Below are 144179 nucleotides of genomic sequence, written 5' to 3' on the forward strand. Positions count from 1 at the left end.
CAAACTCATCTATATATGAAGGATACATAGTTGGGTATTTTAAGGCAAGAAGAAAATTATGAAAGTCCTTGACCTTTCTATTTCCAAAAGCATAAGACGACATACTAATTTTCTGAAAAGTACTGAAATGCCATTTCTAAGTGATTAGTTCATAGAATGCTGAACAATAACCATTGACTTATCTGTGCATCCCAACTGAAAATAAACGTAAAGTCGTAGAATTTTATGGGTCAAGGATACGAAGCAAGGTTCTCTGTGTCTGGCTCCTATAATGAAAAATGCAAGTGAACTAGTCCCTAATATTCTGTTATGTAGCTCAAGAAGACATACTGAATAGTTCTGAATATGGAGGCAATTTTTTTTTATTTTTTAAAAATTCAATATTATTCTTAGAACATCGAGTTGAAATGACCTGTGCTATTGATGATCTCTCAATGTTGCTGGCCTATTAGCTGAAGCCCATGTCTTACCCAGAATCGACTTCCCTCCTGAAAGCTATGTCCTCTGTCATATGGCTAGTGTCTCCTTTCCTCTTTACCTTCTAGAGCTTGCTATCTTGTTCAAGCCAAATAATGACTGCAAGACAACTCCAAATGCTTCTGAATTGACAACTTTATCCAAGTTACTAAGACCCTTCTGATCTACTAAAAGATTTTGTTCCTATATTGGCAGCTGCTTTCAGGTTGTGAGTTTCATGAGGGACACTGAATGGTACATTTGCACCACCAGCATTCAGGACAGTGCAGGATACATGGTTGACAGTGACATCAAAATTCAAAGCATGGAAAGTAGCTACTCTGGGGCTGCAGAGACGGCTTAGCTGGTTAAGCGCTGGCCTGTGAAGCCTAAGGACCACGGTTCGAGGCTCTATTCCCAAGGACCCATGTTAGCCAGATGCACAAGCTGGCGCATGCATCTGGAGTTCGTTTGCAGTGGCTGGAGGCCCTGGCGCACCCATTCTCTCTCTATCTGTCTGCCTCTCTCTCTCTCTCTCTGTCTGTTGCTCTGAAATAAATAAATAAAAACAAACAAACAAACCAAAAAAAAAAACTAAAAAAGAAAGTAGCTACTCTCATTTCTACAAATAAATGCAAGTATTCTGGAGGTTTCAAACGACTATGTTTTTTCCCTCCCTCCTTCCCTCTATGATTCCTTCTCTCCCTCCTTCCCTCCTTCCCTTCCTTCCTTCCTCCCCTACTTTCTTTTGCAATGACAGTCCCAACAATGTCTGTGGAGCCCTGAGAGCTAGCTAACATAATTGGCTGAATGTTTTCCTACTGGCATTCCAAAACCAATGGAAACCACACAATGCACTTGAATAAGTGTATATATCAATTCTACATGGAAAATTTGGTCATGATTTGTACATTAAAAAGTAGCATAGATGAGAGAAGAAGTTTGCATAGTCTTATGAGCATTTCTAACTTTGTCCATAGCAAAGTAAAGAAGTATGTCTATTTTCTGAGGGGAAACAGCATGGTGCTGATTAATACAATATACTCAATAATGAAATGTTTATCATTGTTTTCTCAATACAAAATGATCTATTGTCCATTGTTACATTTTTTGCTGGAATTTATATTTTGCTTATGTGGCAGAGTATATTATTAAAAAAATAAACTAAAGGGAGACTGGAATTCAATGTCCAATGTACAGGCACCAATTGTTAAAGAGAGGGAATCAGCTCTATTTGTAGTTTATCAAAAGGCATTGTATATCTTGTTTTAGCTATATTAAGTGTAAGAAAATTGCCTCAAGAAGGTCCCATCAAAAAAGAACTCATGCAAAATCCTAACATGTGACAGAGGAAGACTTTCATTGAAATAAAAATTATTTCATGTAACAAACTACAGGTGAGGTTGAAGAAAACTGTACTTTTCTTTTAGTGCGCCTCTTTTTAAACAGTAAACATTTGGAATAAGTAGTTCTCTGTGTGTGTGTCTGAACTGTCTTCATTCTGTAATAAGTTCTTGACATAACTTTTCTGTTCCTCTGAGTTCTTGTTTAAAAATGTATTGTATTTATTTATTTGCAAGGAAAGAGAGAGATAGCGAATGGGCATGTCAGGACCTCCAGCTACTGCAAACATACTTCAGACATATGCACCACCTTGTACATCTGGCTTATGTGGGTACTGGGGAATTCAACCTAGGTCCTTAGGCTTCACAGGCAAGTGCCTTACCTGCTAAGCCATCTCTCCAGCCCTTTCTGAGTTTTTTTTTTTTTAATTTAATTTATTTATTTGACAGAGAAAGAGGCAGAGAGAGAGAGAGAGAGTGAGAGAATGAGAAATGAGTGTTCCAGGACCTCTTGCCACTGCCAACAAACTCCAGACATATCGTCACTTTGTGCATCTGACTTTATGTGGGTACTGGGGAATCAAACCTGGGCCATCGGGCTTTGCAAGCAAGTGTCTATAAATGCAGAGCCATCTTTCCAGCCATCCTCTGAGTTTTTGACCATAACTGACAGAGCAGCATAATGAAGAAACAGCTATCTTCTATGAACATTGACCTGACTATGAGGTGATGTGAGTACAGATGCCAGCAAAGGAGCCAACTGTGGTGTGGATAAGTGCTCTGGAACCCCAACAAGTCAACAGTTGGGGTGTTAGAGCCAGTTGGAAGAGGCTTTTAGGGTGGGAACTTTGATGACAGCTCATCACTAGGAGGAAATTGAGCCGGTTGTGGCTCCATGGAGATTGGGATGGAGCCGAAGGCAGCAGCCGAAGTGTTCATAGCTGTGTATTCCTGTACTTCCATGGACTCGAATTAAAGAGTTGAAAACATGGCTCAGACCCTGCCTAGGTATCTAAAAGCCCAGGGAAGGTGGACTCAAGTTGAGTAAGTACCTTTGGAAGCATCCAATTCCAGTGACTGTGGTGAGTTTAAATGCCTTCCGTGGACTTTTAGGTACATTTGGAAGCAGGAAGAAAGCCAAGGCTGCAGGCATCAGTGTCATGGAAGAGTAAAATGAAAATAACCTTGATTAAGTGACCTTCACTATGACCTTCTGTGTCGGTGACATACATTGACTCCTTGATGTAGACATGTCAATTATTCATTTCCAAAATAAGTTGCTGGTTTCTCTTTATTTTAAAATATTTTATTTATTTTATCGAGAAAGAGGACGAAGTAGAAAGACAGAAAGAGTGAGCAAATGTACCAGGGCCTCTAGCCATTGCAAATAAATGCCAGATGCACATGCCCCCTTGTGCAGCTGGCTTATCTGGGTCCTTAGGATTCACAGGCAAACGCCTTAACTGCTAAGCCATTTCCCAAGCCCCAGGTTGTTAGTTTCTTCTTGGTCTGGGAGACCTTGAATCTGCAAAAGATCACGTCATAGCCTCAAGGTCACATGGCAGGGTGGGGTGACACCACAGTCTCTTCCTTTGGAACAGAAAAGGAATCACCATGAAAGCTTGGCTTGTGGAAAGGGTGGACGGTTTTAGCAAATGGAAATAGGCTTCCCAGTCATTTTACAATTCTTCATAGAGCTGGGCCTGGTGGTGCATGCTTTTTAATCCCAGCACTTAGGAGGTAGAGATTCAGAGGATCACTGTGAGTTTGAGGCCAACCTTGAGACTACAGAGCGAGATCCAGGTCAGCCTAAGTTAGAGTGAGACCCTACCTCATAAAAAAATAATAAAAAAGAATTACAAATAAATAGACTTTTTAATGTAAATATGTATTAAGCATCATATAAAACATATTTAAAAATATTGTTTTATGTAATCTGAAATTTCAACTTACTTGGGAGTCCTGTATTTTTGTGGCAGAACTCTTCATGGGTAACGGGGAAGTTCGCTGCTTTAACCAAGAGACTATTTTGGTATTTTCATATCAAATTCACAGTTTTATTTTCTCACTTTCATGATTGCTTTTTATTGTTATTGTTACTTTTAGGGCAGGGTCTTGCTGTATTAACCAGTCTGGCTTCAAATTCACATTTTCATTGCTTCAGACTTTTGACTATTGGGATGAAAGGTGTGTACCACCATGTCCAGCCTTTCATAAGCTTTGCCAGTGTTAATTTGTGTATGCATACCAACGGTCTTGTACTAATTTACAGAGAGCTATGAAACCTATCTTCTCAACTGAGAAGAAAGGCTTATTTGAAATCGTTCAAATAATACTGAACATTTTTCTCAGCCCAGAGAAACACATCTAGATTATTCAGATACCTGGTGAATCTCTCCACGTCCATGAAGTCTTGCGGGAGAGTGACAGTGGAGTAAACCCCCAGTTTGGAGCCAGCCCAGAGTCGGCTTCAGAAGACTAGAGGTGGTTGGAGCTCCGCTCGCTTCCTCCCCTTAAAGAACATCACCCACGCAGCTCTGAGGACAGACCCGCATTCATAATTTTCTTCCTGAAGTTTTCAATTGCCTCATGTTTCACTAAGCCGACTTTGTAGATGACATAATTAAGTAGTTAATAATGGCTAAGTGACTTGCGGGAAATAGACGTTGAGTCATGGACTATGCAAGCCCTCTGAGCTTTGAGTTTTCAATTCCAGCCTAGACGACAGAGCCCTGTGTTAGGTTTCATCCCAGCTTTGAGATGTGCATTTCTGACTCTAGCAGAGGACACTCATCCATGATTGAAGAGAAAAAAAAAAACCTTAGGCCCCAAATACTCGGTGAAGCATGGAAATCAACCAGAATCTAAACATAATACCACGCTGGTGTCGGGAATATACCCCAGGAGCCCTCTTCAGCTCATAGTTGTAAGAAAGATACAAATTCACCTTTTCTTTTCTTTTCTTTTCTTTTCTGTTTCCTTTCCTTTCCTTTCCTTTCCTTTCCTTTCCTTTCCTTTCCTTTCCTTTCCTTTCCTTTCCTTTCCTTTCCTTTCCTTTCCTTTCCTTTCCTTTCCTTTCCTTTCCTTTCCTTTCCTTTCCTTTCCTTTCCTTTCTCCTCCTTTCCCCTCCTCTCCCTTCCCTCTCTTCCCTTCCCTTTTCTTTTCTATTTTTTTGAGGTAAGTTTTCACTTTAGCCCAAGTTGACTTGGAATTCCCTATGTAGTCTCAGGTGGTCTCGAACTCACAGTGATATCCTAACTCTGCCCTCAAGTGCTGCTATTAAAGGCGTGTGCCACCCACAAATTCATCTTTCTATAAATCATATGCAGATATGTGTCATCAAGATTTTTGAAAAAGTGATCTGGTGTTTATGTTTCTGTGATGAAAGATGAATGCTTCCTTGGAAAAATCCTTTTTCAATAAGATTTGTATATGAACACCATCTGAAAAGGGAACTCCAAGCTGGATAAAGCAATAAGAATGTGGTATCTCTTTTGCAGTACTGAGAATTGAACCCAAGGCCACACGCATGCTTAGCAAATGGTTTATTACTGAGCTATACCCAGCCCTAGATTAGATTTTAAAGTAGTAAACACGTATTTTCTTTCTGTTTTTTTTTTTTTTTTTCAAGGTATGATCTCACTCCGTCTAGCTGTAGCTGACCTGGAATTCACTGTGCAGTCTCAGAGTGGCCTCGTACTCATGGTGACCCCCCGGCCTCTGTCTTCCGAGTGCTGGGATATCACAGGCAGGCTCCACCATGCCTGGCAGAGTGCACACATGGTCTTATGAAGTTCTCAGCCTCTTTCTATGCTCATTTCTCTGACTAAGCCAATTCATCTTCCTTACTTAAGAGCTTTGTGAGAGAAATGGCTGTGGAAGTATTAAGAAAGTACAAATCCTACAGGTCTAAAACATTTGTATTCCCCCACTAGAAAATGAATTGTATATCAATAATTACTTTTCAATAATTTAGTAAAGAATTTTTGTCATTTTACTTTATAAGTTCAATATATAATTTGCTAGAGTTTTTGTTGTTGTTGTTCATACTTCCAAAATGACCTCTTCTTAGGCTCTCGAGATCCCATTTTCCCCTGCTCTCAGAAGGGTCACTAATATTGGTGGGAAAGGCCATTTCAAAGTGTATCCTCTGGCTTTGTGTCCTGAAATTACTCACAGTCACTTTACAACCAGTCTACCAGCCTTTGGTACTGCAGCCTTTCAAGCGGCACTTATGGGCTAATGTAATTAAAAGGAGAAAAAGTAAATAAACACCTTGCCCAAATGTGTAGCATGGATTTTTTTTTTCTTTGCATTTAATGCCTTTTCAAACACATTGAGCTCCATGTATACAATGCTGACCAATAGAAAAGGAACACTGATAAGATTACTGCCATAGCTTGGGAGGCTGAGGTACATTGAGATGCCAATGGTTTAGATGGGGCTGCAGCAAGTTAGTTCAGGAGGCAAGTACTTACGACGGCTGCCTATGACAAGAGGGAGCCACGCGCCTGGCCACAGAGGCAACTTTTAACTAGCTGGCAATCTTCTTTCATTAATGGAATTTTCTAGGTTAAGATGGCAGGACCTTGTAGTTCTTGTGCCCCCCTCACCTCCTTATGACTGGCGAGTATAAAAGCAGAGCCATTAGCCAGCATGGAATGTACCCCTGTGGATGTGAGGGTTTCCGTATCCTCTGTCGCCAGAAAGGAGGAAGCAGAAACTTAGTGAGGAAACGTCTCCTGTCTGACCCGTGTGCAACAGGGGTAAATCAGCCTTGGGAACTATGACTGACAAGACACAGGCTCTGATATTGCTGGTGAGCCCATCTCATGCCCATCTTCATCACGTGCCATTGTTTTTCTTCCAGACCCTTAGAAAAACAGGACCGAGTGACATGCTGTACTTGATTGGGAGGCCAGGGCTAGAAAGGTGTATGAGTCCCGCTTGGTATTTCCTGGCTGTAGAGTGTAGATTTGTGCTTCTAGGATCCGAGGCGATGGATCCCAAGCTGTCATTTGGCTGCAGGCTTGGCAAAGCCCAAGCTGCCTTCTTTTCTTCTTAGGTTTGCATGGACTTCATGCTTGGGGGGGCTCAGCACCTTGGTACCAAGACAGAGGTTAATCCAGCCCCTCACACTTGCATGGTCGATGGTGTCCGCTGCCCCTCAGCCTGCAGCAACCCATGTGTGGTACACATCCCTGACTAGTTGTGTAGGCAGCAATCTTTTTAAGAAATAATTTCACCTGGCATGGTGGCACACATCTTTAATCCCAGCACTCGGGAGGCAGAGGTAGAGGATCACCAAGAGTTTGAAGCCACCCTGGGACTACATAGTGAATTCCAGGTCAGCCTGAGCTAGAGTGAGACCCTACCTCGAACCTCCCCCCCCCAAAAAAATCATTTTTATTTATTAGAGAGAGAGAGAGAGAGAGAGAGAGAGAATGAGCACTCAAGGCCTCTATCCTCTGCAAATGATTTCCAGACACATGCGCCTCCTTGTGCATCTGGCTCACATGGGTCCTGTTATACTGATGGATTGGGGCACTTTATACCATATATATATTTCTCTGTCTGGCTTCAGCGTGGTTACATGTATTTATCCTCTCATCAGCAGTATTTGATAACGCAAATTGGCAATCTCTCTCTTTATGGAAGTATTTTGACTGAATTCCAAGGGCTAGGGTCACCAAACTACCTATGTGATTAATGTCCCATTGGATAAATACCATCTGAATAGTGTTATGCATAGGGAAAAGAATCTCAAGGTCATTTATTGGCAGGATTCATGCATAACTTTATTAGCGTACAAGAGTTCTCCCATGGAAGGAAGTAGCAGTCTTATTTGGTGTCTTTTCTATTATCTATTAACATGAACATTGTTGGAGATGACTGATTAATATCCTCTTACTCCTCCTTCCTAAGAGCCGACTAAGTGATATAACAAAAAGACTTTAATATATGTGCTAGTATTTCATTTTCTCAGTTGTTTCTTAGTTGTTTTATTTATTTTTATGAAGTCACAGAGAAATGTGTCCTACAATGAATATCACCCATTCACTCACAATGAAAACTAAAAGCTATGCTGGGATAATAGAGTATCAGGACACATCACCTTCCAACAAGATGACATGTTTCAGTCGCCTTTTCCTCATAACAAAAAAAAGTTGATAGATATTAATATTTCCCAGTTTTTACTTGAATTACAAGTACTAGTGGAAAGGGTATATTTATCTTCTTTGATTCAATGAGCGAAAGAGCTTACTTTTCTCTATAACACCTCTAATTAAATAACATTAGTAGAAACTTGGTAAGATATTTTTCTTTTTCTTTCTTTTTTTAAAATTTTTATTTATTTATTTATTTATTTGAGAGCAACAGACACAGAGAGAAAGACAGATAGGGGGAGAGAGAGGGAATGGGCACGCCAGGGCTTCCAGCCTCTGCAAACGAACTCCAGATGCATGCGCCCCCTTGTGCATCTGGCTAACATGGGACCTGGGGAACCAAGCCTCGAACCAGAGTCCTTAGGCTTCACAGTCAAGCGCTTAACTGCTAAGCCATCTCTCCAGCCCTTCTTTTTCTTTTTAAGAAAACTAGCTCATGAGCTGTGTTGGATGGCTCAGAGCTGTAATACTAACACTTGCTGGGTCAGGGTGGATACCGGGAGTCTGGGGCCAGCCTGAGCTACTTAGAGAGTTCCAGAGCTGCTTGAACTGCAGAGTGAAGTCTGTCACAACATAAAATCAAAGCAACAGCAACAAATGCTTCCTCTTAGATTATATAACCAAGTGAAATATGACACAGAATTCTTGTTTCATGTATTTTAAATTATTTAAGGCCCAGCAAAACTGGAACAACCAATAGAATCTCTATGTTGTGGAAACATTTGCTAGGAATTTGTGTTGAACTCTACATTAATATTTAGAAATGTATTTAAAGCTCCTCTCTATTACACTGATTCTTTAAATGGATCAATGGTTTCTGGTTCTTTCATTATTCACACACTATCTTTTTGACTGATGGACTCTGCCAAATGATTCTCCATCATGCTTAAAGAACCAATTCACACATTACATCTGTATTCAAAGGTCTGCGTTTATATGAAGGACTTCAGATCAATTTAATCCAAAGTGTTGTGTCAAAGGTCCACTCTTTTATGAGTCTTGTGTGAACAAGGGTGATAATTATAATGTGTTTATAGTTGATTGATGTGCAACTTCCTTATTTTCTAATAGATGTAATATCTCTTGGATGGTGTGAAGTCTTATGTATTGTATGTCCCAAGTGAAAGAGGAGTCAGGGGAAGGGTAATGGAGAAGGTCATGTCCTTTCTGGACTGAATTTGTACATAATATCATCTTAGAAAACAGTTCTGGTCCTCTACAGTAAAAAGTAATGTAAATGTAAAACTCCTTTCTTCACTTAGCCAAAGGTCTACACAATGCCATGTAGTAAAGTCCAGTTCAATTGCTTGAGTAAAAGGTCAGATCGAATTCAAATATGTTAAAATTAATATACATAAATAATAGAATTAAAATATCTTTAATAAACCAATTGCTTTTCCTGACTTGTATTACATGAAATATGACAGAGTTCAACAATAGCAAGAAAAGGAATGAATTGATAACAAAATCTTAACCTTTGTAAACCTGCCATGATTAACTTACAGCTTCCCTCAGAGCTTCCTAGCAGCCAAGGTGATACAGAATACGTAGGTTCTGTGCCTGACTTTCTCTAACACAAAAAGCCAGCTAAGCTAAAGTAGTAGCATATTGCCTATTTGAAGAATTTTCACGTGCCTTTTATGAAGAATATTGCATTACATGATAAAGGCTGACCTCAGAAGCAGTAATTTTTTTAAATAGTGTGTTACTCCGTGGCTATGATTTAAATCCATCTTAACAGCTGATACCTTGGCAGCAGACCCTGCTTTGGCATGAAGGCATGAGGTCTGTGATCTCCCCATACTGTCATCCATCTCTAAGGAATGATCGCCACCCATCAGTGCCTAGACAGATAGCTTCTTCAGTTCTAGAGCAGTCCGCAAGCTCGCAGACGAGACCCTAGCAAAACCCAACATCTCCGCACAGGTAGCTGTGTGGCCCAGAACAAGGCTCAAGCATCTTCAGACTATAGGGATTTGCCTAGGACATGTCTGATTCACTGAGGGCAAGGTGCTCAATAAAATGTGCTTTTATGAGTTTCATTGCCACTGAGCCTTTTCAAGCCATGGGCAGTCCACTGGTACGGACATCTCACAGTGAGAACCAATGTGAGAGGTAGAGGCCCGTTGATTACTTCTGTTTCCTTCCCACACCTGACAATTGCCAGATGGTTTCTCCTTTGCTTCAAAGTCATTATGACAAAAAGTTTAAGCAGGAAAGAGACTTTGTCTTTGACACTCTCTGTTTTTGTCACACTTGTGGGACTCCTGTAAAGCATATTAAAAAAAAAATCAATACATGGCAAATAAACTGTGTTAAAATATATCATTGTGTCCTTTTTTTCAGTGCGAAAGTAGAATATTTATAGTCCTGGGCAGTGATAGGGAATAAAGACTTCTTTATAGAATGGGTCATGTGACCCCCTCAGGGGACATATGGCAGCCATAACAAAGTCTTGCAATATAATGTGTCATGTCTTTCATTCTTATTTGCTTACATGTCTATGCTGGGGGAAGAGTCATCTCTTAAGTGGTAGGATTTCTGTGATGAGACAAAATTCTTTCTTCCTTTGCTCACCCCCATCATATCTGATTAATGCGAATTTCCCTAAGGTATGGGTCATGATCCCAGGCAAAACGCACCATCTCTGTAGACATTAGCTACGTCATACACATTAGGTTTGAAGACTCATTCCCTCTGACAGGTGTGCTGTGCTGACCAATGAATGAGATGAGTGACAGTGAGGTGCATCTTGGGAAGGAGCAGCAGCGTTCTCGCAGGAAAGCCGCTCTCGCCCCTGGGCACAGTTTTCAGCTGAAAGGGAGATTCATCTATGACACCTTCAATGTCCTGACTGAGTTGTTTTGCTCACTGTTTCATTCAATGCAAGTCCTACTATGCTCCAGACACTCCTGAATCTATTTAATAACATAACATATTAGACATTAAAATGAGTGAAGACCAGATGCCATTCTGGTAGTCATATTTGTCATGCCAACAACTAAACTTTTTGCTGTAACTTCTATTTTTAGTTTTTCTTCTACTCTCACAGAAATGGCCTTCTTTTATCTTACAACACTTAGTTGCTGGCACCAAGTGACATAGAGAATTCAAGGTGTGAAGAGCTTGAGTAACTCCCATATGGAGCCAGGTTGGGCTGATTATTGTTAAACTATTATTACTATTGAAATTGTTTGGGGGCTAGAGAGATAGCTTAGCAGTTACGATGGTTGCCCACAAAGCCTAAGGGCCCATGTTCAACTCTACAGATCCCATGTTAGCCAGATGCACAAAGGTGAGGTAAGCTTAAAGTCACACATGACAATGAGGTGGTGCAAGCCTCTGGAGTCCAATTTCAGTGGCTGAGGCCCTGGTGCACCAACTCTCTCTATCTCTCTAAAATAAATACATAAATAAATAATAAAAATTAAAAAAAAAATAAAAAACTTGTGTGGATGCTCCTGGAGCTAGTGACTGTTAACAGAAATATACCCAAGTTTGAGAGTTAGACCCATTTCTGTCCTGTGAAATTATGTGGGCAGGTGGGAGATGGTAATTCCTTGTCATCACATTTGCTTTCAGCAAGGTTAGACTGCATTCCATCCTTCAGTTAGTGTGTGTTGCCACAAGTCTCCAGTGAAGCGTGTGGGCTATGTGTGTGCTTGTGGGTCTACATGGCCTATTCGTGCCTGGTTTTCTCAAAGATGTCACCACTTACCAGAGCCAAATCCCACAGCAGTGAGGTTTTCTCTGCAAAGAGCCCTGAGAGCACTGCAGCCCGAGCACCAGCTTCATGGCTGGTTCGGGGTCTGTTGCTTATGAAGTGTTGATGGACCACCTGGGCCTTTCAGAGTTTCGCATGACATTTCCCCCAACTCACCTTGGAATCTTAGATTTTAGTGAGATCTATGCACAAACCATTATATAATGGTGAGGAAAAAACGGCCACATTGGATTAATTTTGGTTGGGAGTCAAGAAAGCTAAAGTTGTTGAGGTAGGCAGCGTAACTTGGAATCAATCTGTTCACCATACAAGCATTCTACAAAGATTTTGCAGCACAAAGATGCATTTAGTTTTCCCCTGACATATATATTCCTTTGTGCTTCAGCCTTTCTTCTTTCTTTCTGCTTTATTTCAAGTCCTGGAAATTGAATAAAATAAGGTATGAGGATACATTCCAAATATGTTAACTACATTTGAAATTATATATATATATATATATATATATATATATGAAACTTGTTTATGAAAAACATATTGTTTCATACATAGTTTCTTAAATTTGGTTAAGTGATATATTCCATGTTGAGTTCTTTGTAATGTAAGTGACATCTAAAGTCAGCCTGCTCTTGCCATCACCATGTGGAGGATATACGTAATGTATTTGCTTTTGAGTAACCCTTCAGACTGTTAACACAGTGAGCCAGTCACTGAGAACAAGCTGTCTCAAGCAGGCACACTTAGACGTATCAAAAGCAAATCCCCGTATATGTAATAAATCTCAAAAAATTTTACATAAGGAACAATATAGATATGTTTCCTAAGCAAATTTTATCAGATGAACTAGTACATGAGGAATTTATTTATTAATTTTAGGGGATTAATAGGTTTAGGGAGGTCTTTCTAACAAAAACAGACCATGACTTTTTCTGTTCTCTTTGGAGAAAGAACATATAAATGTAATTTGTAAAACACAAATAGCTTAATTTGGAATGACTTACACATATTTGAAGTTGTTGAAAGATTTTTTTAGAGATGGGATCGTAACAAGAAAATGGTCATAAATATGTATAAATTAACGTGGAAAGTTCTGTATCAGTTTTATAATTTTCATTCAAATAACAATATACCTTTATTCTCATGCTATATAACTCTGAAAATCATTGAGAACATATGTCCTGATTTTGCAACAACTCAAATCTAAAGTGTCTGGTTTTAACCAAATGTATCACTCTAAATCAGGTCCAAGGCAGTGAAAATAAGAGCGCAATTGAAAGATGTGGTCAGGATGGCAAAGATGATAATCAAACAGAGATGTTAGTAAAAACATCAACCCTGGTTAATTATTAGCCAGAAAGGAACAAGAGTCTCAGGACTCTAAGGAAAGCTCCTACTCTCCAAAATGTTGTGGTTTAAATGGCAACCCCTTCCCTTCTCTAAGTACTTTAACAGACAGTACTTCTAGGTGCATCTCGGCTCTGAGCAGCTGTTGCTACCTGCACAAGGCCTGTGGAATAGTGAGCGTCTCAACATATTAAAAAATAAAGGTTTGAGCTTGGCCTCAAACTCATAGCAAATAACCTTTTGAGTTTTAGAATTACAGGTGTGGACCACCATGCTTGACCTGAAGAAATATGTTACAAGTCAAATGGATCAAACCACAACTGAAACTGAAGGATGAAGTGACATGCAAAACAATGATGGTCATTCAGCAGGCAACTTACTCTGGGGGTGCTTCCTAACGTTTTTGTGATTCTTTGTGTACATTTTAAGAGAGTGTTCAGTGTTGTGCAGAATTTCCTCCTAGATCCATTGGGTTAGGGAATAAGTTGTTTAATTTTCAAGTGTTGGTTTACTTTTAATTTTTTTTTATTGATTTCTAGTTCTTACTGTGGCTGGAAAAGATGCTTACTGAGACAGTAGGTTTTTAGAGTTTGTTGAGGCTTATTTTGGGGTCTGTCACACATATGATCATTAGGGAAATAAGAATAATTCACAAAAAATTAAAAATAACAAAAATATGTGCATCCGAGCCTGGCGTGGTAGTGCACGCCTTTAATCCCAGCACTCGGGAGGCAGAGGTAGGAGGATTGCCATGAGTTCAAGACCACCCTGAGATGACAGAGTTAATTCCAGGTCAGCCTGGACCAGAGTGAGACCCTACCTCGAAAAACCAAAAAAAAAAAAAAAAAAAAAAAAAAAAGTGCATTCTTCAGCTGGTGGATGGAACATTGGGTATGTGTATCAGCCCAATGGCTCCAGGGTGTAGGATAAACTCACTGTTGTTTCATTGATTTTCTATAGATTTCACTGTTCAGCTTGCTTCTTCTTTGGAAGTTTATATGCACGTGTAAGCCAAAAGGACATGGGTCTCTTCCCCTGAATTGTTGACTCTTACCATTTTCCCCATTTTCTATGATAATTGTCACTGAGAGACATGGTGACAGAGGTGAGGTTTAGTGATAGGTCTCTGTATTACATTCCTCTTACTTGAGTAGAGTTTTAAACCCCACTTCATGAGCGTTAGGAAAGTGCTCTGTCACACTCCAATCCGTTTGCTCTTCCCATGCTATAGAGATGATTCACAGGGAGCTGGCATTGTTAAGAAGATAGGCTGGGTGTCTGCAAGGCCGCATGATAGGCACTGTGAACTTTCACTGATGAACAAAATAGTTCCTACAAAACATTTATCAACAGGTTTGGGCAGAATATTTAACACCTGCATAAAGTGTCCAGATAACTAGACTTTAAGAAAGTTGTCTGTGTTCATTTTAATGTAATCATGACTTGATTCTGAATGAGTTTCAGGGACAGCAATGGTGCAGATGAGAGACAAGGTCAAAGTTTGTGGCCCCATCATACAGGGCGTATTGGTTTAGAATATACTCTTTAATCTCTCTATTGGGAACTGGAGTTATGGTCATTACCAAAACAAACAAACAAACAAAAATAAATATATGCTTATTCTGGCCACAACTGTGACTGAAGTATTATGAAAATAGTCATACTTCAAGAGACATCCAGCAAAGTGCAAGCAGAAGACTTCTGGATGACCTCATATGACATTTAGTTAAAAGTCTAAAATGTGTTTTGGACCCATTGAGTTTATTTTATGTCACTGTTATTACTCACAAGATATGTTGTGTGGGTGCATGATGTGCTGGTACCGTTCTCCCTCGTCCCTAGCCCCATTCTGCTGGAGACCCTACTCAGTGGGCTTACAGGGTCAGAGTTGTGATTTATGCATTGTGGGAGCAGCAGTCAGTTATTTTTGTGGGGAGGCAATGCCTCTGGGCATGATGTCTCAACTTGTGGCTCTTAAAATCTTTCTGCCCTCTCGTCCACAAAATTCCTGAGTTGTTGTGGGTGAGTTTTAAGTCTACTTCAGTGATGAGCTCTTAGGAACCTCTTAATCTTTGCTCTGGTAGGTGTTGAGTATCCTCAGGGTCTGTCTCCTTCACCCTGGAACTGATTATCAGGTTCAGCAAGGAAGCAACACTCTTGCTCGTCTCCCCAATTCCTCAGCTGTGGCTTGGCTGAAGTGTGAGGGGTGGTTTCTCTCCTCCAGTCTCATTACCTTTGCATGTCCACTGCATGCACCCTTGAATCCACTTATTTTTATCAGAGAAAGTATCATTCAGTCAAATGTTTCCTTAACAGATAACCTGAAGATGCATATGATACTTGTGAGCTATTGTGCATTTTGGTGAAAAAGAGCCTTTTCCTGACAAATAATTTCTTTGTCTTTTTAGCTGATTATGAAAATGAGTTATGGTCCAATAATTATCTTTTCATAGTAAATAAATACCAGGGTTTCTACATCTCTAACAATTTGCAGTTTGCATGGTAGAAATAAAATTGTAGATATTTCTGGAAAAACTTTTATGAAACTTTTGGAAATGAAAAATTAGGGAAATATCATTTCACAAATAGATAGTCACAGGTAGAAATGCAACCTCTAATCTTACAGTTTAAAAATAATTCCTTCGATGTTTACACATGCCAAAGGTACAGGAAATTCTTGGAAGGTTAAGAATTTGTTTAGGCTGGTCTAATTGGTTTATTGGCTTAGCTACAAGAGCTTTAGAAAAATCCATGTGGGACATCTTAGTGATAACTACTTTAATTTTTTAGTTTCTTAAGGGAAATAGGCAGTCATGAATGAATGTGACTGGTGCCTCTTTAAGCTAAGCAGTGTTCGTCTTTGAGGAGAAGCAGAGGTACATGCTTTGTGGATACACTGAGGGACACATGAGTTGTGACAAGGTATTTCCCTAGAGGCTCTTCTGGCATCTTTTATCACATTAATTACCCACTAAATCCCTCCTTCCTCAATCTCTTTTGTTATTCTACCTTTCCTGACTAGACAAATATTTTATAAAGCACCATCCTCATCCTGTCATGCCTAGTCCTGGCATTTCATGACCACACAACTCAATCTTCATTTTCACATGTAAAGTGCTTGTTGTCATTATGTATTTATTTCTTAAGTTTGTTGTTACTTAGAGCTCTGGTTTAGGACAATGAGTTAGTTTTCTTTTGCTTCAGCTTAGACTCTGTTCCTCACTTGATTCTCATGAATTCTATGAATGCATGTACTTTTCACAGTCATGGGTTACTTGAAAGAGACAAACCAATGAACTGAGAGCTTGAAAGAACCCAGAGATTATGGTTGGTTATTCTGCAGACATGGGTTGGAGCTTCAAGCAGACTTGCCTGTAGTGTCTGCCTGATGGAAGGCAGGCCTTTAAATTCCTAAGCCCCTATCCCATTGATTTACTCTATCGCTATATAGACGGCCACCTTCAGGACACTGGCTACAATGCTTGGCTCTTTTAGATGGCTCATGGCATTTTTCCCATTATTAGCGTTTGCACTAAATAGTAGAGAATCATAAAAGTAAAGTGGAAATGCTCTTAGCTTTTAAAAAAATCAAACATTTTTGTATGTTGTTTTTGTAGTACTTATACTGTTTTACTTGTTATTTTATTGAAGTATAAATGGAGTAAACATGAGGGACTTATTGAGATCAAAAGAACTATTAGCTTAAACTCCATTTATTTTTTATCCACACAAAATCGTAGCTTAGCATGCATATACTCTAGATAATCTTAAAGCAAGTAAATACTTTAAAATCAGGGATATATCTTCATAGCTTATGTTGTTTGAGAACAAGCATATTGAAGTTGGAAAAAAATATTCTGTTGAATAAAAAGATTACAACCACTATAAGGGAAGGCCTGCTTTCAGTCATATGCAACTGTAAGATGAAATTCTCTACAGGAGCCTTACAAAGACCCATCATTGACTCGCCTTGCTTCTGCAGGGTGCATTTTGTCCAGGTATGCAGTGAACCATGCAGTGCTAGGCATGCTTCAAAGCTGAGTCTTCATGCTCAACTGTAGCTCCACTGACATTTTCTGTGTATCTGACTAACACACATCATCTTCATGGCTCTTACAAGGAACAAAAACTTGCCAACACAAGTATATTTTCTTTTCATTTGTAGATTACATAGTTCTCCAAATATGTTCACCAAAGAATATACAATTGGGTATACAGCATTTGTCAATATTTGAAATGTATGTTTGCAGAGGTGGAAGAATAGCTTAGAAAATGGTATACTGTCTCACTGCCCTAGAAATTCAGTGAGAGTGAGAACTCTTCATATTTGTTTATAGCTGCCTCCCAGTAACCGTCAGAGAGCCTGAGACATAGTATTAAAAGGTAATTGTTAAGGAGAAAAAGGAAACAAGGCTTGATATCCTACTCTCTGTGACATAAGGGGGACCTAGATGGCTCGCTCTTTTTCATGTCCCCAGGTGATTCCTTTCCCAGGGACCCGATGAAGCTGAGCAAGAGAGAGATCTGGAGGTTCAGTGTACCCCAATTGTATGCGGGCCAGTGTTTGTGCTCACTCTGTCACCGTAAGTCGTAAACTTCAAAATCTGTTTTAAAAGCTGCAGTTTTCTTTTATAGAACCAAGATAATGCACTTAACCTCTCAGGATGTTGGAGGTCTTTACCAAGTAATATATACAAATGTCATAGAATTTGAGCTTAAAATGGGCCATCAGTAAAGCTTGTTATTCTTTTACTTGAAAAAGTGCTATGGGTAGGTCACTATCATATACTGCTAGTTAGGTCTACTGTTCATGTTCCCATCTGGCTATCTCCAAACCAGAATTCTTTGCTTTGATCTGCTCTTTGACAGCCCGAAAGCGAACAGCCACACTGACCTCCAAGTCCTAATAACAGACGATGGATTAGAGCACCAAGGGCAGCTAGATAGTTTTGAATGGAGTCCTTGAAAGTCTTGCCTTAGTATAATAGAGATGTGCTGATAAACTTTCAGATATAGTTTCAGGGCCATAAGCAAGAGAATTTTAACTAGCAGTTATGACCTTTCCAAACAACAGTCATTTTTAATATGGTTGCCTGGACTCAGTGTTGACCTGATGATTGCAGTGAATCATCTCAAAATGTCTGTGTGGATCAACCCATGTGGCAATAAACCCAAGCCATAGAAACAGCTGAGTATATATGAAGGTGTGCTCATAGGGTAGTCTCTGCAGGTCACTTTCTCATCTCTGTACATCACAGAGAAAAGAAAAGCCAGAAGCCAGAGCTGGTCATGGTACCTACTCTGGAGTCATGTAGCTATGGTTTTGAGGTTCCTGGTGGATCAGAGGTCCAAGGTGGGGCCTGGGTTATAGCAGAAGGTGACTTTCCCCTTGATTTGTATACTTGTCATTAAGTAGAAGATGATCCACAGAATTGGTCAAGTATTTCTAAGAGACCCTAGAAAGATATGTCAGGATTCCATTGGGAGATTAAAAATTAACCATTCATAGAGAGTATCTACATCAATTTACGGATTGTCTTAATGTAGGTTGTATATCTTAGCTAATAATGACCATTGGCTACATGAAATATATTTCAATAATGATAAGATTAGAATAATAAGATCATCTACTTTGCCGAGTCATTCTGAACATCAATTAAGCTAATTAAATCAAATAACATGAACCAGAGAGTCTCCACCCCAGCCTGCCTCAATTTTAAAAGCATCATCTGACTCAATTCCAAGTTCTGTTACAGGAGGGGATGTATGCCAATGGTCTCAACATGCTACAGACAGTCAGAGAGGATTACTGCCAGTCATGACACCAACCTTGGCTCCCCTGTTCCTGGAGAATGTCGTATCTCTGGAGGTAAGAGAAAAAGAAGCTAAGTTTGTGGTGTGAAAACAATCTGTAGCTCACAAAAGTCACCAGCTCCCAGTAACCAGGCAGTAATCAAATGTGTATTGACAACAGGTATTGTTAGAGCTTACGCAGAGGGCTCCCAGGACAGAAACATGAACAAGGGAAAATAGCTCTTTCCTCTAGAAGGACTCTTAGAGATTTGGGAAATAATCAGCCAGCCATGAAACAATGATAGGGTACCCACAAATGGGAAGGAATAGAACACTGGCAGCAAAGAGGAGGAGACTGGATGCTGCCCAGGAAGGACAGGGCTAGGAGAAGCTTTGGAGATTCATTTTTAAATTCATTTATTTATTTATTTCAGGAAGCAAGTGAGCAAGCTAGAGAGAAAGAGAGAATGGGTGTGCCAGGGCCTCCAGCAAATGCAAACAAAGTCCAGGCACCATGCGCCACCTTGTGGATCTGGCTTGTGTGGGTACTAGAGAATCCAACCTGGGTCCTCAGGCTTCACAGGCAAGTGCCTTAATGCTAAGGCTTCTCTCCAGCAAAAGAAAGTATTTTGAAAGGTGCAAAGAAGCAAAGAATTTACCAGGGTTGTATGTAGGCTATGGCCACACTGAAGGCCTTCCTTCGCCAAGATTTGCGAGGGCGTCCAACGTTCTACAAACCCCATGTTTCACCAAATCCCTGCATGCACTCAGAAGAGGCTTCTTCTGGGACTTTCTCAGGAAGAGAATCTCTGTGGGGACAGGAAAGCAGCACAGGTCTTCTATGTGGGCCACAGAGTTATAATACACAACATTTTTATTGCATACATAATACTATGAGACAGCGATCAAGTGAGAGGGCTGGAGAGAAATCCAGGACTCAGGCATGGGTGGGTCTCATGCACTAAGCAAAGGAGCTTACCCTTCTCGTTCTCCATCTCACAGTGCACTTACAGAATTTTGAATGGGTAAAGAGAAAGACCGGTTGTTTATTTTCCAAGGAAGCACCTCAGTGATGTAAAAAATGATCTCTAGGTGAGCAGGGCAGGAGGAAGACTGCATCCAGAAGTGGTGAGGTTAGGACAGAAGCCTTGGTAGATCACATAGACCAGGGTGACTGAGAAACCCGGCCCTGGACTGGAAAACAATGGATGCAGCTAAAGCAGGGTGTTGTGAAAGGAGGAGGGCGGGGAGAAGGGACATTTGGGCCAGCCATTGTCAACAACGTGTTGTCAGTGACACCAACCATTTTCCATTAGCTCCTCGGGCAGGTCTGGCCTCTGCACTCTGCTCACAGTCGGGCCTGAAGGGACAACGTTTACACTGGATTGCCACATGATGGTAATTCCAGTGTTTTTAGACTTTGAGTTTGAAGTTTGTGTTGGCAGTTTTCCCTCATTTTGGGTTTGGTTTGTTTGGCTAGAAAGTGGCATATTCGGACAGGCTTACATACCAGTGCAAGCAAATACAATGCTGGGCTTTTCACTTTCTGAAGCTCAACACACCAGAGATCTTAGGTAGACAGCCCAGGATTACACACGTGACGAGCTGGCAGGTGGTGGAAGTGCTTGGGTGACTGTGCTCCCTCTGGCTGGTTCACTGGCAGAGGGCTGCTGGAGCAACCACATCTGCTGTCTGGAAACGTGGTTTAGGCCTGACTCTGCCACGGGTGTGTTTTATCCCCTTGGGAAACGTATGTCAAATTAAGTTTTTGAATCTACTGAAAATAGTTCAATTTTAGACTATAAACCACCTCTACTCCATCCTCACCTTATTTCTATTTCATTAGGTAGAAAACTTTCACAAGAAAGACATATTTCTGTCTTCTGTCCATATCTGCTTATCCTCGTGTCTTGACTGAAACAGCCTTGTTGAAAAATTAAAATATCCTTCGTGATATTTATAAGTATATGTCATCATTGGCTCAAAACAAAGTATCCCTGGCATTAGATAATTTAATGAATCTATTTTTCTTCCTGGAACCAAGCATATAGATGTTGTAAAGGAAATGATTACAAATGTTTCATTAAAAGAAAATCTGGTAATCAAATGTAATCTAGAGACAGAGAGATGCATGCAGCTGGGTGGACTGGAGGTACATAATGTCTTTCTGCAAAAAGCCATCTGTCATGAAGGAAATAGCCGGCAGTTATCACCGTGACAACTCTGGCCCAGGCGTGTCTTCTTCTAATATATGGACTCTATCAGCTTGCATCACTCTTCCTTAAGACAGGACAGAGGTTGTTCCCTTCTTCCCAGCTCAGTGTAGAGCAAATCAGGGAGTGCCCCTTGGGGGACGCTGGGTGCCTAATACAAAAGCAAATGCACACCACGATTTTCATAGGAGGGGGAGCTTTTCTATCCAGGCATGGGACTCAGAACCTTGATCAGGTGACTGTTTTACACACACACACACACACACACACACACACACACACACACACACAGTGGAATTTTGACTTTCAGATGATACAAATGGCTCCCGTAGCTTTTGTTGCCTGAAGAAAGACATCTGTCTCACTAGAGGACCTGGATAATGACACAATAAAACATAGTTGCAGACGGGTCGAGTGAGAAATATTAAGCTTAAAATGGACATGGAAAATTACTTGTAGAGGCATAAGATAGTTGCTTTGAAAATGGGCAAGGAGAATATTGGGCCAACCAGGAATGGTAAGAAAAATACACAAAAGATGCATGCATATGGAAATGTAATAATATACATATATAGATAATGTAATATGCATACACTTATCCACCATAAAAACTGCATGTATGATATATATGTATATGTATACATATATACACACATATATACTCCATTACATATGTTTATAAGTATGTATTAGAGAAAAATGATTGACCATTATAATAGAAAATGACTGTGGCTTACCAATGTAATCTTGCTAGCAAAATAATAATGAAGTTAGGATGATCTTTCAAAATTTTCTTTCTTAAAATATTTGATATTATGTATTTATTAAAAAGAAAGTTAGAAAGAGGCAGATAGAGAGAGAGAAAGAGAAAATGGGTGTGCCAGGGCCTCTAGCCACTGCACACAAATCCCAGACGCATACACCACCTTGTGCATCTTGCTTATGTGGATACTGGGGAATTGAACCTGGATCCTTAGGCTTGATAGGGATATGCCTTAACCACTAAGCAATCTCTCCAGTCCTAAATGCATTTTTTATTTCTCTGCATGTGTATGTGTACTTGATGTGTGTGTGCTATGTATGTGCGTGTATATGTGTTTGTGTGTGGAGTGTATGGCATGTGTGTGTTGTGTGTGCGATATGTGGAGGGTGTGTCTATGGAGGCACACAAGTCCCGGCTCTCTTGTGAAGGTCAGAGCGGTTGTCTGTGCTGCACCTTCTTTGAGACAGGGTCTCTTGTCCCTGCAAATGAATCTAGTTTTGTAGCTCTAGGATCTCTATGTTCTTGCCTCCCTCTACCATAGGCATCCTGGGACCACAAATCCGTGTGCTGCTTTGCTCCTGGCTTTAAGTGAGCTCTGGAGAATGGAACCCATCCTGGTAGGATTTGCAACTTAACTTTTCCCCTCAATTTTTTTTTTATTTTTTTATTTATCTGACAGTGACAGACACAGAGAGAAAGACAGGTAGAGGGAGAGAGAGAGAATGGGCGCGCCAGGGCTTCCAGCCACTGCAAACGAACTCCAGACGCGTGCGCCCCCTTGTGCATCTGGCTAACGTGGGACCTGGGGAACCGAGCCTCGAACCGGGGTCCTTAGGCTTCACAGGCAAGCGCTTAACCGCTAAGTCATCTCTCCAGACCTCCCCTCAATTTTTATTAACATCTTCCATGATTATAAAAAGCATCCCATGATAATACCCTCCCTCCCTGCAACTCAACATTTACCCACGGAGTCATCTCTCCAGCCCACTATAGGATGATTTATTTATGTGAATAGTACTCAAAGCTATGCTATCCAGTTGGTAGGCAATCTGATACTCATGTTCAAACTGAGACTGTTAAATCATTACACCCAATATGTAGAAGAGACACAAGACTTATTTTCCCCCAACGTTCTTCACTGGTTTGGTAGAGCAATTCATTTTTGAATGTTAGATTTTTCTCTAGCAACATCTGCTTTTATTTTCCAAAAAAAGCAACAAAATAAAAGGTATAGCAACATCTAAACTGATTCATTTACCAACAACTCATTTCATTTCTCCAAAGGAATGCTTGAGATTTGGGCTGTTTTACTTTCTGTTACAAAAGTCGACTGAGGCCCAAGAAGTTCAAGAGGTTTCGTTGGATCACCCAGTCAGTGTATGGACAAGTGACAAAACACTGTGAAAGAGTTTGATGATATATTTTGAGGAATTTTGATCTATATTCATTACAGATACTTCTCTGGGTTTGTAAATTGAGTTTGGATGTATTCCATTTTCTCCAACTGTTGGAAGAACTGGAAAGCATGGTGTTAGTCCTTATAAACATTGTTTCATAGAATTCAGCAGTAAGCTCTGGTGGTAGACTTTGATTTCTGGTTCCATGTATGTACTAGTCAGTGAGCTACTGAGCTATGTATACAAATTCAGTTGTGGTAGGTGCATAATTTACAAGTAGGATTTACCACGTCCTTTTAGGTTACCCAATGGGTTCCCTTGTAAAAGTTTTCATAGCAGTGTCTTAAAATTCAGTGCGATTTTCAAGGTGTAATTTCTGTACTTCACTTTTAATTTTATTTGTGTTTTCCATACTTTTTTATTGTAACTGAAACATTCACACATTTTGGTATTTTTTAAAGAACCATCTTTCTTTTCGTTATCTCTTCTGCTACTGCTCTAGCCTCTGTTTCATTTATCTCCACTCTAATCTTTGCCACATACTTCTTTTAGCTTCGTGCTTCTATCTTCCTCGTCTAGATTTTGGAACACAAAAGTTATTTAAAGATTTTTGTCTTTTTTCTTTATGTAGTAGTTTTATTATCATTTGGACACTGAGGCAAAACTCCTGAGGTGATTACTATACGGTGATTACAATATAAGGAGGAAAGGTTTGTTAAACTCACAACTTCGGAGGTTTACTTCCTGAAATTATGGCTCCATTGCTTATGATACTGGCAAGGCAGATCCTGATGGCAAAGAGGTGGACCCAGGCCAGCAAAGCTGACCTGGCCATCTCGCTAGGAATTAAGGAGGAAGACATTTAGTGACCCAATATCCAGTTCATGTGTACATACCTAATGACTCAATCCCTTCCACTGGGTTCCACCTGCCTAATGTTTTACCATTCCTAATTGTGCTATTAGCTAATTGCCAAGCTTTCAACACATGGGGCTTTGGAACATATTCAGGACACAAACTTTAATGCAGGTTTAATCTTAACCCTAAACACACCCTAACTCTAACACTAACTCTAAACCTACCCTAAGTCTACTTCTACTCTATTACTAACCCTGACCTTAACCCTAATGCTACCCTGATTCTAACCATGCATTAACCTTACCCTACCTACACTACCCTACCCTAACCCTACCTTAACCTTACCCTAACTGTGACCCTAACTCTATCCTTACACTAACCCTGCCCTTTCCTAATTCTAACCCTCCCCTCCCCTTACCTTATCTCAAGCCCTAACCATAGCTCTAAGCCCAACCCCAAACTCAAACTCAGATACCCTAAGCACAAGTGAAAATGTAGCCCAAGCTGTGAACCTTCCTCAACCATAACTAAGCCTCCCCTCCTGTACCCCAAAGCTTACTTCCCTCTTAGGACTGTGTGGTACCTCTTGTGAGTTGATCTTTACCATCAAGATGGCTTGCATTTCATTTTGATTTCTCATTTGCCTACTGATTACTCAAGAACAGCTTTTTTCTGAATATTTGTTACTGATTTCAAATGCCATTCCATGTGGTTGAAAACAATGCTGGTTATAGCTTTAATTTCCTTAAGTTTGTCAAGACTTATGTTGTGCACTAATGCCTGGCGTGCCCATGAGACGCTTGGGTGTTGTGCAGCTGCAGGATGGATGGAAAGTTTCATGTAGATCCTCTGGGTCTACATTATATATGTAAAGAGATCCCACTTTGGGTAAGTGACTGTTCTGCTTTTATGGCAATGATTGATCATTGCTAAAAATGTTACCTTACTCATATTAAAAAAAGAAAAAGCTAATCTCTACCCTTCTAGAACTAATCTTCTAATTGTAAGCAATTAATTTCTGAGGACTGGTTTACTTAGACAAGGTATAATTTCAGCATTTTGGATGTTACATTTAGAAATGCATGCACTTAACCTATCTGAGATTGCCTGGATTACCTAAGAAAGAAATAATAAGTACAGAGCATCTAAAATAAATAGGCAACAGGACTCTACCAACCATGTATTGAAAACAATCCATCCTCTCTTCCTCCAACAATTTTCTCTTGCTGAAGTACTGATTTCCTGTCCTGGGATGTGGACATATTGCAATGGATTCTAACATTTAATGAACCTTCATTCCAGATGTAGCTTTAGTCACAGAAGCCTTATGGAGATTGAATTTAGAACAAATTTTCAAGTTAATATAATCTTGAGAGCATAACTGTTGGTTAAAAACAATGTGATTCTAAGTGCAGTGATGAATTATGAACTAATGATTTCAAGATTATTTGCCAGGGCACTTCAAGTTCAAAGTCTGAAAAGCAACAAAAAATGTTTACCATGCTGCCATCTCAGAAGCAATAGAAATGAAAGCCAAAGAAAATGCTTTAGCCACCTTCATTAAGAAGTTTATTGAGCTGCACATTTCAACAGCAGGATAAAAACAGAGCAAACAGTCCTTGAAAATAAATATTAAAAGCTCATCTCCATAGACCTCATAGGAGAGAACAGAGCTAACGGCTTTGATATGGCTGGGAAGACTCAATTGGAAGTGCAACAAAGAAAAATCTTCCCAAGAAAGAAATCTTTTTTTTTTTTTTTTTTCTGAGAAAGAAATGGAAAGTTTCTCAAAACCTATTAAATGACCCAGTGTGAAATAATAAAAAAAAATTTAAAGGATGCATCATAAAATAATAGAGTCTAAGAAATCAGCAGGTTGTAACAACAATGGAAAAAATACTACCTCAGTTATGTTAATAAAGTGAGATGTGAAATTAAACACTATAAATAAGATTCCCTACAGTCTTTAAGAAGAAAATAGTTCTGGAGGGATGGTCTTCTGAGGCTTAATGATTTCAGACAATTCCTCTGGAAGTGGTGTCATTCTGCATCTCATCACATTTTGGGGTCTTGACATCTGGGTCCTGCGCTGTGTGTCATGGGAGAATGACAACACTTTGCAAGAAAACAGGTGCCTCTTCGTGCGACGGGTCCTTTGACTGGTCCTCACCTAGCCTTCATCGTGTTGGACTCCTTAACTGTTGGGTTGGCCATTGGCTAGTGGCCTAATTATATGAGCTTGGAATTAAGCAGGCCTGGATTGGAATCTGCCACTTAGCTATAGGCAAGCTACTGACCCTCAAGAGATGCATTTGATCCCTCATCCAGCAGAAGAATATTGATAATCACCCCTCATAATTGTCTGGGTTGAGCTGGGAAACCCTGGTCTGAGCACAGAGTGCATAGTCAAGAGCCAACCTGTCAGGGTAAGGGTGATGGGAAGGTACTTGATAATGGCCAACCTTATCCAAAGTACTTGCCCTGAAGTGGATCTGAGGCAGGGTAAGTAGGAATTTACTTCTCACATTATTTTCTGGCAAAATACAGTGTTTAATGCCAAAGACCCACTGTAACTAGAGTGCATATCACATACAGCTACTTTTATATTGGCTAAAATTCTGACTGATTAAGCATATACACTTTTCTTCTTGTAACGGCATAGTCTTGGTATGTAAAAACTCTTCTTGTGTCTGGCACCTCATGGGAAAAGCATAGCAACCCTATGAAGTAAACAGGCATAGTCCAGCCATCCTTATTATTCACCAGAGTTTAGGTTGGCCTGGAGAGAAGTCTGAGCAGTTAAGGCACTTGCCTGCAAAACCTAGGGACCAATGTTCAACTTTCCAGGTAACCCAAACATATAAGGTAACACAAGCAGGCAAGGTTGCACATGTGCACAAGGTGGCTCAGGCACTTGGAGTTCTGTTGCAGTGGCTGGAAGCCCTGGTGTGCCAATGCTTTCTCTCTCTGCCTCTTTCTATCTCTCATGTGTGCTCTCTCACATAAATAAAAAAGCCAATCTGTTGGGCTTGCCTAAGAAATGTGTTAGGTTAAAAAATTATCTACATGAGTCCCATGGCTGAGCATTCACTGCATTAACTTACTTTGATGTCTTTCCAGCATCTCCTGTTATCTATGGTACAGTCTAGAATTTTGTACAACTATTTTCATACCTGCATGTACAAAGTAGGCTTCTAATTAGGAATACCAAGCCTCCCTTAGGAAGATACCCCTGGGATGTTCCCAGCATCAGAATGCTGTGTTCCTTTTTGGAGGTCTTAGTTGCCCAAGTCAACTCTCAAGGTTTGTATTCTTCAACAATCAGACAAAACTGTCATTCTGCCCTAAACTTCTACAACAAACAAGTCCAGTAATCTAGCATATTTATTTCTTTATAGATTTATCACATTTATACTGTATCTCATAAATAAGAACAATTATCACGTGATGATTCAAAGAAAATAACATAAAGCAACAATGCTGTAGACCCCCAAAATAAATATCAAAGAAAAAAAATAGTCTCAAAATATAGCTGCCTTGAATGCTCCTTTAACCAAGTCTGTGCAAAGTTTTAGATCTAAAGTTTCTAAACTCATTGAACTGTTTAGGGCTGAAAATGTCTTGGCAAAGAATGGGAACAAGATTAAAAATGCTTTTACTTACCGAGAAAGTATAACAGAAACTGAGCCAAAAAGAGTGGAGCGTTGTAGGCTTGGGACGCTTCCCCTTGTTCCCCCCTTTTCCTGTCTTTCCTACTAACCTTCATTTCGTGTTAAGTCAATTTGCAAAACTCCTGTCTCTGATGATTCCCTTCCCTTCCTGTCTTAAACTCTGTGGATTAATGCAGCCAGCGGTCAGATGTGGGCCACCAGCAACCACGGATGGTGCTTGCTTGTAAACACAAAGCTAAGGTGGTTTTATTGTTTATGTGGAAAGTCAGTGAGCAGCAGAGCAGACAGATTAACAGGAAACCTCTTCTTCCTGGGAAAGGTTGGACCCATTCAAGCAGGAAGAGCCCCTTGTAGACGCTTTCCCACTGCCGGAGAAGGAGCACTCATGCCTGCCCTCACCTGCTCTAGCAGACAGGCCTTCAGTCTGTTTTATTAAAGGTAATTAATAATCATTTTATGGTGATTGCCACTCTGATGTTTTTAAACTGGAAGCAATCAAGGAGAGACACAATGGAGCAAAAAGATCACTGGTTTATATACGAGTGTGAGAGGTCGCTTTAACTTAGAAAGGGGCAATTGTGGCCCTAGATCCGTAGTGCAATGTAAGGGCCTGGAGGTTTGCAGTTTTCTGAGTCCCATTCCTTCAGCAAGAGTACAATGGTCCTGAGAGCTGAGGCAACAGGAATGTGATAAAATAAGTAGGAAACGGGGATGGTTCCGGTGCATTTGAGTAGTCTGCAGTTTGGTGGTGGGGGGGGGATGAATGAGGGTGTCATTGGGACACAAGCCTTGGTGAAAGGTCTTGCAGCTGAAGATCTGAGCTGTGGTTTGGGGTAGCACCCTCTGGTTGGACTTCTCTTGTCCAGTAATGCTTTTGCTGTTATGTGTGCTCAGTGCTCTATAAATGGAAGTGCTCCTCTTGTTTTCTCATCTTAAAACTTATTTGTATTTATTTATTTGAGAGAGGGAGAGAGAGAGAGAATGAAAATGGGTGCATCTGGCCCTCCAGCCACTGGAAACGAACTGCAGATGCCTGAGCTGTCTTGTGCATCTGACCTACATGGGTCCTGGAGAATCAAACCTGGGGCCTTTCCCTTTTCAGGAAAGTACTTTAACTGCTAAGCCATCTTCCAAGCTCTTATTTTATCATCTTACTTGCATAGATTACTAAATATTTTTAATTTTTTATTTAATTTTGAGACATGGTCTCCTTTAGCCCAGGTTGGCCTTAAACTTAACTGCAGAGTCAACGGTGACCTTGAACTTCTGAAACTGACTCCAGCTCCCAGTGCTGGGGTGACAGATGTGTGGCACAGGCAGCTCCTCTGATGGAGACACACCCCTCTTTCCTTAGACACTCTGGTAATGGCATCATATTTTTCTCCTGCAGAATAAGATGTATCCAACTATTTATCTCATATGATTTTCCATGTCCTGGTATATTTCTGGCTGTGTGATCAGCAAGGACACGCAAACACTAGAACCTTCTGCTTCTTTCAAGCAATCATCGTTACGATGCTCAGTTCTGTTCCCTTCCCCACATAGGACAGACGGTCAGCACTGACTTCCTCCTCTGTGTGCCCCGATGTGAGGGACTTGAGAGTTGCCACTTACAAACATGAGGTGCTGTGCACATATTGCTGACAGCTACACCCTGAGGATCCAGGGATTGAATTTATACTGGCCTTGGTAGGGATGATTAGAGCAAACACTCAAGCCTTTGTGAAGACTGGGTAGCATCATGCATATCAGAATACTAATGAAATTGACATATTTTGTGTTGATAGGTCAAGAAGTTAAAGGAAAGTACATTTATAAATGAAAGAATGGTGCATAAGAAAGAAGGGAGCCACCAGGTCTCAGACTTGACCCTGAAACTTGGCAGAAGGAATGATCTGCAAGGAGTGTGCGCAAAGCTGCCCCAGACTGCAGACTGCATGCCTAAGGATGGCAAGACACAGGCAACTACCCTGCTGAGATCAAAGGATGCCCAGGGATGCTCTGAGGAGGCCCTTTGTCAAGGTCTGGCTTCCAGCGGACGGGGAGTGTAAACACAGATGGGTGTCCTCACAAAAGCCACAGTGTCCAACTCTGGACCCTGGGCACGCAGTCCTCAGGAACTGAGATGTCTCAGGGGCATTGCATCCAAACACTGCACTGACATCCCTCCTCACTTCCTCTTCTGTCATGGCCCAGGGCTCTGATATGCAAACTATATTTTTGTGGGGGAAACAAGTCATGTGAGGGAGAATGTGAAAGAAAGTCAAAATCAGCTTCTGTGAAGAACGTACCTGACAGCCTTCCTCTTGAATCGGACGCCAGCATGCCAATGTCCTCAGGGTCTCAGTTTGCAAAATTCAAAATTTAAACAGGATGTAGCCACAGGCAAGGTCAGGCTTGTCCCTAAGTCTCTGTTCATTTCAGGTAGCAAGTGCCTAATTGTTTAATCCACACCTAGATGCTCTGACCTTTCACTTCTGCTCACAAGGAGCCATCACAGGGTAGACCTTATACCACATTACCCCCAGGCTTGACCTATTCCCCCGAGTTCTGAAGAGGACCTCTCTTCATCCATAAATCAGTACACCGTTAGAACTGTGATGACTGATTGATTCGAATTCCCAGATTTTCTGAAATTAAAAAAAAAAAAAAATAAAGTACTCGGGGCCTTCTCATTTCTACAGCAATAGTTCCCAAAAGTACTCGGGGCCTTCTCATTTCTACAGCGATAGTTCCCAACATTTGAAATGTGATTGAAAAAGCAATTCCCTAATGTAGCATTTCAGGAAGGAAGGATGATTGAACGGGTCTGGATGTGGCTTGAGAACCTGCATTGAATATTGAGGTTTCAAAGGGGAGGGTCCTCTGCAGACCACGCAAAGAGAAACAAACTGGGCTTTGAAGCAGGTTGCAACTCACTTTCATGGCTTCGAGTCCGTGTCCCTCTGCAGCCAATGCCTGACTTCAGAGCCTGTAACCCCAAGAACCCCTGATGTACCCTGTGACCGACTCTGCTCCAGCTGTGTCCCACGCTGCTGCACCTTCGGGTCAGTCTGCGCTGCTGGAGGATCAAAACTGTCTGAGGCCTCGGACAGAACAACCAACCTGGGTATCACAAGATGCGGGAGGGGTGGGAAGGAAAAGTGGGGAGAGCACGGGGTTTTCCTACCCTCCATCTCAATTAATCGAACCAGTGGTATTTGAGGATGTGTTCCAAAATGCTGAGAGGAAGCCTGGGAAGTTGGGGAGGGCCGAGGTGAAGGGAGAAGTTATATGCATTTGAAAGTAGTGGGAGAATAGTAATTTTCCTGAATTGATTTTTTCATAAATTCACAAATAAATCAATAAGCTAGGTTTTGAACTTTTCCCTTTGGCATCTGAGTGTGCTTGGATATTTCTGCCACATCCTCGGTGGTCTCCTGTTCGACTTTGCCTCTCTCCTCCTCTCTGCGGTGGGAGGCAGGTGGTTTTTCCTGCAATGCCTACAAACCAAGCTAGGGCTCGGCTCAGTGTATTCCAGAAGACGAAGTCAATTTCAATATTAACTCCTGCTCATTTGATTTATTCAGCCAAAGTCTTTATGTTTCATATTGATTGTGCATACCAATACATAATTCTGAGTCATAATTTTGTCACAAAGATCAGATATATACTTTTTTGATTTAGTAGCTAAAATAATGATCGTTATTGAACATTTAATTAGTGTAAGATAATTTAGTACACTGACTAATTTAAAGTTCCATTCAGCAATTGATTGATCTAAACTAGAATATATTTAGGCTACAAAGCACTTTTGAGAAATTGTTGATTTGTTCAAGTTTGTACAACCCCAGGGATTTTCCTAATCACTTCATGCTACCTTCTTCTATATCAAGAAATGACTGGCATTTTCTTAGTGCTAGTCTATGCCATTCCCAAGACTTTGCCCAGCACCTAGTGAACATGTCACAATTATGGATGCTGCCTCTTCACACTGTTAAAGTAGGGTCTCTGACGTCGCTGCCACATGAGTTGTCATTTAGGAGAGAATATAACGTCACGAATGTTTAATGTTTAATGGTGTAGGTGATATGACAGCAGAGGTATGCATAGTAGAACACGGGGAACCGGTAACCACACCGCAGCCACTCACGTGTCGTCCTCTCAACGTCAGTGTGGACACAGCCATCTCTACACAGCTACATGACACGTCAAAAAGAATATTTTATTTTCTTATTGTAGATTATCTTTGTTATCAATGAAGCAGCGTAGACTTATCTGTGGTTATAAATTAGAAATGAAGTCCAGAGTATGAACTCATATTTACTTTAATATAGATTCACTTTACTATATATAACCATGTGTAAACACACACACACACACACACACACACACACACACACACACTCATTCTTTCTGCTGAAAGAGACTAGAAGAAGTGATACTCAGGAACAATGAGCAAGCTTTGTGTCCTGATCTTTTCCACTTTTCTTTTTCACTGCTTTTCTTTTTACTTTCCTTCTTTTTTTCTTTCTTTTTTTTTTTTTTGTTTTGTTTTTTGTTTTGTTTTTCAAGGTAAGGTCCCACTCTAACTCAGGCTGACCTGCTTTTCTAAGCCCTTTTGGAGCAAAAGTTGACTCTAGGACTTAGGCAGGAAAGTAAAAATAAATAAATAAAATAAAAGGGAAGAAAATGATCTTTGCATCTTGAAATTTCAAAGGGTAAGAAAGTACTCAAAAAGAGAAAAAATAAAATAAAAGGCACCCATGTTGGAATATCAAAAGGCCATGAGGTAGAAAAATCAGAGATAGCAAAGAACTGAATCGATTGTAGGTTACACACCAATATATCAATGCAAGATTGAAAAAGTTGTAAGTGGGGAGAGGATACAAGTCACCCAAGGGAAATTTAATCTGGTTTATTTGCATTCATATTCTACCTCCAGAAAGTACAGCAAGGTTCCCCACTGTAGGACTGGGCTGAACAAAAAGCAAATTTTCAGCCAAAAAGCCTGAACAACACTGTCACAGATGAGCCATCAAGGTCAGCATTAGAACTTACATCATGTGGGTATTATGTGCCCTTGGCATGATGTAATAATCCTAGAAAGACATAACCTCAGTCTAATTATGAAAATGAACATGACAAATCCTAATTAAATGACCTTATATCAAGTATCACTACGGAGTGAAATTTAGGGGGAATTGTCTCATTCATGATGAGGGCAGAGAGGGGAACTGTGACGATCCGATGGACTCTCAGGACACTGGGCATGCAAATATCATTTGGAGTCCTGGGTGTGATTCCAGAGCAAACCTGGGACATTGAGTGAAAACTTAAGAAGTCTGCTCAAAATATAGACTTGAGTGAGAAAGGAATACTTGTCACAAATAAGCCATTATAAAAGTCACATTGCTAATAGGAAAATTAGACCTGGGTAAATGGCAGCTCCATAGCTTGTCTGTCCAGATTCTTTGCAAAGTTCAAGTTGTCTTGGAAAAATATACTTACAAGGTGACAGGAATATTTTCAAAGCCTTTTGTAATACCAATATAAGTTTAGCCTATTTTGTCTAAACTATTAGTAGTAATCTTGGTAAGCTCACATTTCCCCAAATTTTAACTTTAAAGGTTGGAGGAAAATTTAAATGTCATATATTCCATCTTAGCTTCTTTAAAATGGAGGTAGGAATAGATCCCAACTACATCCGACAATCTGCTTCCACATCTTATTTCTTCAGCATACATACATTTTTGAATCAGATATATATATTTTTTCTATTTGACATTTGCTTTTATTTTTGCTTCTTTAATTCTTTGTTTATAAACTCTTAAAGATTAAATTTTAAACTTTTGGCCTGCGTGCTTGGACCAGAAGGCAGCAAGAACTAAGAACAACCAAAACTTATCAATAAGACAAAAAAAGATAGCTGAGGGCTAGAGAAATGGCTTACTGGTTAGGCGCTTGCCTATGAAGCCTAAGAACCCCGGTTCAAGGCTCAATTCCCCAGGACCCACGTTAGCCAGTTGCACAAGGGGGCGCACGCGTCTGGAGTTCCTTTGCGGTGCCTGGAGGCTGTGGCACACCCATTCTCTCTCTCTCTCTCTTTGCCTCTTTCTCTCTCTTTGTTAGTTGCTCTCAAATGAATGAATGAATGAATGAATGAATGAATGAATGAATGAATGAATAAATAAATAAATAAGATAGGTGACTCCCTGGCACCCCTCATATCCGCTAGGGCCCAGGTGAAACCACAGAGGAGCTGATGAGATGAGGAAGAGCGCTGCTTTTACGGCGAGCCTGAGGACTATGCCAGGGTGATGGAGGCAGACACTAAGGACACTCAAAATGAACCAAAGTAAAAATCCAGAAGCTGCTGAGAGCTCAGCACTGAAGTAGATTTAAAACACACCAACCATGGTTCAGGGACTTTTGCAGAAGAAGGGGAATAAAGATATTAACAGCCACAGGGTGGGTAGGACTATCTAGAGGCATTACCGCCCCCTCCCCCGACACACGCTCAATAACTCTCTGCTGCTCTCTCAACTCAGACCCACAACCCTGGGGCGCACACCAGCAATCCCGCTGAGGAGGGCCCTCAGTGGAGTGGGGGCGGGGAGGAGGGGAAAGATGGTACCAATATATCACGTGTCCATAGAAAGTTTCTACCTTTGGGCTGGAAAAGATGGCTTAGGGGTTAAGGCATTTACCTGCAAAGCCAAAGGACTTTGGTTCAATTCCCCAGGACCCGCATAAGCCAGATGCACAAGGTGGCACATGCATCCGGAGTTTATTTGCAGAGGCTGGAGGCCCTGGCATGCCCATTCTGTCTCTATCTCTCTCATAAATAAATAAATAAAATATATTTAAAAAATGAAAGTTTTTACCTAATAAAAAATTAAAACTGTCAATAGTGCACAAAATAATTTAAGTTTTACCAATTAAATGTGGATTAAAATTTTATCTCCTATTTACACAGAAATAATTTAGGGATGCAAATAACTTTTAGCTCATTTGCCTGGTTGGGCATGGTCCTGTCTACTGTACACACTTCGAGATATGACAGAGTGATGTAAAATTTCTTCCACGCAGATCACACTCATTTCCTGAACCTCACTGTGTGTCAATAGAAGAAATGTTCCTTTTCAGAGAGACACATAAAAATGTCTTTAATAAGGCAAATTTTATTATGCATGCATTTCATTATTCTACTCTCCTGTGTATATTTTAATATTATAAATGCTTTTCTATTAAAAAGTACAAACATGCTTGAATTATTTTTAATGTTGAATTTAGATAGCATGTTAGAACTTAGTTTTAGAAAACAAAACGTGTTCGTGTTACTCATACCAACCTAGAGCATTTTGTTTGCTTTCTTCTCTCTCTGTCTGTCTACCTGTCTCTCTGTCTGTCTCTTCATATGTTACATTAGAGCTGAAAAGAATATGACTACTTGTTGATTACCCTCAGGTCTCAATGGCTATTGGCACATTCTGATTCATTTGTCCACAGACACTTTTTTTTTTTTCCCTTGTTCAAGTTTGTGCCAAACCAACATGGCTTTACCTTCCTTATTAAGAGCATCCTCTGTTCATATCCTTATTCCTCATCCCTATCTCTCATTGTGAACATGAGATATTTATGGCTCATGGGGTGACATCATATTTTGCATGCAATTTTTTTTTTTTTTGCAGTTGCCTCTCTTTCTTGATCTGTGTTACTTCATAGTTTGGGGTGATCTGGAAGCCTACCTACTAGTGTACAGAGGGTGATGTGAGGCTTTTGCGGTGTTTGGGCCTAGATAACTAATGCACTATGTGCCAAATCCTCGTTCGCGCAACACTCTTCTGCCGATTTCTGAAGTGTAGAGCGTGAGCCAGCTAGTTAAGTACAATGCTGTAATCTATGAACAAAATTTTGGATTTAAAACACTTTCATCATTTGAGGACCAGACATAAAACTGAATGTGACAGTGGGGAATGTAACAAAGTAGGTAAACCAGTGAGGTGTGGGAAGAACTTTTGAAGCTAGGTAGGTTGCAGCTCATCTTTCAGGGTCTTGTACTGACCCTTTGGAGCTTCTGGGCCATGGCCGAACTGACTACAGTGAGGAGGGCGGTTATGGGAGCGACTGCATCTTGCCCTACGTGCAAAAATGATAACCAGTGTCTCAAGTAAGCAGGGTCTGTTGGAGGAGATAAGTACAGATATTAAAAGAAAGAAAGGGAAAGGAGAAGAAAAGGAGGAAGTAAAATGAGAGACAATGAGGAAAGACAAACAGTAAGTAAGATGGGAACCTCCCGCATGCTGAAAGAAAGAGAAGTTGGCATCTGTTCAAGCTGGTTGTTTGAACCTGACCCCAAGTAGTGGAGCTTTTGCAAAGGTTGTGTGTGTGACCTGTCAGACTTTGGCCCCACTAGCAGGAGCAGGATGTCAGTCCTAAAGGTCATACATGCTCGTGGTTCTGGATTGAGCTCTCTGTCTTCTGACCCACTATGATGTGAGCAAGCTGTGCCTCAAGTTCCTGGGACACCGGCAGACGTCCCGCTCATGCCTTTCCCTGATGTTATTGCGCTGATATCCCCTGACTCCATGTGCCAAGGTCAGCCTTCCCTCCCTTCATTATATTCTGTCAAGTCCTTGGGTAGAACAAGGAGAAAAACAGCACAGACAGTATGCGCATTGAGAGCGCCCACAAAACTCACTGAGAGTCACCTGCAACAGGAACTCGGTTTTCAACAGTGCCTGGCCTGAGTAGCTTCAGACCCAGGAAGAGGGCTCTGCTCTCTGCCAGCTCTGAAGACGCAGGGTGTCAGGGGATCATTTACCTTTAACTTCCAGCATGCCAGAGAAGATTCCATCCAAGCGGCTGAAGAGGAACGACTGTGGACAGTCGTGACTGCAAGATGTTTATTGTTAATGGAGTAGGGATTGGCAATGTCACACATATCACTTCAGTTCTCAATGCTGTGATTATAACTCTGCTGGTCACTTGTCACTGCAAGGGAGTCTTAGTCAGATAGCCTGCCCTTGGGTTCTGTAGCCAACGAAAGGCCGCCCATGAAGGGCAGAGGGCAGCCTTGGTCACAGTGTACCTTTATCCTCCCAATACACTGTAGGACAAAAATCAATTGGGTTTTAATATTTTAAATATTATATATACATATAATTGAAATATTTTAATATTTTAAAACACATGGATGATCTTCATTAATATGCTGATGCCTCAAGATTTTCTCTTCTTACTAACATGGTGATGCTCTTTCAGTATGCCTCTGCTATTTTCTCCCTGTGGAAACTTGATGCTCAACTCCATTTGCCCAAAATAGCTTCCTATAAAGAGATGGAGTAAATCCCACAAGTATAGCTCAGTCAGAACCTTTATTTAGACTCTCTGAAATGCTAAATCATTTGGAAATTGAAACTTTTAGGATGGAACACTACGGATCAAACTTGTAAGTAAAACAAACAAATGACAAGAAAACAAAACAAACAAAAGCCCGGGCTTCACGGGACGCGCGGGGTGAACGTGGGAGCGGTCTGCGCTCGCTGGAAAGACTCGGCGAGCTCTGGCCTCAGTGCTGCAGGTCGGAGCCGGGTCGGTGGGGAAGCGACCTGACGGCTGCTCACCCCCGCTCTGCCGTCTCTGCTACATTTGCTCTCTCTTTGATCCCTACACGTTTCAGCTTTCTCCCCACCCTTGTGAAGGTCAACCAGCCTCTTTCCTTCACCTCTGATCTCTCAGAACGTCCCCCTGTTTTTGACTTTTTTTTCTTAGCTGCCATCACAGATGTCCTGCCACCACCTAAAAGTAAAAAAAAAAAGAATGTTCAGCATGATGTCACTTACCTGCCAACACCTACTTTTTTTTTTTTTTTTTTTTTTTTTTAATCAATGGCATTATTTTGTGAATTTCTTCCAAGAACACGTTTAGACTCCTACCTTCTGAACACTGAGCTGGATTGATGGCTTCGTTTTCCTAAAATGTGTCACCAGGCAAGCCTAGGTATTGTTAATTGCATCCTTGTCACATTTCCAACATTTCACTTTTTTGATCTCATTATGTGCATTATCCTTTGCTGATAACTGATATAACCCCTTTGACTAAAATTTTCCAGTTAACTAAAATATCTCAACCTCATTCATGTTCATAGCTTACAGTTTTGAACAATTACCCTAAATCATAGATACAAGGATGTCACCCAACATTCAAAAACCCACAATTACTTACATTATTTTGGTAATTTAAAAATGAAATTATTTTACCATAGCAGGGAGATACTATTAAAATTTTATCCCAAATCTTATTCTACAGGGTAATTTACCTATCCCTGGGTCTTTATGTTGTGTCTTATTCTGAAACTATTGTTGAATTTTGTCATTCATAATTAAAGAATTTTATAACACAACCATATTGCTATTTAGAGTATATATCTCTAGGTCAAATGTAATATTTATAGGACAAAAACTTGGATATGTAACTTCATACATAAAGTTCAAATATATTTTCACTCTCTTGCTTTCCTCATGGAATAATTTTATGCAGTACTTTATGCACTGTAGTCAAGTGCATCTTTGTTCCTCAGGCTTGACCCACAGCCTTGGAGATGTTAGTCTCCAAGGAGGTGAAGTTCTGGTTCTGATTATCTGGCCTACAATGTCATCCTTGAGAGAAACCATTGTTCTTTCAGTCCTTGTGGAAATCCATTCAAATCCTTGATCCGGTTTGAGATCTTGCAATTGTCCACGCTATCATTTGATGGTGTTCCTCATTCTAACGCTGAGGCTTTCCCGTGCCATCTTTTACCAGTCAACATCTCGTCTTTCTTGAGGACACTGGGGCCATGGGCTGCTTTGCAGGCATTCCCGAGGGCACCACTGAAGTGGCAGGGTTAGCTCAGCTTGCTGTGCCCTCTCACCCCAACAGCATGCTTGGCACCGTGCCATGGTTTTCAGAGAGCTCTGCAAGGGTGTATTTCTCTTCTTCCGTTTTCTAACTACAAATAGGACACAACTGGATTCTACTTTCTCACTCTTCATCTCATTTTGTCTTTGACACGTTTTACCTTGACACAATTTTCTAGAACATGAGGAGCAAGAAGACAAGCAGACTCAATACTAACTCTTGGCCTAGCTTCTGCCCTGGTTTCTCTCTCACCTGTACTGTCTCTTTTCCTACCATGATAGAGAAGTGATGTTGACTCATTTCACTTAGTCAGTTTGGGATGTCACAAGAACATCATCTCATTGGGTGGCTTAAACAACAGAAGTCCACTGTTCACAGTTCAGGAGGCTGGGAAGTTCAAGACCAAGGTATTGACGTGGTCAAGTTATGATGAAGACTCATCAGACTTGCACTGATCCGTTTTCTTGCTGTGTCCGGGGGGAGCAGGGGAGAGAACAGATTTATGCTGTCTCTTAAAGGACCACTAATACTATCATGGCGGTCACTACTTCAAGCCCTCCTATAAACCTCAGGAATTTGGGAGGGCACAAACGTTCAGCCTACAGCATGCTTTCTTCTAAACCTGAAGCCGGGAACCCTCACAGAACTCCAGCAAGCCATGCCTTTAAAATTTTACTTTAAATCAGGCCTGAAATACTATTTTCACTATTATCACTCAGTTTCTGGACTATTATTAGGTTTGAGAGGCATAAGGCATTTGTTAAAATAGGGTGAGGGATCCTGAGTGACAAAATATTGTATATGAAAGCATAAAGGTTGACATTATTAATAACCTTAAAAGGAGGGTCTGTATCCTCATAGGCCTTGCCTTAAAGATTTAGAGATTTGAGAATGCTAGTGTATTAATGGAAAATCTGTCTATCATCTATCTATCATATATCATCTATCTATCTATCTATCTATCTATCTATCTATCTATCTATATATATGTCAGTCCATAATCTACCTATTGTTTATCATCCATGTAATCTCTCTCTTTCTACTCTTTTTCTGTGTATGTGTATCTCAGTATTTCTAACTGAATTGGTTATTATAATATAAGCTAAGCTAATTGAGTAGTTGTTTGATATTCTATTTTTATTTGATTAAACACTCACTAAAATATTGTGTTTCCCACATGGGTAGGAGTGTGTCATGTAACTTGTTTCTTTCACTAGTAATTAGTCACAACCTATCAATAGCTGCTGAAATTTCTATAGCTTAGGCACAAAATGAAAGCTCTCAAAGTACTATTTTTCACAGTACCAGATATTAAAGTCTTAAATGGCCAATTCTAAAAATACTTGAACATTGCTTACTGTTTTACCAATACTTTATATAGCATGTAAAATGACATTTATTAGCTCTCTGGTTATTTTTCTTTATGATTGTGAACAATACAGTTCAGGAAGGGAAGAAAGGAACCACATTTGAAATCTGAAAAAGGCTACAAATAATTAACTGACAAAATACAACCAATAGGAAGGAGAATAAGAGAATTAAAAGAATGAAATTAAAACTGTGGTATGGTGAGATGACCAGAATGCATTCAGGAAATAAAGGATTTATATTTCTGCTTTTATTGGTCATTTTATCTTTGTAGTCTAAAAGTACTATTTTAAAAATAATTATGAAAAGTAAAGAAGATTTGCAATCATAGAGGAGATGGAAATTTTTGGTAAGGATATTGGTATTTGTCATGGAGAAAAGGGGTTTGAAATTAAAGTTTTTGTAAAAATAAATGATAGAAGTTGGTTTTTTATAATTGTATCATTCTCATTTAGGGGTGACATAAGCATGGGACGCTCAGTTATAAGCACTGCACTGATTTAAAATTGCCTGCTTGGACAAGTGTAACATGAAGAATGAGAAGGCGTAACTGGGGTTTGGAAGATGGCTCATCAGATAAGGTGCTTTCTCTGCAAGCCTCTGACCCAAGTCCAGTCGTGAGGACCCATGTGCCAGATCCAGACACAATGTGACTCAAGTGTCTGTAATCCCAGTGGCATGGAGGTAAAGCCAGAAGAATCTAGAAACTTATGGGCTAGAATAGCCTTCTCAGTGGCAGACAGTGGAGAGAGAGTGAGAAAAAGAAAGAGAGAGAGAGAGAGAGAGACAAAGTTAAAGGCTACCACTAACACACAGATATTGTCCTCTGTCCAACATGGACATCATGATGTATACACACAAACACATTAAAAAAGTAGCCATGCATAAAAGTCAAATTTCTATTTGTTGCTAGCAGTATGAACCTGGTTTATTTAATAAATCCTACAAAGCTTCCGTTATATTATTTGCAAAAGGGAATGTTGATAAGAAGTCTCACTGACCCCATGAATATGCGACATACCGGGGGTGCTAATGTAAACCCCGTCTTTCAGAAGTTGCTGGTTGTGCTCTGATGCCGCTCACATTTTCATCTAAGGTACTTTCTTTTCTTCTCAAAAGAATGTGTAACCCTTTACTGAGAACACTTAGCTCGAGAGGCAGCTCTGCAGCCTATGTTAATGCGAATTATCATTTGACTCAGGTTTCACCGTTCCACCCACCGGGCTCATTGAAGCCATTTTCCTCCCCTCCATCTCCAAAGTCTCTGACGCCCTGTGATTGCTATCACCATCAAGATGAACTCCACTTAGAAAATTATTTCTCAGCAGATCTCAAAGGCAGCCTGAGAGCACGTGAGTAAGGTATTACTGTAAGGCTTTGTGACTCAAAAGAGTAGAAAGCTGATCATTATGTCAATTACATTTATGGGAAGCAAGGGAACCTAGTTTCCCATCCCTCTTGTGAATCCTTTCAGTGAATTAAATTATGAGCATGCAGACTTGTTTAATTAATGGAGTGCATTGCTACCTGGAACTATATCCTCTGCCCAAAGAAACCATCATGTCACGGCTTCAGAAATGTTTTCACTTGGCCTTTGTTACAGATGACTGAACATGGCTGTCCCTTTCAAGAAGAAACTCTACCTGTCATTGTGCTCCTGCAAGGCATCCATAATTTCTGAGTCTACCATCGTGGTCTGTGTTCTGAAGCTCAATAAATACTTTCAATTTAAAGAAAATAGTCTATAAAATTATAGTGCATGCTGAGAGTACAAATTATTTTCCCAGTGATTTGACCAACAAATAGCTAGCATGAATTTGAAATAATGTCAGACATGAGCCCAGCTTGTGTCTTCTGGGCAAGGATACATTGTATGATTGAGGCTGATGGTACCAACAAGAGTAATCTGAACCACTCTGAAATGTTTGTGTTGCTAAGTGTCCAAAAATTCAATTTAGCAAATGTTTGTTGAGTTCATGTTTCATGCAAATCACTTTTGCAAGCATCCTGGTTTGCATCAGCTGAGAAGATAGCTTTGGCAACTTGCATGCCAACTAAGGGAGAGTGAAATGTGAATACACGCTCCTGTGTGCCCACATGGCTGGTACCTTCTCAGGGATCTTTGCAGTGTTCCAGAGCAAGATGGATGCAAAGGCAATCATGGAAACAGGGGCCAGGAGACTGTGCAGTGCATATCCTCCTGGTGAGAGAACAGCTCACAGCTCGTGCTGAGCCTCAGAGCAGAACAGGTAAGTTTTATTTGTGGGAAAGTGGAGCAGTCTCGTTTGGGTTGTGATCAGAGATAGAGAGTCAAAGAGACATTGATGTAGTCTGTGGCCTGTGCTTGCAATGGCAAATATTTGGAAAAGTTACAAGTACCACTGACATGTTTTAAAGAAGTGTGATCTGCAAAGCTAAAGACCCAGGTTCACTTCCCCAGTACCCAAGTAAGCCAGATGCTCAACAGGGGGCAAGCATCTAGTGTTCGTTTGCAGGGGCTAGAGGCCCTGTTTGCAGGGGCTAGAAGCCCTGGTGTGCCCATTTTCTCTCTGTCTATCTCCTCTCTCTCTTTCTCCTTGAAAATAAATAAATAAGAAAATAATTAATTTTTTTAAAAGATCATTTATCTTTCTGTAAAAGCTGACTCCATCCAATCATCCAATACAAGGAACTAGAAATTCCATGCAGGGCAGTAGATATGCAAGGATGTAATGGAGAGTGTTGTGGCAGAGGGAAGGAGAAGGTCTGTTGATCGAAGTGAGTATACAGGAGACAGAGCAAGAGATACCTACTGCAGTTGTAAGAATGCTTTTTCCCTCCTTTTTGGGAGGACTCTCTCTTGGCAGGGCATTTCTCTGTGGTCAGCTTTGCAGTTCACATAAACCGTCCCCATCCTGTCCTCAGCTGGGATACCTGGTGATGAAGCATTTTCATACTTCCATGGGTGGCACACTGCTATGGATGAGAGGTCTGGGTGCAGTCTGAATGAAGTATAGGTCACCTAAGGAGACACGAGCACTTCCAACCCCTGTGTGTTTGTGCAGGAGGAGGTGTGCGTGCTGGAGCAGGCTACTGGGCCGGAAGGATCATGATGAGACCGAGCTTCTGAAGCACAGTGGAGAGACGAAAAGATGTCTGAAGGTGATGCCCCTGATACTGAGAAAGATGCCTGAGTCCTTCACATGTTGGTGGTTGAAAGCTGTGAACTCTGTAAATAAAGACAGTGATTCATAGAAGAAATACACAGAAAGGCTGTATTGAGAACTCGGCTAGGATTGACAGGATATAAGGTGAGATTGGCATGATTCTCACCTTTTAATTTACTTCATTTGGATATTTTTAGTTATTTTTACTTATTTGAGAGAGACAGACATAGAGAGAGCGAAAGAGGCAAATAGAGAAAGAACTGTCTCATCAGGGGGCCTCCAGCCACTGCAAACGAACTCCAGACGCGTGTGCCCCCTTGTGCATCTGGCTAATGTGGATTCTGGGGAATCGAGCCTCAACCAGGGTCCTTAGGCTTCACAGGCAGGTGCTTAATCACTAAGCAATCTGTCCAGCCCAATTTACTTCATTTTGTATCTACATTTTTTTAAATAAAATTAGGAGCCTGTACTGTTTACAGTGAACATAATTTGTTTTCCTATGTCAGTTGGGAAAAAAAAGAATAAATGAAAAGAAAAGTCTTAGTTGAGGAATGCTTGCATATGCAATGAGAGTGGAGAACATAGTTGTGTCTAGACAAAGGTTTGAGTAGAACAGGATGTGTATAGGAAGAGGTTCAGGCTTGCGGTATGGTTGTGGTAAGGGAACCTTCAGGAAGTGAAATTCAGGGGCAGGTCAGTGCTGCATAACGAAGGTTTTGTCGAGTCAAGATATCTAGTTGTCTTTCTTTACTTTAGAGAGAGAGAGAGAGAGAGAGAGAGAGAGAGAGAGAGAGAGAGAGAGAATGGGTGTCCCAGGATTTTCAGCTGCTATGAATGAACTCCAGACACACGTGCCTGCTTGTTTATAACATTGGACACTCGTGTCACTGTGTGTATGGCTACATGGGACCTGGAGATTCAGACATGCATCCTTAGTCTTCACAGGCAAGCACCTTAACTGCTAAGCCATCTCTCCAGCCCTCTAGCTGTCCATTGAAGGAAGAATAGGATTTCAACGCTCAGGTAGGATGAGGAGGAGGAGAAGGAAGAGAGGAAACAATCCCTATTTTGTTTGCTTGCCAACAGCAGGGCTGTGTTTGGAAAACATCCTGGTCAGCCATGTGTGGGTCTCACGCTGTCAAGTCTCATCTTCATCAGCAGAGCATGGTGAAGTCACCTCAGACTCGGCTCTTATAAGCATGTGTTTGGTGTGTGTCTGAGCTCAGAAATCTGGAAAGTCTCTTTGCATCTACAGGCAATTTGCTGTCTCACACTTACATTGCACTCACTCAAATCTAATGATTTATGTAAAAGGAGTAATTAAACATCTTCTATAAAGATCTTCACCATAATATTATTTATAATGGGCAAAATTTATGAGTGAAAAATCCTTTAGTGGCAAAAATACACAATGGACTAAACAAATGATGATATAGAAATATGATGGACTTTATACAAGGAGGCAGAACTAATGAAATTTTGTGACTACATAAAAATATTTTATATTTTGTCTAATATTCTCAACTTACCTAACTATATATTTATGCTTATATGCATGTAAGTATATATATATGTAGTTATATAACCATATACACAGAGCCACATTTTACTAAGTTTAGGATATTTATACATGAAAGTATGCAGTGTTTTTAAAACTCTGGAGCTACACAAAGCTGGTGATTTTATTACTCCTGAAGGTGCTTTATGAGGGCTGTTCATTCTCTTTGCTTATCTTTCCTAACTATTCTCTGATGGGCATAAAAAGACATTTGTGACAACACTAAAAATGTTTCACAAGCCTGTTTTTAAGAATCCTTGTGGTGTGGAGAGGTGGAGTCATCTCTCATGGTGTGGGACAGCAGCAGCAGCATTAGACTGACAGTTCACACCATGGGGCTCTTGCCATGGGGATGGGGTAAGTTGCTCAATGATGTCTTCATACTTTCAATGCCTGGTATCTCAGCTCTGTTCTCTTTCTATGTTTAAATACTGCGAGGCAGAGGAGGAAGGGAAGAAGGAAAAGCAACAGTGCAGGAGGAACAAAAGAAGATAAGGAAGGAAGAAGGTATTTGTTCTTCTACCCACAGTGTGCAATGGGTCCAGGGGGCCTAGCAGAGTCCAAGCGAATGATTTCTGCATATGGACTAACAAGCAGCACTTCATAACTCTTCCCGCCGAAATTACAGCATCCTTTGTGCAGTGGTCATTCTTGGGTAGAGATATTGTCATGGTGGCTTGGTCTAGGTCTAGCAGCATTGAACCCTAGCCCAGTTGTCCCCGTGTCTTTAACATAGGTTGGACTCCACTGCTTCTCCTTACATCAGTTGTAAAGGTTCCCTTCTGATCCTGTGAGCTTTTGATTGCATGATGTAGGTTCAACTGTTTATGTAGGTAACATCATGACTTTTGTCCCCACCACTAGTCCTGAAGGACATGCACGTAGAACTTCTGTTTTTACAGTTCTTAGGAAAAAGTAGGTTCTAATTCTGAGCTTTGATTTCACATGAAACTTTAGGAATTTTTGTGACAAACCTCAGTAGTTAGAAATGTTTTGGAGAATGCACATGTGCGCGCTCGCGCACACACACACACACACACACACACACACACATATATGGAGGAAATTATACATTTTTTTTCTTTTTTAAAGGTCTTTTAGTCTTTATATAAGCCACCATTCTTTATAAGACTAACATGTGTCTTTTCTTTATAATTGTGTTTAATCTAATTTACTTTTCATTTTGTAAGATATTTAAGCCAACTTTGAAGCCAACTATTTTAAACTGTCTTGAAAGAAGCAAACAAATGAACTCTTCCATGAAAGTACAAAATATATACATGTGAAGCCACGTTAGTCCTCGATGTGCCCAGTGGTTCATGTGGTCTGGTTACCTAGAATCACACCAACAAGTTGAAAACACATTTTGTAAAATGAGGAACGTGGCAGGAGGCTTGATGTCATCAGACCTAAAGTTATTTTGTGCGAATTTTTAACTCTAAAAAAGTTAAAAGCACTATTCTTTGTCTGAATATTTTTGCTTTAAGTTTAAAACACCTTTTTAAAAATTTTTTCTGTTCATTTATTTACATATTTATTTGAGAGTGACAGATACAGAGAGAAAGGTAGAGAGAAAGAAGGTAGAGAGAAAGAAAGAGAGAGAGAGAGAGAGTATGGGTGCCCCAGGGCCTGCAACCACTGCAAACGAACTCAAGATGCGTTTGCCTCCTTGTGCATCTGGCTAATGTGGGTTCTGGGATATTGAGACTTGAACCAGGGTCCTTAGGCTTCACAGGAAAGCCCTCAACCACTAAGCCATATCTCCAGCCCTAAAACATCTTTTTAAGATTTAGTATCCTTTTCCTATTTTTATGGAAATTTTTCCAGTTCTGATTTTGATTTTCTGATTTTGGTGACTTCACATCAGACATCTGGATTGAGCTCATGATCAAATCTCTCATCCCATATATAAGTGTTTTTAATAGTTGTTTTCACATCTTAGATAATTCCACTATTATTTGGGAATAACTAAGCTATTTCCACAGCTTTGTAACTGGTATAATACAAGTGGGAATCAGAACTTCCTTTTCCCAGCATCCTCTTTGGGCTGTTCACTCATAGTTTATCTTTATTGAAGAAAAGAAAGCTTTAGTCTGATAGATATTTTGTTACCATGACAGAAATTTGAAGAGAGAGTTTTATGATAGTAATTTCTTAAATGAGAGTAACTGTTTTACTCTTTCACTGCTAATGTACCTTTGCATTCAAATGCCAATGTGTATATTTGACAGACAGGATATTCTTAGTGAGATGGTTTTGCTCAAAGTTCAACAGACATTTCTGAGAAACAAATAATTATGAATTGGAATTTGTGGGAGAAATTGCAATAAAATATAAATACAAAAAGATTTTGTGCAGATGACTCATGTAATTTCTGTCAATTGCTAAGCAACAACCATAGATGTGAAAGCCACAGATACTAAAAAAATCCAATATATATATGTACATATTTACATATACATATATATATATATATATACATATACATATACATACACATATATACATATATATATATATACATACACACACACACACCACACACACACACCACACACACACACACACACACACACATATATATATACATATCTATATATATATATATATATATATATATATATATATATATATATATATATATATATTTTTTTTTTTTTTTACCAAGAAGAGAAATAATGGGGCAGTGCTGAGCAAATCATGCACTATTAACCTCTCCACTAAGCAATAAGTATGCCATGACACATCACACTGGACACCCTTGAGACCCTGAAGCAATGAAATCTTGAGTGTACTTCTTAGACAACTCGCAACTCTGAAGAAGTTCTGAATCCTACAGTTGTTAATTGAGAGAACAATGAATGATTATCTTTAAATTGACATACCTAATGCAGCCTTGTGGAAGAGTATATTTTCTTCCACCTTTTAAAATAAAGTTTGGAAATAGTTGCCTTAGAAGTTGACATAAATATCTTAACTAGAAAGAAAATGAAAAGTAAATTGGATTAAGTTTAATTGTAAAGAAAGGGAACATTTGCTATGTTATATATAAAACATGGAGTGGCGTCGAGCTCAAATAAAGGATGGCAGGGCCTCAGAGCCATAAAATTAAACCACAGAATGCAGTTTCTTCTGCAGGGTGGTGTTTCAGGCAGATAGCACGTGTGGTCTGTCAATCCCCTTTCAATTAGAGCTCATTACTCCTCCTGATGCATTTGATTGCTCTCAAATGCACAGCAAATGCACCATGAGAGGAGCAGAGCTATTACTTCTGACCAGCCACTGGGGCTTCTGGAGAGTGACAAAAAAGATCCTTCACTCTTACAGAGACAGAAGGCTCAGGAGCGACCCCACTGAGAAACCGCTGACCTCGAGGGAGCTCAGAAGCCTCCAGAATGTCACTTGTGGGAAGCGAGCCCCAGAGCAAACTCTGCAAGCACAAGTTACATGCCAGGTTTTCTCAGCTTTAAAAATCCCAAACTTCAGGGGATAGATGATAAGCTCCTGCCCTAGCTTCCTGCTTGGTTCCTTCTCTGGACGTTCACTAAGCAAGCCGTGAGCCACTCCTCTCTCAGGATTGGACACAAAGTCAGAAACGTTTTATTTATTTTCCAAATTAAAGGCTGTTGAAGCCTGGAGGCTCTATTGCCCACGCTCTGTTGCTACAGCCTGCAGGCACAGGGGAGAACCAGGGGAGGGTGTTTTGTATAAGCAGCAGAGTGAGTTGTGCTGACGGTAATCTGAGATGAAGACCATCATTTGGAAGGTGATGTCTCTGAATGGTGAATGCTCCGCATCCTTGGCAATTTTAAGCAAAGGCAAGGTTGTTTCATCAGGTCGTCCTTGTACTACTCCTGTGGCTTTCAGGAGTGAATGATGTGTCCTCTATAACTCTTAAAAGTTTCAAACTACCATCAAATATTCTGGTCAAACATGTCACATGGAACTGACAAAACTGGATTCATAGTTTTACAGTGTCTTTTGGTGACACTAAGGTATAATGAACAAATCTTCCTGTATTTAAGCAGCTATGACAGATAAAATATAGTATTGTATAATATAATAATATAATATAATAAATGTGTGTTGTATGTGTGTTATAATTTAAAAAGTCACATGCATCCACATTTTTAACATATGTATTATTGATATGTCATATAGATATTGATTGTGTGTGTGTGTGTGTGTGTGTGTGTGTGTGTATGTGTGTGTGTGCTGTGCCCACCTCTATCTTTCTGTGTCTCTCTAATCAAGATCCTGTGAATTTTTTTTTTTTATAGCATTTCATTAACAGTGGCACTGCTCATCTCCTCAGGCTACCTGAGTTAAATTTAGCAAAAAAAAAAAAAAAAAAAAAAACTATGCAAAGGCCTAGTTAATTTTGTGCTCCTATGAGAAAGTTCGGGGTAATAATTACCCACTCTCATCAGAGTAATTACTGCATGTCTACTACAGCCATAGAATAAGTTTGGGCCTCATGAAGTTTTCATTTCCTGGTGGACTTGCTGAAGCCCTGAACAGACGGCCTCTTTTATTTTTAATTTATTTATTTTTATTTTATTTATTTGAGAGCGACAGACACAGAGAGAAAGACAGATAGAGGGAGAGAGAGAGAATGGGCGCGCCAGGGCTTCCAGCCACTGCAAACGAACTCCAGACGCGTGCGCCCCCTTGTGCATCTGGCTAACGTGGGACCTGGGGAACCGAGCCTCGAACCGGGGTCCTTAGGCTTCACAGGCAAGCACTTAACCGCTAAGCCATCTCTCCAGCCCCAGACGGCCTCTTTTGCTCCTGTTGCCATTCAACTGAAGTCAACCCCGAAAGCAGGCCAAGGCCTCCTGATGGGCAGAGACGTCAGCGCAGTGGGGCTCTTCGTGTGTTTCTTCCAAGGGTGGCTTCAGGTCAGATCCTGTCTTCACATCCATGAACCTCAGCTGTTCTGGAAGCCCAGGATTTTCCTGTGAAGAATCCTGAGCCTACACTGTGTTTTGCCTAACCTCAGGAATATAGACTATCCCACATTCCTGCGAATGAGAATTTTTCTAAACCAAATAGTCCGTGTTTCCTCTTGGTCTTACTCTTGAACTAAGCCAGGAGTTTGGTGCTGTCAGCAGCACCCCTGAAATTGACCCTGAACTTTGAAGTCTTCTGTCTTCCTTCTGCACCGTGCGTCCTCCAGCTGTCCTTCAAATCGTCATTGTCCTTCCTTCCAGCCAATCTCTCGTCACTAGAGAGACATCTTCCTTTTGAGATACCCATGTGTGTTCTGCCTTCCAAAACCTACTGGAAGGCTTCTATCTTAAGGCTGACACCAAGTTTCCTTCTATGACTGAAAGAATATGCCATTTCCATCAAGCCCTTCACTTGCATATACTTTCAGCTTACTAGCCTTAGTCTTGTTGCCTGAATTACTAATTCATAGCTAATTATAATCAGCAGCTCAAGGCTGTAGCATAGCTGATGCCAGAGACTTCTTAGTGAAAGAAGCGCTCTATCCACTCTCCCCACTTCCCAGTTTAGTCCACTATTTCCCAATAAGCCCTCATCCTGAGAGTTGCTGACTCCACTACATGTGTTCCAAACAGAGGGTGGAATAGGTTGGCCCAGGGTGAAGAGGCTGTTGTTTTTCACGTAGCCATGAATGAGGCTACTGTGCTGTGGATACAAATGCCAGTGTCTTCTTGAACTTATCTGCTGCTAAATCAAACTTGCCACATACACTGCAACATATCCCTACTGTATGTCACATGGTACAGCCAGACAAAAACCTCACCCTTCCCATGTATAGCAAGAAAATAAGCGTTATTATTTATAAAGTAAGGGAACATTATGATATTAAATTATAACATGAATACTTATGCATAAAAAGGGGAGGTAGCATTATATTAAATACAATAGGAGTATTTATGAAATAGTTTTAAAGTAACTACAATCATGTTTACAAGACAAGAAATTCAAGAGGGGTAGAATAACATAATTAAACCTGTGTGGAAAGGTGGGAAATAAAACAGTCTTTTAAAAATGTTTTCTTATAAGGCAGTAGAGAGATAGTTTGTACTGGTATGTTTTGTTCATAATTTTTCTCAGAGCAACATTAAGCTGTCTGCACATCCTCATTAAAATACTCCTAGGACAGATGTCCTTGATTTTTGGTGCTATTCAGCTGTATAAAAATTCTGGATTTAGTACTAATGTCTTAAATAAGCAGCCCTGGATTTCTCTCTCTAATGAAATATCTGATGGCTTTCTTTGGTCTTTGGTTCTTTAATAAGAAGGCATATCAGAATTATCTTGGTACTTGTTATAATCTTGATTCAATCATGACCATACCCATATTATGTTCTGTGTAGAGCCTGAGAATCAACACCTTTAACAAGAGTCAGGCAATTTGGATACCAGGGATCCAGGAAATCAGCAGAGATTCAAAGCTCTACCATGAACTCTGTTCATGGTTTGAAATGCACTTGGATAGTACTCTTGACCTAGTATGAAAAGTGATTTTTTTTTTCATTACTCTCTTTAAGTGTTCATGCAGTTCAGGGTAATTCTTCTCTGCTCCTGTCAAAAAGGCAATGTTAGTGTTGGTGACTGACATTGCTATTTCACAGAGTAACAAGAGTTTCATGCTCCCAAATTGTTGTACCATCAGATTTGAACAATAATGGATTAAACAAAGTAAACCCAGATCCTTGCTTGTATATCCAAGAATACGTTTGTAGTCCTAAAACCCTAAGTGGGATGACATCAAACACACTTCTTCCACAAGTGCGTTAGGGCAGTGATAAAGTCAGCCAGAACACAGCCTGAATACAAGAAGGGGCTCAGACACGGCGGGCTCTGTGCATGATTCTGGGGGCACCTCTGCTACCACTGATGAAGGTAGCCATCAGTGCTAGCAATAAAAGTTTGCCATGGGGCTATAGAGATGGCTTAGTGGTTAAGTGCTTGCCTGTAAAGCCTAAGACCCCAGTTCAAAGCTCGATTCCCTAGGATCCACGTTAGCCAGATACACAAGGGGGCACATGCGTCTGGAGTTTGTTTGCAGTGGCTGGAGGCCCTGGTGTGCCCATTCTCTCTCTATATATATCTGCCTCTTTCTCTCTCTGTTACTCTCAAATAAATAAATAAAAATGAACAAAAATAAATTTAAAAAAAAAAGTTGACCATGGACCCTGTGATAGTAGAGGCGGGTGGGGGCCAATGAATGTGAGAAAGGAATGGATGGAAAATAGTTTAGACTCCACTAGTAGCTGCAGCATAGAAAGAACCTGAGTACTGTCCTAGAGCAAGTCATTACAGAATTGAGCAACGGATCGGGTGCTTTAGTCAGAGCTCGCCACCTCTGCTCTACAATTAGGCCACCAGCATGTCAGCAAAACTGTCCATCAATCCACTCATTCACACTTCACATTTTGTCTTCTTTCCTAGACTATACGCAGGGAGGCAGCTCACATGCTTCATGAGATATTTTGAGATAGGGCACACCCATCAGTTCTACCACAGCTTGCTGAGCGTCCGCTGTTGCTGGGAGAAGGGGCTCTTCATCCGCATGATTCTGGCAGTATTCTAATGCTAACTCGGAAGATCTTCCAGTCTCAGGTTGGGTTGGTGATGGGTACATGCAGGGGAGCTTTATGTCATTTTGTGTTTAGTTTGAAGCTAGCTAGTTCTCATTTGTTATAAGGATGAAGATATAGGACAGAAGCTGGAGGGATGGATCAGTGGTTAAGTTGTTTGCCTGAGAAACCAAAGTACCCAGGTTCAGTTCTCCAGGACACAGGTAAGCCAGATGCACAAGGTGACACACATGTCTGGAGTTCATTTGCAGTGTTTGTAAGCCCTGGCACTACCATTTTTTTTTCTCTCTCTCTCCTTCTCTCTCTGTGTCTAATAAATGAATAGAAATAAATAAAATAAGCTAGAAAAAGACTATAAGTGAGGGAGGAGAGGAAAGGACTTCATGGTATGGTATTGTATATATGTAAGTAGAAAAGCAGATTACAGGCAGGGGAAATTCCTAAGCTAGATCAGGGGAAGAGATTGTAAAAAGAAGGGTGGAGGGGAGGGTCAATCAAAATTGATATTCTGAATAAGACATATGAAAAATCTACTTTCTTGAATAATGGCACATACAGAAGCTATAGATTGTTACTAGAAAATTTTCAGTGCTGGAGATGGGATACCTTGCAGTGAGTTGTTGGCCAGGGAAGTGCCTGTTGCCTCCAAAACATTATGGGCTATTGCCAAGGCCCTTGGTTTCCCATGAGAAAGAAATTAAGATCCTATTGCTGAAGACTTCATATGCCTGAGCAGCAAAGTCACTGAGAAGTCAAGCTGGTGCTGAGCAGAAAACCTTCTCCCTGTAGTCCAGCCAACTGAAAGCTGGAAAAGGCTGCACTGTATGCAGCCTTATGTGAGACAGAAGTCATCAGTGGTGGAAACAGTGGACACTGGAAGTCTCAAGTTTGGCCAGAGAGGCCAAATGACTGAATAGGAGCAATACTGACATGTATGCTCTCGGGGAAACCAACTGCTCTCTAATTGGACTGAAGGTCTACTCTGTGGGGGTGGGGGGGGGGCTGGAATACATGCCTGGTATTGAAAACCTAATCAAAAGCCTATGGCCAGAGAGGTCATGAGCCCTAGGGCTACAAAGCCTGCTCTTTTCGGGAGAAATGCATATATTACTCTCACCAGATTGTGCTGAATGCACTACACTTTAAGTTCATATTCATATACTAATGCTAATCTCACTTCTGGTTAGAGAAGCTTCACTTTTCAGATGGTGATGACCACTGGGATGACCCAAAAGGCAACATAGTGCTGAGAAGAAGGGACAGAGGAGTGTCCAGCACTGAAACATCTCATACCCTCCAAGGCTCAGGGTCCATTGTGTAAGAGGTGGTGGGAAGAATGTAAGTGCCAAAGGAAGGGTACCACTTCTTACATGCAACTGTCCAGACAGAAATTGGCCAAAATATCCATGACCTTGCAGTGCCTAGCAATCTCCAAGATCCTCATAATAGGAGAAAAAGACGATGACATCAAATTTAAAGAGAGACTAATGGAGAGCAGAGTTATGAAGTGGGAAGCGGGGGACAGGTGGGCAATACCATGGTTTGTTGTCTTTACATATAGAGGTTGTCAGCAAAATATATGTATATATTAAAAAGTAAATAAATAAAAAAGATATAGGACAGATTAATTCTCTTCTCCTCTTCCCCCTTTTTCTCTCCCTCCCTCCTTCCCTCCCTCCGTTCCTTCTTTCATTCCTTGTTTCCTTCCTTCCTTCCTTCCTTCCTTCCTTCTTTCATTCTTTCTTTCTTTAGTTCTTTTTTTCTTTCTTTCTTTCTTTTGTTCTTTCTTTCCTCCTTCCTTCCTTCCTTCCTTCCTTCCTTCCTTCCTTCCTTCCTTCCTTCCTTCCTTCCTTCCTTCCTTTCTTTCTTTCTTTCTTTCTTTCTTTCTTTCTTTCTTTCTTTCTTTCTTTCTTTCTTTCTTTCTTTTGTTCTTTCTTGGTCTGATTCAGTAGCCTTGGCTGGCTACTATGACTGGCCCTGACCTCTTAATCATTCAACCCCGTATTCCAAGTGTGTGCCTCCACTCCCATGTTGACAGCTCTTTTCTGTTAATTTCTTGTGTTCAGTTTGGGTTAATACTTTGGGGCTTTTCCTACTACACAGAGTTTTAAAGAAACTAATTTATCCCCCCCCCCCGAAAAAAACCTTTGTTTTGTGTGTGTGCTATTGGTAGAATTTATTGAAGAACTTGGTAAATATTTAAGAAATGGATTAATGTACTGTTTCACTCTCTTTGAATAACTTAAAATTCAGTTTTTCAGGAAAATAATATCTGTAGCCCTCTTGGTAAGTATAACATTATTTTCATTTCTAAAGTTGCATATTTATTTTAATACTTCTTTAAATCTCGTTCATTTGGCAAAAGTAATGGAGGAACAAGAAGGCTGGAAAATATATTTTTGGAATATCAAAAATAGGCATAACTAATATATTGATATTTTTTCACTTAACCTCTAGAAAAAAATCTGAAAGGCACTTATTGCCATTAAGTTCTCATAAGAAATCAGTACTGAAAAAGTAAAAATCTGGTGGATTCTCAATTGCAAAGGTTAGGAAGATATGCAAAAGTTAAGCCTATTGTAGTGAAAGTTTGTACTCTTCTGTCCAAAAGTATTTGCTATGAGAGCATTCTGTCTGGAGTAGATTATTACTTTTTAGAGTTTATCTTTTCCACAAGCAATCTATTCACTGACAATAAAGCGATATTTATTACAAACTTAGCAGAAGATAAGGGACAGAACATTTAAAATGAATTGTTAAGATGTAAATAGATACATGACCAGATGCAATTCTTGTTGATATAGAAGTTATATAGATTGATGATTCATTCTATTGTATAAACACACTAATAAACACTCCCTTGCTCAGATCCCTATATTATTGTTCCTTTATGAGATGGGTGTCAAACTGATCTCCCACAGGCCTCAGAAGAGGTTAAGCTTAAGGAGGATTTATTCTTTGTAAAGTGAGCATTTTGATGGGTTTTAAAAAGCCTCAATTTCCTCTTTAGATTATTATCAGCAATTTGGAAGAAATAACATTATATTTCATAATTATATTTTCATCTCTGTATTTCCTAGATAGTGTTTATTATATGTCCTTTCCAGGAGAAATTTGTTTCATTAAATATATTTGATAATATGTGAAAATCTAGGCACAATTAAACACACACACACACACACACACACACACACACACACACACAGAAACACATCTTTGGTCTAATCCTCTATGACATTGCTTTTCTTTTCAGTGGTATTCCATGGTATTTACCAAGCGTCACCTAAGCAAAGCAGAGCCCAATTTCTGGCATTTTCTTCATTACAATCTTATGTTCGAATTAATTATAATTGTACTGCATTACACTTTGACATTTTAAATAAAGTTCAATCTGGAAATAATTACTTTTAAATCAATTTATAAATAAAATGATAATTCTTTTACTATTCTAAAATGTAAGCATTCTCAAAATGGTTCCTTAATTTTGCTATCAATATGTGCTTATCCCACTGAGGAACACTGAGCCTTTGGGACCAGGATACATGTTTATTATAATATGTTCAGGACATGCTAGAAAGGATACATAACCTATTCTTCAAAGTATAAAGTGTTCATACCTTCCCTTCTTCATCTCTACCGTAGTAATGCATCTTTTGAAAGCATAAACAAGGTTGCAAAGATAAGTTAGTGAAGATGGCATTAAAGTATTTCAAAAGATAGATGAATAAGGAAGGTACTAAAGAATTTCAAAAGCAAAATTTGGAAGCATGCTAACTTGGCCAGTACTGAGCAGTGAGCTATTGGCCATGTACTTAAGAAATTGAGGAAGGATATATGAAGGTGGTCACCAAAGAACAGTGAGTTCGAAAGCGGTGTGAGAGGTTGCAAGCTCTCAGTTCCCCAGGGGAGAACCAAGTTCATCTGTCCATGTGTGACTGGCAGACATGGTACTTGTTCTCCAGGCTGCTTAGTGGGAGGAAGAGGAGTTGGGCAAATAGAATAATGTCTTCCCAATGCCTACTGACTCGTGCCATGGAAGAGCCACCACTGCTCCCTTTCACCAGTTATTTCAATTTTTTAAGCTAAGATGGACTAGATTTTGTATGTTATTATATAACTTTGTGTGTGTTTTTAATGCTTTTATTTTATTTAAATTATTTCAAATACAATAGAAGCTGGCCGGGGCTCTCTTGCTATCTAGACATTGGGAAGCTCAGAAAGTTCTACGTAGAATAGGAAAAGTGATGTATTCTTTGGAGTCTTTGAAATTAGTTTGAGTGGCTGGAATGGTACTTTATGGGCGCTATGTTTGATCATGTTTTAGGGCACATGCCAGGAGAAGTTCCCATGGCCACTTGAGTAAACAATATAACCATACCATGGAGTACCCTAGAATGGAAAGCACTCTATATACATCATCCTTATCTTGGGACTTAGTTTTTCTAACCTTCCAGAACTCAACTTCTACCTTACAAAAGCTAAAAGAAGACTTGCCTCACACGGTGATAACAACAACCTGGGTTGGTGCTTGTGAGTGACTTACATGTAATTCTTCCTTTGTGAATGTTGATTGCCCTCTTTGACTCATTGAGAGAACACGTGGAGTCTGAGACCAGGTGACTCCACATCAAGTTGTATTTTTAAGTACGCATCTTTACTCAGCTTCCAAGAAAGTACGAAAACGTATCTCTCTCACCAAGTAGGGTTTGTCTGCATTAAAGATGAAATAGTTTCATATTTACAGTCTGAATATGACAAGAGATTTCAGAAATATCATTAATATTTATTTTCTCAGGTGAATCATTTCAACTATTTTTCTCTTTTAGGAAAAACCTAAATATTAAATGGTTCCTCCCAATTTTATAACAAGTTAAAAGTGAACGTAGTGTAGGCCATTCAAAATGTCTTAGAGTCATGAGCTTTGCTACTCTCTTAAGTGTATGTTCCACATGAAAGCATGTGATCCTCATAAATATTTAGCATTTAACAGAGCTATAAAAACCAGGAAAAAATAGAATGACCATTTCTTGATATAAGAGTCTGTTGGCTTAGCTGTAAAATGTCCTCCATAGAGTCATGCATCTGCAGACTTAATTCCCAGCAGCTTGTGCTCTTTTGGAATCTTGTGGAACCCTTGGGAGGTGGGGCCTTGCTATAGGTAGTGTGTCACTGAGATAGGACTGGAGGTGTCAGAGCCCAGGCCCACTTGCCATGGTTTCTCTCTACTTCCTTCCTGCTCAAGTGAAAATTTGAAACCAGCTGTCAAGGTAGGGTCATGCTCTGGCCCTGGCTGTCCTGGAATTCACCATGTAGTCTCAGAGTGGCTTCCAACTCACTGTGATCTTCCTACCTATGCCTACTGAGTGCTGGGATTAAAGTTGTGTGCCACCACATCTGACCCCTTTCCATTCTTAAGCTGATCATTGTTACTTATTTTGTCCTAGCAAAGAGGAAATAACTGATACAAAACCCAACCTTCAAAAATATACATGTTCTTCTTAATGAAACAAAAACTCAAGCTAAGGAATTTATAGAATTATTGTTTCAGCAAAAGGAATTCCTTACCACTATCTCTACAATACTCCATTACTTCACTAAATATTTTCAGCAATAAGACCTTTCCTTTCCTTCCTTCCTTCCTTTCTTTCTTTTCTCCTTCCCTTTTTTCATGTATCTGTATGTGGTATGCACGTACATGTGGATGCTCGTTTGTATGTGTGTAGTATGCACATGCATGTGGAGGTCATAAGCTGATATCAGCAGTTTTCTTCAAACTGCTCTCCTTTTTCTTTACCAGAGCATGGCCTGGTACTTTGAATGCATGCCCCCACTGCCTCAGGTGTTAAAACTAAACTTGTAACTTGGGTCTCCAGCCCCCTAGCTGGAGGAGGTGTCACTGGGGCTGGATCCTGGAGTCCAGCCGTAAGCTGTTACTGGAGATGGAGCAATGGCTTGGAGGATGGCATGGTCTCTGGAAGGGCTTCTGTGCTTGCTGCTCTGTGGTGTTGCTGGCTGGTGGTTGTTTCCCTTTCTCTGCTTGTATTTATGAATTGGAGCCAACCTCTGCCATTGAAGGAACTTCCCATGGATTCTGTAATCCTGAAATAAATCCTTTTCTCGCATAATACTTTGTTTAGACAGATGTTCATCTCAGCATCATAGAACTGTCTGCTCCACTTAGTCTCACCAATTCAACCACTCTAGCTCTTCATCTTGTTCTGGGGATCTTCCTGAGGGCTGGGATCATATGCTGCTGCACTCATCAGGCATTTATGTAGCTGCTGGGAATATGAACTTACATTCTCATGCATGCTTGGCAAGTGCTTTAACCACTGAACCATCTCCATGGTCACTGAATTTATGTCTATAATCCCACCAGTTAAACAAAGCAACTCAAACATTTTTTTTTCCTCTCAAGAAATCTATAATAAACTAGCCAGAGGAAGAATGAATTACAGACACATACCAGCTTTAAAAATTGAAACTAACCAAGGAAACTTAGTGCAATTTTCCAATCAAGTTTTGATCATTTTGTGCTGGAAATTCATTCCAGAGCTTCTTCATTCTAAGCACAGACTCTAAGCATACTCATCCCCTGTCAGATAACTTTATAGTATCCAGAGAAATGTTAATGATGAGAGGTTAAAATACTACATTAATTATAATACAGGATAAACCATTTTACCTGCATGGAAAGGTGATTTAGGCTTTTCCACACATGAATTATCACCTGCTTATTTGTTTCATATTTATGGCAGCTGTTAAATAATGAATATTTTCCCTTCATCTCCTCATGATCCTTCATATGGTATCAACTTTCTGGGAGTTCTGACCCTGGAGCATCCCTTTCTTCACCATCAACTTTTCTCTAATAGTAGAAAGAGCAAGCTTTAGGAAGCAGAGTATTCTGGGATGCAATCCCAAACTACCTGTTCTAAAGAGGTGAGACTCAACCACTGTTACACCCAACTTCCTCATTTAAAACAGCTATCCTGATAATTTCCACATTTTAAGTTGGTCAATGTTAATGAAAAAAAAAAAAAAAGTAACCGTAAAGTGCCTAGCATGTGATAGTGTCTAAGTATAAAGTTAAATTATGATCACTATTGTCACATTATTATGAACTAGTTCAAAGCACATCTAATTCCCCAGTGGGATATTGTATGACAATTGTCATTTAAATCACTATATTAATTTATTTTAACATGTAAGCTGCTAAGTATAGGGGGCAAGTAGTGCTATTAATATACACAGCTTCACAGAGGTTTATTAAGGTCAGATGCTGGCTGGTAAAATTCGAAAGAGACAGAGTTTGAAAAAGAGAAGATAAAAGAGGCAGAGGAAAGGACCAAGTGCTGCTTTCGTCATCTCAAAACGACAAAAAAATAATCACAGCTAACATGCAGTGGGCGTTTTACATGAGCCATTATTTGAATGGTTTTGCTATATTAACTTATTGAATCAACTCAGCAATCACATACTGTCACTTTTAGCATTTTATCTAATTTTAGTAACAAACAAAAACAGAGGTCCACAAATTCACACTTACTCATGGATAAGGGTAACATAAATACAATAAACACAGATAACAACAACAGCAACAACAACACTACACTTGAGGTATTTGGAGGAGATAAGTTCAGGGAGGAACAAGCTCCAGAGGGATGTCTAAGGTTGAGGGGTATTCCAAGGCCTAGCGGCCTGCTACCATCTGGCAAGGTCATTTGAAGGTTGTGATGGTGCTTAAATTCTGTGGCCAATTTGGTTGCTTCAGGAATCCAGTGAGAGACGGGCTTCTTGAGGGACAGGGTCTCTGTGGGCACTTCCAGGAAGGCTTAACTGAGCAAGGAAATCCCTCCTCCAGCATTGTTGGTTGGTCTCTCCCATAGGGCACTGAATTAGGAAATTAGTTTCATTTTTTTAATGTACTAGCTGCAACTGCTACCTGCTGATATGTGTCTTATGTCTTCCCCCCCCCCCATGTGTAGGTTTCCCTTTAGGCTTTGCTCTGAGAACACTGGTATACCACTTGCTTCGGGCCTCATTGTCTGAACAGCCACTAGGTCCCTAGACATTGCAGTGTGAGACTCTCCATCTGTTGGTGGGCTTATAGCCTATATCTTATAAACTAATCCAGAATGCCCTCCCTTTTTTGCTATTCTTCTGGTCATCACTTTATTCTTGTCATTTCCACAGCAAGATCCTTCTCATTATCATCTTCTTCTCTTCTAGTATTCTTAAAATTAATTAATTAATTAAATAAATATTTATTATTTAATTATATATATATAATTAAAATAATTAATTAAATGAATATAGTGTGTATACAGCCATTTTGGTACCATTGTTAGCCTTCTCCCTGTCCTCCCCACTCTGTAGGGACCTTCCTCATTGGGGAATGTGGGTCATGCTTGTGGGTTTAGCCATCAGTAATGGGGAAGAGGCAATGTCTCTGTGCAGAATGTCCCAACATGTGGTTCTAGCAATCTTTCTGCCCCCTCTTCCACAAATTTCCCTGAGCCATGTTGGGTGCATTTCAGGTCTACTTCAGTGATGAGGTTTTTGGAGCCTCTATGTCTCTGGATATTCATTCTGTCTGTTCTGCTCCTCTGTGGAAACCTGACTGATCGTCAGGACCAGGATCATTGTGTGCTAAGAGAAGGGCAAATGAAAAGATCCCTAGCACATTTGAAAAGGGGTTGAGATGGAACTCACAGGTATAGCGCAGAGCAAGCCAGATAGCTCAGTAGAAAAGACAGACAAGATCAGCAAGGGAATGAGGATCACCACCAGGACACATGTTACGTCTTTGAAGAATAGTCAAGACTTCTCTGAGTAAGCTGACTGGTTTCTGAAAACATTAAAGTAGGATAGAGATGAAACTCGTCTGCTAACATTAACTGGTTCTGCATGTTATTGTGATGGTGGTCACATGTCAGCGTGCATTTACAAAGGTCCATAAAATGAAAAAAAACATTGGGAAAAGAACCTAATGTGGAGCACAGGCTTGGGATGTTAATGATGCATCAATCATTGTAGCAAGTAGACCACTCCAGTGCTGGGTGTGGGTCGTGGGGAAGCTGCGTATTTATGTAGTAAATTGATGGAAAATGCAACAAATTGTAAGAGTAGCAGTGAAGGCATGCTCTCTAAATATTAAACATGCATCACGAATTCTTTTCTGCTTCTTTGCTGTAATGGATATATCATCTTACTACCTAAGACTGAAAATCCTATAAATCTCGATTACCCTTACTTGATAGTTGTAGGCTTTTACAAGGGATAGACTCTAGCTTTTGAAACTGAGCTCAATGAGATCTCTGTCTTCATAGAAAGGATCTCCAATCTTTACCACAGAGCCAACTAGGGCAGCTAGAACAGGAGTCGGGGATTACAGCCTCTCACCCCCAAGTCCCCAGAGGAACCACTGTCTTGTACTTTAAATTGTCATGTAAATTGTTGTTCAGGAGAAAACTGTCACAGTCTGCAAGAAATAACAGTTCTCTATTGTGTAACCACTATTGAATGACTGAATTTCTGTCTCACAAGGGAACAGTTCAGAGAATTATCAGTGTGTGGGGTAAGAGTTGTGTACTTGTCTGCATTCAGAGTGGCCTGTTCAACTACTTTGCATACAATGCAGACCATGAACCTCTTGCTCCTGGCCACAGGCAATGCCATGTTACAAGGCAGTGCCATTCATCAGACCAGAGTACTAAAGATGCAGTGCTGAGTTCTTACTGCTTCTGACTTCCCAATGAAACGTAAGAGCTGGTGCTCAGCATCATGGTCACTGTGTGATGGACAAATGCACAGTTGGGTACGAGGCTCATAATGACACTTGACTCTTCAATAGTCAGTAGGTATATATGGCTATTCATGCTTAAGTCAAACAAAATCAAATAAACATCAAAGTACATTTCTCCAAAGCCTTGAAACACATTTCTAAGCCCAAGTCTTACATGTGACCTGTAGCCATCACTGTGTTAAACTGTGGGACCTCTGCAGGACAGCACTGGATTGTAGCACAGAGGGTAATGGGCTTCTAATGTCTTTTTCTTTAGAGTAAGGGAGTTTCTCAGAAGCCTCTGAGTTGGCAATCCTTTATGGTTCTCTAACCATTGTGGGGTTTTAAAACTAACTGTGGAGACAAATCTTGTCAGGAATTGACACTGTTACACTCAACAGTCTTCTACAAATCCAGTGTGTTCTTTCAGCTTCACAGCAGCATGGTGAAGCTCTTGACAACAACCCTTAGTTACAGGGACAGACAAGAGGTCTATTGGGCCGTGTTCATGGAGCATAGTTTCAATCCGTGGGTCTAAGGCAACCATAGAAGTCATGTGCTATGTATTTTAAGATCAATAGGACATGTTCTTCTACTATCTCTCTCATTAAACATATTGTTTTCATAGAATTTGGGGCTATAGTCTTCAATTTAAAAGCTGGAGTACTCACATTTGTTAAATCATACATTGGAAATAGATGGAAATCCTAAGGAGAGAGCCACCTCATCATACCTCAAGAGGGCCCCAGCTGAAACTAAGAAAAATTGGTGAAACAAGCAAGGATGCTGTTTTCTTGGTGAACCAGGTACCAGCACAAGGGTGAAGGAGATCAACACAGAGAAAAATCAACTCCTACCAAATCAAAGAGCCAGAGACCCAGAGGCCCCCAACACCTTATCACTGAAGCAGACCAAAAATGAATCCAACATGGCTCAGGGAAATTTTGCAAAAGAGGGGGTGGAAAGAATGTCAGAGCCACATGTTGGGTCATGATATGCAGAGACGTTTATCCTACCCATAACTGTGGGCTAACTCCAGAATGCACAACCCAAGTACCTCAACAAGGAGGGACAAGAGGGAGGGGGTAGGTCACCAATGAGCCTAATAATGGTACCAAACTGACTGTATTTGTTATTTTAATACAAAACTAGTTAATAAAAAATAAAAATAAAAAATCATACATTGGATCTAGAAAGGGTGTTTTAAAAACTTTAAATAAAGAATGTAAGATTAGTTTTGAGTAAATGTGATTTGAAATGATGTTCTTTTAGTACACAGTACTTCCAAGTCACTGATTTGAAGAACTACACAGAACATAAAATTTTTATTCTACAGAGAAATATTGGTGACATCAGATAGCAGAGACTGTTAATAGTAGGTATCTCCAGGATTTTAAAATTACAGTTCCTATATTTGAGTACCTAGGTCGGCGGGGAGTCTGCAGAGATGGGGAAGCTGACTCATAGCCAGGGCCACACTGGGGCACAGGTGTGGGCCACTCGATGCCATTTCTGCACTTCCAAGCAGCTCAAGCTCCAAGGAAGAGCAGGTCGGTCTTGTTGCGGCCCATGCGTACTCCATGCTCAGCTCCTCTACCTCTCTCTTTTTGGTTTGTTTCCACGGGATAACCTGTGTGTGGAGGAACTGCATTTGTATGAGGCACGAGAGACTCATGAAAAGGTGTGAAAGAGCCATGGAGAAAGGCTGCTGGTACCAGGGCAGGGTGAGAAGTGGATACGCAGCTGCATGTTCTCAGAGCACTTGGTCACCTTCTTCACGTTTCCTAAAAATAAAAGTGGAAGAAAAATAGTGATGCAGGTTCTTGTCACATGAATTTGAAGATCATGACATAATGTAACTCAGCTGAGCTCTCTTGTGAGGCAGCAGGATGTGCATCTCCTGGGCTTCTCCCAAGAGCATTCATAGATGTTCTGAGAGGAAATGTTTGCTCCCCAGTGACATACTTTAGCTGTCTTTTCTACCTCATAGCTCTAGGAAATGTTAATCTGGAAAAAAAAATAACTGAGTCCCATTGGCATAAATATCCATGAACTTCCATCTGCTGGTACTGGTTTTATTACAAAAAAAAAAAAAAAAGTGAGTATCTCTAAAAGAAATTGTTCAGAAAGAATCATTCTAGCTCCGTGTCAACTGAGAGCTCGACATAGTTTACTTAATATGATCTTGGGCTTTTCAAGGAAAAAAACTTCCCTTGAAGCAATCTTATAAAAGCTCTGCTAGGATATAATATGTATGAGAAGACTCTAGGAAAAGAACCTATGGACTGAAGCTAATGAATTATCTATGGGTTCAAGTTCAGATTTACTTGGTTTACTTAAGGAGATGAATCAACACAGAGGAGTAAATGCCATTATTATTCTTTTGTCTGGCAGCAAATGATATTATGCGTAGATTTTATTTTATAAGGCATTCGTATTGCTTTACCTTGGGTAATTGGGAAAAATATTAATGGTTAGAAATAATGTAAATTCCAGTTTTGTATGTATGAAATATATTGATGCTGTCAGTTTTTATTTATTGTACTATTCCACAAAGTCTAGACAGGATAATACTACATTCTTGTAGAGGCACGCATTTCAAAGATCATCGAATCTTCTATAATGACAACCCTTGCTTCTTATTCACGAATTTTTTCCAGTTGATTTTACATTCCTTTAGAGAAAAGAATTAGCAACACTTCCCCCTTCCAAGTCCACTAGAATTTTATCTTTAGTATTAACCAGCAACTGTCAATTTCACCATTGAGCTGTCTTCATATTTCCCACTCTTGCCTAATTTCTCACATTTCCAGCTTGCCATATTTGTGTTAACAGTTTCAAAGACTTTCTTTCTAAGAACACTTCACAGTGGCATACAGCTTGCCCATCATAAAAAAAAATCCATTTTCAAATGCTAATTCACTACAGAACCTCCTGTAGCTGCTACATGAAATAGTAGCTCTGACTCCAAACTTCTATGGTCCACTAGTTTAAATCTGACCAGATTTTTTTTTTTTAATGTAAACTCCACAGCTAAAAAAAAAAAAAAAAGAATCCAAGTATAAAGGAAAACAGAGCTTATGCTTGACAAATCTGAAAGGACCAACGGACAGAGAACAAGGAACCTATTAAATCTTCAAAGATCAGGTTTACTACAGCCTCGCCTCTTAGCTCAAGGCAACCTGAAATATTCTGCATGAGTCATGCATTAGTTCCTCTTGCTTGCCCCTTCCCCAAGCACCATGTCTATTCTTACCATCCCTGGAACGATTCCTATATTGAAATTATGCACCCCTGTCCTCTTAGTGGGCTTACTTTCCTCTTGACTTGCTCCTGATCTTGTCCACAAGAAATTGATGTTTTTTGAATCTGAGAGCCATCTATTCATTAAAAGCTGCTTTGTATAAATTTCTTTATCTTCTTGCTGATGGCCACATTTTCCTTGTGGTCTGTTTGTCTGGCCCGGTCGTCTTCTGCATGACAAAGTAATCTACAGGAGAGGCACAAACCTACTGCTCATGGTGACAGCTGTGCAGTTTGCAGGAGGGTGTTAACATTCCCAAGGAGAAGACACAGTGGCTGCCCACTGAATGCAATCATTTTAAAATTTGAGTTTTAAAATATATACTCTGGACATTAGCTGTCATCTTTGGGCAAAGGAAGTACCCAGCAGAGACTCCTCAGCTTTGGGGGTACCTTATGCTGATAAGGAGAGCATACTGCTTGCAGCTTATCCCTGACACAGAGGTAACACTTGACATTAGGATGAGTTACTTAGATCTATGTCTTGATTTCCTTTGTCTGCAAAGTAGAGATAGAAATACTGCCTTCTCCCTGGATTTAATGAGTGTATACATGCAAGATTCTCGATTTTGTATCTGACACAAAGAAGACACTTAAGTAATGCTCATTATTTGCACACTAACTTTGTGCTACTGGCTGGTGGATGATCATCTTATGTGTTTTGTCTGCCTCGCCTCCAGACTGACATTTTCATTGGACTGACCAAGATTCGGGTAAAAATGACAGAGAAGACTAATGGTTTTACGGCAGAATTTGAGTGGCACTTGAGGGTGACCAATGTTATTTAACAATATTAAAAATCTAGTCACCTTTTATAACCCATATAACCAGGAGATTGCAAATCACCATGCTCTTTACAGGATAGTTTTCTGGGCCAAATATGTAATACAGTGCAATTGTTATCATTGTGTGTGAGGCCAAGGGCTCTTTTCAATAATGTTAAATGGAAACACAAGAATGTGAAAAGTGTGAGAGCTGCTTTAATTGTGTGTGCCTGTTATGAAGGTATGCTAAGAAGAGCACAGAATAGTTTGGTGGAATGCGTGAAATTTGGAGACATGAAATCTAGAGAGACATCTAGCAGCCACTTTCTATCAGGCACAGAGGAACTCTTTGGACTTGGTCTCTGACTCTGCTCACACTGCTTCTCAGCCACCTGCTGTGCACGTGGCCCTGTTGACTCGACCCTCTGAGTGTCTGGCAAGTCAGTGCTCCCCGATTCCTCCAAGGATGAGTTACCAACACCTTCAGCTTGAATAGCTCCCGGAAATATCTCCATTAACGCTTAAGTTCAACACTCTCAACCAAAACCAGAATCAGAAGAGAAAAAAAAATAGGTTTGGACTTTGTAATTGGAACACAGCCCTCTGCCAGCGTTTGAGGGGAGAATGGCTTGTCCTTGCTCACCCAGTGCAATCCCAGGAACCAGGATCATGTAACGCTTCCTACCCCGCAACCTCATTCTGGGTCTCTACTTGGGGTGTCCTGGCAGCCACATTGGTTTTCCTAAAGTCTCTTCGCAGTGTCCACTCCACTCCTTGCTGCCGACTCTGCCCTGCCCCAGCGCTCCCCTCACGCATCTGCTGTCCGCAGCAGCACCAACCTGCGCTCGTCCCGGGGCTTTGCCTCTCCAGTGAGTTCTGGACATGCTCTTCCCTTTGCAGTGGGAGCTCAGCAGAGACAAGTACGGAGTTGTTTTGCAGTAGAGGCTACCCTCTAGCCAGGCCTAGATCTGGTATCATAATTTTAATGCATGCTAACGCTTAATTAGAAATATCTAATAAATGACAATGAACATTCTTAATATTACATTTATACTGGCTTCTTGAAGAAGTTGAAATTTAAGTTTAAACTGAATCAATTCAGACCAACAACTAAATCTTCAATGAGATTACATGATAGTTGTAGGAGAAGATAATAAAGTTGCTAAAAATATTGTTGCCATGTCACCATGCTCGGATGGTGTGTTCCTGTCATTCATACACTCTTGCTGTTTCCTTGCGTCTAGATAGTTGTGAATATTAAATAAATAAAAATATCTAAGCCACCTAAATGAAGCTTCGTAAGATGCTATAAAGCTTAAAATTCTAGGCAAAATGATCTGAAAGAAAACTCTTCTTGTCCAGATAATTATTTAACCTTATTTTAAAAATAAATTCTGAACCTTATTGTGTGAATATGTCATGTGTGGGTCATACTCTCATCAGGCTTCTTTGTTCATTCTCTAGTGAGGTTCCTCATCAGTGGGGTTAATTGAAATTTTGATTTTTTTTGTTGTTGTTGCTTTTACCAGCTAGCATCTCACTCTAGCCCAGGCTGACCAGGAGTTCACTCTGTATTCTCAGGGTGGCTTTGAACTCAGGTTGATCCTCTTTCCTCTGCCTCCTGAGTGCTGGGACTTAAGATGTGCACCCCCACCCCCTGCTTACGTTATTTTGACTTTGATGCTAAAATTGTTGGTAATTTAGAACTCTAAAACTGTACAGTAGTAAAATGACTAGAAAAGAAAATAAATGCTTATGACCTGTGCTGTGTGTGAGGAGCTTCACAGAAGGGGTCTGGGTTCGCAGTGTTTGGGGCCCAACACCACGCAGTTCAGAGCCAATCCCAGGGTTGCAGGATGGCAAGGGAGAGTGTTGGAGTGGGTTGTCATGCCAGTCCCTCATGGGCTTCACCCGACTCACTGAAGAAAGAAGACACTCTCTCAGGCAGTCTTTCACATGTGCCTTCATGAAATTCGGAGGAAGATTTCCCACCAGATATCAGTGAAGGGAGAAACCAAGATTTGTCTGTGGACTCTCCATAAACTGTTACTCTCTAAACAAAGATTATCTCATCATCAAAAAGTTCTGTATGCATCTAATTTGCGTATTTTATGTAACAAGTATCCCTTCCACCTTATTAAGGGCTCAGAATACTTTTTCTTGGAAAGGCAGATTAACAAAAATCACATTGAGTTAAATTTTATGGTTTTCTTTTTAAAAAACATAGACTCATTGAGTTCTTAAGTAGGTTTTAAAAACTTAAATCAAATGAAATCATTAATTTTTCCCATTTCTCCCACCCAGCCTGTTTTATGTAGGATATAATCCCTGGTGTGCTACCAAAGGAAAGACATGCTTTCCAAGGAAAATTTGCTTTTGAGAAATAATCACATTACTTTGTATGAATTTGAAGTTTCTATATTTCAAAGAAATATTTTACAGTACAGAATTATAATTGGTTATTTCTGTCAGACTGAAAATAAAACACTTGTCTACATCAATAATTTTAGATATATAGCATCCAAAAATTGTCTCTTAAATTTACCGCATATTAGCACATTTTAGCCAATGAGTTTAGTTTTCTATTCATCCCCAAAGATGCACTAAGTGAGACAGAAAAGCTTTTAAACAGGTTTAATTAACAGCCAGAAATTATGTGATTTATTTGCATGAAGGGTACATATGGTAGAAGTTCTTCCTGGGCCATATTTTCAATACATTAAAAATCTTTTCTCTATTATGATGTTATATAAAATGACTCCCAGCAGCTCTGGGAAATGTAGCTATTATTTCCTTAGGATGATGAAATGATTCTCATTCCTCCGGGAGTTTTACATCATTGAGGAGGTATATCAGCAGTAGAAAATGGAAGTTAAAACCATTTTCCTTAATCTTCTTTTGTGTTTCTAATTAGGTATCATAAAAACGCAGAAAAGAACAGACACAGGAAGTAATAAATGTAAAAATCTCATATATCTTCAGTGAATTTCAAATGCATATTGACCCATTTTGTCTTCAGAGTAAATGAGCTTGGAAAATCATTGCATATATACATATTAGATCTATAAATATATATGGACTTCTAATACTGTTATACCGGAGACTAATAAAGGACTTGCCATTCCCCTGAATTACTACTACACACATTTTAAAGCCAAAGTAGACTTAGTTGTGATGACATTTTAAAACAGGAACATCGGAATGATTTGGAAAGAGAACCAATTCTGAGATTCAGCTATTACCATGGTAACACAGAGTTCAGACATCTTCACTGGGAGGTAATCATTGGGTGCTCTCAAGGAAAGCATAGATGATTTAGTCCTGCCTTTTTGTCAGAAAGGTTAAATGGATTCTATTAATAAATTGTAAAATGGAAAGACTGAGATATGATGTGCCCATAGGTGCATTGTCCATGAAAGCAGATATTATAGATGGCTTATCCAATCTAAGTCCCCTTCCAGTGTCTCTGTTTGCTTCTGGCAACATAGAAAAGGAGTCCCCTCCCCATTTTTTTGGATGGCATATTATAAGCCTCCCTCCAAAGGTAATGTCCCAGTTGAATCCTTCATCTAGTTTTCAAATAATTTCCTGTGTATGCCTTTGACAAATCAAGAAAATAAATTTCCTGACCCTCAATAATCCAGTATCAGGAAAAGGAATAGAAGAGAGAAGCAAAAATAAAATAAATAAATAAATAAATAAATAAATAAATAAATTGTTTCATTCTCATTAAAAGAAGAGGATTGAAAAACAAAACCAAAGCAGAGCTCAGATGTCTTAAAAAATATCCCAGGAAATTTTTAAAACAAGAGTTTTCACAAAAATCGACATGCTTCTGTCACACATAAATTTGGACATTTTGCTTAATGGTGATAAAATGAATTCTTAATATCCCCTATTTTGTTTGACAAAGTTTAGATTACCTATAGCAACATACGTAGATAACTGATAGACACTGTACTAATCTAGAGGCACATCACCAGCAGAGTGACGATGTGTTATAAAGACAATATTAGATTGTGTTACGGAATCCAGGCTGGGAGTCCAGCGATGGCTGTGTGAGGGCTGCGGGCTGGAGAGCCCAGCAGCTGCTCAGTCCTTGAGGACCGACGCTGCTGCGGACTCAGCCTGGCACTGAGTATATGAAGCATTCTTGGACAGCTGCTGGCCTTCCATCCACACTGGAAGGCTGAAGAAGCTGAGTTCCAGTATCCATGAAGGACAGGTTCACAGGGCAGCTGGATGGGTCAGTGAGTTACATGGGCAGCCAGCAAAATGCCCTGTGCTTTCTAGGAGTTTCTTCATGTATAGTACTCTTCCTGAAAGGCCACCCGCTATGGGGGAGTTCTTCCCTCCATCAGATCTTACTGGAAACACACAAACACACACTCACACACATTCACATGCACACACATGCACGCACACACTCACACTCACACACATGTGCACATACACTCACACATACACACACTGACATGCACACTGACACACATGCACACACGTGCACTCATACACACACTCACATACACATGCACACATGCATACATACTCATGCACACGCACACACACACTCACACACTCACACATACACACACTCACTCACACACATATGCACACATACACACACACACACACTCATACACACATGCTCAAGTGTCTCTTTCTTGGTTCCTAATCCAAACCTATTGACAACAGAACTTAACTCTCCTAGACACCAAACTCACCTCACGGTGGTGGCTGTAAGAGCAGTAAAATAAAAATATTAAATCTGTCCATACACTCTTTTGGAATATAGACAATTTCAAACATCCTATCAAGTAAGATGCTGCCTGTAATTACAGCTTGTCTAGAGCTGTGTGAGGAATAATTGTCCCACCAGTGGCTACGCACTCAAAAGACAGCCCTACCCGGGAGGCCTGGCATTCATGCCCTCACACTGACACGCCCATCTTCCTGAACCACTGCCGTAGCATGTGTGCCTCGTCCACTCAGAGCCCCGACCTTGAACCATGACCCACGAACTCCATAGGATCTCTATTAGCTCCTTTCCTTGTTGTTGTCCTCACAAAGTGCCTGATAAGAAGCAATTGGGGCGAAAAGATTTATTTTGACTTACACTTTGGAGGTAGTCCATGGTGATGGCTAAAGTCAAACGGCAGGACGGTCGGTCACACTCCATCTCCAGGGAAGAACCACCGAGACATGGTTGCTGGTGCTCATCTTGCGTTTTACTTTTTCTTCTGTCCTGCACCCCCAGCCCATAGAAGGGCGCAGCTCACAGTGAGGGTGGGTGTTCCCACCTCAACCTAAACAATGCCTCAAAAGCACTCCCAGAGGTTTGTCTCCTAGGTGATTCCATATCTTGTCAAGTTGACAACGAATGTTAACTGTATCAGGGTCAGCAGGATATTGAGAAAATAATTTCTGGAGTCGCTGTTGAGTTCATGACTTGAAGTTTTAGAAAGTCCACTGTTTATAGTCTTCCCTCCTACACACATTCACTTGTGGCCTAACAAACACAGAATCATCATGTGACTGGAAAACACATAACTCTCTGTCCTTATCTTGGAGAAAAGATGATCATCCAATTCTTAAGTATACAAGTAGTTCCTTATAGCTATTAGTCTCTAAAATAATATTACACCAACAAAAGATAGTGTTATGGTGTTAGTTTATGAAATCATGTGTTGACATATTTTCAGTCGTCATAAATGTAGTAAGATACAAATATCTAAATATTTACTAGAAATTTAGCCAGGCCTTGTAATGTCTTCCTTTCAGAGTATCATGCTAGTTATTTTAAACAAATCTGTTTTAGTTTTCCATCTTAGAGTCCAAATGAAAAGAAAAGGAGACTGTCACTGATCTTAACAATACATATTGAATGCCTGTAGGCTTACGATCATTTCTGTTCCTTCATCCTCTGACTTCATAATGATGCTAGGTAACGAGTCTAGCAGTGTTAGAAAGAAAATTGCAATCATGACCTCGTGAAATGCTGTATTAGTTCTCTATTTGTTGGATAACAAGCTGTCACAGGTTAGTGGCTTAAGACATAATTGTTTAACCACTTAGTTTCTGGCAATCTGGCTCATCAAGATGCTCTGCTTAGCTGAGACATGTTCTCAAACATAGAGACATTGACTTCTGCCACGCTTTGGGTGTCGTGCCTGTTCCAGAGACACATGGGTTAGTCCTGTTCCCAAATAGGGTGGAATTGGGAGGTAGCAGGACCCTGAAGCAGTGGTCACTAGGGACATTTTTGCAGTTCCAGTGTGTCCTCCAACTGTGATTGCTCTTACTGCTTTCTTCCCTGGCGTCTAGCCTCAGCACGTTTCCTCTTCCTTCCTCACATCATCCTAGTATTGTGATGCCACTGGCAGTGAGGCCATCTAGAAAAATATGAGCATGACAGCCAAGGTCATTGGATTTCAGGGCATTTATATTCTGCTGACAAAACACAGCAAACAAAGTGTGCGTGCGTGCGTGCGTGCGTGTGTGTGTGTGTGTGTGTGTGTGTGTGTGTTGAAAGTTACAAATAACCAGGTAATGTGAATAGATAGAAAGTTGCTTAAGGGACAGCGAGTCAAAGAAGCTTACAGAGTGAGGGTACTTCTCTGAAGGAATGGTGTCTGGCTAGAAAGCTCAGAGAAACAGAGACAGAAAAGAGCACAGAGCAGTTCTGGGGTAAATGTTCAACAAAGAGGTATTTTCAGGTACTATGACCATGGCAGGCACGGGTTAGTGAAAAGGAGAAGTAGAGCTGATTCTCAGAAGTGTAACTAAATTGTCACATGGGAGAGGGTTTGTGTTTAGGCCGTGGTTGGCTAATATTATTCTTAGGGTGAAAGTTTGTACAACATCATGATGGATACATGCATATGATTCTCCAAAGGAGCTGAGGGTGACGAGGTGACAGAGCAAACAGAAATCAAATGAAGGGCCTTGGATTCACACAAGGATGAAACCCACATCAAGAACGGGTGCTGCATATTTTAGAAGGAAGCTAGAGTTGAGTTAGGAGTGTGCTGGTGATTTGGTGAAAGGAAGTGATCTCACTCTCCTGAGTACTTTGTTTTCCACAGACAGAAGAGGCCAAGGATGAGAAGGAGAAAAGCTAGGGTAGAGAGAAAATAGGCAAGTAGTGTTCTTTTGTGGGGGAAAGATCAAAATGAGGGTAGAACGTTGAGGCAGAATGAGGGGCAGGCATATTTCTGAACAGAAATCTTAGGGATGATCTATCAGAGTGGCTATTGATATACTTACTATCATTTGTGAAATATTCTTTAAAAATATTAGAGAAAGAAAGAGAGAGACAGAAGGATTGATACAGAAAGAGTGAGTATGGGAGTGTCAGGGCTTCCAGCTACTGCAAATGGACTCCAGATGTACGCACCACTACGTACTTTTGGCTTAACACCATTCCAGGGGAATCAATCCTTGGCCTATCAGTGTTAACTACTGAACCATCTCCCCAGGCCTATTTATGTATGTATGTATGTACGTATGTATTTATTTATTTATTTATTTATTTTTATCCAGTGTATTAGTCAGGGTTCTCTAGAGGAACAGAATTACTAGAATGAATTATTTTAAAAAGGGAATTTATTGGATTAGCTTACAGTAGTCCAATAGCAGTTGCAGGCCCGAGAATCACCGAACCTGGTCGCTGCTCAGTCCTCATGGCCAGATGCCTCAGCAGTCCCGACCCAGCACTGCAGATGGTGCCAGAAAGCCTGGAGGCTTCCTGAGGAGCCGCTGGATATGCGTGTCTTCAGTTGATGCTGGTCTTTAGTTCGTACTGGTCTTCAATCCATGCTGGAAGGTAGCGAGCAGCTCCGGCAGCCAAGTGGAAGGAAGGAAGGAAGGAAGGAAGGAAGGAAGGAAGGAAGGAAGGAAGGAAGGAAGGAAGGAAGGAAGGAAGGAAGGAAGGGGCTCTTTTTACCCAGAGCTTCTTTATATCGAGTCCCCCTCTGAGCCGGGCCACCCACTCTGGGGCAAGATCTCACTCTGGGGGAAGGACTTCCTCCTTTAGTTGATCCTTCCTAGAAGCAACCTCCAAGACTCACCGGAAAGGGATTTCTGTGGATTACTAAACAGATCAAGTTGACAACACCTTAACTATCATATCCAGTTAACCCTATCCAGGGAGCAGTTCATCCAACTGATCCACTAGATAAAGAACGGACAAGAAATCCATGAGTGCTCTCTATAAATCTGGGAGAAATTCACATGAAAGGTGGGAAGAATGGAAACAAGGCAAGCAATGTGGACTGAAAACTGTGGAGAGGTTAAGAAACAGTGAGATATGCATATGAGGAAGTAAGCTACAGAGAGTCCAGTGAGCAGCCCTCTCAGCCCAGATACTTCTGCCTCCTTCTCCCTCCTGTCCACCCTAAGTAGGGACATGAAGAACACCCAGGACTCTCAAGTTCTTACTTTAAGCGGGGGAGCTGGGTGATAGTCATAGTGCATAGTTAGAGGGTATTTGCTTCTAGTGAACTTTAAGACATTAATGGAATCAACACTGTCTTAAAAACTAACAGAAGCATGACTTTTTATTTGGGGGGGGGCTTGTATCAATGGTCTGTGAAACTCATCACACTGCCCACCATCCCCACGTACACTAGGTTTCCTACTGAGGGTAGACTAGACTAGCTTCTCTTCAGCAGAAACCTGCAGTGACCTTGAGGTCACTGGTTGGCTCTCATCAAACCTTTCTCCTGTGGTGTACAAGAGCCCAGCATGCCATACAACAGAGGGGAAAGCAGAGGTGAAGTACCACAGTCTGAGCATCCAACTGAGCCACTAATTAGCCCTGAGAATAAACCTGCAAGGGAATGGAATGGTGATGCATAACACATGAGTCTGGAATTCAAGAGAGCAGTTGGGGCCGGAGACGTAAGTTCCAGGACATCAGTATGAATGCCATTAGGAGTTTCAGGGTTAAATGGAATTAGCATGAGGGTGAGTGCATGAAGGGGCCACATGAGGCCCAAGGACGGAGAGCTTGGTGTTTCACCTTGACAGGAGTGAGCATAAAGGAAAGGCACAAAGCTGAGAGAGATCTGCCAGTAAGGAATGAGAATAAGGGGCAAGAGGCTGAAATGAGGTGCTAGGGGTTCAGGAAAGCCCTTGAATCCCCTATGTTTTTGTATATTTCCAACTGAATAATTGGACCAAGTAAGACTAATAAGGATACTTATTAAACTATAATATTTATTGAAGGAGTACAGAATCTATGGGAAGGAAAATGAATATACCCTTATGGCCTGAAAGTCCATGTGGTGGGCCTGGAAGAAATGAAAAAAAGAGAGTTATAGATGAAAGAAAAGAAAGTACAAATAGGAGGGACAAAGAACCCATGTGGAAAGGAGGGGTTAGGGATTCCCCCTTGTCTCAGCCCAGCCAGGCTGAGACAAAAAAGAAACTCACCAGTGTGTGGAGGTTCATGAGTGATGAACGGGCCACCAAGAATAGTTGCCCTTCCCTGGCAAACATGTTTACAGCATTAAGGCTGTGGGTCATACCTTCTGGCTTAGATGAGCCAGAGAAACAGCCGACTGGTCTAGGCTAGGGTCTGTCTCAGGAAGAGATCTGGGGGCTGCACTTTACCAACCACTATGTTAGGGATTAAATCCTAGGACAGAAGTCTTCCCTGTACGAGGGGCCCAGGTTGTTTGTGGAAATGCAGATCTAGGGAAAAGATACCAAGTCAGATCATACTTCAATCTCTTGCAAGTGAAGATTGCAGAGGGCCGACATTCCTGCCTTTACTTTCAGGGTGCAGACATCCTAAGTGCCCAAGCAAGCTACCTGATCTGACTCCCTGTCAGCGGAGTCTGAGGAGCCAAGGACAACGTCTGCTTCACAGAGAAGGAAGAGGGTCTGGGATCCCCTTCCCTCTACCTCTTCCAAACCATCCCTGCTCCTGAAAAACACATCTCCACACTCTGCCCTTGTGACAGCACACAGAGCTATGAATACTGATGTTAGCTTGCAGAAATGTGCAGGTTACTGAGAGCATTCATCGTAATGGATTCAATCACGCCATGCAGGTGAGTTTGATTAGAATAGATACAAGAAAATAGGAGAGAAAATGAAGGAAAAGCAACTTCTCGTAGGTACTCTGCCACTGAGGGTGGAGACAGGAGCTGGAGAGGGAAGTAGGTAAGAATTATTGGTTGAAGATAAAAAGAAACAATAGCATATTTGTTCTCTGTTATCCATGATTTATAGTGAAGGGATAAATGTTAATGCAGGGGAGAGAGTAGAATCACTCCAGTGATGTCTGAAAGGCACAGCCTCTTGTAGCATGGGAGCTGGACTTCACAGACAAGTATGGTGAGGCTGCTCGAGGCAGGAGGAGCAGGTGGACCCTGGAGACCCTGGCTCTGCAGAGTCTATGGGCATTCTTTCTGACTATTTCCATATTCTATCTGCAAAAAACAAACAAACAAAAAAATCAAGGAATGAGTGCAAGGTGAGAATGGAGGAGGAGGCATTGGAAGTTTGATAAGAGGCAGAGGTATGGAAAGGAATCCAAAGAGGGGAGGAGAGTGGAAGCCTAAGAAAACACAGTATGTCTAGGGTTGCCCAGCATTATTAAAGCTCTTTGGGTTCAGTGATCATGTGTAAAGTGTTTACTCAATAGCCATTGCTGGGTGTAACAGGGGCTGTAAAAGCAGAGGCATGGAAGGAAAGTTAGGCTCGAATGTGGTAGTTCTAAGTAACTGCAATGAAGTGAGGGGAGCTCAATAGTGAGCCTGTAGATGGGGTTGGGGGCTCTCTATGATCACAGGGAATATTGCTCTGCTGAACAGGAACAGCGAAGTGACAATAGAGACAGAGAGAGTAAACATGAACGGAATTAAGAGGTGCATGGCTCCTATAGGGTCAAAGTCAGATGGGAACCTTGGGTGCTGTGTGTTAGGAGGGCATCGAGCAGAGAGGAGGGTGCCTGAATGAGCCCTGATCATGAGCACGCACGGGCAGGCAGCTGGGACAGCCTGGCTGAGGGCAAGGACGCTGTGCTCACGGGAGGAGAGGACCCGTGGGGGTCGAAGTCACGTGTTCCCCATACACTTGTGTATTCGGAATACTTGGTGTCCAGCTGAGGGCAACTTGGGAGCTGGAGCCTTGCTGAAAGAGGGGTGTCTCTGGGGGTGGACCTTGAGGGTTATGAGCCCCGAGCTTGCTGGTGTCATTCCAGGTCACTCTCAGCTGCTGTTTTCCCCCACCTGTGGCTTTCCTGATATCCAGCCGGTCCTCAAGCCTTGCATTGCCCTGTCATCACGATGCTTCACCCAAGCCTAAAGCAAAACAAACAACAAAAACACTTTCCTCTTATCACCTGCTTTTGGTCAGGTACTTTGTCCTAACAACAAGAAAGTAATACAACAATCCCTAAAATGAAAGCCCAGGCTACTGTAAGAGTCATCTCGATTAAACTCATCAAGAATAGTGACAGTAAACGCATACCAACAGATGGGAAACACCAGCAAAGAGGAGAAGGGAAATCCCCCCCCCCACACACACACACATACATACACTGGTATGCGTGCACACACACAGGTTTTTTTGACATAGGGTCAGGCTGACCTGGAATTCACATAGTCTCAGATTGGCCTTGAACTCATGGTGTTCCTTCTACGTCTGCCTTCCGAATTCTGGGATTAAAGGTGGTTACCACCATGACCAGCTTATTTATGATATAGTTCATAATCCATATTTAGCATAAAGTGATAATTTGACTTTTCCACCCAGAACATGTGCACTAAGTCATCTACACATCATTTAATTAATAAGCTCCACCAAGTTAAAGTGGGTTTATTTAATTTTATAGCTTTATTAAAAGGCCTGCTAGCCTACTTAAAAAAAAAAAAAAAAAAAAAACTGGGCTGGAGAGATGGCTCAGCAGTTAAGCATTTGCCTGTGAAGCCTAAGGACCCTGGTTCAAGGCTCAATTCCCCAGGACCTATATTAGCCAGATGCACAAGGGGTGCACTTGTCTGGAGTTCGTTTGCAGTAGCTGGAGGCCCTAGCGCCCCCATTCTCTCTCTCTCTCTCTCTCTCTCTCTGCCTCTTTCTCCCTCTGTCACTCTCAAAGAAGTAAACAAAAATAAACAAAATAGTTAAAAGTAACTAATTGTAAAGCTTTTTAAAACTAATATAAATAATTTAATAACATAGGATAACAAGTAATCCTGAAGCCTGGGGTGGAAGTTCAGTTCCATAACCCTCAAGAAATAGTTAAACAGAACCATAAAATTGTTAGTTGTTTAAGCACAGAAGTGAAATAGTTGAGTTCAAAAGTAAAGATGGAGATAAAAGAAAGTTGAGTTGTTTCAACTCTGAGTCCCCCAGCACATTGTATCTTTCTAGTGCTACTGAAGATGTAGAATCTCTCTCTCTCTCTCTCTCTCTCTCTCTCTCTCTCTCTCTCTCTCTCTCTCTCACACACACACACACACACACACAATATACATAGAAGTTATGTTGTGATAAGTTTTAATGCTAGCTCCCTTTCTTACCATATATTTGAAATTCTCTGAAGAAAAGCAATCAACTAGTATTGGGAAACAGAATGTATGTGCTGGCCAAAACTTGTAGAGAAAAGTGAGTATTTACTCAGCACTGCTGCCCTGACTAAGGGAGTTTATACCTGGAAGACCAGGCGTTTGTGTCAGCGAGGAAAATGGAAAAGCCGAGCAGTTGCTGTGGAAGCCAAGTCAGTTGGCATCTCTCATCCACACAGGCTTCCTGGAGTCAGGGACTCTGGGCAGACTTCCAGAAGACATGAATCGGGAAGTTACATCTGCTCACTTCTGCGCTCAACTTGCAGGTGTCTTTTGCTTTTCTGAATGGTAGTTTAGCAGTCACCCCAAGTAATCACAACCTTGAATCAAGACCAGATTGTCATTCTCACTCACCTTTAAACCTGGACGAGCCATGGCTTGTTCCTCGGAGCTGACTGGGGAACAGCTGAAGTGCACACACGGTGCTGGCCTGTTGCTTGTGCTTGTAGATTTGGAGCTGATGACAAGCAACTGCTGAATGGTCCTGTCGGATGTTGAAGGAAAGCCCTGTACAATACTCATGGGAGGTGAGGCGGTTCCTCTACGTCTTTGTTGGACAGTGAGAGGGCGAGATGGCCTCTCTACCTCCGCATGGATAACAGTGGGAGGTCAAGGTGGCCTCTGTAGCTCTCTCTGGAGGATGGAGACAGGATGAGACAGCTCCTCTGCTTAACTGTGGATATGTGGGGAGATGAGGTGCCTCTCTGCCTGTCTCTGGATGACAATTTGAGGGTTAAGAGTCACGGCTGGCTCACTTTCATGGACAACAAAAATTAGATCTCAGACTTAAGTCCTGGATCACTTAGTACCACTTACTACCATGGTAATTCGACTTCACATCCTGACACCACCACTTGCCACTGGGCATTGTCTTCCACGGATCCAGTTAGCAACAGTACGATTGATTTGTGAGCAGACATTGTGTTTGGTGTTTGCTCTGCTGGCTTATATGCTAGAAGATATAATATTTAAGATTGCTTCCTTTTAATTAACTATAATAATTGTTCATTGACACAATGGTATTCGACCTAACTAATAAAGTAAATTCCATGAAATTTCCTGATGGAAAACAGTAGAATTTTCCCATTAACTTTTCAGCATATATGAAATGACTATTCTGTCTATTGGTCTCACTCAAATGTCACAGTACTTTGATAGGTTCATGACTTCTCTAATGTTACCCCATTTGTTCTTCAGCTAAACAAACAGATCTAGACCCTTAGGGTACATTTAGAAGGTGCTGGACATTCTACCCTGGAAAATTGCACACAATAAATTTAAATTCACAGGGAGGAGCTTATAATGATTGATCCTAATACAAGTTAAAAAAAAAGAAAGAAAGAGAAAAGAAACCTTATTTTATCAACTGATGTAAAAAAATTATGTCACAAGAAAAGAATCCTATAGATGACCTCCTATAGATGACTTTTGCCTCCCAATTCATCACAAAAGGGCAAACGTAGCCCAGTATAAGAACATGTGGGTTAATTGGCTGAGCTTGCAAATAATTTCTGGAAAAATGTGAACCCAAGCATTTATGCCTCTGTCTATTAAGTAGAATATATTGGCATTGATTCCAACTTTGCTGATCAATACATGCATATTTGTCAACAACCTCTGGATCATGAAATGCTTTCAATTTGCTTAAAAGAGGACCCATCCCAGGGGTCCACTCAGCTCCCTGTGCCCTTTCACTGAAATGATGTTTCAGAGGACAAAAAGAAAATTACCCAATTTTTTGACACTATGATTCCTCCAGCAGTGCCAACAGTCTACAATTTGGGCGGGGGGTGCATGTCCGTTTATTTGGCAAAAGACGCTGATTTCATTGTTGCCAATTTTTCTCCCCCATTTAGAATGAGACAATGATAAACCTGTTCTTTAGTCTTCTCATTTGCTAATGACAGCCCTGGGGTCTTTTGCAAATCACTGAAGTGATTTTCAAAACTTGTCATTACTCTCTTGGTATTGTCCTTCAAAGGAGTTGCAAATATTCTGATCCAAAATGTGAGGCCGATTAATCACCCCACCCAGAGAACACTGAGACAGTTAAAAACTGCAAAGGGGTGTCATCATGTCTTCTACATAGAAAACAAAACAGCAACAGCATGGGAGGAAGGTTTTTCAAAAGATGCCTGGAGAAAATGGATGGAGTACATAGAACAGCACTTTCTAAGACACTTTACATCCAGTAATGAAGGGGGGCAATCCCTGAGAGGTTCCAAATAAACAATGGGGATGCTATGATTGCGCCGATGGGATTAAGACTTTCTATGGGGTCAGGATGAGTACTTGCTGGTGAACTTGAAACCTTGAGTTCAAGTCCAAACAAAGCACACACTCTCACACACATGCAACACACATGTGCCTGCATGCCTGTGCATGAGTGCGTGCACACGCTCGTGCACGCACACATCCACACACACACACAGGCACATAAGTGTTCCTATGTTGTAGAAAAGAAACACAGTTAAATTCAATTGAATTCTTCAATCATGAGTTACACAAACTACAATGGCAAAAATTATTATTTGCCAAGAAAATTTCAGAAATAAAACATAAAAACACGTTAAGTTGCTCTGCTGTCATACAGAGAAAGCAGTACTCTTGAAACTCACTGCTAGGCTGGGGAACCTCATAATTCACTATGCATTGGGTAGGCTAGATAGAAAGATTTTATCTCACTGGTGATAATTAATTAGCCCTGGATTGAGTTCTGTTCCAAATCTACTTAAAAGTCACAGCAGCGAGGTCAGGGATGATCGATGTGTTTCTAATTAATTTAAAGGAATCTAAGCATGGGGGTCTAAGAGACCAAAAAGAGTATGAGAAACTCAAGATCCCCTCTAGGGTAGTTTGACAATGGATGACATCTAACAATAACATTGTTAATCTTGAAGAAAAACAAGTAAATATGACTGAGAATGAAATCCAACAATTGATACCAAATGAAAAATGAAATAGATTTTAGAATAGTTAGGGACAAATATAACATTTGTTTAAAAATATGATGTGAGTTATAATAAACACACAGATATAGAAGCTGGGGGAAAATCTTTCAAACTTCAAACCTGTGGAGATGAAAAATACATTGATTCAGATGAGAAATTTACCAGGGAAGAATACTAGCAAATTAGTCAGGAGAACATAAAAGGAAAAGAGAAATTGAAGACAGCAATAGGAGCTATCAAAGATGAAAGTATTTTAAAATGTAAAATGAATATAAATGAGCTTTGGATACAATTTCCTGTGCTACCTCAGTTCCTTCAGGAGAAGAAAGCGAGGTGGTAGGCAGGGCAAAATTATGTGTTGAAATGGTGGTCACAATTTTTTTCCCCACATTAATGAAACAAAAGAATCAAGCAGTTCAAGAATCTCAATCACAAGAGAACTCAAGGAAACATGGAAATTCAAGGAAACACAGAAATACTACAATTAACTTATAAAGAATAGGGATAAATATAAATCTTAAATAAAGCCTAAGAGACATGTTACGTAGAGAAACAGAGGAAAGGATGTCAGTGTGCTCTTCATTGATTATCAACACAAAGGCGAACACCACTGTCCCTTTAATGTCCAGAACAAATGCCTGCCAGACAGGAATTCTATTTTATGCAAAATTTATATTCCAGACCTGAAGGTGAAATAAATAAAGATTTGTTTCAGACACACAAAACTTGTAACAAACAAGTATCTCTCTCTCTCTCTCTCTCTCTCTCTCTTACGATGATTTTGAGGTAAAGTCTTGTTCTAGCCAAGGCTTACCTGGATTTAGTCTCAGACTAGGCTTAAATCCACAGTGATCCTACTACCTCAACCTCCTGAGTGCTTGAATTAAAGATGTGTGTCACCACACCCAGACTTTCAGATATAGTTTTAATACTTAATTTACTTATTTGTGTGTGTATGTGTGTGTGTGGACGCACATGTGGCAAGAATGTACCAATTTGCATCCAGCTTTATGTAGTGTATGGGAAATCAAACCCAGGCTGACAAGCTTTGCAAGAAAATGCCTTTGACTGCAGACCTATCTTCTCAGCAACCAAGAAATAATATTTTTAAAAGATTCTTCAGGAGCTAAAGAGATGATTTATTGGTGAAGGCATTTTCCTGAAATGCCTAAGGACCTGGGTTCTATTTCCCAGTACCCATGTAAAGCCACATGCACAAGCACGTGCTTCTGGAGTTCGTTTGCAGTGGTTGGAGGCCCCGGCACACCCATTCTCTCTCTTTCTCTCATAAATTACAATATTTTTTTAAAAAGATTCTTCATATGGAAGAAAAATGTGGTGAATTAAGAATAAGTATTTCCACAAAGTATAAATGAAATTCAATTCTTACATATATGATATGATTCCAAGGTTTTGGAGAGATAGAAGGAAATCACTAAATATTCTTAAGCTATTACCAAAGTAATAAAAGCCAAAATAATAAGAACAGACTGTGATAAAGTTTTATTTTATAAACACTATATCACCAACTGACATCATATAAGAAAGTATTAAATCCAAGTTAACCAATTAGGTAAATCTATTTATAGAAGTTACATATACTCAAAGAAAGAACACACAGAGAAAAAAAGGTTAAAATGGACCCACAGGAAATAGAGTTGATCAAAATCATATTCTTAAATCTATTCAATGTCAGTGGTTTGGATCCTGTAACCACAAAAAATTTGCTAGCCTGGACCAAAATGCAAGACCCAGCTACATTTAGGCTTTAAGATATTTCGTTTAATTTATTTTCAAAAAGAGAGGAATCGAGAGAGTGAGAGAGAGAATGAGAATGAATGTGTGTTCCAGGGCTTCCAGTCACTGCAAACGGACTCCAGGTGCATGCTCCACCTTGCACTATATGGCTTTACATGGGTACTAGGGAATCAACCGGGGCCCTTAGGCTTTGCTGGCAAGTGCCCTAATTCCAGCCCAAGATACTCCTTTTATTTGTAGACAAAAGAGAAAGAATAATAAGTTGCAGAATATCTATATTAATGAAAATATGAGTGTTAAGTGAATATTCTAAAAAGAAAGCAGAGTTTTGAAGAAAACAACATAGCCATGAGAAAAGAAACTTATTTGACCATAATAAAATGTATGATTTCATCCAAAGGAATGGCATTTTAAATGCCTGAATAGCTCATGACAGAGCTGTGACATGTGACATCAGATGTGAAGGAACATCATCAGTGTGACCTACTAGGTATCCACAGACCCTCACTCCCCCAAGCAACACTGAGTAAAGAGCAATGTATGGACTTGAGAACCTCTGTGAAAAATCACATGACTATTTCACAGATTACAAAATCCAGGGCATTGAAAATCCAAGATAAGGTTCTAGTGAAATGCACAGGGAACATTGTGTTTGTTCCACACTACCCTCTTGTAGCCCCATGGCATGGAACCCTTGGGAAACAGTCTCCTACACTGGAACTCCTGCCCCAGGGAACAAACATAATCATGGATCATGTATCTATCATCCTGTCTTGCTAAGATGGTCCAAAAAAAAAAAAAAAATCCACTTCTGTCCTATGAGCACAGATGAGCACCAGAGCTATAAGAAATGCTGGAAAATTGTGAATAAACAATGTGCTGCTTTCACCCATCTCCTAATTTGTATTATTAAGAGTTTCCAAGGGTTGGACAGGTATATTATGTGGTGAGTGCTGGCCTCATACAGTGCTTGGGATTAATCTTTTTCAATATACTTCCATGACTTGAGAGAAGTGAGTAGCCTGACAGAGTAGAAACTGTACAGACAGATCTGGGAGGATCAGAGCTCAGAATGTCTGAGAAATGCGACAATAACCAGTCACCCTCATGAAGAAGGCATTTCCTTGTACAAAGTCAATATGCAAGGACAGGAAGAGAGTGCTTCTTTTCTTAAATTATTAAACCCACAGAAAAAATATATAAGGCATAAAATTAATAGAAATATAATATAGCTCAATAAAATGAAATACAATACTTCAGATAACATTTGTTCAATGTCCCTAGATAAAATTATTCTCACAGATGACAGACTGTTTCCCTTAAGATCAGAAACAAAGCAAGGATATAATCATTACAGTTTCTATTCAACATTGTACTAAAAATACTGGCCAGAGTCATAAGGTAAGAAAAAGAAATGAAAGGAATGGAAAGTATATGGAAAGTATAAAGCATATTTTCTTTTTTGTTTTTTTCCTTGTTGAAGATATCATGGGCTTTTTTCACTTATTTATTGGTTTTAGACCAATGTGGGTAAGGCTTATTTCTTTACAAGGCCAATTCAACCTGATAAAATGGGAAAATTTTTGTTATAAAATTTGGAAAGCATAGCTGAAGTTTTCAAACTTCAAATTACATATACACATACCCCATATATATAATATAAAATTTTAACAAATATTTTAAAACATGTAAAATATATATATATATATATATATATATATATATATATATATATATATGACTTTATAAAAAAGCAGTACTATTCATGTATCAATAGTAGTACAACATTTAGGTTCTGTATTCCTATGAATAAAATTAAAGAGACATCCAGTAGAAAATAGTAATGTTCTGTTATTGCTGTCTTACTTGGCACCCTGTTTTAAAATTAGCATCTTCATCAGTATCTAGAAGAAAGCATTCCAGTGTGACCACATTCAAAGTAGCTCTGCAAAGCATGCTCACTGCTATGGACCAGGCATCATGCATCATCTATCGTGCAGGCACCAGGTACCTCACATTCACAAAGGTATGGTGGGTCCTGTCCTAGATCTGTGATTCGAGAGGTTACCATGGAAAACAGATCATTTGAGAACTGGTACTACTTTTTCCACAGAGTTACCACAGTGTGATGTGACAGAGCTCTATAAAGAAATGCACTTTCCTTTTTGAAAAAGATTTTATTTTTTATTTATTTATGTGTGTGTGTGTGTGTGTGTGTGTGTATGAGAGAGAGAGAGAGAGAGAGAGAGAGGGAGAGAGAGAGAGAGAGAATGGGTGTGCTAGGACCTCTAGCCACTGCAAATGAACTCCAGATGCATGTGCCATCATGTGCACCTGGCTTATGTAGGACCAGGAGAGTTGAACCTTAGTCATTAGGCTTTGCATGCACCTTAACCACTGAGCCATCACTCCAGCCCAAGAAATGCACTTTCTCCTACAGGGTGGCCTTCATTAGCAAGAGTGTCCTCCAGTACAACATCTGAAAAACTGATAAAAAAATAAAATTAGCAGAAAAACACACATAAACCCACTGGAAAGATGAAAACAGATTCGGCATAGCTTGATGCACAAACCTCATCAGAGTTTCTATACCCAGTGCACAATATAAAAGAGAAATTAGAAAAATAATTCTATTGATAATAGCATAATAAAGAACAAAACACTTAGAAACACAACTGCAGCAGCTAAAGATGTAGCCACTGAAAAGTGCAAAACAATTCTGAAATTAAACAAAATAGAAATAAATGAGGACATCTTGCATTCATGAAGCAGAGGGTTGATATTACTGCAAGGAACTTACAAATTCTACACACTCTTCATTGAAATGCCAGAATGGAGGAAAGATCTGTACTAAAATAAATATGGAATTTCAACGTTTCTATATAGAGAAAACAATTTAGAAAAATGAAGAAAAAATTGGAAAACTCATACATTTGATTTGAATGCACATTACTGAGATACAATAATAAAATAGTATTATAGTACTGTTATTAAAAACAGTCTAGTGGGATAAGTTAGGGAATCTAGAAATAAGCCTACACATGCATACTTACAGAGAGTAAGAGAGAGTAAAAGAGATGTTCATTTTTTAAACTCCCCTATGAAACTTGCTCTGTCTCTTCCTCATTATTTATCTCCCTCTTGGTTGTCCATAGTGCTACTATAATTGAGTTGGGCATGTATGTATGTATGTGTGTATATATGTATGTATTTCTGTGCGTGCGTGTGTGTGTGCATGTATGTGAGTATGGGTGTGGGGTGAGGGTACATCTGAAGGCAATGAGGCAGCAGAAATGTTCCTGAGTGCCAAAACTTTGAAAGCGGACTGCAGGCTAAACAGGTTAGATCTGCTTCGACTAAATGTGAATGAAGCTGGATGCACGGATGTGAGGAAGAGCATGAAAGTTTCAGTGTGATCACATGTTTGTTGTTTAACTGTCATTGACTCCTTTCTCTTCAAAATAACCTTTGTCAATTAGACTGCACCTATCTAAGAAATGCCAAAGAATTAAAAGCCTAGTTTCATGGCAAACCTCAAAAGTGTGGGTTTGGAAGTTAATTGTATTTGGGCAGATGCCCACCTGCTTTGTAGAAAGACAAAAAAAGAGTGATAAAATGTACATGGCAAGTAAAGTTCCCACCCCAGGTTTCCCTGACTCCCACACCTTCCTTTCTTTTGTGCTGAGCTTGGTTCATACTGCAATACATTAAGATCAGGTTATAGCTGCAAAGTGTAGATTTGGGGAATAAATTCCTAACATTCTGTGAATTAAGTTTAGGATTTTCATTTGGGATTAAGATTGTATTTTATTTTTTTCTTTCTTGTTTTCATTTTGTCTTTTTCCATTGTCACTCTAGCCTAGGTTGACCTGAAATGCAATATGTAGTCTCAGGGTGGCCTTGAACACATGGCTATTCTCCAACTTCTGCTTCTCCAGTGCTGGGATTAAAGGCGTGTGCTGCCATGTCCTGCTAAGCTTTTATTTTACTACTAGCAAATATCAATGGATATGTTGACATGTTCAAAGCCGTGTTTTGGGCCCTTGGTGGGAAATGCTGAAAGACTGGGAAAACAACGTTACCATCAGACAAAACAACAATGTTCAAATCCTGATGAGAGACATCACACCTCTGGGTCCTTCACCACCATAAAATACAGCTGGGAGGGAAGGAGACACTGGGTGTGACCATGGTTTCTTGCAGACTTTGGCAATGCATGTCACTTAGCCTTTCTGTTAAGCACATATGATGTGCTTCCATGCTAAGGGGAATTCAAATGACTCTGTTCCATACAGCTATCATATACTTTTTGTTGTTGTTCTTTTTCTGTTTGTTTTTGTTTGAGGTAGAGTCTCACTCTAGCCCAGGCTGACCTGAAATTCACTCTATAGTCTCAGGGTGGCCTTGAACTCACAGCAATATTCCTACCTCTGCCTCTTGAATGTTGAGATTGCAGGCATGTACCACTACATCTGGCCATATAACAAATTATCTTTTAAAGAGACTTAATGTCTGCAAAAGCTGACGAGTATTATTCACGGGACTCAAGTGCTCAGTGAATCGTTTTGAACACTTCAAGGTTGTAAGATACAGCGCTGAAGCATGTGGTGCTTTGACCGAGCACCCATGCTGCCCTAGGTCTGGGGAGACTGGAGGACCATCTGAGCACTGCCCGTCATTTCCTCCTTTGCACCTTAAGTGAAAACAAGATGCTGCAATCTTCCTCCCCTCTCACACTCGTACCTGCCATTATTTTATTTTAGATTTAATTTGTCTCTGGTCTTGAAACGTTTCATTGGTCATCAATTTGGTTATACTTTCTCTAGGCACATGCATGTAGCCCAAGGTCTGGAAGGGTACAGGAAAGGAGAGTGATGCTGCATTTCTTTTAAGTGTTTCCTCACATTCCCTGCGGAGATATTTGGTAGATTTTCATATTAATGTGTGTCTTTTAAATTTATGAGCACCCATCCTCTCTCCCCCAGAAACTTGCTGTCTTTGGATAACTCTTCTCTATCTTTATCCCCTGGGCTTTCTAGCTTTCTTTGCTAAAGCATCCACGTTGTCGTTCATGGGACCCAAGTGTACCATGTTCCAAACCCCTACTGTTTGTTATTCCATTCCAGTAAGCCCCTCCCCACCCCCCACCATCTATCTGGCTCACTTCTGCTTGTACTCACAACCCGTAATACCAGGGTCAGCAAACCTAAAGAACGCCTCTCCCTCTGTGGGGCTGAGGGAGAATTAGGTAGCTAGTGAGCAGAGAGGGTCCCAAAAGGCAACACCGAGCCTGCGGGTTTCAGCAGAACCAGATCTCAGTGCACCATCCAGCCAATCAAATCCATCCAGAGTTCAGTGCACCATTCAGCCAATCAATCCATCCAGAGCTCAGTGCACCATCCAGCCAATCCAGTCCATCCAGAGCTCAGTGCACCATCCAGCCAATCCAATCCATCCAGAGCACAGTGTATGATCCAGCCAATCCAATCCATCCATCTTCTAGCTCCTTATTCCTAAGCCAGCAGCCAGTGAGCCCAGGCCATTCCTCTGACACCCCCCCCCCTTTCTCTCCCTCCCTCTCCCTCTCTCTCTCTCTCAATTCACCTCAGCCTGAGGGTGGTACCCACCCCAATAAATCTGTAAATAGAGGCTTACCAGGTGGGCAAGGGTACTTTTTGGCATTTCACCTTTGCTGAACCTCCAGGTCCCTGCTCTGGTAAGATCCCTCACGTAGGCCTTGCTGGGGCTGAGATGAGGAAGGAAACACCTACTCCCACGTGAGCTCTCTTCTTCTCTTAACCTAATAAAGTGTAAGTCTTACACTCTGATATGTGGGTTTAATTCTTTAAGTTCATAAGGCCATGATCCAGGGTACTCTAAATTTATTGGCGTGATCGCCATTGGTAAGGAGCCCCGAAGCTCCTTTACAGGACCTGACCTTCCAGGTGTGTTAGGTCACCTCATTCACGGCAGTATCCTTCACAGCATATGTTACCCCAGCAAACTGAACTGCTGTGCCTTATCTTAGCTGGGCCTGGCCCTCAACCAGTGTTTAGTGGACTGAAGAAAAATAAATACTGTAATCAAGTCCAAAGCTGACTCTGTTTTTTTTTTTTTTTTTTTTTGAAGGCTAAATAATTCAATATGTTGATTTGTATCAAAGATGTTGGGCAAAATCAGTGCTGATGAGTGACTGATTGTGAACGAGTGACCTTGGATATGCAATCAAGTAGCCACCATAAATTTACAAAATGAAATCTGCTAAGTATTTTTTCCTGAGTTCTTCTGTCTCCTTAGACAGTTGTTTGAGGGCCATTTTCTTTCAGACCAACATGGAATAGGATACACTTTCAAATGTGAAGACAATATTGTCTTTGGTATAGGGCCATACTTCTTCCACAGACAGACGGAACACCATGATGAGAAGGTGAGGATGCCAGTGCCAAGTCTCTTGTATCTAACTGTGTGCTCTTCCTTAACTTACCTGTCCTTAAACCTCAGACTCCACAGTCCCCAAGGGAGAAAGAATAAAAAAAAAAAACTTGAAATAATAAATAATAGCTATTTAGCAGATGAAATGTAATGATCTATGTAGAGAAATTAGGGAAGAACTGGTGTAATTTACAAAGAATTCATATGAAAGTGTGGGCACCACATAATTTACCATGCATGTTACATAAACAAATCGAGTTTCAACAGGGCGCATAGTAGTAACTCATTTGGAGGTCTTAGCCCTGTATTGTGTCTATTGAAAACATGTGTTTTACCTAAGTTCATAGAATTTTCTCCTAAAGAGTTCTAAAATGTTATTTGCTGGAGAGGGGTAGAACATTGTGTCATCCTATACCACACCCTTTAAAGTGTGATCATTTGAGTGCTTTGAATCATTGCTGTTTCCACTTCTCTATCCCACAATAATAAACCAAGCGATTAAAGAGGCTCTTATCTCTAGGGAGAAAGTGGATATATTGCACGTGTCAGTACTTTGAGAGGGAATACTCTTTCAGGCTTTCAGAAAACATCACCAAAGAAGGAGAGGAGTGGTTAGGAAGAGTATGCCTGAGCCTTACCTCTTGGAGTTACAATTTTACTGCTGTAAAGTAATTATAATTTTCATTGTAGGATCTATTCAAAAAGCTTTCACCTGACAGTAATTCTTCTTGTACTTTCAGGTCATTATTAGAATGAAGAGAAGAAAGGAAAGCATGAGGGGGAGATGGGATGGTTTAGTGAGTGAATCTTCACAGGCAAAAGAGCTAGGAGGATGTGCCACACTGCCTGGTTGCAGAGCCTGAGCCACTGGGTGTAGAATTCTCTGTGCCTGCTTCTTCCTGCTCATTCCTGGGGATGGTGGTTGGGGGGAACCTGAGCTGGCCTCACACTGGTAGTTCTCTATCACATACTCATAGGTTAAGTCTGATTGTAATGGACAATAACACTCTGGGATATGTAATTATTTTCTATAGCATTAAGAACTGAACTTTTTTCTCAATTTTTATTAACATCTTCCATGATTATAAAAAAGATCCTATGGTAATACCCTCCCTGCCCCCACTTCCCCCTTTGAAATTCCATCCTCCATCATATTCCCTCCCCATCTGAAATTTAATGCCTTTTATATTCACCTATTTACATAAGCAACAGAGAACATGTAAGGGCTGGATATAGTACAAGGCTCATAATTCTTTTAATTCCTTTTTTATTGTTATTTTGATGTAGGGTCTTGTTCTAGCTCAGCCTGACCTGGAATTCACTACATACACTCAGGGTGGCCTCAAAATCATGGCAATCCTCCTATCTTTGCCTTCTGTGTGGTGGGATTAAAGGTGTGAACCACCATGCCCAGCTCCTCATTCTTTTGTCTAATAAGTTACTAGAAAATTCCTTATCTCTTCTTTCTCTCACATGCACACAATCATAGGAATTCCCCATTTATACATAGAAAGAAAGATTTGAAACTAAGCACCATTTCTAGTGTTCCTCTACTGTTAATGAAGGAAGTAATGTTGAGCACAGATCAGTCTTCTTCTAACGCCATTGTTTTTCTATCTCGTGACATTGTACATTGAAAGGCAAGGCAGTTCCTTTCACAATTGATTAAATTGATTAAAACATCCAAATCTTACCTGTAAGGAACTGGAGTTCTGGAAAATCACCTTAGTCAAATGCCCAAACATAATGAGTTTTACATTTGTTTTATTCTTAAAGGGATTGTCAGGCAATCCACAAGCCCTGGCATCAAGTGAGTATAGGGAAGGAGAATAAGAGGTGGTGACTAACATCCTGGAGCAAAGAGCTAGAAGCTTGAGAAAATCAATGGCATCCTTGGTTTCTGAAGTAGGAAGAGGAAAAAAGAAGGCTTCTACAGGACATTTCCATGTGTACACCTTTGTCCTCAGTCTGAGACAATTTTAAAGCTCCCTAGCCATGCAATAAGTTATGCTTTAAGGGAGTGCTACATCCATTGCAAGTTTTTCTACCACTAACTTGCCATAGTCCTGAAATTAAGTCAAGCATTATTTCAACTAACAAGGTCATCCTCTTTCCATGTATTTATCCAGGAGGGAATTTACTGCACAAATTAAATATAGAACAACTTCATGTGTAGTCATTAATGTTTGATAGGCAGTTACTGTAATTCATGAATAATCTAAAACATCAGCTTAGACATTTGTTTGATTTTTCTTTCACTTGTCACTTTCTTGAAAGTGATCTTTTTAGAAGCAGAAAACCTAAATACTACCATTTCCTCATCATTGTAGGGCTCCAATTCTGATGTAACTAGAAGTAGGCCACCTCATGAGATAGAAGGCACCATGCAGACTGGGTTTGTGACCTGGATAAGCACATTCTTGGTTATCTGTGCCTGGGTCTAGTTATGAAGACCAAGACTTTCATGGAAAGGCAGACATTCGTTAGTTGCTTATATGCATTTACTGAACTTATTTTTAAGAAGGACTCTATAATTTCAGTTGAAACTGTGTTTTGAAATAACTCAATATTAAACAGGGAAGCCAGAGTAAACCACAACATGAAAATCTGGCCAACAGCTCCACTTTATGTTTTCTGCATATGACTGTCTTAATGAGGTAGGAAAATCATACAGTTAGCTTTTATCTGCTGGTCTACGTGTTGGTTGTGATAAGGGGGGCTGAAGACAAAGGAAACATTACCTCATCGTTCTGGGAGCACTATGGGAACCAGCAAGGCCCAGCACTGTGCAGCTGGTAATAGAAACCCATCCTGTCCATGTCAACCATAGGCCATCTTTCTCCTCTGCCAGAGAAAACACAGCCACACTTTGCTTACAGTGTCTGGTGTCAGAATGACCAAACTGTTGGCTCCTCTCCCCATAGAACTGCACATAGCAGAGCCAACGCATACAACCACGTGCCCGCCCTGCCAGCTGTGGGCCAGAAGGAAACGAAGAATGCTGAAAGCTATGAGTCATTTCTTTGAAGTGTTTAGAGGCCAAAATAGGACAAAATGGGTTTCTTTTAATTATTAAAAGAAGACGAAGCTGCAACATGTTCCTTTGGGTTTCAGTTTTAACTTTGTGGAGATCAGAAATAAAAAGCTCCATTTTTTTACTTTGTAAACTATGGAGAAAGACCAATGAGAATCAATCTTTTTAAAGTAATCTTCTTCCTTAATTTACTCTGAAATGTAAGCACCTCATAATAGCATACAAACAAACTGCCGGCCAGTACTGGTGTAAATAGGATGACATGAGGATAAAGAGAAAGTGGAAATATCAAAGTAGACAGAGATGAGAATTTTCTAGAGCTTCAGACATGCACATCAAACAAGGTTCATGGAGAGTGTCACACAGTGAATAAAAAGCCTCATACTAGGAAACATGACTTGGAATTAAAGATCCACACAGAAAAATTTCACCACCTGCAAAAGGCCAGAGTCAGAGAATTCCTCCAAAGTTTGTAGAAGAGAAGGGTGCTTAACTTGTACAGCATCCTTCCCATAAGCAGATAGCCCTATTGCATGCCGGGGGAAGATCCGCCAAAACAAAATTGAGGCATGATTTACCCAGGACATGAGAAGTGCTCCAACAACATCAGGACTGTGTGAAACATGAAGGCCTGAAGGCCTGGCACATTTGGACATGCCGGTTATGACTAAGGCATATGGGAGTCAGGAGGGGGAGAGACATCACTACAACAAATAAATTCTCATTTTAGTTAAAGAGCATTACTTCCTTAGCTGTGACAAGTGAACATCATTGTGTGAGATGATAATATTAAGAAAACTAAGTAAAAGCATAAAAAGTACTTTCTCCTCATAGAAACCAGTTTGCAAGTCTAATATTTGAATATAAAATTTGAATAATAAATGAGATATATTAGCCTGTATATGATAATGGAATATGATTTCAAAATTATAGAGAGAAACTAATTTTAATTTTATTCTCACTGGAACAGGTCAGTCAAGTGAGGATCAAATAATGATGGCTTCATAATATAGAACAATTCTTAAAATTCTTTTATCCATGTGTATTTGAACAATTCACAATATACTATAGCTAACTAGGGGTACATGCTAAGAAAGTCTATGAAATGAGATGTAGAAAATTAAGTGGAAATAATTTAGGAAAAGTAGTAATTTTTAACAATAAACAAATAGAAATGTAATGATCAGGTTTGAGTGGAGTACAGAATGAGTACATTAAATTATCTTCAAAAAAAGATAAAGAAGGATATAAAAACCACATTTATGTACCTGATCCAATAGAAATATGATAAATAAATACACCAAAAGGTGACAGTCTTTTGAAGGAAGTGGTAAGATAGGCAGGGAGTAAGGGACAAAGGGAAAGAAAAAGAGAAGAAAATGAAAGGTAATGAAAATTTCCAATAAAAACAAAAGATTGTATGTAAGCAATAGACAAATATTTCAATTTAGGATCTTTCAAAGAACAATCTTTACTTAGCCACACAATGAAAGTATCAGTTACTGATTTTAGTCACTTGGCTCTGAGGGATGCTGCGTATTCTGCAGGGCCAGCAGCAGGTAGTAAGAGAACACAGGGAATGGTATGCAACCTTGATCCATGAGCTAAGAGAACATTTCCAGAGACCTAAGCCAGAGCTGGGAATCAGGGAGCACTGGAAGGCAAGGTTCGTAGCAAGAAGTCAACCAGTGTTTGAGAAGGAACAAGAGTAAAACAAAACATCAAGGGTCCAAGGCACACAAATTGAGATAAATTAGAATTAGAATGAAAAATATGGGTGCTGGGCGGAACTGCATAGGGAAGAAACAAAGTTTTAGAAATGAAGATCATGTTATTAAGTAGTATGTATGCTTTTTTAAGCATTGACTCTAAGACTCATAAGAAACATGTTTTAATTTGGGGAGTTATATTGTCTAGAAAGATGACTCGATACTGTGTGGCAAGAGATTGGAGTTGAGAAAGAAAGCAATAAAGCTAGCTATTGTTTCAAGGCAAGATTTTGCTGATATTCAATCCATAGGCCTTTTGGGAAGAAGTAAGATCCTGGATAGCTCAGATCCTCAGAGGCAATAAAGCAAGAAAGCCATGAGGAAAAAGTGTGTCTACTTCTGACCTGAGTCACTTCACATATGGAGGCGCCCATCACTTCATGCAGACTCTAGACTGCGCTTGAGTGTGGGCTTTCGGGAAGACCCGAGGACTCTGCTGCAGATAAATGGGACAACTAAGGTGGGAACTGTTTAGTCAGCAAGTATTGTATGACTTTTCCTGTGGAGGCGTGAATAAACTTCTACTCACCCCAGATAGGGCACCAAGGAGAGACCAAAGCAATGACTCCACATAAGTGGGGCTTGGCGAAACAGTGGGTTTACCGGGATTACTCTCAGTAGCATGAAAGACAGCACTCACAAAGACTGCGTCCCGGAGCTCAAAGTATGACTCTGAAGCAGCCCAGCCCATCACAGAACTTTCCTTCCCCAGCAGTTGTTACAGATTACATTATCCTGGAGAGGAGCCTTGTAGGTCTCAGGATATTTCTGAGACTTCTGACTTGTTTACTTCTTGAGCCTCATAAGTTTGATATATTTCCCAAGTCTTCATGAATTGCCAGGAGGGAATGCTTTGGCTGGGAAGAAGTTCTATGCCATAGTTAAATATGTAACTTCGTGCTCAAATCGAAGATGTCGATGAAGGTGTTTGGGATACCATTATTGGAATCGGAAGTCATGGCATTGAATTACATTGTGCCAAAGTTCTTTTGAGAGATCTAACTTTAGATGGTCATGTGATTTTTTTTTTTTTTCCCATTGATAATTAAACAACTAGTAGTTCAAAAGTTTTCTTTGGAGAAATTTCAGCCACAAGTGTGTGTCCATTCTTCTCCTTTTATCCACAAATCATACATTAGACTCACCCTAAAGGGATTTTGACAAATTGTTCCAGGTCATATCTGGTAGTGATAGTCCCCACTTAAAACAAAACAAACAACAGTACCCAGAACAGCAAGCATTCCTCAGGATCACGTACTGGGTTAAATTCCTGCCCGCTGCATAGAAAGCCTGTGTTCTTTGCTGTCTATGGATAGACATAGATAAGGCCAACCTATCAATCTGGACCTATCAAGTATAAAATACATTCTACTCCCAAAGCCATCTCTTAGTCATAGCTACATTCTATTGCCTTTAACTAACCAATCTAGAGCATTTAGTCTGCAGAAGTGTCTAGACTGCTAACAGAAAATCCTATTCTCCATGACAGAATTGGATCATTAGCTTATTATGTGCTGCCAAACAATTGCTGGGGTAGGGTGCTGCTGAGACACGATAGGAGATGAAGAGCCTGGGGTTGCATCTGGAGAGGGGCTCTCCCGAGTAACTCATTAGCTTATCTGATGACATAAGCTTTAGAGCTCTTCCTTAAATTTCAATATCTTATCTTTTCAGACCTAAGGATATGCTTATTTGATTTTATATCATATCAAATCTTCAGGAATGTCATTAACCTGCTCTAATTGTCAGGATCACAAAAACAATATGCTGTGATATTTTCTACTAATTTGATTAATGAATGAACCTCAGGGAGATTTTTGCTTATTTCTTGTACTAATGAATTATGAGGAAGCCTTTAATCAAGGAGGTTTAGAATTGGGACCCAAGAGCATGTGAGTCTGCATGGGTTTGAGTTGGTGATGCTGGGTTGTGAGTATGATGGGGCAGAGTGAAATCAGGGTCTTTAGCAGGAGGGGGAGGTGCCTAAGTTGGAAGAAAGTAGAAGAAGGATGGAATCATCTGATTTGAGATGACATCAGGAAACACAATGTGGGCTGCATTGTGGATGGTTTTCACATAATGCTACGTTAAAGAGAGTAAGTTAAAAACAATAAAGGCTGCCCAGTGATTCAACAGAACACATGATGGTGGTATTCTAGACTCTCTGTCTGCTCCATGGGATATGGGTATGGATATGCTAAAATACAAAGTGATTGAGTACAGATGAAGGGGCTGATTTTGCCCTCCACAGGAAGCCACTGCAAAAATGCTCAAAGAGACACAGTTTGAGTTGTACAAACCTAAATGAAAGCTTTGATCATAAATCATAATTATATATGGGAATATGAAATCATCCCATACCAAAAATGTTTTTATTTCTTCTTGCAAATAGCATATACAAAAAGACATACCACCAAATAAAGATACCACTAGTTTTGCTTCATGTGTCAGTTTTATACACATGTAATTGAAGCCATCTTAGCTGAGGGCCGGCTGGATTCAGACAAGGGAGGCTCTGCCCAGGAAACGGTTGGACTTGAAAGGCAGCAACAAGGGATGTTGAACAATGGGGTAGCTTCACTGCACAAGGGGTTTGCTGTGGGGTATGCAAAAACTGCGGATGTGGAATCACGTAAGGATGGCTGTTTGCATAAGGATGGGGAGAAATGATTAAACTGAAGTTGATTTTAATGAACACGCATGAAAAGAATAGGGTGCTGTCATGGGGTGGGGGAGAAGCTAAGCAGTAAAGATTCCAAGGTTAATAGTAACAACATGGCACGGTGAGCCAGCTTTCAAAGGAGAGTGGCGTTCTGTTGAGAATACGCCGTATTCATAGTGTCTGCCGGCCATGCAGAGTGGTAGCTGTGTGAGCAGTCAGATCTGCCCTACAGCAGCAGAAGACACACATCACAGGCGCGATCACTGGGTGAGTTAGAACATGGAAGCGTGTGGATGGGCTCACCTTGGGGACTAAAAGGACTACATAAATCCAAGAAGGGAAAGGTACAAAGAGAAGCTGTTCTAGGAGCTTCAAGACCAACGAAAGTCAAAGAAAGGGTAGAAAGTATCTTAATAGAACCACCAGTGGGGCAGTGACCAATAAAATGAGCCCAGAGGTCCAGAAAATCCTCTGGGCATGGGTGCCAAGGCTGATGGTAAAGAAGTGGGTGGGGTCTCACTATAGAGGAATCTGGGAAGAGGTTTCTTGATTTCAGGCTAGGAATCTTTGAGGGTATGCTAGAGAGAAAGATATATTTTAAAATTAAGTGAATGCATTTCTTCCCACACATGGCTCTTACATTCTTTTCCTCTTCTGCCCATCAGCCTTTTGACATGGAGAACAGAGGAGGAAAGAAAAAAAAAAGATGAATGAGTGGAAAAGGAGCAGGAGAGAGGGGACAAGAAAGGATAAAGGGACAGGAATATGATCAAAGTAGAGTATTTTCTTTTTTTGTTGTTGTTCTTTTTTTTTTTTTATTTATTTATTTGAGAGTGACAGACACAGGGAGAAAGACAGAGGGAGAGAGAGAGAATGGGCGCACCAGGGCCTCCAGCCACTGCAAACAAACTCCAGATGCATGTGCCCCCTTATGCATCTGGCTATTGTGGGACCTGGGGAACCGAGCCTCGAACCGGGGTCCTTAGGCTTCACAGGCAAGCGCTTAACCGCTAAGCCATCTCTCCAGCCCAAGTATTTTCATATATTAAAGTCTTAATAAAAATTTTATAATGTGACCAGAACATTAATATAACAAAACAACTAAGTGAATGATATCATTGACTTCTTTGGCATAAGTACTAAAACATTTCATTTTAGAAGACCAAAACTCAGCATTGTTTAGGACAAAATAGTGTGGAATGACATGCTTGTCAAATTCCCACTGCATTTGAAGGACACTCCATATTAATACACCTCCCTTTTTCTTCCCACAGTACTGGAGTTTCAGGACCTTTGGGGGTGCATCCAAAACCTTCTAGTCATAAGATGTTGAAAACAGGAACCATATGGACAAAGAATGGTATAGCTCTACTCTTTTCCTGATTCATTAAATGTTCTAACTTGATCTCTAACTAAGCGGCACAAACTTGGGGGTTAATTTTGTTTAGCTTTTTCATGACAACATCAGCACATTCGTTTTGGAAGTCATTAGGAATGTTCCAGGTAAGAGAAAACTCTTCCAGGCTAAGCCACTCACAATACCATCTACACTGGGTTCCACTGAAATCTACTTTTAATATTGAATAAGCTTTCAGCTGAACACAACAAAAATAATATTATTTTCCACGGGAGGAAATTTTAAATCCCCAAACACTCTATCATTACATATCTATAATTTTTAAGGAAACATGTAATTTAAAAGGCCATTAAAAATTTACTGGGTGAAAACTAACATTTTATTTCTAAGACCTATGGATACCATTTGTAATATTTCTGTATAGATTTAAATGTCTTCCTGGATGTCTTGGAAACAAGAATTTCTATCAAATGAACTAAGTGCTTATATGTATACTGTATAAAAATAAATGACATAAGATAAAACATACAGCATCTCTCATTTTTAAAAATTCTATAGACAATATGCTTAGAAAGACAATGAACCCAGGGTTTTGTAGGAGCACAAAAGCACTGTTTTTGAATATCTTTTGTGTACCTACGTTTTTATTACCTTATGCTCAAGTCACCCTATGGCTTCTTGAGGCCTCATGCCCACTAGGGTGACATACATGCATGCATTATGTGTATGCACATACATATACAGGCACATATCACTTGCATTTGTAAATTTTACTTTTTACTTAGTTGCCTCATAAAAGATTGAAAGAGAAGATTAGACTCCATTCAAGAGCTCACAAAGCCTCAGTAACAAATCAGTGCTCCTCTCTGGCAGAATGAGATCTCAGAACTATAGGGTGGGACAAAAGCTGATTTGAGATTCATACCGTTGTATACCTACTCTCAAAAAAAAAAAAAATGAGCAATTTACACATCTGCAAATCATAGGAAATGGCTTAGGAAATTTGCATGATTTGGGCACATGAAGCCATTTTAGCACACAAATTCCTTCCTTTCATCTCTGAAGGGTGTAGAAAGGATATAAACATGTTTTTTGCAGATGATGTGAATTATTGATGGGCATAAATAGAAACTCACACCAAATGCTTCAGAAATGTGGTTTCTATTCAGTGAAGATGGCATCCAGAAAAAAAAAATGATGGGGAAAATCATATTTATAAGAACAGAGGATATGAACTTGGATGTTCAGAGGTGTGTGTGTGTGTGTGTGTGTGTGTGTGTGTGTGTGTGTGTGTTACCTGGAATCACATGTTAATTCTTTATCATTGTCTATAGTAGTTGTTGAACTGAAAGATGACAGAACCAGTATATCAATAACTAAGAAAATCCCCAAGTTGTCACTCTAGCTTCATTGTCTACATTAAATGAGATGAAATGAGACTAATACAGATATTTTTCCAAATACCAAATACATAAATCCTTTACAATGTCTTGCAATGTATGTTGGAATAAACAAGTCAGTGTTTTTTCACAGGACTCAAGGTATCATGTATTGCTTCTTTAAATGTGGATTTCTTGCAGTGTATTTGAAGTAATTTAGACCTATGAGCTGCACAATGAAGTGGGAAGTGTAAACCCCAGAAAGGAGTCTCCGTCCTCCCTAGCTTTGATGCCCCTTTACTGGGTAGAAGCTATACCCTGTGAGCTTGTGGGTAACAAAACACTCCCCACCAAGCCTTGGGAGACTGCTCCATAGGCCAGTTCCTGCTTTCCAAGCACATGGACTCAGATACAAGAACCGTCAGAAATACCAGGCCAACTGATGTGCGCTTGTGATCACAGCACTGGGGAGTCAGCCTAGGAGGGTTCCCAGGACTTGCTTAGCAGCTTCACTAGCAGACATGGAGAAGTCTAGGTCGAGTGAGAGAGACTGTCTTTAAAATACATAAGAGATTCTGACTGAGAAAGACACCACACCTTGATCTCTGGCCTCTACATTCACTCATACTTGCACATGCTCATGCATAAAACCTTTCATAAACACGTACATGGGCACCACACTCACAGACAGGTGAAAAGAGAAGCAACGCCTACCATGGCAGTGTCGGCAGACGCCACACTTCCATCTTCTCACTGTCGTTCTTCCCACCACCCAGTGCTGTCTCTGTACAAGTGTGGATGGGATCACCTCTGACATTCCTTGTTTGTTTGTTTTGAGGTAGGGTCTCACTCTAGCTCAGGCTGACCTAGAATTCACTATGTATTCTCAGGGTGGCCTTAAACTCACAGCAATCCTCCTACCTCTGCCTCCCAATAGGCATGCGCCACCATGCCTGGATCCCTCTGTAATATTTTTCGTTTTTTTAATTAATTAATTAATTAATTTATTTGAGAGCTACAGACACAGAGAGAAAGACAGATAGAGGAAGAGAGAGAGAATGGGTGCGCCAGGGCTTCCAGCCTCTGCAAACGAACTCCAGACGCGTGCGCCCCCTTGTGCATCTGGCTAACGTGGGACCTGGGGAACTGAGCCTCGAACCGGGGTCCTTAGGCTTCACAGGCAAGCACTTAACTGCTAAGCCATCTCTCCAACCCCCTCTGTAATATTTTTAAAGAAAAGATTTTAATGACTTCCAAACGATAGTATCCAGATTTCTGTGCATCAGAAATGCACACCCCAGGTCGCTGATGTAGCCTCACGAAAGATGGACTGGCGGATAGTAGTACTTCAGCCTACAGAAGACAGGAGAGCCCCTTGTGTTTTGTTTTAGTCATTTCAATTTGTTTGAAGCTACTTTAATTGGCTTTATTAGTAGTAGAAAATTTAAAAATGATTTTTGCTTCCCATTTGCTAATCATAGTAAATTATGCCATTAGACCTTAAGCTCACAAAAATAGAAAACAGTTGAGATGGCTCTACCATCCTATCAGTATGATCTTGAATGTCTGGTTCATGAAAATAATCTCATCTCTTCCCTTCCCTTCCCTTCCCTTCCCTTCCCTTCCCTTCCCTTCCCTTCCCTTCCCTTCCCTTCCCTTCCCTTCCCTTCCCTTCCCTTCCCTTCCCTTCCCTTCCCTTCTCTTCTCTTCCCTTCCTTCCCCTCCCCTCCCCTCTATACCTCTTCCACCCTACCTCTCCTCTCCCCTCCTCTCCCCAACCCTCCCCTCCCCTCCTCTACTCCTCTACTCTTCTCTGCTCTTCTCTTTCTCTCTCCAAACTATATAATGCACATATTCAATACCATATAGATTATATATATATATCTATATATAATCACAAAGAGCTACATGTGCTTTCATGTCCACACACATTTTCACAATAATCTCATTGTTTGTTGCATATGGATGAAAGGCTGTGTGGATGGCATGCTTATTAATAGTACACAGCCCATAGGAAGTCCTATACAAATGTCGCATACTTGTCTAAGGCCTTGGAGTTGAGTAAAAATATATAAAGAGACGTTCAAGATATACAACCCAATAATTTTATTCTACAATATTTACAGAGCAGAATCATGTAAACATTTGTATAACAAGACATATGCAGAGCGTTCATGGCAAAATTATCTGGAATAGCTCCAAATGGGAAACAAGCCAGCTGTCAATCAACAGTGGAAGGGGAGAATTGTGGTGTGTCTAGGAAAGATATGGAAGAAAGATTTCAATATAGTAATTACAAGGAATGAACCACACTCTACCTAGTAATGTGAACAAAGCCTACACCTTTTTTATTTAATTTTTGGAATTTTTGTTTTGTTTTGTTTTTTGGAGGTAGGGTGACTCTACCTAGCTCAGGCTGACTTGGAATTTACTATGTAGTCTCAGGGTGGCCTTGAACTCATGGTGATCCAACTACCTCTGCCTCTTGAGTGCTGGGATTAAAGGCATGTGCCAGCATGCCTGGCAACCTTCTTGAGTGTATGAAGCCAAAGTACATAAAACTGCATTCTGCACAGGAACACTGATTTGTAATTGAAACCCAAACCGACTGTTTCACAACAACAGAAGCCCGATAGTTGCTACTTTTATGTATTTGTGCAGCTGGGATAAGGCCAGAGAGAGTCTTGGAGACAGATGACAATGTGTGACTCCTGATCTGGTTCTTAGCTGTATGACTTCAGAGGCGCAGCTTTCCTACTCTGTTGCTCTGTTTTCTCCTTTGAAAATCGGGGAAAGAAATGGTAACCTCGTAGGTTGGGTAGGTAGGTGAAGTTAGTGAGTGTAATATGTGTAAAGTCAGCTGCGGTGAGGCTTGGTGGTTCTGATCAATCTTGGATTACAAAAACAATTACCAGCATAAGGATGGTATGTGGACATCTGCTACTTACTTATCAGTCTTTCAAGAACCTCATGGAGCTTGTAGACTTGTAGACAGTGATTTCCATTAATAGCATCTTTGTGAGGCTTGAAATAGCAATGGAGCAGTATCAGCTCAGTAGCTTTCAAGAAGTTACCCTCCTCCCTCCCTCCTTTCCTTCTTCCTTTCCTCCCTCTCTCCCTTATTCCCTTCCTTCCTTCCACCCTCTTTTCTTTCTTTCCTCCCTCCCTCCCTCCCTCCCTCCCTCCCTCTTTCCCTCTTTTCCTTCCTTCCTCCCTCCCTCCCTCCTTTCCTTCCTCTCTCCCTCTTTTCCTTCCTTCCTTCCTTCCTTCCTTCTTTCCTTCCTTCCTTCCTTCCTTCCTTCCTCTCTCCCTCCTTTCCTTCCTTCCTTCCTTCCTTCCTTCCTTCCTTCCTTCCTTCCTTCCTTCCTCCCTCCCTCCTTCCCTCCCTCCTTTCCTTCCTCCCTCCCTCCTTTACTTCCTTCCTTCCTTCCTCCCTCCCTCCCTTCCTTCTTCCCTTCTTCCCTCCCTCCCTTATTCCCTTCCTTCCTTCCTTTCTTCCTTTATTCTTCCCTCCCTTATTCCCTTCCTTCTTCCCTCCCTCCTTTCCTCCTTTCTTTCCTTCCATCCTTCCTCCCTCTCTCCCTTTCTCCCTTCCTCCATGCTTTCCTTCCTCCCTCCCTCCCTTCTTCTCTCCCTTTCTTCCTTCCTTCTTCTCCCCCTCCCTCCCTCCTTTCTTCCCTCCCTTCTTCCCTTCCTTCCTTCTTCCTTCTCCCTCTCCTTCCCTTATTCACTTCCTTTCTTCCTTCCTTCCCTCCTTCCTTTATTCCTACCTACTTCCCATTTTTCCTTCTTTTCTTTCTTCCATCATTCCTTCCTTCATTCCTTCCCTCTTCCTCTTTCCCTCCTCTTCCTTTTTCCTTCCTCCTTCCTTTTCTCCTCCATAACTATCACACATCACCATGAATTCCAGAGACTTTTAATGTGCTGACAAGGGTTTTATAACTCGTCTGGGAGTATAGGTAAGCTTATTTCAGTATTTGCAAAACAGCTTAAAGACACCTTAAGTAGTCATGAGTTTCTGAGTTACAACTGAAGCTTGAGGGGAAGATGAATTTACCCCAAGTGGAGGAAATGTAGCTAAGGGCTAAGAAGGGACTTGGTGGGTGCAGATGACCTTGAAGCCTGGGTAGATCTTGGTGAACTGTAAGCTTTATTTTCAGAATGTACCCAGGTAGTGGGACCACCAAAATCTCAAAGTAGGGGTAATGTATTTAAAAGGCTATAACACATCTAATTTGCATGAACACTTTCTCAAATATGCATGAGAAATTTATGGGGAGGCTTGGGGAACATGCAGTGGATGTTGAGGCTCAAATTACCTCTTCGTGCTGAGTATTAGGGAGAATTTTCAAAAATACTAATACTGATGGTTGACTTCAGGTCAAAAGAATAAAATTTATAGAGGTGTATCTTGCATTATTTCTTTTTTTTATTAAGGATAACAACTTCATCAGAGATTACAAGGAGTTGTGGGCCTTGTGAACCACTGGCCAATAGTTCATGTAAAGCTCATAATTGTACAGACTGCAGTGGAGGCCGCAGGAATGGGGGAGACAATGTAGGCAATGCTGCCCCACCTCATGGTTGCCATTTGCCTTTACATATATCCTTTCTATGCTCTGTCCTTGATGATATTGACTAATTGGACGATGGCAGTATGCTGTCCTTCCTGGTTCTTGGAGGGCACTATGCACATGAGGCATGGAGAGGAAAAGACAACATAGAAGTGAGCAGGTAGGTCTTCATTCTCAGAGCTCTACCTCATGGGTCTGTGGATCACTTTACTTTGAATGTCATGTTGTAGCAATGGCTGTAGCCCAGGTAGTAACGTTTGGAGACAACATCTGGGATACGGGAAGCTTCCCCTCTCTTAGCTGCATTGGTATCCAGATAATGGCCACATTTCATTTTTTCCAGTCCTGCAGTTTTCTCCATGACTCTGGTCCTTGAGCCCTGCCTGTCCCTGTAAGTGGCACCCTAGTAAGTCTTTCCTCATGCATCCAAAGGTGTACCAGCATGCCTATGTTCCCTCCAAGCCTCTCTCTGACACAGTAGCATTACAAGAGCTTTGAGCTGAAGGTGGATCTCTACGAACTGATAGCCTGTGAGGACAAGCCAAACAGAGGTGAGTGGCTGGGAAGGCTGTGGTGACATAATCAGAGAATGCAAGGAATCTAAATATATGGACAGAAAAAGTCCCATGGCTTAGAAAGGTCACCAGAGGGATCTTTCCAAGAGAGATTTTGGAACCAGTTGGATGGGCCTTGGCAGGGCTGCAGGTGGTGAAGTGAGAAGGCAGGATTTGACAGGTTTGATGACAGGAGGAAGAAAGAATTTGGAATTTACTGAAAAAGGTGGAAGTAGTCAATTGGCATTGTCAAGCATGTTGAATGAAATAAGCTGTGCTGTATCTTGTAGTTATGACAGGACACTAATAATGTCCTCACAAGTCTATAGGGAGGTGCAAGGTCCATATTCACAATCTGTGCCTTTTAGTTGTAGATGAATGTTTGCATGCACACATCATGCGTTGGTACCACCCTCTGTCCTGTCCCTCCTCAGTGGGATTGCTGGTGTTCACTATGGAGCTGTGGGTTATGAGTTGTTCCAGCAGTTAGAAGCCATGATGGGGGAGGAATATGTCTCTGGATATTCTTTTCCATCCTGTGGCTCTTACAATCTTTCTGCCCCTCTCTCATGTAAAATGCCCTGGGCCTTTGTGGGTGTGGTTTAGGTCTCCGTTAGGGTTGAGCTCTCAGCAGCTTCTGGAAGTCTGCTTTGGCACATGTGGAGTGTCCCCGGTGTGTGTCCCATCACCCTGGCGCAGGCTGTCAGGCTCGCTGAGAAAGCAGCCCTCATGCTCATCTTGCCAGTTCCTCTGCGGTTCCTCCTGGGTCCTAGCGGATGTGAGGGGTGGTTAATCTCCTGCTGGGGAGTCAGCTATCTTAGCTGGTCTTGTTGATAGATTTTGGTTGTTTTCATTTCTCATTGCCTTCTGAAAAAAGATAAACAGATTCTCCGAGGGAGAACAAGATCAGCATAGATTAAAGGGGATGAACATTGTTAATTTAGAGAGATTTTGATGGGTGTAGCCTCTCTTTTTCGGTCAAAAACCAATGGTGCTTCCCACTGGATACCATAATCTTGGATCCCATAGGATTCTGACTCGTTCCCAGTTTCACCTATAGTTCCTTTCCACTGAGCTGATCTCTTAGCCAATGAGAAAGCCACTGGTCATCCATGTAGGCCAAATGCCACTGTTACACAGGAGTGTACATTTTGCCTGGCTGTTTGCTTTCAGGCAGGATAATGTCACAGCTTTACCTAGAAGGTTATTTTAAGGAATCGCCAAAATAAGACATTTTTAAAGTTGGTATTCATTACGTCTCAAAGTGTTTACAGTAGACCCGAAAATTATTCCGTTAGTGATTATGCCCCCCACTCTCATTTTTGATCGGCTGGCTTGCTTCTTATCCAGTGATTCTGGGATTTGGCTATGGTATTTTCCTACTCCTCTCCACTGTGTGTATGTTTACAGGAGGTTGAACTTGAAGATCCTTATCAGGAAGGGAAATGACCTCATAGACAGTTTCTATAGATTAACTATGCTTCTGACTTCTCACTTTTCAACATTCATTTACACTTCACTCATTTGCTCTCTTTAGGTCCATTTTATATTTCTCCCTTCTCAATCAGGCAAACTTTTCTTTTCTGATTTATGTTTGTTTATTACAAAGAGAGAGAGAGAGAGAGAGAGAATGGGTATGCCACAGCCTCCATCCAGCCACTGCAAACGCACTCCAGATGCATGTGCCACCTTGTGAAACAGGCTTATGCGTGTTCTGTGGAGTCAAACCTGGGTCTTTAGTTTCCCTCAGCTATCTCTCCAGTGCAGGGCAAACTTTTTTATTCTTATTTTTAGAGGTCTAAAAGTTCTAGATAAATCAGGGTAAACATATTAAAGGGGCACGGTTGTGAGTGCCTATAGCTGTTTTGTGTTGGGAACTCAGCGCTGTTTCTGCCCAGCTCACTTTCCCCTCTGATTGCTTCCAATCAGTCTGAACTTCAGTCCCACCTAAGGCTGTGTTTGTGACGTTAGAGAGATGGCAATTTACCTGATTTTATTCCATCAAAGGAAAGAGTCAATCTGGATAATGTAAGCTGTTCATTTCCCTCTCTCTGCACTGATGAGATTAACTGACACTTGGCCAAGTCCATCTCTGCTTTCTCATTTAGCTTTAGAAATTTAAAGTAAGGAAAGAAAAGAAAAGGGATGGGAGGAAAGGGAAGGAAGAAGATGGAAAAGCATTGCTATTTAAGTTCTATATACTACTAAAATCTTGACAAAAGGATGTATAATTACCTGAAATTTTTTTTTTTACTTATTTAAAAAAAAGTATTATTGGTTTTTGCTATTGATTAAGAACTAACAGAAATTCCACCATCTGACCATAATGCAGGACAGAAAAATGAGTGGACACAGGGGTTCCTACTCCACAGTTGTGTGTGTGTGCGTGTGCGTGTGTGTGTGTGTGTGTGTGTGTGTGTGTAGGAAACTTTGAATTGTCTATTTGCTTTTAACTAGAGAATACATATAAAGTCATATGACAGTGATATCTTTAACCAACTATGGGGGAAATGGTGCCCTGGTTAACTGAGCATAACCATTGGTCTGATGGGCAGGAATTCAGAAACCCAAGTTGGCTTGGGATGTGCTCACAGGTGGAGGTGCAGCTTGACTAATCACTGCAAGGCAAGTTTGTATTTCTGAAAGATTCTGAAAACTACGAAACAGCCCAAATTCCCCCAAATAGAAATGGGATTTCCTTTCTAGCTCAGAATAATTTTTCAGGTTACCTGTCTTTGCCATTTTTGAATTAGCTACTATTCTATAATTTGTAGAAACTGGCATGATTACAAGACCATCTGCTTTTGAAATCACAAACTAATTTTGTCCAGGACCCCAGACAGCCTGTTATCTCCACGGAAAATTCCAGCGTTACACCTGTCTATAAATATATCCTCCTATTTCCTATATAGCTGTGTATGTGTTATTTGACATCTTAAAATCTACTTTGAGCTCATTACAGCACCTTTCAAATTCTCTACTTGGATAAAAACAAATAGACTATTTGGGATGTGTTCATGCTTTAGTTTGATGATATCATTTGGAAGATAGTAATTACTTGAAATCAGTATAGTTTTTTTTTTTTTATTACACATCCCAATAATGCTACTCTTACTATACTCATTTTCAGTATTATGTTTAGGGACACTGAATAGCATTGTAATAGAGATTAATTTTTATTTTTCCATTTTTTTCTAAGTGTCTATTTTTACTCCAATATCTAATTATGAAGAATGAAATATATATTCTATTAAGTGACACTATTACAGTATCACATTCAAAAATTATATGGAAATGCAGAAAAAATATTTCAGAATTTCAGAATTTTTGTGACATAAGCCTATGAAATTAAAGAGACTTAAAAAAAAAAAGACCCTCTCAACTTATTCCTATTGGCCCAGGCCTGTCATCCCAGCTACTAGGAACCTGTCACAGGTAGGTAACGAGTTCAGTGCCTCAGTGGGCTATAGAATGAGCTCAAGGACACCTTGAGAATCTTAGTGAAATCTTATCTCAAAATACAAAGTTAAAAGAAAGAATGGGGGATGTAGTTCATGGTAGAGCACATACTTACCATGCACAAGAGGCTGCAAGCTCATTCATTCTCCTGGAGTACGTGCACATGTGTACACACACACACACACACACACACACACACACACACACACAGAATCAGTAGAAATCTCACCGACCAGTGGCCCAAGAGTGCCCAGGACATGCTTTTGCAAGGGAGAACCTGGGTGGGAAGACATAGCCATCTGAAAAGAACAGCCAGAGTAAAACAATCATATTTTCATTTTGAAAGTTCAGAATGCAAAGACCAGACATTCTTCGTTAATCATGTGACGTCCCCACAAGGCTTGCCTGTTTCATTTAAGTCAATGATACTCACTGCATTTTAACTTAACACACATTTATGCCTGTTGTTATGTGAGCATAATGATATGAGAACTTATCTGAGGCCATCCCCAGAGTCCATATCCCCTCCTTGGAGGACTGCATCACTTTGAACTGTAACCAGAAGGAACCTTCCTCTCTCGTATGCTGCTGCTGTCAGGCATTTTGTCACAGAGCTAAGAAAGAGAACTCACAGACCCAGTATGTTCCATGGGCTGCACCCGTTTCAGTCTTAACAAGTAGCTGCTCTCAGGGTCAAGAGCAGCCAGCTTGACATCAAACTCACTGGAGCACCACTTTCCATGTGGAGTTCCTGCGTTCCCACAGCTGACTAGCCGCTGTGCATAGTCTGTCTTTAGAAGATTGGACATCTTTTCCCATCTCCTGACTCCTACTGTCTCTAGGACTCTTAGTTTGACCGTCGACATATCCAGTTTTCATTGACTTCACACTGTTGTTGGTCCTATAATAATTAAAGGAAAGCCAGCTATTTATTGGCGGTATGTCTTGTCAAAAACAGGAAAAAATGGGTCCGAGGATAAGGGTGTATAATCTGCTGTAGAAACATTTGATATTTGGTAATATGTCAAACACATACAGTGCAGGCAACGATGATAAAATAAACACAGTAGGCACTGTGAACAGTACATGGCTACACATGTAGGAAACAAAGATCGTAGAATCTAAACAAGAGACTCCAGCCGAATTGTTCCCAGTGAAATTAAGTCAACGATGCTACAGAGAGATGCGTGACAACGTTTGGCTATGATGACTCTCAGCAGTGGTTCCTGTCTGTAACTCTCCATTCACTGCAAGGCCCCTGCCAGGCTGCTGAGGTCTGCAAAACTGCAATCCGGGGTAAAAACCATTCCTGCTTCCTCTCTGTGCATCAGCTTTCCTCTGTGAACTTAAGCTCATTTGCATGGGTAGTGGATCACAAACTTATCTTTAAGGTTGAGTTTGAATTTTGAAATGGAAAGAAAAAACACTTTAAAATTAATTAAATTAAGTGCATTTCAATACATATGTCTCTTATCATTCTCCAGGAAAGATGGTTGTGTTTTTACAGTTTAGTGTGTTTATTTAAGGCAGAACGGCTTTGGATCATTGCTTCTAAGTCTCTCGCCTTCTCCATGATGGTCTCAGCTTGCCTGCATAGACAATGTTGGGTGTGTTAACGCAGAATGTTTACATGAGGCCCACAGAAAGATCGGTGGTGGCACTTGTTTGATGTCGATTTCAACCTAAAACTCCCTAAGCCCATTTCAGCCCATAATGTTGTGATTTCCACAAAGTAATAAAATGTAGTTTAAACTGTGTCTTACTTTCTGAAGGTTTTTAAGTGTTTATGTGCTATGAATGCATGTATAACTGTCTGCTCGTGTGTGTGTGTGTGTGTGTGTGTGTGTGTGTGTGTGTGTAGTCTAGTGATTGATGTGGGGTGTGGGGTATATCTATCAAACCCTCTCCATCTTTTTTTTTTTTTTTTTTTTGAGATAGGGTCTTTCACTGAACCTGAAACTCACTGATTTGGTTAGCATAGCTAATGAGCAAGTCTGAGGAGCCTCCAGTCTCTGCCTCCCTAGCCCTGGAATGACTGTCATGAACCATTTTGTTCATCTCCTAGGTCTATAGTGAGGGTACACATGAAGGATTTCGTGCCTGTGCAACCAATGTTTTATCCAGTGAGCTATCTCCTTAGTGTCCCCAGAAGATATTCTATTTAATTCATTAAATTTGAAGTTGAATAACCATAGGTTTAATTTTCTCAGTGTCACAGATATCTTCTGATAGAATCAGAGTGCACAGTTTAGGACTGATTTTTAATATAAACTCACAAGTAATTTATCATGATCATACTGCTACCTCTCATAATTTATGAAACAAGGACCATGAATACGTCCCTGCTGGAACCTCCCATTCCTTTGGCAGTTAGCCTTATTAAGTAGACTTGTGATGGTTAGAACATTCTCCTCAACTGATGTCGATCAGTTGATCTATGTATTAGATCAACACACCCAAGGTATCCCTTTCCTGCTAAAGCTTATTTTCATTAAAGGAAAATTGTTTTTCCTTCCTGAGCTGTCTTTTGCTCAATGCATTTCTCCATACTATGGTGGGTCCAGGCTGAGCCTTTCCTATGCTCTCTTGACTGCTTCTCTCGACGTTGTCCATGCTCTTTTCCAATGGCCCTTTGGGCAGCTATTTTTGCCCACTGGGGTCTGTTCAGCACAGCACCTACTGCAGCTCGGGTGTCTTCTTATACTGGCTTTTCAGTGATCTCATTCGCAAAATGAGATTCTACTATTGCTCTTTCAAACCATGTCCTGGCCTAGCTGTTGAAGGCAGACTTCTCAGATTCTGTATTTGAAATGAATTTTCTGGATTCAAATTGAGAGCTTTGAAATCTTATACTTGCCGAACCAAAAGGGAACCTTGAAATTACATGGAGATTAAGATTAAGTTCCCTGATTTACGGCCAAATAGTGACATGGCAATGGGTAAGTGAGTAAGCTCTCTAGGACAGCACTTCCCATGCTCAGTAAGAGAAATGTTTCCTCCTGCTTCACAGAACAGGGGGCTTTACACCGACAGGAACATGACGTGGCCTCTGACACATGCACCCTCCACTGTGTCATATCACTGTGGCCCTGCGAAAGCCAGTCTGTTCAAATGCACGCGTGCTTCTCCCAGCCTCACCCACTCTTCTGACTCCCACAGTTGAACGCAGGTCTGACCTACTGCTCAGAGCGAGAGAAACCTCCGGGGCAGGGCCCATGTACACTGTGGCAGACATAGGCTCAAAAGGGACATGTACAGGCTAATGACTCTTCAAGTCCAGTCATGTTCAGGACGGCTTGGGAAAGCACACACATAATACTTAGGAGTTTGCTGCAAAGGACGCAGCTCTGGAAATATCAAGTGGAAGACGTGGCGGCACGGTGTGCGGCAGGAGGGACAGAGGCCCCCTGTTCTCGGGGCTCAGCAGCATCTGTGCACACCACGGTCCCTGCCCAGCTTTCCCTGCACGCAAAGTCCTCCGCACACCGACAGCGTTCTACCTGTCACAGGCTCTCTTATACTGCATCTTTTTCTCCTGGAGTTTCTCTGCCACGTTTTCTAGCTCCACTCCTCTCCCTGGTTAGGTGTGTAACTAAAAGCCCCGCAGGTTCTCCTGAGCAGTCTGGTCTTTGGTCACTCCCTGTCCAGATGCCGACCAGAAGCCCCACCCTAAGTCATCTTCCTAGAATCAATATAGGGGCGAGAGGAAGGCTTGCTATGGAAAAATAGAAGGAAAAGCACTCACAGTGTGGGGAATCTCAGGGTTTTAGCAGCTCTGTGCCAAGAACTGGGAGCAAAGACCCACCAGAGCTGTTATGACAGTCCAGCCGTCTACGCCGACTACCCACACTGTCATTTACTGACCTGGTAAAGGAGCCCAGCCGCCCTGTGGTCCACACTCGCCTGAGTGTTCCTCAGCCTTCTCGGCCCTCCAGGAACTTCCAGAGCGGGCGATCCTTCATCTTTCTCCCAGCACTCCCGCCCTGGGCTGCCCCTGGAACCACCCTTCCTGTTTTCCTGGCCATTCTTGTCATCCCTACCTTGTCCTCTTGAAGACATGCTAATGATTGAAGAGGCAGTAACTGGCTCAATGAGAATTCAGCCTCCAGAGAATTATATTTTCATTTGCAAATGTATTAATGCTGCCATGAAGAGTAATTTTCCTATGCCCGGGGGGAGAAAAAGAGCATTGCTACCATTTTTATGAAAAATTGAGTTACATCACTGCAGAATTGTAAAATACTCCTCTAGCCAAAATGTCCCACAAGTATACACGCCTATACAATCAGATAATCACCCAGCGGTTTTGCTGGAATAACTCCCGGCAGTTTGCGGAAAGGACACCCAACCATTTCATTTTACCATTTCTTGTCAGTTTCTCTACTCATGATGAAATCAATCTCTGAAAATAATTCTTGACCATGAAAACAGCCAGTCTCAGGAATTGGGAGGTGATTCCCCCCCCACCCCACGAGGTGCAGCAGAATATAAACAGGACATAGAGACGTCCTCTCCTTCAGTGCCCTTCTAAGACAATGCATTTTTATGATGATTCTAAGGCCAGAAAATAATCAATGATTATTTTCACAAGGAATCGAGGGTTAGAATTTTCATAAAAAAGGAACTATGTTATTTGCTTTTCCAAGGCCAGGAAACTGAACTTAATGAACTTGAACATGTTTCATCTAGACTTCCTGCATTTGGGTGAATTGCCTCAAGTCTGCTTAGATGTGTGATCTACCAGGGGCCAGGTTTGTGACCACCTGGAAGACTCTGTGAGCCAGGTGCCTGCACAATTTCTTTTTTTTTGGAAGTTTTTGGCTCTTCCTGAGAAACTAAACTTGTTCTTTTGACAGTGAGCCTGCCAACCTGGTTAAATGAGAATCATTCCCAAATATTATTCAAAGAAGGTCTACTGTCAAGTTCCCAATTATGCCCTGTAATGGAAGACTTTCCTTTGCAAACACATACAAACACTTATACTACATTTTCAAAAGTGATTAAGAGACTTAGCAAGGCTTCAGACTGTTTTAATAGTCAGTATGAATAGGATACTTAAAAAAAAAACTTTTTAAAGAGAGTGTTTCTATACATTGCCTATGCTGGCCTATAGGTATCAAACAATCCTCCTGGCTCAGGCCCCTGAGCACACAGGGAAACAGAGGGGCCCTACCACACTTGATGGCAGATATTTAAAAAAAAATATTTTTTTTAGAAGTATAGTTTATAAAATTGGGACAAACTTGTGCCACAAGCAAAGGAATAGTTCCACTATTTCTCTAAATCATAAAATCAACATTGGTAATATTCCAAAAAAAAAAAAAAGCTTACATTTCTACACCTGTGCTGGTCTTTGTAATTAATTCTTATCTTCTGGAATCATATAGCCATAAAGGACTTCTACTCCTGTGTTGTCCAGTGTTATGGGAATCCTGGATCAGTGTTCTATTGTCTGGAGATGGTGAAGTATTTTTGGACCAGATACTGGTCATTCTGAAGGCGTCTCTACTAAAGCCACTGAAGGAGACAGTCCAACTCCCTCCTTTGTTGAGGCATAGGCTCTGCTCAGAAGCTTATGTCAGCCTTTTTAGGCAAGCTCAGAATAAGCCACTCCATACACATGACACAGACTGGATGACTGTGTGGAATTATTTGTAACACCCAGCCAGTGACATCAGAGTGGGGAGGCGGGGAGCTGTCTGTGAGAATTTTCTGTGCTAACTAATGTTCATAGACCTTTGATTATGAAAGATAATAAAATATTTTCTAGCTGTTGAAAGAGCTAAGATTATTTACTTTCTAAGATTACTTTGACAAATTCTAATGTCATTTTGATTAATTAGTTAACCAACCATTGTTTTTCAGGTACTCACAATCTAATCTTAAACAAATAGTCAGGTCTCCTCAGACAATTCTTTAGATTCTGACTTTCCTAGATTATGTCCTAAGTTAACTAGATAAATGGCAGATTTGTGTGCCTTTTATGCCTAAAACTGTTTTCAGAGATATTCACAAAGCTTTGTTCTTTTACCTTATAGAGAGCAGGTAGATGTAACCTATATTTTTGTTTTGTTTTATATGCTCAGTGCTTCTTAACTTGTTTCAACTCTTAGATAAGAGCTTCACTGTAAGACTTGGTAAGCCAGAAGAGGAGTCCAGTCGTTGCTAAAGTTAGAACAAGAAAATATTATTGTATGAGTCTGCTTGGCTGCCATCATAAAATACCAGACTGGGAGGGTTTGGATAGCAGAAGCTCCATTTTGCAGCCTTGGAGGCATGGAGTGTGGGATTGGAGAGCGGGGATAGCTCCTTTCTGGCAAGGCAGCTCTTAGGATCGGCAGGCAGTCCTTTGTTTCTCAGTTTGGCCCTGCACTGAACTTCTCTGGGTACATGCCTGGCACCTTTTGGTCTTCCTGCGGGACTCCAGTCACCTTGGATAAGAGGATCACTGGACGACCCCACATAGATTATTTTCCCCTGTAGGATTATTGTGTGCACAGTGGTCATTTGGTTGGGTGTCATCTGCAATTATTTTATATGAGTTTGGAGATATTTTCTCAATGATGCAATAGCTTACAGATAGTCAGGGTTCTGCAATTCTCCATGTCCATTATACATTGCATAACTTCTGAAATAATTATTTTAAAGTATTTTTATTTATTTATCTGCAAGCAGGCAGAGAGAGAGAGAGAGAGAGAGAGAGAGAGAGAGAGAGAGAGAGAGAGAGAGAGAGATGGATGGAGAGAGAGACACAGAGAGAGAAAATGGGCTCCAGGTCCTGTAGCCACTGCAAGTGCTGCAAGTGAACTCTAGACTCATGACCCACTTTTGTGCATCTGCTTTTACATGGCTGCTGGGGAATCAAACTCAGGTTGTCAGGCTTTGCAGACTACCACATTAACCTCTGAGCCATCTCTACAGCCTTGAAATAATTATTTAAAAATGATAGCAAGTAAATTTTGTCCTCTGATGGTCAAATATTGATGTATTAATCATTGCTTATAAGTTTAAAACTCCAGAGACACACTGAACTCTGTGTCTGGCCTACATGGCTGTCCTGCCCTATTCCAGCCTTTCCTCCTCTTCTGTCCTCTGTTAAAGCTATGTTCTTTCACCTTCCCTCTTCTACAGGATAGCGGGAGTGCTATTTCCTCATTTTTGATGGCATGCTCATGGCTATAAAACTATCCAAGTTCATCTTATTTCTAGGTTTCTTTAAACCTTTCCTTGACTACGAAGCTTACCTTGACTATGAAGATGAGGCCAATTCACCAATCCCACATCCCTAAAAACCACTGCAAAATTAAATTAGTTTTTTTTTTTTTGTGATAGAATACTTTTTCCTTTATGTTTTCATAGCCAATTGCAAAAGGTTAGGGCCATTGCTCTTTCGTTTTACCATGCTCTTATTGAACACCATGCAGTTGGGAATGTATAGGGGTTGAGTATGTGCTGACCAAATGGATGCATGGCTACTCTGTAATCATCTTATGAATTCTGATTAAATTTTACACTGTACAAAATAATGGGTTATTTCCAGATCTGATGTGTGTGTGTGTGTGTGTGTGTGTGTGTGTGTGTGTGTGTGTGTGCGCGCGTTGTGTTATGATCAGATGCTATGAAAAAATCCCTAAGCAATAGGAGCTGCTGTCTCCCAGAAGACATGGCTAGATGAAGGTGGACCTGGAGTCGCAATTCAGCTTTAGAGTCAGACCCAGTAACACATCTCAACCATCACTCTCCACAGACGACTTAGAGTCAGATAGGGCAGCAAAGTGCAATCACGATTCTGCATGGCGGAGACCGGTGTCAAATGGAGTAACCGCCGCCCTCCCTTGGAGACTGCACATTAGATGGGTTAACAAGTCTCAGCCACCCCTCTCCACAGGTGAATTGGTTTCAGACTCGGTAACAAGTTACAGCCCACCTCTCTCCCCGGATTACTGAAGCACCTTCAATCTGGTTTGCTTCAGAAGACACTTAACCTGGCCCGCTCGAAATGCAATGCAGACGGAAATGTCCCATGTGCACTGAGGTCCTCTGTCGTCACACTGATGCGCTCAGAGCTTTCTTTGAGCAACGATGGAACACTTTAACATGATCTATTACTACAGTCTCTGTCTGTATCTTTGTTAGCCAAAACTTTCATTGTTGTGGACAATTCACTGGGAAAACAGTTCAATATAGAAAAGACCTATGTTGGTTCACGGTCTCTGAGGTTTGGCCCAAAGGTAGCAGGGGCAATTCTTTGCTTTGAGCCGGTAGTGAGGCAGAAGCAGGCAGTGGCAGAAGCAGGTGTCAGGCTGCTTACTCAATGGCATCCAGGGAGCAGAGAGACAGGGAGCAACCAGACACTGGCTGGATATTACTTCCTCCAACCATGCTCCATCTTTTACAAATGCCATCATATCATGAATCCATCGAGGGGGTCAATCAATTGATTAGATGAGAGTCCTCATGCTGTGATCACATCCCTGAGGCCAACCTGCTCTGGCAAACAAACCCAAAAATATGAGCTTTGAAGGGCATGTCAGATTCATCTCCTGGTAACACAAGTTGTTATGAAAGCAGTTACGTTACCTTCCGCAGTGACAATTGGAATGATAGGTAGTTGGAGACAAGAGCAACAAGAAGGAAAATTTGTAACATCCTGCAATGGCTCAAGGCCTTCAGACAGGAAGTAAAAAGAATAGACATTGGCTTATGCATTGTTGTCAAAACAGACATCCTTACCAGCCGGGAAAGAAGGAGATCAGGGATTTAGCCTTAATAGCTTCTAGTTTAGAGGCCAAGGCTGCAGTCAAACCAAACATAGAGGGCCAAGTTTATGTCCTGGGGGCATAGTTGCCACTGGGTGGGGAGGGATACGTTACTTTTTCCTATGCCATGCAGAGCTAATTTTGCTTTCATTGGTACTAATGTGCCATCTTGAAAAGTCCATGAAGAAACTTTTTTTTTCCCTCTTTAATACAGTGTGAGACATTTAGATGGTTGAGAAAGAGGATTGAAGACAAGCTCCAATCAGAAAAGACCTTAAAAAACACATTTTCAGAAAAGAAAGAAATACTTTTCATATTTGAATCTTGCATGCAGCTCTCCATTTATTTTTTGAATCCTGAGACAGCAATTTGAAAAGAGACAGAAAAAATATTTTCTTTTCTTCAAGCTGCCAAGAACAAAACCCTTTCGAATTTGTTAAAATAAAAAAGAGGTAATAAGCTAAAATAAGGCTCCATTGCCCTTATTTTTGAACCCAACAGTCTCTAGAATAAAGAAAAAGAAGTTATTTTAAAAGGAAATGAAGCATAGTTATCTTAGCAGCCCCTGCCCTATTATATTTAATTTTAGCTGATAATAAGACTTACTAATTGAAAGAATGATTTTGGAAACCTATGGCCAGGAACATGGGCGCCTCACGTGTCTCTCAGCATTGTGCCGGAGACTGCTCCTTGCTGTCAGTCACTCAAGGGGACAGATACTTCCTTCTTCACTTAAGCACGTGGTGTCTGAAGACTACCAAATTCTACTGTGCATACAGAAGTGTGGACCCTAGTAACTTAATAAATGTACTGTTCCTTAGCCCACCCCTAACTCTCCCTCCTTCCATGTTATCAGAAACTATCATACTCCATTCTGAAATGCAACTTTTAATATTTCACTCTTTTTCTGCACCAGCATAAAGAGCAAGCTCTGTGCATATTAGAGTGACTGGGCTAACAAAGTCTAACATGATTATTACTCAACAGAATGGTCATGTTTGACACAACCCACAGCTGCAAATAAGCCTGAAGTGTTTGGTCATTGGAAACACCACTTATGTTCTCTGGATTGCTTACAGATGTTCATCAAATATTTATGACTATGTGTGAATAGAATAAGGAGCAAAATTACTAAAATTAATGCTGTTGGTTATTATTTGTTTTCTTTTTAAGGTTATTTCTTTGTTTTTGTGTGTTCCCATGCATGAGCACAGGCATGCACATGCCATGACATGCATGTAGAGGTCAGGATTTCTTGCAATGAATTCTCCCTCTGCCTTTCTTTGCACCACAAGCCTGTGGGGAGTCCCACTGTCTCCTCGTCCCCCTCCAGCACACACAGATGACGGAAGTCTACCACAGCTTCAAGCTTTTTACGGGAGTCTGGCGTATTGAACTCGGGTGCTCCAGCTTGAGTTGTGAGCTTCTTATACACTGAGACATCTCCCTGGTCCTTCATTTCTTAATAATGGTTCCTTACATTGTTATACCACCTTCTAAATTTAAGTTTTCATCCTGAGTTCAAAATAAATTTTAATTTAGGAAGAGTTCTATATTTATAGTGAAATCACAGTGAGAATGAGGGCCTCATATTCCTAAACCTAGACTCACATACTGTTAATTACTAATAGTTCTATGTTACAGCTAAAAGGTGTTATTACTGCACTATCTATAACTAAAGGCCATATTTCATTAGGGGTGCTTCAGTTTTAACTTAATATTGTCCTTGTATTTTTGTTCTGAATCTGTGCAGTACAACTAGAACAACGTTGGCTTATCTTAGCCCATTACAACTTCCCAGCTATGACAATGTCATGGTATTTTATTATTATGATGGCCTTGGTGGTGTTGAAGAGTGCTGGGGTCAGGACAATACCCTTTTGTGGAGATTTTGCTGGTATCTTTTCTCATCATTAGATTTGGGAAATGAAGTTCCTTTCGTATCATGTCCTACGGGGAGCCCATGCTATGCCCAGACTCACGGGTGTTGACGACAGCATTGACCATATGGCTTAAGAAGTAAGAGGGTCCCTGCAGAAGGGGAAGGACAGGGAGGAGGCTAACGATGGCACCAACATGGTTGTACACAGACTGTGCGCATAATTAATAAAAACAAGTTTACATCGGGCAAGGAATTCCCCACTGTTAAGTTTAACCCTCTGTCCCTCATTTCCACTTTGTTCTTCATGGAAGGAAGTCACCTTGAGTACTTCACGTTTTAGGATCAGTGAGGCATGCCCCAAATCCTGGAGCATAAAGCAGCAGTGGGAAGTTTTCGTTATTCATCTGCATAGGGGAATTGCTCTGTCTCCACAGTGCAATTATTCCATGCATACTTGTATGAGTGTGTGCTAAGAAGCATATCTTTTGTGCTTTGGTTTATAATCTGATCCTCTTTTTTTTTTTTTTTTTTTTTTTAGTTTTCACTCATATTGCTCCATAGTTGCATTTTTGGTACTTTCGTCAGCTACTGTTTGTCTTTGTAATTACTGTGAGGTTTTAGCTTTTCATTTACTTTGGTCAAGGGATGGGTGTTCTTCGGAGTAACTCAGGGCCTGGGATCATAACCCCAGTAGCATGTAAACAGGGCATGGTGGAAAATGTGTGTAATACCAATGCTTGGAGGCAGAGATGGGAGCCAGCTGGTCCGAAAGTCTCACCAAACTAGCGAGCTGTGGACCAATGAGAGACCCTGCTTCAACCAGTAAGGTGAGGCGTGGCTGAGAGAGACATTTGACGTCAACCTCTGGCCTCCACAGGCGGGCACACACAGATGTCCCTATACACAGAAGAACTGCACACTCCACATGTGCACACACGGCACAGGCATGTCCAGCAGGTCACATGTCCAGCAGGTCACATGTCCAGCAGGTCACGGCCCCTGAGGCCCGTGTGCTTCACCTATTCAATCTTTTGGTCCCCACCCCACTCCGGGCAACCACTGACTTCTCTATTTCCTCACGAGCATCACTCTTTCCAGAATACAATATAAACGGATTTACAAAGCATGTAACTTTTACAGACCGCTTTCTTCCATATTCACTTAGGATCGTTACGTATGTTGGCAGCTCATTCATTAAAAATGAATAAAATCGTCGGTTAACAGTGCTTTGCAGCGATGTACCAACTCGTTTTTCCACTGAACGCTGAAGGTCATCCTAGATATTTGCCGTGTGAATTGTCAAGAAAACTGCTGTGAAGGCACGCATGTTGGTTTTTATGAGACCATGATGTTCACATAAAGTGATTAAATACTAGTATTGCTATTACCTGGTTTGTACTAAAACTGCACTTTGCTTTGTAAGAAACTGACAAATTTTCTTACAAAGTTGTTACATCATTTTGAATTCAGATCAACAAGCAGTGAAAGTTCCTCTTCATAAATTTGCCAGGGATTAATACTCCTCGTTGTTTTATTGGGAGGCAGGAGGTTGTGAATTAACCAATTAATAGACATGATAGTTGTGGAAATTTTCATTTATTAATGGTTAAGTGAAATAGGCTTTTAGTGTGTCCTTAATTTCAATGTATCTATACCTATCTACTGTTGTTTAGAAATTTCCTTTGAATTGAAACATTCCCTCCAGGAGGGGAGTCAAGAGGTCAACACGTCTGTCAGAACTAAAGTTTAAAAGGTCACAGGACCACTCCCCAAGTTTCAGGGACAGTAAACAACTGATCAGGGTAATGTAGCAACTGAACACACCCTGGTGGGTGGAGTGAAGCCCCAGAGACTTAGGAATCCAGTAAGTCTGGGAAAATGTTGAAGGAAGCCTCCCTAAGGCTATATAAAGGGTGGAGGGGGGGGATTCTTGGGAGGAGATTCAGAAGGAGCCGCACACGTGACTCAACCCTGCAGGCTGCACCTAGAGCTCCAGAGATGCAGCTTTGCTCCGGTGGGCTCGGGGGAGGCCGCGGCAGCTCTGAATGCGCATCTCCCCTGCGAGCTGCGCCCCCGCTCCGTGGGTCCGCCCACCCAAACCGCTGCGGACCCAATGCGCTGTGGCTGGCCATCTGCGCGCTTCTGAGATGAAGACCTGTGTTCGCGGCTGCCCCGGGGAGGTTTCCCATGACTACCTGTATTTGAAGGGGGGGATCTGCCCGCATTCCCTATCCAGTTTTAATTGCTTTTGTTTTATTTTAGTAAGTTTCAAAGGGTGGTTACGTAATCTATAAGTTAGCCATTTAGTAAATGTGTTCTGCGATTTTTTTTTTTTTCCTAGTCTGTGGCTTTGGTTTTTTGTGGATCATTTTTTTTATTCTAATGAAGTCTGACATATTCATATTTTTATTGCTATATATATTGGTGTTATATTTAAAAACATGAAACAGGATCATGCGGTCAGTGCTCCTGTCTATAAGGTCTCTAGATCTCATTTCCACATCCTGGCGATTCATTTTGAGTTAATTTTTGCAGAAAGAGTAAAAGGACTTGGGATTTGGAGAGATTGCTGCAGGATAAAATGCTCATCACTGAAGCTGAGGGACCTGAGTGTGAATCTCAGCGTGCACGTCAATGCCAGACAAACTGGGGAGCCTGTCGATAATCCCAGTATTTGGGAAGCAGCGACAAGGGACTCCTGGGCCCTGTGGCTAACTAAAAGAGTCACATCACTGACCTCTGGGTTCGAGTTAGAGACTTGCCTCAGTGAATCATTGGGAGAGAGATGCTCCCTGAACACATATGCAAACACCCGGACATACATGCTTTCTTGCCACAGACAAATACACACAGTTAAAAGAGTGAAGTGATATTTAACTAACTGCTTTAGGTATTTACTGACTTGCAATAATGTAGTCGTGTGAGAAGCAGTCAGAGCTCTGAGGAAAGTTAAGTCATACTAAAGAAACAAAGACAACATGTTTGAGTACACACACACACACACACACACACACACACAAAGCGAAGTGTAAACTGGGCTTGATGGTGCACACCTTTAATCCCAGCACTCAGGAGGCAGAGGTAGGAGGATCGCCGTGAGTTCAAGGCCACCCTGAGACTACATAGTGAATTCCAGGTCAGCCTGTGCTAGAGTGACACCCTACCTCGAAAAACAAACAAACAAACAAACAAACAAACAAACAAAGAGTGAAGTGCTCACCTAAGCTTATTGGTTTTGATTGCTTTTCTTTTGCAAATTGACATCTGACTAATCCAGTATCCTTTGTTGAAGAATTTTGCTTTCTTCTCTGAATTGCTCTTGCCTGTGACAAGGATGACTTGAATGCATTCGAGGGCACACATGACTTGACTCTGTTGTGCTTCACTGCAGTAAGCATGGGTGCTCTGACTAACACCACTCTGTCTTGATGACAGTGACATTATAGTAAACCTTGAGCTCAGTAGTGCCTGTCCTCTGACCTTATGCTTAATATGTTACCGTCTCAGAAATTTTTGCCATTCATATACGATGCACGATCAGTTTTTCTATATCTACACAGTAACTTTTATGTATTTTAATTGCATTAATATGGAATATATGTTTATTTGGTGAAATGGACATCTTAACCTCTTCAAGCCCACAGATATAAAATATTAATTTATTTATATATTTGATTTCACTTGTCAATGTTTTATAAATTATCACATACAAATAATGTACCTATTTTGTCAGATTTACACTTTAGCATTTCCCCTACTAAATGCTATTGTAAAAGATGGTATCAATTCTTGGTTCCATATATTTCTCTCTCCTATGCAGGAGCACCATGGCTTTCCTTTGTTGACTTCATCTCCTGTCACCTTGCTCCATGAACTTATTGCTCTGGCTCAGCAGCGCACAGCTGTCTGCAGAATGAAGTGGTCCTGACCTGCTCTCTCTCCTCTCTCACACACCCTAATAAAATGCCCTGGTTTTCAATTTGTGTACCTTTTTCTTGGGAGCAGACTAGGTGTGATCTAACCTGAGCTTCCATGTGTCAGAAGATGAAATTGGAGGTCCTCACGTGCTGATCTCCATGTTTCTTGTTTTCTTACTTATATTGTCTCATTAATGTTTATTATTGAAATATGATTTATGCCTATGTAATGCTCAATATACAGAAGAGTATGATTAACAAATGTGCATCACACTTATCATCATTCTAGAGACATATGTGTGTGTGCATATGTATGTATGCACTCAGAAATGCACATCAGCACTTTGGAGGCTATTTTTATTTAAATGATTTTGTACATTCCTTGTTGTTTGCTTCTTTATTTTCCAGAAACTACAGCAAGAGACTTGTTGACACCAGGAAGGAGCTGCCTGTCCTTCCTTGGAGCTATTCTTGTCTTGCAAGTGGAAACATGGCATTGCAGGGGCAGATGGAGGATGCGTTTGAGGAAAAAATATCTAGTCAGTTGTTGCCCACATTTGGCTGAGAACGCAGGCAAGCCCAAACACACACACACACATTGAAGTAACTAACGCTTTTGTTGGGCTCAAACAAGGGGAGAACCGACTCCATCCAGAGGAGAATGAGGCAGGGGCAGACCTTCCCCACACTCCTGTTGGCGGCTTCTTCCCCTGGGCTTGAAACGTACAATAGTGTGAAGAGTGTAGACTAAATGCCTGCAAAACATGACCGATGCACGTTATTTCCACAGAGGGTCTGTCCTTTGTCACAAGTGCTATGGAACACCACGAATGGCTTATTGAAAGTTGAAAACACGTGGGGCAGAGCTGTAAAATCTGCAAACCCAGCACCATCCTCCTCTTGAAGTCTTTAAGAAGACGCTCAGGCATTTCACATTCATGTTTAAACTTGGGAGAAAAGAGGCATCGAAATGTCTTCACGTGGTGTAAGAAGAGGGGTCTCTCAGCATGTTTATATCAAAACAATACAACTTAATAATTAAATATCCATAATAAAAAAAAACAACAACACCGGCTGTAATAGAGCAGTAGTGTAGCTCTAGGTACCTATTCCCGATTGATTGCTCTCATGTAGTTGTAAATCCTAGGAAAGACAAAGATTCCTTTATCTATTGTATAAATAAACTGCATCCTGACATTGTCATGATTTATTCCATGAATATTTCATGGATTCTCTTGCATACAATAATATTTTCTCTTCCTGAACTATTAACCATTTAATGTGTTGCCATTCTGGGGCCCTGTGGTCTGAAGAGAAATTTTGCAAAGTACCAGATGTACCCCATTACAGAAAGGGAAGATGGGAGACCTAAATTTTGATCTGGATTATTCATATTTGCAGCAAAATAAATGGCAGGCTTCTAGTCAGCCAAGAGGAAACCCCCAGTGGTGCAAGCGGAGAGCTCAGGCCTTCGGAGAAGCACAGCGCCAGCCAGCTTTTGACCTTGCTCATCTGCATTCTCGTTGCTCCAAAGAATGAAAGTGATCTAGTGTAGAAAAGACCATGGTCAAAAAAGCCCGGAGTCATGAACCTTATAACCCCTTTAGTTTTTTTATTATTGTTATTTTTGTATTAGTATCAGTTCTTTTACATGTGGATGTGGTGAGTTCTTTCCACACATGCTCAGTTGTTTCATGTAGTCAGCATTGGAAATGTTTCCAGTCTGGTTACCCTTACCTCCCTTTAAAAATAATACTCCTTGGCCTTCCATGTATTAAATTTATGGATTTGTAATATTTTAAGTCTAAGTGTAATATTTATTAGTGATGCTTAAAAATCATTTTAACTTTACTTTTGATACTTTCCTGTTTTGTTTTGTTTTTGTTTTTGTTTTTTTATTTTGCTCTCCGAATCTCTCTTCCCCTGGCCCAGCTCTGCTGAATGCTCTGTCTTTAAGTCTTACGTAAGGTTCTGACAGGATGTCAATTGAAGATGTGGCTGAAGCTGGACAATCAGTATCCAAGACATCTTCGCCTGGCATAAGGATAGGCTGTCCCTCCCCACTGACAACTGGAATATCTCACGTTCAGGCCACGGAGTTCTCCAGCATGAGTGTCAACCCAGACAGGGAGAAAAGCAAGATACCTTTACAGTCTAGAATTGAAAAGTCACAAGTCATTATTTCTACAGATTACATGTGCTGTTAAGGTTGGCTCACACTGCAGGACGGGAGGGAATTGAAAACGGACTTGTGAAGCTATTTATGATAGGTCTATATGATCACATGTAGCTATGTCTCAGAGTCAGTGCCCAACAAGCTGAGGTGATAAGACCCCAGTAAGGATTACTTGGGGTTATTCTTTCAAAGATGCACATTAGCCACATGCCCACTGTTCATACATGGAAAGTAGAGTACATGACAGCATCAGTGTATGTCAGCACCATTTTTTGTCATATAATGGATACCACATACACATGTTGGGGACATCCTGTTTAGTGACTTCTAGCCAAGGCTATGCTGGCACTACCCACATCCCTCTAAAAAGGAAACAGGGGCTGGAGAGATGGCTTGGCAGTTAAGGTGTTTGCCTGCAAAGCCAAAGGATCCCGGTTCGACTCTCCAGGACCCACATAAGCCAGATGCACAAGTGGTGCGTGCATCTGGAGTTCATCTGCAGTGGCTAGAGGCCCTGGAACACCCATTCTCTCTCTCTCTTTCTCTCTCTTTGTCTCTTCATATATATATATTTATAAAGAAGCAGGAATGGAGAGATGACTTATGGGTTAAGACATTTGCCTGTGAAGCCTAAGGATCCAGGTTTGATTTCCTCAGTATCCAAGTAAGCCAGCTGCATAAGGTGGGCATGCATCAGGAGTTCATCTGTAGTGGCTAGAAGCCATGGTGAGTACATTCTCTCCCTCTCTCCCTCTCTCTCTCTCTTTATCCCCTTCTTTCTGTTTTATTTCTCTCAAATAAATAGATAAAATAAAAAGAAAGAAACAATGCAAATCTTTGACTGAAAATTCTCTGGCATGCAAAGATTTTATAATAAACAGAGAATAATCATTTCTAATGAAAGAGCTTCATTTACAAAGAATGACAGAGAAAGTATCTCAATTGTCTATTTCATTGTTCTCAGTAACAGCAGATAATGGACAGATTTCATTTGTGTTTGTGTTTGATGTTTGTTTTCTTTTCTGCCCTGTTCTTGCACGTTGGCGGGAGGGGTGTGGGGCACAGCTGCAGTTCGGGGAGTCCTCAGGTCCTCAGACTCAAGCTCTGCTCTGCCCAGTCATCGCGACTCTCTCTCTGTGCCCTGTGTGGACTGTTCTGCAACATGGAGACTTTGTCCCAGAGAGACTGCTGGGGAAGTATATAGAGTATGAGCCGAATGTGCCCTGTTAAGCCTTGTAGAAAAGTTATAAAAGTAATAGATTCACTTAATGTGAACATCATCTCTATTTACATTTACAGAAATCATAGAAATAAGTACTTACATACACTCATCAACAAATTCTACCATTATCATTGTAGCCAGTTACCAGAACTGTTATAATTATCAATGACTAATACCATTATATAATATAAAATTATGATTATGAATAATGTAAAGCTACGAATGAGAATATAAAATTTAATAATATATGGCATTGCATAATGTAGAGTCACATAGGACACCAGTAATGATAGAGTTATTTTTAGTGAGTCATATTAACTGACTTATAGACTTTATTAAAATTTACTGCAAATGCCTTTTTTTTTTTAAAGTCAGGCTCTAAGACCTACATGTTGCTTCTGTTGGATTGGTATCCAACAGAATCCCTCTTCTTTTCCTACTCTTTTAACGTTGAAACATTTGAAGAGTACTTTTCTATATCTTTGCTGAATGTGATGGTTTGTTTCAGGTGTCCTCCATAAACTTAGGTGGTCTGAATGCTAGGATCTCAGCTGATGGAGATTTGGGAATTAGCACCTCCAGGAGGCAGTGTATTGTTGGGGCTGGTTTGTGGATGTTACAGCCAGCTTCCCTTTGCCAATGTTTGCCACACTCTCATGTTGCTATGGTATACCTTATGTTGGCCAGGGGGTGATGTCCACCCTCTGCTCATGTCGTTGTTTTCCCTGCCATCATGGGGCTTCCCCCTTAAGCCTATAAGCCAAAATAACCCTTTTTCCTCCACAAGCATGTCTCATGATTAGATTAATATTATGAAACTTTTCACAAACACTATGCTGGTAAGATGGTAGCTGGCTTTCCTTGTTATATGACATAAGGGCTCCAAGGAGAAGTCAACTTGGGAGATTTGGTTTTCATGATGCCTGGCTATGTGGTACTCTATTTTCCATCAGGCATTTGCCCACTAATTTTAGCCCCAATAATAGCTTTCACCTGTAGTGGTGATTTCTGTAGTTCGTTTAACTCAGTGACTTTTATAGGAACTCATGAAAAAGGCACAGAAATCAAATTCATAGCTTAATAGTGAAAGGTAACTGTCTAGCTGGCATTTTTTTTAAGTTGGGACAAATTGGTTTCATCATTTAGAATGAAGTAAAAGTAAGTCATTCTATTTTGGGTTTATAATTCTTAATCTTTTGAGAATAAAGTAACCTAGGTGTATTTAAAACAGAAATATCTAGATACAGTTATGAAATTCAAAGAACATAGCCAATTTCTCTTTGCAAGTCAAGTACATATATCCAGGAAATGAGTTTCCATAGACAGTTCTCAAACCAGGAGGCGATGGAGACGTTATCACATCATAGTCATAAAAACCTGTTAACCACTGTTGCCCTGAAGAAAAAGCTATGATCCTAAACTCACACAAAATGAACATCCACATTCTCAAAGTGCTCAAAAGAATTCGATGAAGAGGGTTTCCGTTACTTACTAGGAGATGAATTTAAGTAGAGAAGAGTATGGACATTGGAGCAATGTGGCTTCCATCCGGAAAAGGCAGTAATCTGTCCAGGGACCCGAGACAGACTTTCTGGAGTAGCTGTCTGAACAGTGCTTTGCCAGCAATTTAGCATTTGTGAGAAATGACTGTGTGGCATCAGCAAAGGGTGTTTAAACTAACCAAGCTGGATGTCAGCAAGTCATGTACATAGAGGGATGGTTAAGTCTATGTGGATTAAGAGCACAACTATTTCCTAAAATAGATGAGACTGGAAAAGTTTTGTGCCTAGAGACCATTGTCACATATACTCTAGATCAGACAACTCTTTGTTCTTTGAATCGGTGAACTACTTGCTCTGTTTGTGGGGGGTGAGCATCCTGTGAGCCAATCCCACAGCAAATTTCTGCTCTTAAATTTCAGGAAGAGAGAAAATGCCCTACCTCCATTCTGCAGCAGGTCCACACCCTCCTATGAACAATATTACCACCACCAACCATAGGGCAAAGGATCTTAGGACTCTAATCCACAAGGTCATGTTCACAGTGCTCTGTGGGCACTTCTATGCCATGTTCCTAGAGACTCATCTCACACAACCTGAAAACTTACTCGCATGAACAGGTATCTTGAAGACAGTCTACTCCATCCCAAGATAGGCAACTGGGGATGTGATTTGATGTGCATACAGGGCTGGTTAAGTCTACATGGCCTATCACCTTAGATATTTCCTACAATTGACACGATCTATGAAAAGGATTGAGCTCAGGGATCTATCTTGCATAAACACTAGATTAGACGTTTATCTTTTTCTATGAACTGGTGATGTGCTATACATGCTTGTGACGCACAAGGCTGACTCAGCAGTCTACGAAACAGTCCCAGAACCTACATGTAACCTTAGACCTCAGTAATTACGGAACATGCCACGCATCCCCTACCATGAGATTCTTATTCTATTTCATGTATTTGAGTTCATGCAGCATTTAAAAATTTTATTTATTTACTCGAAAGTGACAGACAGAGAGAGAAAGTATGTATGGGCACATCAGGGCCTCCAGCCACTGCAATGGAACTCCAGACATGTGCTCCCCCTTGTGCATCTGGCTAACGTGGGGCCTGGGGAATTGAGCCTCTAACTGGGGTCCTTAGGCTTCACAGGAAAGCATTTAACCACTTAATTTTCACAAATATTTGCCCACATGTACACTGTAGCTGTAGGTAATGCAAATATTAAAGGTAGAGCCCATAACAATAAAATGGTCTCTAGATACACAATAGCTGTCATAACCACTCTTCTCTTACCTTTTTTCTTCCCATATTTAACAAGTGGTAAATCCTTCTTCAAGCTTGAAAGCTTTTGTGTCTGCAGGGGTTTGATTGTTAAATGGCCACCATAGACTCGAGCAATTGAATACTTAATCCCCAGTCGATGGTGATGTTCGGGAGGTTGTAGAACATTCAGGATGAGTAGCCTTGATGGAGGAAGTGTGTCATTGATGCTGGGAAGAGAGATGTGAGATTGTAAAGTCCAGTCTTAACCTTCTTTTCTTTCCATCTCTACATCTACCGGGCTGACCTGAAGCCAGTTTTTGGCTTCTGCCATGCTCTCCCCATCAAGCTCGAATTGCCCTCAGGACTATAACCCTAAAATATGCCCTTTCCTTCCCTAAACTGTAACTTCTTGAGTATTTTGTCCAAGCTCTGAGAAAGCAACTGGTTTAGTGTCATAATAAAATAATAATGATAATAAATAATTCCAAGTCAAGCTATTTGGTGGTAAGTCAGATCTAGCTGGAACTCAGAAACACAAGACTGAAGAAATAAATGTTGATCTATTGAGGTGGTCTGCACTAAAATAGCTTGGGCAAAAATTAAGTCTTTAAAACTCTTAAGGTTCATAGATAATGCCACTGGGTTTCTAAAACAATATTTCATTCCCAGCTTCCTTGGATGCTGAAGAGCTCAGTACCTCCCTCACTCTCTGTAGAAATTCTTTGTTTTAAATAACACAGTTTAACAATGAGACTTAAAACTGTGAAGGACTTCAGAAAGAAATGTGTAGAAGGAGCAGGAATGAAAGGCTATGTGAGCAGTGAGACCCAATTCTAACTGCTTGGGTCCAGACAGAACCTTTCAAATCATTCCTGGCACACACAGTGTTCTGATCCCTAACAACACAGATTCGTGAAAAATTAACCAGGAAGCTCACATGAGTTAAATGCCTTTATGTTTGAATTAGACATCAGAGAGAGGTCTTGCTGCCCAGAGGGAAAGCTCTAATCAGAATGTCTATTCATCCTGGCTTCTGACCTTTCTGCACATTCAATTGTTTCTTTTCTTTTTCTTTCCACACTAGTGTAGAAAGAGCCTGTGGCTGTAAGGACAGGTATGTTCAGGACTGCTTAGTGTGCTTTATGTCAAGACTGTGCACTTGTAAAAGCACCTAAGTGTGCTGGTGACAGACAGAGAAGATGAAGACTCGAAAGAAGTCTCAGCCTCTGTGAAATTTCTTTTTTTTTCTTCAAAGCAAATAAAAGCACTTTCCCAGGACTTCTGTGGAAGGTTCCAAATTTGAATCATTTATTGAAGTATATATTTCTCATAAAACACAAATTTCTCCAAATAGTTTCTGTCATTATTTTTAATGCCGGTCCTTTCTCGTTCCTAGTTATAACCTTCTTGTCCTTGTAAAAAATCTGTAAGCACAGCCTCTAATTAAAATATCCCAGTTTTCTCTGGTACATTGTCTTACGTTTATAGTTTCTTAAACAGATTTTATATTCATTCCATAAGTAACTGAGCCTTTTAAGGCAGCTCAGCAGAAAAAGAAATGAAGATTAGCAGATGGTTAGTAACTAGCTCATTGTCACACAGTAAGTATCAAAAATGGGCTTTTAATACAGTACGCGCTGCCTCTCCAAGATGCAGGGAAACTCAAGGAAGTGGGGCCAGGAATAGTGTAAGAGCAGAAGGAAGAGAGATGGGTTTGTGGAGTGCTGTTTTCTTGAACAATACTCGTGGACTTCCAGCAGAAAGGACTTCTTGTACATGACCGAACCTGTAAACATCTCATCATGGAACAGAGAGGGTCCATGAGACCTCCCGCTTCTTCCAGTAAATAGTGGAAACTGATGATTTCTGAGAGAGGGAAAGCCATGCCCTTTGGTAGTATGACCACTAGAGGATTGTCCATTTCTCAGTAAATAATCTCCCACCATGGTCAAGGAAGTCGCTCAAATTTAAATCAGAGGGTCAAAAAATTAATTAAGGCCAGGCACGGTGGTGTACACTTTTAAGGACAGTACTCTGGTTGAAGGATCGCTATGAGTTCAAAGCTAGCCTGAGGCTATGTATTGAATTCCATATTAGGTTAGGCCACAGCAAAACCCTACTTTGTAAAACAAACAAAATCTAAAATAAATAAAATAAACGACTAGAGCATGGTCATAGGGTAGAGATCTAATGGCAAAAGGGTGTTAGTGGAAAGGGCAAAGTAAAAAAAGGGGAAAGGGGGGTGTTAAATGCATTGTATATGTGTATGGAATTGATAAAGTAAAATAAATGGTTAAATAAACCAATCAATAAACAATAGCTTCTAGTGTACTTTCCCAAGAAACTGCATGTAATTCATGCCAAGATGAACTTGTGGCTTAGAATTTTCTCAGTGTCTGGACGAATATAGAGCAGGTCTGGGAACTTCTTGAAGATGTAAAGTCAATGAGAGATCTTTTCATCCATAGTCCACATGGTGGTATGAAGTAAGAAGCTTGATCTGAGAAGGATTAGAGAACAGGGAACTGCTAGGCCACTGGGGAGCTCCTCACTGTTGTCACTGTTTGATCGTGATGGTTCAACATCCGGAATGTGGTCACAGACATGTTCGGAGCTCACACGTCAGGTTGTGGTCCCCTCCAGTGTCTGGCAATGTCAAGTAGTATTCCTTCTAGACTTTAAAAACTTCACAGCACACACCCCTGTTCTTCTCATAGTGGGGAACAGTGACGCCTTACAGACATATTCACAGTACATTTGGTTAAACTTCATTACTCCTGAAAGGCATTCCTCCCCTATGATTACTATGCACCTCAAATGATGCTTTTACTAAAATCATGTGCCAGCTGGAAGCATGTGACATTGATGCTGAGCTACATTTTCCATTAACTCAGTTTTAAGGGTCTTGAGGGTGTCAATAACTTTAAAAAAAAATTGATAGAAAGAAAGAGAGAGAAAATGGGCACACCAGGACCTCCATACATTGCAACTGAACTCCAGATGCATGTGCCACCATGTGTATCTGGCTTACATGGGTACTGGGGAGTCAAACCTGGGTCCTCAGGCATAGCAAGCAAACCCCTTAAACATTAAGCCATATATATAGCCCCTATATCTATCATTTTTATTAGTTGGTTATTTTATTTATTTGAAAAACATAGAAAGAGAGGCATATAGATAGATAGATAATAGATAGATAGATAGATAGATAGATAGATAGATAGATAGATAGAAAGATAGAATCATCCCAAGGCCTCCATCCACAAATGTAACTGTTAATATTGCATTGATTCAAATATTATTCCATATATTGGCATTTGTCATAGCCTCATTTTCATTACTATATCAAAATACCTGAGGAGGAAACTTATAAAGAATAGAGCTTGATTTAGCTCATAACTTAGAAAAGATAAATCTAAGAAGCCTAATTCTGCCGCTGGTGAAGGTCTCCTTCACTGTAACAATTCATTGTGGGCAGCATTTCAACTGTTAGGATGTGTACAGGAGAGAGTTATTATACATAGGTAAGAACTGAATCCACAGGAGGGGGACGGCACCTCTTTGCAAGGTCCCACTACCTCAAAAGCATAGCCCCGATGATGAAATTCCTGAAACATTCATCTCTGAGGGACAAAGCCCTTCTGACTTATACTGATGACTCCTAACTACAAAGTATGGGTGGTATAACAAATAATTTTGGAGAAACACACACAAATATCCAACGTTTAGCTAGTTTTGACTACGATAACCAGGGTCATTTCCAGTGGATCTATTTTTGGAACATTCATTGAAATAAAAGTGAACATTAATAAATAGACTAAGATACTAAATGTGTGATATCTACAGAATTGACAGAAGTAGGAAATTAGAAATTTTCAGAGATACAGATATACGGAGGTAGTAATTAAATCTTAAATGCCATTTATGAAAATCAAAGTCAGACATTTGCAAATATAAGACTAATAAGTTTGAAATCTCTGCTGGTGGAGAGGATATTTATTATTTTCTAATATAGTACTCATTTTCAAGGAACTGTTTCTTTTTCAGCCCCAGTCTTTGCATATAATGCCTGTATACCTTTTGCATTTATTATTTGAACATTATGCTTCAGAAATCATACAAACACCATCTACTACTTATTCATGTAGAAGAAAGTGGAATTTTGACATCTGGGATATCTGACCATTGAAGGTTCAGACACATCTATATTTAAGTGAAAGGTCTGTTGAGAATTTTAATAGCTCAAAGGTCATTTGAAAGACAACTGCAAACTGTGATAACACTCTAGGGCAACAGCCATTGTCCTCATATAATTTGTAAATAGTTTGTGTTCTTTTGCCTTTGTAGAATTCCATGTTTTATGCATTTAGCACGTTATGAAATGCAGGCCTGTCTCTCACAGAGAAGTGCCTTTCCAAAAGTCATGCACTTTGTGTCATCTTAGCCTTTCTGACCTTCCCCATGCCTCTGATCCTTCCTTACATCTTTCCTGATACTGCATTGTGTCCATCTGCCACTGCATGTCCCTTAAAGCGTCCTCATTTTGCCCCATCTCCCTCACTCCTAAGGTTTCCTCACCTCTGTCCCCACCTGGGCCTTCATATCCATTAAAGCTTCTTAAGCTCTGTTCCCACTTCTTCCTCCATGTCTCCTTAAGCGTCTTCAGTTCTGCTGCAGAGACCCACACTTTGGCTTTATTCCTCAAGACTCTTCCTTTTCTTCTCTGGACACAATACTAGATATATTTTAGAACTATTTTCTGCTATATGTTCTATTTTATTCCTTTATCTCCATTTCCTATTAATTAATGGCATTCCTGTTTGAGTGGCATGAGAATTCATGGTCTTTCTCCTTGATGTTCTTCTTGACATGAGTCGTAGTGCTTTCTGTCATCACTGAAGGACAGTGGCATCTTTTCAGTGTCCATCCCTGCACTGTGCCAGGTGTGAAGTTCAATACACAGTGGAGGGCAAGTTCAAGGTTGTGATACTGCACAAACCTTAAAATCATCACTATGTTTAACGATGCCCAATAAATTGTTTATTTTTCACATCTCCTTTCCCAAACAGTTCTCTATGGATCTCTTATCCATATATCAATGTCTATCATCTATCTACATATGGTTCCATATATAAGTTGTGGCATATGCCAACGTAATTAGAACTTTTCAGGTATTTTATAGAATTAGTCACAAAATACTATCTGTTTTACTGATGAATGAGCTAGTGGTTAATAAGACAGCTGAAAAGACCAGTTACAAGTTTGCAAGTCAAATCAGCTGAAGCAAGCTAGTCAGTGTCAATGCTCATCACATGATCAGAAGAAAAGTCATAGGTAAGAAATAAATGTACGTGGTCCCTTGTGAATCAACTCACCCAGGTACATGTATGTGGCCCCTACATGTATGTGGTTCCAGGCACATCGGCTCAGCCAGCTACATGTATGTGGTCCCAGGCGCATCAGCTCAGCCAGCTACATGTATGTGGTCCCAGGAGCATTCTGGCTTTCTCTTTGGGAAGATGACCTTGTGACCAACTTTTGAACAAAATTGATTTTTCTAGAAAAGATTGATCCGGTCTTTATGTTACTAGTCATATCGATCTAATACTAAATAACTACAATTTTGCTACTATAGCATTGTGGAATGCATGACAGGATCTTCAGAATAGCTCTGAAATTGAGTTTCCATTGTTAAGAGTGGCAAAAACCTTCACACCATCACACAGAAGGCTGAATTGGAAAGATCACCATTACTTCAAGGTCACCCTGGGCTACAGAGGGAGTTCTAGATCTTCTTGGGCTAAAGTGAGGCTCTGCTTCAAAATAAATTGATAAAAAATTAAACTTCATTGGAAAGTACTCAACTCATACAGCACATACACTGAGTTGAGCCTTAATTTGCAGGTTTTCCATGTCTGAATATACATATCTATTATCTATAACCATGTATACATGTTGATAAATTCTATGAAATACACTAACATTTGGTGGTATACTGTAATACTATGAGTAATACTGCATGGAAAATATGATTAATTTTCTCAGTATCTTATGCTAGTACAGAGAACATTTTGGTTCTTTGAAGGACTGCTGGGAATAGATACAAATTATTTTTTTCCAGGGACTGTATATTTAAGTTTAGATCTTTAACAATGCTCTCTTTAATATTTATTTGGTGAATGGTACATGCTAACTTTCAGGGCAATTAAAAACCATAATTATAATATTGGAAACTTTTGCTTTACTTACATTTTTGTTATAAATATGGCAGGCATTGGATATATTCCATATAATTTGCATGCTCAAGGACCATCTGGTATAAAGTTTTCCCTCTAGCAAGGCATTTATCAATGCCTTACCTTATGTCTACTTATCTCTGCTTATTAACTGCTATAATAATCATAAAAGTTAAACTTCTCTAATTTATTTTCTTTTTATTCTAAGTTTTTGGGAATTTAAAATTTGAATGTTTGTAATCACCTTATTACATAGCCTGCAGAAATATAACAAAAGGATCATGTATGGTTTTCAGTGAAGCTTTTGAATTTCTCTAATAAAGTAAATGTGTTGGGCTGTCTTACTTTCGAGATACCATTTCAGATGAGGACAAATGGGCAGAGAACATTATCTTGTCTGTTTTCCCTTCATGGATTAAGACAAATGATGTTAATGTTGGTGATAACTGTATTGTCAGAACAATCAAATCACATGCAAGAGTGATGGCAGTTGGGATACAATCAAACATTCTTAAATTCCTTATTCTTGTTTTATTTCCATATTTGTCAGAATCTAGTAGAGACTAAATAATAAAAGCCAAGAAAATTGTTTCTTAATATTCAGAATTATTCTTTTAAATTCCCTTCACTTTATTTAGAATATCAAAATGGAGAAAACTGGACAGATGTGGTTTTAATGGGATAGTAATTTTTGATACAATTGTTTATATTGTTTGCATCACTAGGAAGGGAGAAAAATCTCAAAAACACATACCAGAAATACTTGACAAATTATTGTGATCTAAATGTAATTTTTTAGCATGGTATGATTGTATGCGTGTTGGGGAAACTATAAACTCTTATGATTTCACTGGTGTCTTCAGCTGTATCCCATGATACTTTAGCCATAGCCTTTCATATGTAATGAGTCCATTGAATATCTGTTTAGTAGTGCCTCCCCATAGGGGAAAAAAATAGAACATCTCTCCTACTGATTACAGTTTCCTAAAATATCTTGAAAGCATAGTCATTTGGGGTTTAAACAGAGAAATATTTTGCTGCTAGTTGCCATCTTTTATAAACCTTTTTAGTTGAGATCTGTTGGGAAATACAATGCAGGAGAGAGTAGGTGAGACCTTACTATTGGAAGCTCAAGATTTTATACTATAGTTATGGGTATAAAGTTATTATTTTGCTAATGTGAACCCTGAGTAATTCTTCCTCTCTAAGCTTCATTTTAGAATGGATATTTCCTCATTTTTTTTTTTGCAAAGAATCAAATTTAAGAAAATACACCTCCAATTAAATTATTTGATTTTAAGCGTGTTTCTTGGTTTGGGTTTACAACTATAACATCTTAGGTGAACTGCACCATTTCCCGAGTCATCAGTTCCTTTGTCTCATAAGAATTTATTTCCTTTGGACTTTGTAAAATGTTGATAATTACAGCACAAGAGGTTATCTTTGCACAGCCATGGAGCCTGCGGTTTCATCTATGTAATGTGCCACATAGAATATTTCATTTCCAGCTGAAGACAATTATTTCTTAAAGTAACTAAGAAACAAGGAATAGGGTGGCCCTGTCACAGACGGCAGTGAATTCAGAATGCGTAGCAGAATGCTGAAATTAAAGCAAACGTTTCCATGCACAATTACCTAGTTTGTAATCGCCACTATTCACTACAGTTGATTATTCCCTTCAAATATTCCCCTTTCCCTCCCCCACTCCTCCCTTGTAGATTTTGTATGACAGCATAACCACACACACAAGACAGTTGGCTATTTCTTCCACAACTCACTGCACTTCTAACACCTATGGTCACGACCACATGCAAATTAGGAAGCATACAGGTGGAGAGTGAAACTACCCTAAGTTCATATAGATCAAGGTTTATGGAGTGCACTATATCAATCATAAGCATGGTTTTACGTCCTTTGCTTAGGGACAGGCTGAAGATATAGAAATCAATGACTGCATGTGTGTGTGCGTGTGTGTGTCCATGATACAGAATAAAAATGTGTGTCTGTGTACTTGAGAGTGGCAGACATACATAGATCATGCTGGTCTTAGTGAGGGACCATCGGAGCTAAGTAGTTTTCCCTAAGAAAACAGCTGCAAACTTTCAATGGAATGTTCTACGATGATGACCTAAGATAAGATGGTGAATAGTGCGGCTGTCTTCCTGGTTCTCGTCCCCTGCCTTCGTGCATTCCCCGCACCAGCAGCGCAGGGCAGTGCTGGAGCATTGTGGACCAATCAACGCCGTCCTCTGCTTCACATAACCAATCAGGATCATGGGACGAGATGGGTTCCTGCATCCAGATCCCCTACTCCAGCGAGTGCTCTATGCCTCAGCCTCTATTTTTTCCCCTTCTTTTAGTAGATATCTTTTTATTTTTATATATCATATATATTTTTATTTGATATATATTTTATGTTTTATATATTTTTATTTGATATTAGGTCCCCCCCCACGTTATTATTAATTGGAAACTTTGCTGTATTAACATATTGCCATATGATCATTGGTTTATACTCTTATGTTCCATCAGTGCGTTATGGGTTTTCACTGTGGATCATGAATGCACAAGTGGGTTCTTCAGGACGGTAGTGCCTCACAGTAGGCCTCCTCAGCCTGTGACTCCTCCTGTCATTAAATAAAGTTTTCTCTGTTATAACTTTAAGCTTTTTCAAGTTTCCTAATTCTTAAATTAGTGGAGAAAATGAATCAAATTCCTAGACAGTAACACTAGAACTTGTGAACTGTAGCAGGAAAGGCATAAAGAAAGTAAATTAATATATAGACTAGTCATATAGTAACAGAAAACTAGGATGCCTTTACTGAAATGTTTTAATTTAAAGACTAGGAAGACTTTTAGTAATGAAATTCGGAATAAGGGAATCACCTTGTCACAGACCTTTGGCTAAAGGTTGCAAAGCAAGGATGTGGTGTCCATGAGTATCTCTCGTGACCTCCCATGTCAACCAGGATTTCTCAGAGTAGTTCATAGACTAACCTTATGAGGGCCAAGTGGAGATGGTTACAAAATCTGAAATTTAAAAATTTATGTTATATTTCTTTACTTTTCTCTTTACTGTGGTAGGGTGCACATACGTTTGATATCTTTACACTTTTAAGTGTGCAGACAAAGATCTGAACATATCCACCATGTTGTACCTGACATTATTTTTCTATCTCAAGATTTCATTTTTTTTCCAGAAAAACCAAAATGTTATACCCATTAAACAAGGTCCACTTCACTGTCTCCTTAGCTCTAGCAAACCAAACAGCTCTATTCTATCTCTGATTTTGAATGTCATGTTTACAAAAGTGGAATCATATATTAATTTTTGTTAGTGACTCAATATAAGTTGGGTCCTAAAATTCATTCTTATTGTAACAGATTTAAGAAGTCACTCCATTTTAAGGGGAAAATTCCCTGAATACATAAATCACATTTTTCTTTTCCCTTTATCTATCAATATTTAACAATTATTGTGAAATTTTGCTAGATTTATGGATACACACACACACACACACAGAAAGAGATAGAGTCATTGCTTTCTTTTCTATAAATATCTACCTCATAATGGATTTCTAAATCACATGATTGCTTTTCTCTGTTTACTTGAGGAACCCCCATATAATTGTCCATATTGCCCATATGTCCTTGATTGTGCTACAAGAAAGTAGCAATGAGGCTGGAGCCAGCCTTCCGGAGTGGATCCTTGCCTGTACAATGAAAAAGCAGGGCGGAAAGGGGGTCTGCCACTCACAGAATAAACCAGGATTTAGATAATGGGGTTTGATATCAATCCACTCATGAGAGAACGACTGCAGTCATAGACATCAGGTGTATTCCCATGCGGTGAGTACCAATCCCTTCTCAGGTGATCTCCCACCTGGTCTTTCTTCTTAGGGGTTCCAGTATCTCGAGGATGGTGCATGTGGATGGAAGTTTCCAACACCAAATATTGGTGGAATAAACTGCATTCAAATACTGTCAGGTACTTTGGCACCTTAATATCATTAAGCCTTCCATTTGGCAGGCATGTAACTGCTTTCTATAAACTACTGGTGATTGATTTATCCAATATTTTCCGAAATATTTATACTTTGCATTTTACAAATCTTCCACATCTTTTTCAAAAGAAATCATTATTTTATGCTTTATGGTGCTATTCTGAACTGACTTCAAAGCTTATCTTCTGAATCCTTTGTAGTTAGTATGCAGAGATGCAACTGATTTTTATTTGTTTTTAGTGCTATTTGGGGAGGATTAAGGGCTCTCTACGCATATGATCTAATCATCTGCTAGCAGTGATACATTCTTGTTTTCTGATTCAAATATGTTGTCTTTGTTCTCCATGCTTAAAGTCTATTTAGGCATTCTAGTGTTCTGTTGACTAGAATGTTCCACAGTGAATATTACTGACTGGTTCCCCTACCTGAAGGTAACACTTTCCTCCCTTCCCTATTGTGTTTTGTGCTTGCTGCATGTTTTCATAAGTGTCTTATTAGTTTGATGGTTTCTTTCTCTGCATGGTTCTACTGAGTGCCCTTATCATGACAGCAAACTGAATTTCACCAAATGATTTTTCTACATCAATTAAGTACCTTGCTGAAGATTTTAAAATACATGCTAATGATTCACTTTTCTTTAATTGATTTTCATCCTTATTTTCCAGTTCTTTATTTTTAGCAATCTCCACAGTGATTCTTATGATTCTTAGTTTTTCCTAAATTTTGGTTGTGGATTTCAGGTCTTTCCTGATTTATTTTTATTTATTTATTTTTAGCGAGAGGGATAGAGAGAAATGGTGCACCAGGACCTCCAGCCACTCCAATCGAACTCCAGATGCATGTGTCATCTTCTGCACATGTGCAACCTTGCACACTTGTGTCACCTTGTGCATCTGGCTTATGTGGGATCTGGACAATCGAACATGGGTCCTTAGCCTTCTCAGGCAAGCACCTTAACACTGAAATCATTATTCAAGCACTCTTTCCTGATTTTTAATATATGCATGCAACTTTTTTCCAGTTAGAATTACTTCAGCTGTGTCCATTATTTTTTAATGTCTTTTTAATTTTTTTGTTCATTTTTATTTATTTATTTGAGAGTGACAGAGAGAGAAAGAGGCAGATAGATAGAGAGAGAGAGAGAGGGAGAGAATGGGCACCCCAGGGCTTCCAGCCACTGTAAAGGAACTCTAAACGCGTGAGTCCCCTTGTGTATCTGGCTAACATGGGTCCTGAAGAACCTAGCCTCGAACCGGGGTCCTTAACCTTCACAGGCGAGCACTTAACCGCTAAGCCATCTCTCCAGCCGGTCCATTATTTTTGAAATATTGTATTTTCACTGTTGTTTCCCTCTAAGTATTTTGGACTTTTTCTTATGAAAACTATTTCATCTATTGTTTGTTTAAAATGTGCTATATAATTTGTACCAATCTATGAAATCTCTGCTGATCTTTCTATTATTAATTCTCCATCCCTCCTTTTGGAAATGATATTTTGTATGGTTCACGTCTTCTTACACCCACCAAATCTCAGTCTGTGGTCTAAAGTAACTTACAACATGTCTAATGTGTACTTGTAAAGACCCTGAAGACCACGAGGTAAAGTTTTCTTTATATGTCCATAGATCTACTTGGAATGCTGTGTGATGGTCTTCTCTTCTGTTTGATTATTGAATCACAACTATGAACACTAGGATAATGATACCCTCAGCCTTTTTCTTAGAACTATGGATATATTTCTTCCTTCAATTCTGTCAATTTTACTTTGTAGATTTTGGTAGTTTGCAATTCAGCACGTGTATATTAAGATTGTGGATCCTCTTGCTCTGTTGGACATTTTGTCAATATAAACTTGCCTTTGTTTTCACTTATATTATTTTTATTCAATCTCAATTTTGTCTGATAATGTGTATCAAACAATTCTTGTTTTCCTTTCCTTGTTCACTTCATGGCCAACTGTGGTGGTTTGATTCAGGTGTCCCCCATAAACTTAGGTGTTCTGAATGGTAGGTTCCCAGCTGATGGAGATTTGGAAATTAATGCCTCCTGGAGGGAGTGTATTGTTGGGGGCTGGCTTATGGCTATTAAAGCCAGTTTCACCTTGCCAGTGTTTGGCACACCCTCCTGTTGCTGTGGTCCACCTTATGTTGGCCAGGGGGTAATGTTCACCCTCTGCTCATACCATCATTTTCTCCTGCCATTGTGGAGCTTCCCCTCGAGCCTGTAAGCCAAAATAAATCTCTTTTTCCCAGAAGCTGCTCTTGGTTGGGTGATTTCTACCAGCAATGTGAACCTCACTGCAACACCAACTCATCCCTTTACTTTCAAACTCTTTTTGTTTTCAGGTCTGAAGTGAGTAGACAGAGTGTACTTGACTCATTTTTAGAATGTGTTTTTTTTTGTTTGTTTGTTTGTTTATTTATTTATTTAAGAGCAACAGACAGAAAGAAAGAGGCAGACACAGAGAGAGAATGGGTGCGCCAGGGCTCCCGGCCACTGCAAATGAACTCCAGATGCATGCACCCCCTTGTGCGTCTGGCTAATGTGGGTCCTGGGAAATTGAGCCTCGAACCAGGGTCCTTAGGCTTCACAGGAAAGCGCTTAACCACTAAGCCATCTCTCCAGCCCTAGAATGTGGTTTTATTGAACTCTGCTTGTGAGTGGAAATGTTAATCTGTGTACCTGTAAAGTAAATATTGTAAGAAGGTTATTCTTCTGCATGGGTATTTTCTTTTGCATGCTATAAAGGCTTTCTTGCATCCATTCCTGCATTATTCTTTTCCCTTGTGCTTACTTTTTAACATTTTAACTTTCTCATTTTATTTTTGTATATACTTTTTCTAGTTTTGGTGGTTACCATGGTGATTACATTTACTATGATAAAATTATAGCTTTAATTGGAATAATGCTTTACTTCAAACTATCCACATACTGCTTTTCCTGTAAATTCTCCATCCCACTCCTTTCTGTTGATCAAGATATAAAAATTAAATCTCCATGAAGTGTATGTCCCAAGATAAAAACTAACATTATTTTGACACAGCCAACTCTTAAATTATGTAGAAAACAAAAATCTTATGATATCATAACCAAATCGGCAATGCGGCTTTTAGACTAATAACTCTTTTAAAAATGTTTTAGTGCTATCTCATGTAGAAAACAGAAAGTGGAGGTATGTAGCAATGGGACATGCTAGCTTTTACAACCACTTACAGCTTTCTTTATGTTTTTGAGTTATTGCTTACTTTTCCTGCATTTCAACTTAGACTCAGCAGTGTTTGAAGGACACGTCTGGGGGGAACAAAATCTTCCGGCTTTTTTATTTGGGAAATCTTAATTTTCCTGATTTTGAAGGACAATTTTGCATGACACAGTATTTATATTTAACAATATCTTCTAATTACTTTGTATTTCTTATGAATTTATGTGACTACTATACTTATGAGTCTAACATGGTAATGATAAGAGAAATCAGAATCTCTCCTTACCTAGCATTTGCATATATATATATATATATATATATGTATATATATATATATATTATAGATATATAATTTTATTTTTAAATTATTATGCCAAGTAAACTACTTTATTTATACATACTTCAGTTGAACTTTTCTCCGTCCTCTTCTTGTTTCATCTGTTCATTGCATGCCATCCCCAATATTCCTCTTTCCACATGTGTTATATTATTATTCCCACCCCTTTCATTTCCATGGTAGTAAACTATTTTTGTGCCAATTATTAGTACTGATAGGTAACTTATTTGCTTTCCCACATTTCATGAGCCTTTTATTGAGACATATCCATGCAGTACATATATGTTTCATTTCTCTTATAGATAATTGTTTCAATATTTTTTTTCAAGGTCTGTCTTCAAAGAGATAAAAAGAAAAGCAGGAGAAAAAAAGTAGCTCACCAGTCCTCTCAATAGCGTTGGCCTCTCCTCTCCTATGATCAGAAACAGTGAACGCTGACTCAAGCACGGGTCTTCACGGTTAGGAGGCCTCTCCTCATGTAAACTGAAATCTCTGAGGCAGCAGCTGCAGTAACAAGTGTTGAGCTGCATAACAGAAAGTTGAGAGAGCTGTCATGGCTAGCAACCACTGTGCAGAAAGCTCACACTGACTGAAGCTAACCACCAACTCTAGTCATCCCTACTTGGAAGTTGCCCATCCAAGTCTCCTGGGGAGCTTGCCTTCGATAGATTCTACACTCAAAACACATCTGGGAGGTCCTACAAGTAGTTTTTGCATGTGTATGTGGGCACAGGTCTCTGTTGCTGAATCGCTTTTCTAGAACCTTCTCTCCCAAATGCTTTATATCATCACTTCTTGCATTGTAGCCTATCGTTATCATTAGTATTATTAGTGGTAACCATTTCTCTATGCGAGGCTTTGACTAGTGTAACTTCTCAGGGTAGAAGTCATATGCTCTATCTTCGTATGAATTTAAAGCACTCTGAGAAAATGGCTCTCAGTGTGGCTCTCATATAATTAATCTTCCAAACTGAAATGCAGCTGAAAATAGAAGAAGATGTACTTACTTATAATTCAGCTGTGATAACAGGAATGAACTGGGATTAACAGAGTTT

This window comes from Jaculus jaculus, chromosome 3 (genome assembly GCF_020740685.1).
Source record: "Jaculus jaculus isolate mJacJac1 chromosome 3, mJacJac1.mat.Y.cur, whole genome shotgun sequence".
NCBI classification, from domain to species: domain Eukaryota; kingdom Metazoa; phylum Chordata; class Mammalia; order Rodentia; family Dipodidae; genus Jaculus; species Jaculus jaculus.